The following is a 107,507-nucleotide window of genomic DNA, read 5'->3' as shown; positions in this document are numbered from 1 at the left end:
TAATTGTTCTGATTTATCTCTTGATGTATTTATCATCTGCTTCTAAATGAAGAATTACACCAAGTTATTTAGTAAATATATCTGTAAAGTTTTCATAAAACATTAGTTATAATGCATTTAGAGTCATTAAGCATTTAAAGTGCCTTATTGAGTGCATTTTGGGTTACAGTTCAACTGATAATTAATACATTTAATCCCAATTGAGTCGCATTTTCGAGTTACATATTTCATTCTTGCTTCTTTAAAGGAGTCAAATTTCTGTTACATTATATTTTCTGTGACAATTATACTCTTAAGTTATAGTTGTACCCTTAAATAAATCTAAATTAGAATAGAAATATATTTATACAATTTTTATATAATAAGGACTGAATAGCATTTGAAGTGCCTTAATATGTGCAATAAGGATTAGCTCATATGTAAAAATGTTTCGCTTTCTCAACTTACTGCCTAACTTACATTTTATGATTATTAAAAAGCTCACTCAAACTAGAGCTTTGTTAAAAATATCCAAATTGTTTTATACAAAGTCTTATTGTGTTGGGAGTTTTGGGATAAATTTGAAAATATAATAACTCCCTAAGTTTTTCATCGGAAAATTCGGAAACAGTTTATTTTTTTGTGAAATTCATGTTTCATTCACATCGGCCTTTTTAATTTTCTTTTTAAAGTCTAGCTTTATCAAATTTCGGACATATCCTATCTTTGGAAATTATCTCAAAGCACTAGAAAAAACTAAGTAGACATGTTTAGAGTTGGAGCTTGAATCTCATTGTTAATACATTGTATTTTTGACTTTAAAATCAGCAAACGAGAGTCTACATTCGATTATACGATAAAAACCTATTAACCCTTTAACCGCCAGAGTCTGATATATAAGACATTACATATCCAGCTCATTTCGCCACAGTCTGATAAATAAGACAAAGATCTGATTTGGCTTTTACAGCACATTTATAACTCCCGTAACTATGCCAACTTTACTCTGTGGTACAATTATTGTCGGTGGCAACACGAGCACGCTCGATCAAAAATTGCTGGCGGTTAAAAGGTTAATATCGATTTTATCTGTTCTTAAATAGTCTCAACCCTAGATAGGCACTAAATCTAACTAAAATTATTAAAGTGATTGTGAATTGACAAATAATTTTATACTTTTGATAAATCACAATTTTGATCAGTGTTTAGCGAAGTGGAATTTTTCTATAAAGTTTGAAGCGATACCCTTGGAGAAAAAAAAAATGTTTTTCTATACTGATAATACTCAAAGACGCACTTTGGTTGACTGGTAGAAAATATCTTAAAACCATAAGTTCGTTATTGAAGTTTAGGGAATCTCATGTTTTGCTATTATGGTAAAAAATTACATTTTTTTACATAGATATACGATCTATTTTCAACAATTATTAATTTTGTTTCACTACCTCCAAGGGTACAAAAAGTGTTATCAATATAATATATTTGTATATTATATGTGAGTCACGAAATTATTTAGTATTTTATTAGCCTATTGATCTGGCTCTAGTTAAAGTATTATTTTCATTGGTAAATTGTTCTTGCCATATTTATTACTATTAATAATTATTTTATTTCATCGATATTAAACTTTCGTGAAACATATTTTAAACTGTTTCTAGACGACAACGGTTTCACTCACTTGAATTCTTAGTCGCTATTGGCGACATGTTTCGAGCCCTTCGGGGGTCCTTCTTCAGGCTCGAGTGCTCGCGGCGACTGCAACTCGCGCACTGATCGACTAAAAATTCAAGTGAGTGAAAGTTGTTGTCTAAAGAATTATTTCATCATCCATTTGTGTCGCAATATGTGCCATTTTTAATGACAATTTTTTTATTTTATTGCATGATTTTGACATTATTGTAAATATGTAACCCTTTAAACGAACACATCTAAAGTGAGGACGGTAACCACAAAGAATTTCGAACCCGCTTGTTCCTATCTCTATTGCACGTGTCTAATTATGTATATTGCTGTCCCGCCATGATGCCGGCGGTACATGCCACTATAAGAGCGGGATAGCCAAAATAAATTATATATGTGCGTGCGATAGAGATAGCAAAAGGCGAGTCAATGTACGATATTCTTCCTTCTTAGAGTCCTTACTTTAATGACAATGATAAACAAAATGCTCTTTTGCTTATATTGTATTATTAACGGATTTTTCATCTTGATTCAATTTGCACTGTGATCCGATTCGCCTCGGTCTACCCTATCCATTGCAAAGACAACTTTTGACCACTTTTGGTGTCATTAGCGATTAAAGGGTTAATTAGAGAATTTAATTTTAATTTTCATCATCATCATCATCTTCCTCGCGTTGTCCCGGCATTTTACCACGGCTCATGGCATGGGGTCCGCTTGGCAACTAATCCCAAGAATTGGCATAGGCACTAGTTTTTACGAAAGCGACTGCCATCTGACCTTTCAACCCAGAGTAAACTAGGCCTTATTGGGATTAGTCCGGTTTCCTCACGATGTTTTCCTTCACCGAAAAGCGACTGGTAAATTATATCCAATGATATTTCGTACATAAGTTCCGAAATTTTAATTTTCATCATCATTTGTGACGTTATCCATGAAAAGGGACCTTATTGTCAATGGCGCTTACGCCATTATTAACGATGCTCCGATATAAATACAATGCTGAGCGACGCTGTGCGGCGTAAGCGCCATCGACAATAAGGTCCCTTTTCATGGATAATGCCCCATTTAGGTAATTATACGATCCGACTGATTACCGACTCTATTTATTGTTTGTACTTACGTTTTCAATGTTTTTCAACTTATTTAGACACTTCGTTAAGGTAAATAAATGATGTAAAATTATTTATGGTTTTATTTTACTGGCTAGACGTTACTAACCCTACTCTACCCGTCAACAAAATAAATTAGGAGCAAATAATTAGTTTACATACCTATTTTTGAAGTGAAACTGAGCACTTTTTGTGACGGGGAAAAATGTTAAACTCGCGAGAGGTAAGGTTCGTACACAGACAAGACATCCTCTAGACTGAGCATAGTAACGCTACCCCCTCTGCCACTTATACGGTAGTTTTACTCCATCTTCGAGTCAATCCCGTGCCGTGATTGGTCCGTGTCTTTGAACGGACCAATCACGGCACGGGACTCGCTCACCTCGTCCCCCGCACCCCCGTATTTATGGCAGCATCGGTTTCATGAAATAATTGCTCTAAACTCAGTCTAGAGGATTCCTAGTCTATGGGTTCGTAAGACGTAAGACGGACACGTGACCTGATCGAAAAACTGTTACAATGTCATTGAGTTTTTCTTTATTGATTTAAATGCCATCTAGTGAGCTTCTCTATAACTGGTACTAATTATAACTCGAGTACTAACAGTGATGTGCTTAGGGATTTCTAGTAATGCGACGATATAACGCTAGATGGCGTTAACCTCAATTATACATAGTGCTGCAGACATTTTGCACTAGTCATTGAGTTTTCACTTCTGCCGGCACTCCCGGAGTGCAACCCGTTGTTTTTTTTATTTACATAAATCATTTTTTAAATAAGTTTACCTTCCTGCCGGGATTCGAACCCAGGACCATCGGCTTCATAGGCAGGGTGACTACCGACTACGAACGGTCGTCAACATTATCATTGTGACTCAGGTATACTTACTAATATTTATTATTGCTATTGTCAAATTAGATCCAATTTAGTTCTAAACTAGTGCATACATGAATCATGAATTCATGATAATATGACTCACAGGAAAGCTACAAGATTGAGGATGCGTCAGGTAAGGGGCATGAATCTAGTATAACTGGATTGGGCATGAGTGGTGGGGATAACTGACAGAACGGGATAGTCTTATGTATCTTTCAGTAGGAGTAGCAGCGAAAGCGCTATTAGTGATGGGTAGGACATCAATTTAAAATGAGTTTGTATGAGTACCTCATTTTCTAAAATGAGGTGTTACAATGTCTTACTTCAAATGAGGTGAGGTACTAGCATATTTTCAGCGTCGACCATTAATTCCAACGGCGACAAAAATATTTAATGTATATACATATTTATGTATTCATCACTTCCTTTATAAATAAATAAATAGTAACATTTAATTGGAGTGCAATTCTGGAGGTTAAGAATAGAACTTTTAGGAGAAAGATAATTTTAGAATCAAGTAAAATGAATAGAGGAGTGAAGTAAGACATTTTTGCGGTACGAAGTACTGCGACAAATTAACAAAATGAGTGGTACAAATGAGGTGCCTCACGAGTGAGCGACTCAACACTAAGCGCTATTATTGTTTGTCCTTGTCACAGTCTCACATCTTGTTTTATTCCCCACCGTAAATTGACCACTGTGATTGGTCAAATTCATTTGTTACCCACCATAACAAATAAATTCGACCAATCATAGCGGCGCAATGCGACGCTATGATTGGTCGAATTTATATGTTTTGTCCCTCACGGAGGCACGCGTAGACCACTTCTATAGGATGCTACCATGGGTAAGGGGGTGTCTTCGTGACGTGAGAACACTGGTATTTTTTGTATGGGAACGGAAACGGTAACCATTTTTTTCCTTCTTTGCTAATTACTTCATTTCTAATTGGGCAATCTAATAATACGAAGTCGTTACCTAAACACACAACTGAGTCCTACATTTCGAGTATAAAATAATTCGAAAAATATGGTTATTTCGATGTTTTTCCAAAAAACCGGTTCCGATCCCTGCTGGTGAGAAGGGAACTCAAATCTTGTAGAGTTGTTTAACCTTTTCCACGCCATGTCAAACACAAAAGCTGTCACTCAGACACCACATCATTGAAGTGTCAAAACTGAAGTTAAACTTTATGTATATGCACGTAGGTCGATGTTGCTCTGTGGTCTGTGAATCGGTCTTTGGCGTTGAACCTACGGTGCGGATATATCGGTCATTGGCGTCCAAAAGGTTAAGATCAAGATTTCATATACATATATGTAGGTAGGTACGACCTACGATATTTTAACGTTTGGTCGTCTTCACTACATAGTATAAAACAAAGTCGCTTCCCGCTGTCTGTCTCTATGTATGCTTAGATCTTTTAAACTACGCAACGGATTTTGATGCGGTTTTTTTTAATAGATAGAGTGATTCAAGAGGAAGGTTTTTGTATAATTTGTTAACCCGTGCAAAGCCGGGGCGGGTCGCCAGTTTGTTATAGTTAGAACTCCACGCATTAAGTAGTGCGACCTAGCAAATGATCACACTATAACTTTTTAGCAGAATTTTTAGAACTTAAGGAGGACTCAACATGAGGCTTGAATTGAGGATTTCTTGTGGCTTGTGGCCCGTGAATAAGTTAAATCATGCCATTACGTATCTAAATGAATATTTCACAATTGTCCAATGTATAATATTTAGTATTTAGAAAGCTAGCTGGTGTGCGTTAGCTAAGCAGGCCCTTGGCAGCCCCACGCTTCCGGCAGTAATGACTTCCCGCTAGGTGTGATGTGGCGGCGCTCGCATGGCGCACACTACGGAGATAGATACGAAGATTAACCCCCTTTATTAAAACTTTACGGGCCTGATTTAGTCAAATTATGTTTTATCCCTTTCTTACAAATACATAAGTTAAAATGACAGATAAGGACAAATTTTATATTAAAGGAAAAAATGGAAAAGTTACGCTTCCGGCAGGACTTGAACCCGCATCCTCCGCAATCCGTGCGTTGCTCTTAACCAATTGAGCTACGGAAGCCTACCAGGACAACGCAAATCTTTCCATCCCTTCCTTTATACATACACACCATAAGGGTGGCGTATAGCAACATCTACCGAAAAACGATTACATCTTTTGACGGCACCGGAGTCTCAAGTTGCATTGAGAATTCACCAGTAACAATGTGCTAACCCATACTAAATCAATTTTTTTTATGTACAAATAAATGATTAAGATAAGGACAAACGATAATAAGCTCATTGCGGTTTATAGCGCGTTTATGAATAATTTTAACCGACTTCAAAAAAGGAGGTTATCAATTCGGCCGTTTTTAAGGTTCGGTAGTCAACAAGAAACTCTTATAGTTTTGCTATGTCTGACTGTCTGTCTGTCCGTCTTCGAGGCTCTCATGCCGACAAAGTGGTATATATCGGAGCAGCCAAGGCCCTCATAAATATCTGAACACGCCTCTATTGTCAAGGCGTTAAAGTGCCTGTTCAGATATTTTTGACCACCTCGGCAGCTCTGATATATCTGATGGCGACTGTACCACGATCCCGACTATCGGGTCGTCCGGCCTGGGAACGAAATCATAAAATACCCGATAGTCGGGTTTTCGGCACTGAATGTGTTAATATCTCCGGACGTATCACTTACCGCGTGTGGGTGCGCACGAGCAGGAACCTTGCATCCGGGACGCGGTCGCTCCCGTGGGACGAGGCCCCCCCACCGAATATCGTTTGCCGGAAAATCGCGAGGAATCTCACACTGTCATACCCCTGGCCCAGCCAAGATGACAAACGCACATCGACAAACGGTCGACAAACGTCAAACGAAAAGAAAAAATGTATCGAGATGATTGATACCGAAAGTGACTGTTTCCATACATTATTTTTTAACGATTAGATTAGACAAGGTCTTATTTAATATAATGAATAATCGAGTAGAAATTGTCAAAAGCATTTGGTAAGTCGGTAATTTGGTAGCCTTGCGTAAATCCAGGGGTCTGTAGGAGTATCGAATTGTCGTAAGCCTTTGGTAAGTCGGTAGGTAAGTACTTATTAGGTAGTCTTGCGGGAAAGCGGGCTGAAGAAAATGTAGGAGTGCCTCAGGGCTGTACCTTAGGTCCTTTCCTGTTGTTGGTATTATATACATACATGTGGCATAATTAGCAAATTGAGATTTAGGTAACCATTTGCTTTGAAACAATCTTTAATAAGAAGTGGCAGTTTACGTAAAAACTAGTGCATGCGCTAATTCTTGGGATAGAACTTGAGTGGCTCAGTTGAGCTACCGAAGCTTACCCGATTGCGTTTTAAAATACATAGTACGTATCTATTGTGACGTGTAAAGCCTTAGAAAATCTAATTGTGTCGGACCAAGATAACTTTGCATGTAATTTGTAATAGACAGTGTGACAATGTCATGAATATCTAATGTCTATGAAAATATATGACACTACGTTCTATTCAAGTCGGTGCAAAGTTAGCTTTAACGTGGTTTAGATGGACTCTACAATTAATTATTATCATGTACAGTCGCGATCAAATATATCGGAGCGGCCCAGGTGCTCACAAATATCTGAATAACGTCTCTATTGTCAAGGTTGTTCAAGCGCGTGTTCAGATATTTTTCAGCACCTCGGCCGCTCCGATATATCTGATGGCGGCTGTACAGTCACCACACGGCATTGTTATGCCATTTAGGGTTCTTGCTAAACTGGAAATTCTAATAGCGTAAGTATTGAACTACCAATTTAGCTAGGACCCTGAATGGCGCAACAATCGCGCAACTCTCTAATAGCAACTACATATATTAGATACGAGTATAATTATTATGATCAGCACGCTAGAGCTCAGATGCAGGAGGATATAGGCCGAGTGTCGACCATGATGCCAGATCAGATATGTGCATACCTAATTAAGAACCCTCCATCCTCCATCGAGCTTATGCGATGTTGATGATACGTTCAACTTAAGTAACACTGCCGACGAAACAAAACCTACAAAACAAAATTACAATATAAATATAATTTAAATTAATGTTATATGTTACAAAAATGAATAGGAAGCACAAATGAGAATCTAGATTATTTTTATAATAAGTTTCACATACAGGAGCATTTAAAAACAGAATTTTCTTTCTTGTTTTGAACGAAACCTAGATACCTAGAACTTCACGAAGCGTTTGAGTCATTCTAGCTAATTAAATAATTGCAAAATACTAACCCGGGACATTCAAGGCTTGTATCGATCCCGTGACCCATTTCCATTGCATCCAGCCTCCGTGCCGGGACACCATAACAAAACAAAATTAAACAGAAGGTCGTAAGTAACAGGGTTCTTTTACTTTATTATGCCCTTTTAGGGGTGCCGCAAGGTAGCGTGCTTGGTCGTGACATTTAGAATCCCCTGTAATAGCGGTGTTATAGATAAGGAATTATTAACTGACATTGGAAGGGAGATCATTCTGTTGGTTTTATCGGGGTATCCACAAGGTTATTACATTTTGGCATATTCTGAAAGGGTTTATGGACTTAATTATTTATTTAATCTTTATTGCACAAACGAAAAACTTATTGTACAAAAGGTGGACTTAATGACATTAAGCAACTCGTTATGACAATTCTGTTTGTTCGAAAGTAAAAAAATTAAACAGAGGTTGCTAAGCTCTATGAATCCCTGGGGCTAACGTTTATTTTAAGGTGTCTAATTTATTGTGATAAATTGCTCATTTTCTATATAAGTATATAACTAGATTTTGTTGTAAAAATCAACATCATCCCTATTGAAATAGGTACCTACTTAACATACCCTAAGATTGTCGAAATGTTTATCTTTGATAATATGTTTTCCCTGTGTGCAGTAAAGAATAAAGGTGCTCTTGCATACGGTAAATAAATAAGCCCAGCAGTGGGATAGGGCGGTTCGTTCAAGTTCGGTGTGTATCGATCGTTTGACCTACTTCTGGTTGCATCTCCATCTCAATAACTGAGTGCCTTTTTGGAATTTGGAATTTGGCCTTCTCGCAAACTTGTTCCATTAGTTTTATTAATATAAAAATATAGACCTATATAAGCTTTGATAGCCTGGTGTCTAGCTTTCAAACTGAAGGTCGCGGGTTCGAACCCCAGCTCGTACAGTCAGCAGCAGAAGTTGCTAACCGGGCGAGGTGTTCAAAATTACACGCTCTTATTTTCTTAACAATAAAGTTGCGTCAAGATCATTTTGAACACCGGGCCCGCTTAGCAACGTCTGCTGCTGACTGTACCAGGGCCATTTTATTTAAAGTTGTACTTACTACCGGTAGGTGACCGCGTTTTATTTTTTCTGAAATAGAAGTCTGAGGATCAGACTACTATTTCAGAAAAAATAAAACGCGGTCAAATGGCAGTCCAAGCGCAGGCAGGGCTTCCAACTCTTTTTTAGCCCGCTGCGCACTTGCAAGTTTAAAATTTAATCTCGGCTCCCTAACCTAGCTAGGTAATTTGAAATATTTACAAGATAGGTACAGTCGCCGTGAGATATATCGGAGCGGCTGAGGTGCTCAATAACATCTGAACACGCACTCTAACGCCTTGGCAATTTGGTGTTCAGATATTTGTGAGCATCTTGGCAGCTCCGTTATATCTGATGGAGACTACATGGTGAAGAGGATTGCATCACAACGCCCCTGTTTACTGTCTACGGCCAGGCGTGGCTCACTCTGCGATTTCATCGCGTCGCTACAAGTACATGCAGCCCACACCAATTTTGGTGTCTAGCCATAGTAGTTGCCGAGCACAGCTACGGAATGGACGCCTCCTCGCGCTTGCGCCACCTAGCGGTCATATCTGTGGTATATAGATAATATACAGGGTGCCCAGTAATTAATGGATAACCTTCTAACCACCGACAGGGCACCTTAGGCTGATCTAGAAAATGCACTTATATGTCTAGTAAAAGTTTCGTGGTTTTCGAGATAATCGAACTTTTCTAAATTTGAAGTATGGTGCTAGCTATTAAAAAAGACAGAAAAGTTCGATTATCTCGAAAACCACGAAACTTTTACTAGACCTATAAGTGCATTTTCTGGATCAGCCTAAGGTGTCCTGTCGGTGGTTAGAAGGTTATCCATTAATTACTGGGCACCCTGTAGATGCGTTTTGTTAGAGAGTGATGAATCTTCTGTACCTATTATTTATTCTGTGCTACGACGCACCAGGGCGCCGCGGCGCACAGTTTGGGAGCCCCTCTCCTAATCGCAACAAAAACCACTAAACGTGATTCTGTATTCAACAAATTGCACTTACCAAATACATTATCCTAACCCAAGTCGTTTGAACTCTGCAACTTGCGAAATGCAACTTTTATAACTTATACTTAAAGTCCAAAATTACAATAAAGCCGCTGAATGTTTACGACAATGAGAAATCGTTATATTTCAGAAGTTATTATTTACTGATTTTGAATTGTATCTCTTTTATACTAAGGTTGAAAATCGGTGCTATTTTGTGGAGGTTACGTCGTTCTATTGACGCAATGTTTTCTGTACGTTTGAGACTAGGTACCTATTCTATAAATGTGTGCATTTATCTCGTATCTCGATATAAAGCAACAACATGATAAAATTTTGGTAGTTTTTTCAGATAATATAAAAATTGAAAACTTACTTAAAAAAAGAAAAACTGACTTCATAAAGGATAATATAAAATATTATATAGGTGTTTGATACTGATATAGGTATTTGAAGTCGGTGCCAATCCAAATGCCTAAACTATCGAACCAAATGCCAACCCTGGTGCGGTTGGATAAGAAAGAAAGATACCGTCAAAAATATTTTTTCAACACACACTTTTATTGCAGACTGTACTTTTTCTCATTTGTAAGCCAATCAAGTACTTATAGACACCTTTCAAATGAGCCTAAACTCAATGTGTTATTTTGTCGAAGTTCCTTTGGCTACTTTCTGAATGCATTATCAGATCAGCTCCATGTTAGCATATTATTGCATTCACTCTATGATATAGCTGTGTGTAGTAGACACGGGTCATTTTCTGTGCACTGTCTATCACAAGTAGGTAATCTGTGACCCACTATAGATACAAATATACTGTACGCTATATGTTTGTACGAGGGGCGTTCAAAATATTCTCGGTATTGATATCTTACAACCTCTTCTAAAATTTCTTTCGTTACTGGCCGCTAAGGTTTATTCATTGACATTAAAAAAAAGTATAATTCGAACCGAGATGTTCTTTTGTTTTTCTGCAATTGCTGAACAAACATGAACATCATGTGGGAATTGACAATCGAGGTTGGACTGAAAATGAATATGTCAAAGACCAAGGTCATGACTAACAGCACAAAACGTGGGATTGAGATAAACGGAGAACACGTCGCATATGTCCAAGAATACCTTTATCTTGGCCAAATAGTCTCTTTCCAGGCGCGACAGGAGAAAGAAATCCAAAGACGCACCGAAAACGCCTGGAAGAGCTATTGGTCAATGAAACACCTGATGAAGGGAGACCTACCTCTATCACTCAAGCGTAGGCTCATGGACATGTGCGTACTTCCAGTTCTCACCTACGGTGCTCAGACCTGGTCTTTGACGGAAGCTCAGAAGTCCAAACTCGGGGTTTGCCAGAGAGCTATGGAGCGCAGCATATTAGGTGTAAAATTAAGGGATCGAGTCCGAAACACCACGCTGCGCTCTAAGACTCGAATAATGGACGTAGCTCGGAAAGCGGCTAAGTTAAAATGGGACTGGGCTGGTCATGTCTGCCGAATGCCTGACGACTTGTGGGCCAAGTTAACCACAGAGTGGGAGCCCCACGAGTCTAACCGGGGAGCCGGCAGGCCTCGTCGGCGATGGCGGGATAACTTGGACTCCTTCTTGAGAGGCTGGCCAGATATTGCACTAAATAGAGACGAGTGGAGGAAGAGGGGGGAGGCCTTTGCCCAGCAGTGGGACACAGTGGGCTCTGAATAAATAAATAAATAAATAACTAAATTAGAACATCGATGCGTGATAAAATTCTTGACAAAACAGGGTAAAAATCAAAAAACCATAAAAGAGGAAATGGATTGTGTTTACCGTGAGTCTGCTCCTTCTTTATCTACCATTCAAAAGTGGTCAAGCGAGTTTAAACGTGGAAGGGAGAGTGTTGAAGACGACCCTAGACCTGGCCGGCCTGTAGTAGCTACTTCACAAGAAAATATTGATAAAGTGGAAAAACTTATATTGGAAGATGGTCGAGTGAAGGTAAAATCTATAGCACAAGTAACCAATCTCTCTATTGGTACCGTACATGATATTATCCATGACCATCTTAATATGTCAAAAGTAAGTGCAAGATGGGTTCCGCGAATGCTGACTCGGCTTCAAAAAGACATGCGTGTAGCTTGTTGTTCCGATTTTATTGACCTGTGCGGTGAAAATCCTGATGAGGTGCTGCAAAGAATAGTTACTGGAGATGAAACCTGGGTTCATCATTATGACCCAGAGAGTAAACAAGAGTCCATGCAGTGGCACATTAAGGGTTCAGCTCATCCCAAGAAGTTCAAGGTCATCCCTTCAGCTGGCAAGGTCATGGCCACGATATTTTGGGATTGTGAAGGAGTATTACTGATCGATTATAAAGAAAAAGGTGTAAATATCACAGGACAGTACTACGCTAACATTCTACGTCAATTAAAGGATGCAATCAAAGAAAAGAGGCGAGGAAAGTTAACCAAAGGTGTTATGCTTCTGCATGACAACGCCCCCGTCCATACTGCTCATATTGCCAAGGCAGCTATTGTTGAATGTGGGTTTGAAACTGTTACTCACCCACCGTATAGTCCGGACTTAGCCCCCAGCGACTTCTTTTTGTTCCCCAATCTTAAAAAGGATCTGCGTGGAAATAAATTTTCCGATGATGAAGCATTGAAGGCGGCAGTGGAGGAGCATTTTTACACCAAAGATAAAAAATATTTTTATGCAGGATTAAAAAAAATAATTGATCGATCTTTTAAGTGTATGAACATAGGGGGGGAGTATATTGAAAAATAAAAATATCAAACTTTTCGTACTTGTTTGTTTTCATTCTCATACCGAGAATATTTTGAACACCCCTCGTATGTTTTGTTATTATTTTTTGCAAAGGCACGATACAAATGGATTAGAAATTAGAAATCTGTGATCTTGACAAGAACCTTATGCAATCAGTGTTAAGGGTTCATTTTGTTTGACTAGAAGTTGGTACCTACTAGCTTCTGTGGGATTAAAATGTATGAAGTATAGATGCGTCTTTACTAAACCATTGTAAATTTTCTTAAACTCGTCAAAAGTTGAGCTTTAATAGGCACGATTTGAAAACAAAACTTTTGTGAAAATCTGGCGTATGAAATATATTGACCGGTCACTCACGTTTTTAGTCAAAAGTAGTCGAAACGTCTCAAGCAAATTTCGACTTAGTACGCGTGAGTGACTCGTATTCATATAAATCTATAGTTAGGTAACATATTGAGGAGAACATGTGAGTGACCCGTTATATTTTTTTATGGCGCATTGGATTAACTGATGATGATTGTATTGTTTAATAAGAAATACAAATAAAATGACTTAGCGGGATCATTTTGAAAATTGTAAATTATGTGTAGGTACATATATACGTATGTACCTATGTATAAAACCAGACGCACATTGCAACGCTTACCAAGACCTATTTACTGTTGCTACAGTAGATTGTGCTTCTAGGTTAGTATAGAAATTTGCCATTTTCAAAATGACTCCACTTACAAAGTTACCCCAATGTACCTTAATTATTAAGTCTTTAAACGAAGAAAATGCATGGGTAAGCCCTTCGCGTCGTAGTAGAGATCCTCTCGCATCTATCTCTACAGCATCTACGCTCCTGATGGTACAGATGAACCACGCATGCGCCCAGGACCAACCCCTAGTCCTTTGTCCATACCCTCCCCGCCCGTCGGCTACACCGCTCCGTTTACCACGAGCTACACCGCCGCGAAAAACGTGAGTACGAAATCCAAATTTCTAATAGTTTGGTCACTTATATTTGCACTTTATTTCGTACTGAATAAGATTTAAGGTCAGTTAACGAATTAATTAAAATTCTAAGCTGTTTTATGAGAAAGGAAGTGTGTTTGTAATTTGGACTGTGAGGTGTTGAGGTTAGGTTTAAAATTGTTCGGCACGTGTGAGATGAATTCGTTCGTAGTATTCGGAGTATTTGGTGTATGCGTAAAATAATGCGTAAATGATTTTTACCTGTCTACGAGGAATTTTTGCACTCATGTATGTTGGTTTATTATGTAGATGGGTAGGTATAGTTATACCTATGTTTGGCATCTGTCGAACATAGCCCTCGAATATCAATCAAACTTGTTTCGAAATCTGCGTCAGCTGTAGTACTATTCTTCGTCCCTTGATGGATGGGGACGGAGGAGACTGATGATTTTTTGTTAAAATTTTGAAGGGTTGTTATTTTTTGTTAAAAATATTGTATTATACTAGTACCTATACATAGAGTCTGTGCGGGAAGAGGAGAGTCGTGGAATATATGGGAACCCAATACCACCACTCCACGACTCTTCTTCTATTTCCGAACAGATTCTACCTATGTCAGACAGATATATGTAGTAATACAACTTTGCGAGATTTGGTGATTTTAGGTTAAGTATAAATTAAGTATATGGAGATGACACCTGTCCCCCTACCCATCTAGTCTGAAAAACACTATAAAATTTTAAAAGGTCAGATAGGTGTGGAACAGTTTTTTTCACGCCGCAATAGATGTCGAGGATCCTTGGAATGGATCGAAACATGTCGAGTGATGCCTAAGTTACGTGAGTGACCCGTAGTAAAGTAGGTACTTAATGAACATGTTTTATTTATTTAAACTTTATTGCACGATAAAAATTGTACAAATGGCGGACTTAATGCCTTAAGGCATTCTCTACCATGTTAACATAAGGTAATGTTTAATAATGTTTGTGTCCCATTGAAGTTATCTGGTTAAAGTTTATACCTACACATTACTTTGATGCATTTCGTCAAAAATTTAGAATACGTCGAATGCTTATAGAGTCAGACCAAGAAAAGTCTGCAGCGGATTTGATAGCCCACGCAGTGCAAGTGTTATTTACACGTCATAATTTCATAGAAGTTTGACGTTTAAAATAACACTGGCACTGCGAGGGCTGTCAAATCCGCTGCAGACTTTTCTTGGTCTGACTCTAATGTATCGCCGGCTGAGAATACGTTTGTGCCATATCCATTTTTGAGCAAAATCGTTTTTTAATGATTTCTAAAATAACAAAAAATATGCTATAATTGACACTAATCGGTTTTTGAAAAAACATATTTTTCAAAAAATTTGTGCCATATCCGCATTTTACTATATAGGATAATTACACTCTATTAACAGAAAATTATCACAAAAATGTGGCATATCCAAAACTTTTGTGTCACATCATACATTGTACGTTTAACATTTACTCATCAAAAACGGATATGGCAATAATAAAAGTGCTTTTATTTCATGATTACCACTATATTCACAATATTTGTTTAGTACTATAAATAGTAAACATATGTGCCTAAATGATAAATAAGTTCGATATTTCCTAAATGTAAAACTTTTCGAGAAATTATTTTTTTTTGCTTCTTTTCGCTCTCCTGTAAACCAATGTAAGTGGCGTATGGCACAAACGTATTCTCACCCAGCGGTATGTGTTTTCTAATCTACTATGTGATTTCAAAAATAAAATAATATATGCGCCACCCGAACACAAATCTGGCTGTTGTGATGTCTACGGATTTACCGTCCGCACAATATGGCATTTTCCTTTCAAGCCCATGTAATACATTTTTCTCCGTCGGGCGGAAATCTATTCATTGCCGAGGTGTCACGATTGACGGGAATTGACGTGACAATCACGAGAGTAGGGTCCGAGACGACGGTAGATTACTTTAATAATACATATATTATGTAGGTATGTAAAAAATAACTAAAAAAATTGTTGTAGGTACATAAAAGTCTAGTAAAATTATTTTAAAACGGGTCACTCACGTATTATTAAGTCGAATAGCTCGATATGTTTCAATTTTCGAGGATCCTCATCACGGAACAACGACTCGCCGATGAAAAATATCAAACAAATTTAAAGCAAATCGATTCAAAATGAATGTTATTATTAAATTGATCATTCAAAATCATATTTTAAAAGTCAATTCTACCAGCAAACATAAGAAAAACAACTTTCTTAAGCAGGTTTTGAACAATCAAGAGAGCCTTTACCACTACAAAGCGTAGTATAATATATAACACACTTTACCAGCTGGTGTGGTGAAAAATATATAGCAACATATACCCAACTAAACGGCTACCGTGAACCACGAAATTTCGATGCATGTATAGATTAGTTTCCTACACCAAACGAAGGCTTGTCTAATTAAATCCCTCAGAGCAATCAAGTACCTACGAAGATTAAGACTAAATCCCTTTGTGATTAAACTGAGATGAACTTTACTAATTGTAAGTACGATGGAGACTCGCACTCATATGTAGGTAAGAGAGATAATACTAAAGAGGGGATATGCCGTCGGTAATCCATGGCAAACTTAAGTACGTAATACGTGTAAAATCTTATAAAATCAATATAATTTGAAAGAGAGAACATAAATAGTAGTATGTGTTACAAGTTACAAGGCATCAAAATGATATATTTCCGTCAAGGGCGTACATTGAATCCTGAATGAAGCGATGGATTCCACAATAGAATCCCGAACGTAGTGAGGGATTCAAAAGTAGAATCCTGAGCGTAATGAGGGATTCAAGTGTTAACGCCCAAGACGAAATAATTTTGATACCGTGTGACACGTAATAGGTACCTACTGCTTTTTACATCAACTATGACGAAAATAAAAAAATCTTAGTGTTGACACAATCTGATGCTTAAACAGATTATTTAAACTATTAAAATAATGTGCAAAAAATTTAAAAATAGTGTGCTAGAACAGAAAAGTGTTACTTTGATCCCTCCTAGCAGGGAGGAAAAGTGCCACTTTGATCCCTCCTAGCAGGGAAGAAAAAGCTCTTTTCTGAATAGGAGGTGTGAAAAAAATATAGCTCATTGATGTCATAATAATGGACAGCGGTCCTTATACCGGCTAGACGGTAGTTGTAACTACATCCGGTACAAAACGCGGGGCGCGCGAGACGATCATGTGGGACGCTCAACGATATGCTTTAATAGAAATGATTTTAACACTTTACGGTAGCGTAGGGCCTTGTAGAGTCTGTGCGGAAAGAGAAGAGTCGTGAAATGTATGGGGCCCACTACATTTCACTACTTACTCTTGTCTTTCCGAACAGACTCTACTAAACTTGCATGAGCCAAATGGAACAAAATGTTACGGTAAATAAATTCTCCAATAACAAATTTCGATTACGTACCGGCGAGGTTCTTGGAGGTACCTTGGCGAGTTAATAATGTAAATAAAAGAGAAAGAGTTCACGGCTTCGATATTATGACCTCTTTTATAACAGACTTGACGTTAGTACCGCCATCTGTACAACAATAATACTGGTATAAGCTGTAAGAAAACAGCAGTTAAATGTCTTTTACAGTACATATGGGGCTACTTTTCCGCACTAGTGCGTAAAATTGCACTTTTCGTGCGTATGTCGAAACTTTAAAGTGCCATATGTACTGTAAAACGTTGTTCGATACACGTGCGAATAGGTAATTCGCAACTCGTGTCGATTTAAAACACTCCCTTCGGTCGTGTTTTAATTTATCGCCACTCGTTTCGAATTTCCTCTTTTTCGCACTTGTATCGAAAATAACTATTTCATTTCTCATGCTCTGAAAGAGGGTCATTGTTGTTCTAAAAGGTGTGCAGTAAGTGGTACGTTTCTGCACTAGTGCATTTAACTTTCCAAGTACGATTTTTTTCATTTTTTAAGATAAACAAGTGAAGTTTGGTTTTAAATGGATTTGTTATACAATTTCCATTCTGATTTTTAACTCATCATTCCATAAATAACGATTCTTTTGCCTAAATTGTTAATTGAAACCCTCGAATTGAGTACCCTCGAGAAACAGTATAAAAATCATGTCAGTCATGTTTTTTAAAATCACATGCATTTTACTTTCCTAGTATTCGAAATGAAAAGTAGTGTTTAACTCGGGTAAAAGGCATCATTTCAGCCTCGGACTATTGGCGCTCTCACTGCGTTCGAGCACCAAACTACCTCGGCAGGAATGAGTGCCTTTCATCCCTTGGTTAACAATCTACTATTGCGCGTTATGCTCTATATGTATTTACAATTTCGGCCTTACTGTTGCTCAACCTTCGGCCTCGCAGGAAAGCAAACTCGGCTACGCAATCCATCTCCAGGCTTCACAACTCACGGTCTTTACCACAGCCATCAGGTATTTACCATCAGGGTATGTCCAATTTTGCCTTCCTGAAGTTCAGCCTTTGGCTTCACAGTAAAGCGAGCCCTAGGTATTATACAGAGCTTGGCCTTCGGTGGCTTTCAAATCTCACCTTTAAGTCTTTAACACAGCCATTAGGCCTTTTAGCATCTCTCCTTATTTTAGCAGCAGTCTCTCCTTCTTGGACTTCTTGTAACTCGGCCTCTGGCCTCGCATGACAGTAAGCCCTGATATAAACGAGTTCCGAGCTTCATAGTACTAGAATAACGGTATTTTTGCCATACGTTTTTCTTGCACATGACTTTTTGCGAGGGACTGGCCGATTTCAAACGTCTCACGTCAAATCCGTCAGAAAACACTCTTGGCCAGTCATATCGAAATCGGCAACAGAACGCATAGGTATTATGGTAACTGCTCAGCTATGTACCGCCAATAACGCATCATCCGGCGTCACACCAGCTTCCGGAGGGGCCCAATCCCGTTACCGATGCCCATAATTCTTTCCATCTCTGACAGTTGACGCGTTCACATGTCATGTAACGTATACGAGCCCGGCTGAAACCACATTCGGAGCACGGCATGTGGCCGCGCCGCACGCATAACCTTTTTTTTTAAACAGTTATGGCCTGGAATCAAGTCCTTTAAGCCGAGCTAAGAAGCGTTTTTCGAGTTTTAAACGCGACCGTGTTTGACAATGCTTGTGATGTGTGTGTGTAGCTGACGCTGTGTGTGTTTAAAGTAAGTTTTCGTGTTTGTAGTGTTAAGGTGTTTGTAGTTGTGTGGATTTGTGAGCTGGAGCTATGTTAAGTTTTATTCACAGGGTTAATGACATACTGACAAACCCATGAATTAAAAGTCTATTTTGAACCTGTCATTTCACTTCGTGATATAAGAATTCCTGATATAAAATTGGTTAAAATTGCAAGTCTTGAAATATCCCCTAATTGGCAAACAACGAAAGGAATCTTATATCGTGTGATTCAACACGTAAAATCGTAAAACAGAACCGATCTGTCTTAAAGGAATCTTCAACAAGCTGGCAAATTCCTTGATATTTGGGCCACGGAATTTGAATTCTGACACCAGTTAGTTAATTAGGCGTTTTTAAAGTTGCTAACACAAGCGCGTTTTTAAAGATTTGAAGAGTCTACGTATCTAGTACAAACTACAAGGCGTGGCTCACTCCGCGATTTGGTCGTATCGCTACAAGTACCTACAAGTACATGTGGCCCACACCAATTTTGGTGTCTAGCCATAGTAGTTGCCGCGCACCGCTATGGAACGGACGCCTGCTCGCGCTTGCGCCACCTATTTAGCGTTCATATTTGTCGTAATAGTCGTGTTAGAGAGTGAATTTTCTGTACCTAGACTATTATTTATTCTGTGGTAGTACCTATGTACTACCTACCTATGTAACATAAGAGTTTTACAGATATAACGGCCAGTTTTGAATTTGCGATAATCATGACACGTGCAATGACGAGCGTAACGAGTATATTTTAGGTAAACGTAGCGCGGATTTCAAAGACATCATAATCATACCAACGAAGTATTAGGTAGGTAGCAGGCACATACCTAATGTCGTGAAACACACAAGTGTTTTAGCCCAAATATATTTGTGTAGACGAGAGTGTGTCCCAGTCATTAAACATTATCACTTACACTTTATAAAACAATGTCCCCCGCCGCGTCTGTCATTTTGTATGTTCGCGATAAACTTAAAAACTACTGAGCGGATTTTAATGCGGTTTTAAACTATAAATAGAGTGATTCTTGAGGAAGGTTTAGGAGTACATATTGTTAACCCGTGCGAAACCGGGGCGGGTCACTAGTGTAGGTTTTAAATAATTTGCGATAGACTCCTCTAATTGTTTATTTAATTATTTACCTAACCATTAACTTACCTAAGTATCTGATGATGATTGATCTTATTTGTTTTTAACCGACTTCCAAATCTCAAAGAAGGAGGTTATCAATTCGGTTGTATGTTTTTTTTTATTTTTTTTTTTTATTTTTTTTTATTTTTGTTACTCCATATCTCCGTCATTACTGGACCGATTTTGAAAATTCTTTTTTTGATTGTATGTATATGCATACAGATTGGTCCCGTTTTTGTCAAAACCCAGTTCTGATGATGGGATCCATGAGGAATCGAGGGAACTCCTCAAATCTTAAAGGCATACATATAGTGATTTTTGTGTTTTTATCAATAAATCAAGCATATACATTCAGAAACGTGACATTTGATGAAGTGGAACTGCTGATGATGATCAGAACAGAACTCTTCAACGACGCATAGTTCACGTTTGGCGATTTGTCCTCTTCGTTATGTTTGTTAAGCAAGTTAAGTTTTTAAGTCACATTTTTGTCAAGCTCGAGTTCTGATGATGGGATCCATGAGGAATCGAGGGAACTCCTCAAATCTTAAAGGTGTGCGTATAGAGATTTTTGTATTTTCATCAGAAAATCAAGCATTTTTATTAAAAACTGTCGCATTTGATGAAGTGGAACTGCTGATGATATCAGAACAGAACTCTTCAACGACCCATAGTTCACGTTTGGCGATTTGTCCTCTTCGTTATGTTTGTTAAGCAAGTTTAGTTTTTAAGCCACATTTCTGTCAAGCTCGAGTTCTGATGATGAGATCCATAAGGAATTGAGGGAACTCCTCAAATCTTAAAGGCATACATATAGTGATTGTTGTGTTTTAATCAACAAATCAAGCATATACATTTAAAAAGTAACATTTGAGGAAGTGTAACTGCTGATGATGACCAGAACGAAACTCTTTAACGACGCATAGCTCGCGTTTGGCGATTTTTTCTTTTCGTTATGTTTGTTAAGCAAGTTAGGTTTTTAAGCCATATTTATGTCAAGCTCAAGTTCTGAACATGGGATCCATGAGAAATCGAGGGAACTCCTCAAATCTTAAAGGCACACGTATAGAATTTTCTGTATTTTCATCATAAAATAAAGCATTAACATTAAAAACTGTCGCATTTGATGAACTGGAACTGCTGATGATGATCAGAACAGAACTCTTCAACGACGCATAGTACATGTTTGGTGATTTCGAATTTCGACTTTGACTTGGACTGGGACCCGGACTCGGATCCAGATCCGGACTCGTACCCGGATCCGGTTCGGACCCGGGCCCGGACCTGGACTCGGACTCGGACCTGGACTAGACCCGGACTCGGACCCGGACTCGGACACAGACCCGGACCTTGACCCGGAAACCACTATGATACCTAAACTAAATAAACCACTATGATTACCTACCATAAAATGTAGGTATAAAGTATGATGAGGCCAAACCCCTCCCGCTCAAACCCCCGTACACCGCACCGCATGCGCCGTTAAGTGGGTTAGGTTAGGTTTGAACTGCTATCCTCACAGAACCGAACAAAAGTGGGTTAGGTTAGGTTAGAACTGCGAGCCTTACAGAAACGAAATGCTTCCTTTTCTACATAGCGCACCATCTACAATAATCTTTCACCGGGCCGCATAGAAGTCGGTTTTTTTTTTCTTAAAAATTATTATTATTGCACCAACATCGTTAAATTTTTAGTCCCGCCGAGGCTTGAACTAGTAATGCATTTATATTATTAGCTAATTTAAAGGTTAAGTAGTATGCTATCAAAGGTAAATTTTAATAAATATTTAACCTGGCTGAATACACTGTTCTATGAAATGTATTTGACAATACTTTACTGTATTCTTGCAAATACATAAATTATTTGATACTTTGATATTTCTATTTCTAAATTTATTCACTGATACACGTTGCAAACTAGCGACCGTTTAAATCGCTGCATCGAGTTTTGTTACCTAATGGGATAATAGAGGGTCAGGCTCGATTTAGACTACGTGCACTTGTTATTCAATTAACCTTTTACTTTTATCTTTTAACAAATAACACCACCTTAATCACTACATAGTATAAAACAAAGTCGCTTTCCTGTCTGTCTGTCTGTCTGTATGCTTAGGTCTTTAAAACTACGCAACGGATTTTGATGAGGTTTGTTTTGAATAGATAGAGTGATTCAAGAGGGAGGTTTATGTATAATTTGTTAACCCGTGCGAAGCCGGGGCGGGTCGCTAGTACAGTATAAATCAAATTGCACAAACGGGTCTACCGCGATATTTGTTTTTACCTTAAATTCCGACGTTTCAGCTGAGTTGCACCAGCTGTGGTCACGGAAAGACCTGACGGGTAGACCCGTTTGTGTAAATAAAATTGGTTGAAGTAACCACTGCGCCAAAAGGCAGATATTATAGGTTACAAAATATAATAAAATTAAACAATTGGCATGCGCGGCAAAAGGAACGGGCTCAGCATAGGTACGCTGCGTCAGCCACTTCATTACAAATTGCCTGCGCAGCGCTGATTTTCAGTCCGTCCCCTTCACTGAACCACATTGATATGTATGCGGGTTAAAGGATTTTTTTAACACAGAGCTTGTAAGTATTACTACCAAAGCATAAAACAAAAAACGAGTACAAATATACCTAAACTAAAATCTGTCGTTAAAGTAAGTATTATTTTTTAGTTAAAGTAGGTATTATTCTAAGTAATATGAACTTGCAATTTTGTATATGGTACCTATATATTTACTAGTGAACATGGACGCAAAATTTGCACCCATTCACTTTTACAAAAGTATGAAAACTTGGAAAGTAGGCAAGCTTAAGAAACGCGCCTTAAGAAGCGAAAGAAGAAATGTTAATTTACTTTCAAAACTCTTAAGTTCTTAACTTGGTGAAAAATAAAAAAGGCTTCGAAGGACTTGACAAAGTTTCAAACTAAGATATAAATTATCTTCTGAAAACGTCTTGTCAGCCACAAAAAAGTCACGCCAGCGGCAAAAAAGGCAATTTGAGGAACTGAAAAGATAAGGGAAACTGATGAAATTCGGGCAAGCGAAATGTGTGCACCAGGGATGTTGCGAACATCCGCATCCGCATCCGCAACCGCGGAACTTCCGCGTTATTTTCAACATCCGCATCCGCATCCGCATCCGCATAAAATCGATGCGGATTTAATGCGGATGCGGATGTGGAACAGTTCGGTACAGGAACGTCTTAGCATCGGCGGAAGTGCTAGACTGCTAGGTAATTTAGTAATTAGCCAAAAAAACCTATTAGAAATTAGCAGTCAAGCATGAGTGGGACTTATTGTACGGAACCCTTGGAACGCGAGTCCGACTCGCACTTGGTCGGTTTTTTGAAATAAAAATTACTAAAATGTAATATTTGACGTTTTTTATGTACCTATCTTGACATCCGCATCCGCATCCGCATCCGCGGATGTGAGCCTTTAAAAATCCGCATCCGCATCCGCATCCGCGGATGTCAAAAAATCGGCATCCGCAACATCCCTGGTGTGCACGCGCTAACGAGCTCCCTTTCACCGAAAGAGAAAGAGACGAGCTCATGTTTAAGAACGAGTATGACAAAGATGAATGGAATGCGAAAATTAATCAAAAATAACCGATTTCTTCGTAGGTAGGATAAGTAGAACTACTTTTTGCGCTCCTTTTGTATAAGTATAACTTATCTATTGTTCATACATATCATCACGCCTATTTCCCGGAGGGGTAGGCAGAGACCCACGGATTTCCACTTGCTACGATCCTGACATACCTCTTTCGCTTCCGTTACTTTCATAACATTCCTCATACACGCTCGCCGGTTTAGGGTGCTCTTGACCTATTTCTTCAATTGTTATATTTATTTTATTTTATTTATTTTTATTTTGAAATTTAAATCAGGAAACAAGGCCCATATTACAAATACCTTATAGACTAACATACCTATATATGTCATTGCCCTCAAAATGATGTATAAATTCCTCCCCACGAACATTGCATTACGGAGATTTGTATCCCTAAGTAAACTCATAAAGACGAGATCAGGTGCGCCTGAGACCATTATTTATGTACAGCTTTGTGCTGAATAGGTACATAGTTATATTATGCCTCTCCAGTGTAAATGGAATAGAGAATTTTGTAAATTGTAATTGAATTGTCTTTGTTAGTGTAATCGCTGTTTTGTTTTTTATTTTATCTTTTTGGTTATTGTTTTTGTAATTTATATTGTGTTTTTGCAGCTGTCAAATAAATGATTCTATCAGAAAATGAGTTTTTACTCTTGAAAACAGGTTACTTTTCAAAAACAACCGAGTACCTAATTCGTTAACGTTAAATATTATTATGATTGTGTACTTACACGAAGTAATCTGCAAAAAGCTATCGCCCGGTTAGTTTTAGTTTTAGGAAATAAGTGCGAGTCGGACTCGCGCGAAGGGTTCCGTACCATTACGCAAAAAACGGCAAAAAAAATCACGTTCGTTGTATGGGAGCCCCACTTAAATATTTATTTTATTTTGTTTTTAGTATTTGTTGTTATAGTGGCAACAGAAATACTGGTGGTTCCAGTATAAAATTAATAACTGTCAAAATTGACTTCTTAACTATACTTAGATACGATAGCGCGGTTTTTATTTTATTTTAAATTTTAGGGTCTGTTCGGAAAGAGAAGAGTCGTGCACGTGGAATGTATTGAGCCCCATACATTCCGCACAGACTCCATTTTCATGTTATTTCGCTTTTGTTGCAGACATCCACAAAACGCTTCCCGACTGTCAGGCACTGCCAAAATGGTGATAGTCCCCTAGAGAAGTGATCGGAACTTGTTTTGTTAGAGTGAACAAGATGGACGCGAAGAACGAGACGCAAGATATCGAGCTCAGCGCGCAGGGGACGAGCACTAAACCCAGGTTTATATTTTTTCAAAATTTTCGACGTAGGAAACATATTTTTTTTCAACCATTCATTCAGAAGTTTCTTTTTCATTATTACCGCAACTTGTATGTATATTTGTAAATTTTATTCAAACAAATACTTATTTTTAAAATGTAAAGTAAAATTACTAAAGTAGTCTAAAAGTAGGCAGTTTAAAATAAGCTATAAATCTAACACATGTAGGTATTTATAATACAACACATGTACAACAAACAACACACGCAAACAGATAAAACCCAAGTATTTTTAAATTTAAATAAATATATAGTTTGCATTGTGCAGTTGTGAGAACGTTATGCATAAAAATTAGTTGAATTTAAACCGCAACATCATATTTTTGTGTAATAAAAAAACACCACTTTTTGATTAGGATTTAAAAAACCTTTTTTTTTCAGCGATGTCGCCCTCAAATCAGACCTCCCCGAGAGAGGCTCCTGGGCCTCCAAGCTGGACTTCATTCTTTCTGTGGTCGGCCTCGCCATCGGCCTCGGGAACGTGTGGCGGTTCCCGTACCTCTGCTACAAGAATGGTGGCGGCGCGTTCCTGATCCCCTACTTCCTGACCCTATTCCTAGCTGGTATACCCATGTTCTTCATGGAGCTGGCCATGGGGCAGATGCTGACCATTGGTGGGCTGGGCGTGTTCAAGATTGCGCCGATTTTTAAAGGTGATATATGGTTTCATTGGGCATGTTTATCAAAATTACTAACTCCCTTATTCATAAGTTTCATAACACATCTGTTAAATTTTTCCCTTTTTAAAACCCCGACGAAAAAAGAGGGGTATTATACGTTTGCAGCCAATGTCTGACTGTGTGTCTGTCTGTGGCGTCGGTGCTCTCAAACGGATGGACCGATGTCGATGCAGTTTTTTTTACGTGAAAGCGAGTTTCCTTGCGGTGGTTTGATAAAAATCGATCTGGCAGTTTGAAAAGACAGCTCTTTTCCAAAATGTACATCAACATTTTTGGCATCAAAAGAACCTAAATCTAATCGGTTTTAATTTTTTTTATTTGATACTTATTTTGAAATTCTTTCATCGATTATCAAATTAAGTTTTCCATTCAGTAGGTTATTTCAGAATCAAAACTTATTTAACAAAAAACTCAATTGTGTAAAAACAATTCATCAATCTCTAAAAAGTACTCGGAAGAAACGACAAGTTAAACAAAGAGGTTATTCAAAGGAACCCATTTTAAATTCGGATACCGTCCCTTGTTTTCCTCAAAATGTTTGAAAACATTTGTCATCTTTTTGAATCCAATGGTTCGTGGAATGCTTTCAATTTGGGGCGGGAAAAGGGGCGACATTTTACTGAAGATCTGTTGTAAGAAGAGCAAATGAACGTCGTTACTTTGCGATCAATTAGGGCGTGCGACGCTAACATTTTACCTACCGTGCACCCACGGGGATTGGGAGCGAAAATTAAACTTCAGACGTAATCATTATCATCATCATAACTTAAGAGCTTTGCTCTTGTCGGTGGAGTAATCGCCAATCATTTCTTTTCTGTGCCAGTCTTTTAATTTCCTCATACGACGCATTATTTTTTATATGGCTGAGATAAGTAATTCAAGGTTTCCCTTCTTCTCTTGTCTTTTCAATCCTGCCTTCCAAGATGTTTAGGAAAAAGTTGTCATGCCAACTTATGCCAAACAAGTATCATCAACTTATGCCAACAATGCCACAAGTTGTCAGATGTAAGTAATGATTTTTCAGGCATCGGCTACGCGGCGGCCGTGATGTCCTGCTGGATGAACGTGTACTACATCGTCATCCTCGCGTGGGCCATCTTCTACTTCTTCATGTCCATGCGATCAGGTAAATTTCAGATCAGTTAGTCGTTTTGATCTTCAGTATTTTTTTTTAAAGAATATTAATATTTCATATATTATGTTTTATGTTTGAAAACAAAATATTTAGAATTGAAGATGTTTTAGATGCAACAGTTACAATGATTCACTTAATGCATTGATATTAAAGACAGTAAAAGTTATGTCAACCAGTTATTCATTAATTCACTAGACCTAAGATTCAAGGATATTGAGAATATACGCCTTGTCTTACTAACTATAGATACCTAGTAATACAAGGCTTAACGCATTAGTTGAACATTCGAAAGCCGAAATACGATAGAGAATATAAATTATTTTTACAGAGGTCCCATGGAGAAACTGCGACAACTACTGGAACACGGCTGCCTGCGTCAACCCGTACGACCGGAAGAACCTCAACTGCTGGTCGTCCTTCAACAAGACCACCTACTGCGTGCTCAACGGCCAAAACATTACTAAAGTTGCCCTTTCTGACCCCGTCAAGGAGTTCTGGGAGTAAGTCATCTTCACCATCTTTATTACCATTAAAAACTTTTTCTGTGGGTTCAACAACTGCAATATTTTCAACTGCTTTTCATCCTGCAACAAGACCGCCTTTTGGATGCTCAACCGTCAAAATATACCTAACTAAAGTTGCTCTCTCCAACCCTGTCAAACAGTGTTTGGAGTAAGTCGCCTTTGTTGTCATCATTCATTTCATCTACGAAGGCGAGATCCTCAACAGCTAGTTGTATTTCAACAAGACCACCTACTGTTTTCAGATTGTGTAAAATTAAGCGTTTCTGAATAAAGTTTTCCAATTTCGTTATTCTTAACAATCTGTAATTCCTTGCAGACGTCGAGCCCTCCAAATCTCGAGCGGTATCGAGCACATCGGGAACATCCGTTGGGAGCTGGCTGGCACCCTGCTGCTGGTGTGGGTGCTATGCTACTTCTGCATCTGGAAGGGCGTGCGGTGGACAGGAAAAGTTGTCTACTTCACTGCTTTGTTCCCGTACTTCCTTCTGACAGTGCTACTGATCAGAGGTTAGTCAATTCTTCTAGATTTGTTGAAGGCTGCTGCTGGTGTGGGTGTTATGAATCTTCTGCATCTGGCTGGAAGGGCTTGTGATGGACCGGAAAAGATAGACAAACCTAAATAGCTCTGCATGATATTTGCAATGACAAAGTATGACAATGTCATCAGTAATTTCAATTTTCTATGAAAATATGATGTTTATAATGATACTTGCCCACTTTGTAATATTGAACTTATTGAAGTCGGTGCAAAGTTATCTTAGGCAGACTCTATTATAAATTCACGCTCTTAAAGTACCTATACATACATATAATCACGCCTATTTCCCGGAGGGGTAGGCAGAGACCACGGAATTCCACTTGCCACGATCCTGACATACCTCTTTCGCTTGCGTTACTTTCATAACATTCCTCATAGACGCTCGCCGGTTTAGGGTTTAAAGTACCTATCTCTCTCTTCCAAGCTATGTATCCTATATGGTGATGGGGTCAGCTTTCCGGGTCTCTCGCTTCCACTTCGCCGTATCCTCGACGTCGCTTTCGGATACTTTCATATCTTTTAACACTACGTCCTTCCATCTTGTTTTCCGTTTACTTCTACCGGGAATGGAAAGTCGTAGTGCTAAATTTCCAACGTAGTCTGGTGGTCTCCTCTTTACGTGGTCATACCATCGCAGGCTACTCTCCTGCATTTTCCACGATGTCGCACAATATGTTTGTTTGCTTAAAACTATTATTTTATATTATTTGGGTCAATCAACAATTTCTTGTTGTTATTCTGTCCCATTAGCGAGGAGACAATATAGTAGCATAGATTGTTAGAAGAACTGCTGTACGCTGTACCATGTTCTACTAGAATTTTAAGAGTGACTAACCGTAACCATAGCAACGTGTGACAAGAAAAAGTTGATTAACCCATTTTATTTCCGTGTCCCAGGTATAACCCTCCCCGGCGCGATGGAAGGCATCAAGTTCTACGTGATGCCGAACATGTCCAAGCTGTTCGAGTCTGAGGTGTGGATCGACGCCGTCACGCAGATCTTCTTCTCGTACGGACTCGGCCTCGGCACTCTCGTGGCCCTCGGCAGTTATAACAAGTTCACTAATAACGTGTACAAGTAAGTTTACATACATACATACATCACTGGCTCAGTGACCCAAAGAGGATCTTGGCCTCTGACACAAGAGAGCGCCACTCTGCCCTATTCTGCGCCACTTCGCGCCAGTTGGGTATTCCGAGGGCGGACAAGTAAGTTTACTTTGACATAATTTATTTTTGCATAATTTCATTTGACATAATTTCGTGTGACGTCATTTGGGTTGGCAAAAAGCTCGTATAAAGAATCACCAACTTGCTGCAACAATGCGTAATACACTTTATTATGGGCTTACCTATACAAAGTTTTACCCTCCATTAGGCAATTGTCGTTAAGTTTAAGTGTCTTGTTGTTGTTACTTTTTGATGAGCTACGAGATTACAGTCACCTGCAATAATCTGTTACTCTTCGAAGGCCGCAAAAATATGTGACCCCTCTTATGGCTCTATAAATAAGATCGTGTCCGATATTATTGCGGCGTTCGTTCTATAATATATTACATATTGCAGGTACCTACTTAAATCGTGAAATAAATTAGATCATGACTAGACTTGGTACCTGATTCAGATTTACGAGTAACAATTTATTATGCTTTTGGTTTTGACATGACCTTTGAAAGTTATGAAATGTAAAACGAAATAAAATAAAAACTAAAATACAAACGTCCGGAACACTTATTATATATACCATTCAGTTTGCATAATGTAAAAAAAAATCTTATCGAGGTTTGAATGTCAGTTTTGCGCCTACTCACACCATTTCACAGTACTCTTTTTTTGATAGAATTATGGATAAAATGATCAAACTCGTTGGTTAGTCTAATCTGACTAAGAAAAAGAAAAGTAAAGAAAATATTTATAAGTAACATCGTAACATTGGTTCCTAGCTCCATGATTACTACCTACCACAAAAATGCATTTTGTAAGGCGAATTTCCCCAAAAACATATATAAGCAATGTTTAGTTCCCATGGAGCCTACTAGATGGCGCTAGTAGTCCTCAACTTCGACATAAACATTAGCGATTATCTTTCCCGTAGTTTTAAAAATCCAAAACCTTGCGTAACCTGTGTTACGTGTTGCCTAGATTTTTTATGTACAAATAATGAACAAAAAGAGGAGAAATGAGAGGGAAATGAGAACTGAGAATAAGTTAGGAGCATAGAGAAAAAAATACATAGATTGCTCACTTCATACATCAGTTTTAGTACCAAAAAGACTATTAGCATCTAGCATCGAGTAGTGGAACTATCAGTACTGCTACTTGACAATAGATGTAGCACCGACCGGAAAGTCTTATGCTGTTGAGATAAGACTTTCCGGTCGGTGCTACATCTGTTATCAAGTAGCAGTACTGATAGTTCCGCTACTCGATGCTAGATGTAGACACTGAAATTAATAGTCTAACTGATGTATGGAGTGAGCACTCTTGTCTTACTATATTTCTCTATGTTAGGAGTCAATTATGCGAACACTTTGCGTACCATTCGGGACCTCAGTGGGCCATCTTGACAAAACCAATTCCTCGTCACCTCCCCTAGGCGCTCGACTGTTGTCCTGTAGGACGCTGCTCGGCCTTAGGCTATTAGTTTAGTCAGTCTAGCTAGTTACATAGTTCCTGTACCTAGTGTTAGCGCCGACTGGCTAATATGTATACTAGACGACTACCTGCCATTACTTCGTGTTTCTCTTCGCTCCTCACCGCACGCCCCACCAATTCCGAAGTCCACTACTTCACAATTTTAGATTATTTTTAATGCCGTAAACCCAGGAGAATGTAACCATGGCAACGAGTGCCAAGAAAAAGTTTATTCACCCATGATGCCCTTCTTCCAGAGACGCGTTGATAGTATGCACCGTCAACTCCAGTACGTCCATGTTCGCCGGGTTCGTCATCTTCTCCGTCGTCGGCTTCATGGCCCACGAGCAGCAGAGGCCGGTCGCTGAAGTGGCTGCCTCAGGTAAACTTCCCGCTTCAGATAAACTGTGGAATGAACTGTCGCCCGCGGTCTTTCTGGACCGATACGACCTACGCGGGGCGGCTGAAAAGTACGCGGCCTTAGAAAGAAAATGAAAGAGAGTATTAAAGTATATGTTAATTATTAATCGTTAATAATGGCGGCAATATTTAAACTGCCAAGAGGCGGGGAAAAAATAGCACAGTTTTTTTTTTTTATAGCTTAGGCGGCGAATATTTCAGCCTCTCTTCGTATATGTATAATGTAATGTACTATGTAGAGTTAGGCCACTGACAATCCAACCTCTAGACTGAGCTTAGGCCAATTCTTTCATGAAACCGATGCTGCCAAAAATACGGGGGTGCGGGGGGACGAGGTGAGCGAATCCCGTGCCGTGATTGGTCCGTTCAAAGACACGGACCAATCACGGCACGGGATTGACTCGAAGATGGAGTAACGCTACCGTATGTGTGGCAGAGGGGGTAGCGCGACAATGCTATGTCTAGAGGTTGGATTGTCTGTGAGTTAGACCAAGAAAAGTCTGCAACGATTTTGATAGCACACGCAGTGCAAGTGTTATTTAAGTTATTTTAAACGTCAAATTTAGTGTGATTGAATTATGACGTTTAGTGTGATTCTGTGGAACTTGCTAACTATGTAAACAAAAGTCATTAATAAATTCATATTTATTAATTGACACTTTTAATGTGACGGTTTGTTTACATAGCAAGTTCACTTTATTTAAACAACAATTCTAAGTATGCAAGAACGACACTTTATTTAAACAACAATTTCTAAGTATGCTATTAAAATCATTGTAGACTTTTCTTGGTCTAACTCTAATGCTTCTTAATACTATAGGATCATATGAATGCAAATAATGTTTTGGTTCAACAACAACATCACTAAACAATCTTGCTAGAGTCCGTCTAAGTTAACTTTGCATCGATATGAACAGAACAAAGTGAGAGCATGTCAATTTGACTATAATAATGACATGGCTACACATTGTCATCACAATTGCCATGGAGAGTTAGCTTGGTCCGACTCCATATTTCGAACCAGTTTACAATAATTATAATTTTTATTCAAAACTCTCACATTTCCTTATTTTCCTTCAGTCACTACCTGAATCCTCTTGTATTCTCTCTCATTTTTATTTCTCTGCTCTTGTTGTCTGTTCATATTCGTACACGTTTTGTGATTGTCACGAATAATGCCTTTTATATTTATCTCATCCTATCTTTAATCTTCTTTAGTATTTAAGTACCTACTACTTAAGCGTATTATGATTGTTTCCATTTTTGGATATTTTCAATGAAATCTATTTTATTTTATCGTATCTTATCTTGTCTTATCTTAACTTATCTTATCGTATCTTATCTTATATTCCAGGTCCTGGTCTAGCTTTCCTCGCCTACCCATCAGCAGTGCTCCAGCTCCCGGGCGCCCCGCTCTGGTCCTGCCTCTTCTTCTTCATGCTGCTCCTCATCGGCCTCGACAGCCAGTTCTGCACCATGGAGGGCTTCATCACGGCCGTTATTGATGAGTGGCCCAAGTTGCTGAGGAGGAGGAAGGAAATCTTCATTGCGATTACGTGTGTCATTTCGTATTTGGTTGGGCTGTCTTGTATATCTGAGGTAAGATGTTGTTTTATGAGTTTTCAATTAAATTTATTATGCTGATCAAAGGTATCTTCTCATGAGAGTTCTCTATTTTTTTTATCTAAGTGGGTTTGAGCCGTCGGGATCTCCGAATGTTTAATTGGTCCTATTAAAATTTACATTCGAAGGATTTAAATCCGCATAATTTTTACAATATTACTGTAAGTTGTGGTGCTTGAAAAGTACCTAAATTATAATTTTAAAATGAAAAGAACTAACATTCTGGAAAACTTTCCTTTTAGGCAATAACACATTAGGACAAATGATACCTATAACACATAACTCTGTAACATTTTTTAATCATAGTACTAAGTTACTAACTTTAGAAACAATATACCTAATATATTATATTCAGAATCTAAATACTATTAACAGTAATAACAAAGCTAATAATTCCTTCAAAATTTTCGTGGAAATTTTGTATTGCATTAGGTATTTGAAATCAGGAGTGTCTTATCAAAAGGGCTTATTTTTGTATTGTATTTTGTATGACTTTCATAGAGAAATAAGCCCTTTTGAAAATACACTCCTCAAATATCATGTAATTTCTCCAGGGCGGTATGTACGTGTTCCAAATCCTGGACTCGTACGCCGTGTCCGGCTTCTGCCTGCTGTTCCTCATCTTCTTCGAGTGCGTCTCCATCTCCTGGGCTTTCGGCGTCAACCGCTTCTACGACGGCATCAAGGAGATGATCGGCTACTACCCCACTATTTGGTGGAAGTTCTGCTGGGTCGGATTCACGCCTGCTATTTGTATTGTAAGTTTTTGTTGGCTTGTTTTGTGCATTTTCATTATTAAAATAGTTCTGGGGCCTTACCATGATGTCCTTATTGCGTTTCTGTTTGGGACCTTAACTGAACTGTCTTTCATTCTTGTAAGTAAGCTAATCTTCAGATAGAAGCTGTACTGTATGAACTCCAAATTTTAAAATATGGTAGGGATGAACATTAATTTACTTATACACGGTGTATAATCATTGAAGGGTATGAAATGATCGTAAGTATGAATGTATTGTGTACCTATATGTCTTATATATACCTACGTATATTACATATGTATTGGAAATTTCGCTAAGTTTGGATTGAAATTTAGATTAATTTTTACTTACCTTTGACGAACAGTATACAATAATCACCGATTGAAGCATTTGAAGCTGTGTTAAATTCTTAATCTTTGTTTCCAACAAACGCTGAGGCCTCTGATTACCTACATGTATTTTAAACCTGGACACTTTTTAGTAAGCGGTCCCCTGATCATCGGCCCAAAAGTTGACCAGAGAGTAAATGTGCGTGAATTATCAATCTTTTAATGATTAATTATAAACGTTTTTGTATTTAGTTTAAACGGTACTTCATAATATCCATGGACTAACATGATAATATCAGAATAATAAATTAAATATCTCATTTTCTTGATCCAACAGAGCGTGTTCATCTTCAACTTGGTGCAATGGACTCCGATCAAATACATGAACTACGAGTACCCGTGGTGGGCACACGCGTTCGGCTGGTTCACGGCGCTGTCCTCCATGCTGTGCATCCCGGGGTACATGGTATATCTGTGGCGAGTCACGCCGGGTACTACGAGCGAGGTGCGTTTATACCATTTAATATATGTCCTAGTATTATTACTATTAGGAGCCTATAATGTCCCACTGCTGGGCAAAGGCCTCCCCCCACTTTTTCCAGTCTTACCGATCCTGTGCAGTTCCTGTCCATTCCTTTAAAAAGGAGTCTAACTCGTGTCGCCATCGCCGACGTGGTTTGTCCTAGTAAAAATAATAAATAGCGAACATAGAGATGTGGCACTTCCGAAAGTACGTTTCATTACTCGGACCTTTCCATTTCAGTATTGAGAACCTTCATGTCGTTCAATTTTGATGTTAGTTAGCTGCTACTATTGACAGTAAAATTATTTATCCTGTCCTAAAAAGAGTAATGTCCTGTTATGTAAATGTGGACAGATTCTCCGTATATCCATTTGCACATTTTGTATTTTAGAGACAAACATTTCTTTAATTTACCGACTTTCGAAATTCTTTCAACCACTATTTGACTAAAGATCGTCTTTCCTTAGACTGTTTTGCTAGGGTAGGGTTGTAACATTACCGCAGTGTTGTGAAAAGTTTCCGTCTCGTTTGCGAGTTTTAGAATGTAGAAATTTACTTTTTTTTGTATTTCTAGAAATTCCACAAGATTGTCCGCATCCCGGAGGATGTGCCGGCGCTGCGCACCAAGATGCAGGCCGAGGAGATTCAGAAGCACGGCGTAGCTTCAGCTTAAACTAGTCTTATGACCGCGATCTCAAGGACTTTCGGGATTACAACCTTGTGTAGTTTAACATAAGATTCACTTTACAACGACTCTGAGATGACATAATTTAGTTTCATCTAATCTTAAATTTGACTACACGAGCTCGAACAAGAATTGATATTCTAAATCCACGCACAATTTTAACACCTTTTACGGTGTGTAATGTGTCATAAATTAATTAATATTAATTAATTACCGTTGTAGAAACTCGATTAGCTGCTCGATTTGATTGAATACTCGGAAATATTTTAAATATTTTTATGAGTTAGTGTAATTTTAATTTGTGGCTCTTTTGGGTGCGTTGCGACGCGTTCATGTATGTTAGATTTTTACGCTATATTTCTATATTTAGGAGTTGTGTTTTAAGAACATTAAAAAGTTAAGCGAACCGTATGAGTGGGACTATGTTACGAAGTATAAACTCTGTTACTATTGTTGTCTTCCACGAAGCGTAGTGCTTAGATTGTATTGTATGTATTTAAGCTTGTATTCAATTGTATTTTATATTTATAATCAATATTTCTAAGAGTCCAGTAACCTGTGAGCGTATAACAAGCAAAGATGTTGCCAAAATTTAAAATTAGATATTTATCTAGAAATGAGATACATATAGTGATGAACTTATTGACTTTATGTGTTCGTAAATGGATCAGATATAATACAGTATATAAATGCCTGTTTGTGTGTGTGTCCTGCTATTTAATCTTGTTATCCTTAAAGGAATTAGGTATTAGTTCTAATTGGTGTTTTGGTAGTTTAAATGTTTAAATTAAAAATATTATAAACGCAACGGGACGCGTGTTTTTGAATCTGTATGGTGTTTTAGGAAATGTATTTTAAGATAATATATATTGTCTATACCTGAAGCTATTTAATCAGTAAATTATTTACATGAATACAAGAGTTTAAATGACATTGATATTATTTACAAATTGTTTTACATAATCTTGAATGAATACAAATATTTAAAGAGATAAGTCAATGTGTAAATTATGATGTAATTGTTATTTTAGTTTTATTGATATTTTTATACCTATTTACTCGTATTTGGTTAATCAGCTTTAATTATTTTATTAGATTATGTTACTAGTCGATTAAATAATCGCTAATTATTTAACTTATATTCGTTAAAATGCATTTTAATATTATTTTGTAATTCCTAATGATTTCATTTTATATAATATAAATGCGTTTTACCTAATCATATTTTTCGTAAGGGTATTTGTAGTAAAATTTCGTGTTCCGTCAGAGACCAAAATTCTATAAATTATATTTCAGATGACATCTACTGTAGATTTTCTACAAAAATAGAACAATTACTATAAATGTACTCATAGTCGAGTGAAGTTGTATACAGGGCTTTTAATAGAGGAGCAAAATCGGCCAAAAATTATGACAACGAAACCGTATCAAAAATTACATGTTCAAAAACCATCGGAATTTGTCACTCACTAGTCCAGTAAAAATACTCTTTTACACTCAAACTAAAAGAACTTAAATCGTGTTCAAATTATAATTAACTTTTCACTTATTATACTATCGTCAATTTATTAATTAATAATATAAAACATAGTGAACATTCGTAGTTGTTTATTAGAAGATATAAAGTATAAATGTATTACGGTAGTAAATTATTATAAAAATATATTCCTACATTTGCTTAATTCAATCCATTTACTTATGTTTAGTGCCAATTTAGAGCAATTTATGATATTATGTAACTTCAAATTATAAGTGTAATTCAATTAAAAACTGGAAATTATATTTAGGTATTGTAATTAAAATGAAACCCAAAACATACTGTTATTTTTGAACTGTAAATTTCTGAAAATATTTTTACGACTAATTGTGAACTTATTACGAAGTATAATGACAATATACTTATTTCAGCCTAGCGAGCAATGTGGTGTAAGATAAATGTGCTTCCATGTATTTTAAATACTAAAATATAGATACTTTAGATTTAAATTTAGTTGCATACTTTTGTGTACTTTATTTTAATCTAAGTAATAAATTACGCTACAATTATGAAAGAATATGACAAATTATGTCAATTAAAATTATGTGAAAAATATGAAACTGTTAAAACATGGTCTAAATTTTTGTTGTACATCCAAAAACTGTCACATATCAAATGTTGTGTTTTATCATTATACATTCGTATTAGATTTATAAATGTTGCCATAACAGAAATAGTAAACAACGTAATTTATATATTTCATTAAATAGTTAATAAATCATGTTTGTTTTTTGTTCTACAAATCTTCCCATCCCATTCTTCCATTTTGGCCATAGTCCCTAATAGGCCAAAAGCCCTAAAAAATAGACCAGGTCCCACAAAAAGTCGTCGAAGATGACTAGGGGCCCGTAACGTATCGTATAACGTCTAGTAGATATTATTAACAAATCTCTGGAGCCCGTTTCTCAAAAGCTTGTAACTTGTAATACAAGTGGAAGTCCCTTTCTAACAAAAGCTGTCAAGAAGTACTTAAAACTAATTTGCATAATAAAAAATAAATATAAATATGAGGCGTATACAACGTATCTGCAGTTAGTAACGTGTGTTTAATACATACACTGTATTATATCATCTGAGATACCTACAGTTTTATATCGGGTCTTATCGCCCACGTGTCACAGCTATCTTAATTACAGCTTGTTTGGTTTTTAAATTATTAGTCTCTTCACATTGTCTGAATATAATTATCAATAACAAATTTTAGGATAAAGATAATTGAAGGGTTCACGGTTCCTTTTATGCTTATCCATTACATCCCTATATATTTATGTTATGAAACTTAAGTCTAATGAAATGAATTAAATTAATTTGTTTAATGGGTTTATTTAATGCCCATAGCAGAATTGTGATAATTTTCACACAAAGGAAAGGAACGAATGACTCTGAAGAGCCATTAAAAGTGTTAAGCACATTTTTTTAGAGCCATATTTTTTCTATAAGTATGCCAAATTTTTAGATGTTATAAAATATGTTTTTGATAACAATGGAGAAATTGTCGGGAAACAATAACGCACATAATATATATCAGTGCCAAAGAAGGCCCGGTTAGCTTGCCTATTTTAAAAGTGTCATAGGTACTTTATGAATGGGTTCAAGTTCAATAAATTGTATGCGCCTATGTTCATTACAGTCGACGTCAAAGATATGTTTCCATTTCTCGCCTTATTACAAAGGATTAAGGTGCAAAAGTGCAAACATATATTTGACGTCAACTGTACCATGGATAAAACTGCAAGTTCAAAATATATAACGATGGGCTTCCTTTGGTGCATGTACCTTATGAGATACGCTGCTTTAATCTGTACCTTTTCGTAATTTTGCAGAGGCCACTAGTCACTGTGCCACAAAAATTTGGTTAAAAAATTAGTAGCTTTCGGACCTTTTAGCACATCTGCTCCGACCCTGTGATTCTTATAGCTCACTTACCACTCGCCTCATTCTAATAATAAATATTTATAAATTGGTCGGGAGAAACGCGAAGTATTTCAAAAGCTTTCATTACGGATAATCGCGTATTGATGAGGCAAAAAATAGCTAAAGTGTCATTCAATAGAACTTGCTAACTATGTAAACAAAAGTTACTAGTAAATTGACATTCAGTGTCAATTTCAGTATGGCGGTTTGTTTACATAGTTAGCAAGTTCTATTGAATGACAGTTTAGGTATGACGTATGACTTTAAGCCGATTTACCTAAATATTAATTAAACGAAAAATTTAAATTGGATCTAGGTAATTCAAAAATGGGATCCATGAGGAATCGAGGGAACTCCTCAAATCTTATAGGCAGACATATGTACAGTGATTTTTGTATTTCCAATATTTCCATAATCAAATCAAGCATTTACATTTAAAACAAAACCGGCCAAGTGTGAGTGGGACTCGCGTTCCAAGGGTTCCGTACATTAAGTCCGTCTCACGCTTGACTGCATATTTCTAAAAAGTTTTCCTGTCATCTATAGGTAAAGAACTATTTTGTGTATTTTTTTCAAAATGTTAGACCTAATAGTAGTTTCGGAGATAAAAGGGCGGGGGGGGGGGGGGATGGTCAGACAGACAAACAGTAATCCTATAAGGGTTCCGTTTTTCCTTTGAGGTACGGGACCCTAAAAAGTGACCTTTGATGAAGTGGAACTGCTGATGATGATCAGAACGGAACTCTTCAACGACGCATAGTTCACGTTTGGCGATTTGTCCTCTTGGTTTGTTTGTTAAGCAAGTTAGGTTTCAAGCCACATTTTAGTCAAGCTCGAGTTCTGATGATGTACTCTGTGCACCGTTGCGTGCCTAGCGGATCTTATTATACTGGTCCTCCTAAAGTTTGGAAGGCATAGTTAATAATAACCAGACACTCCTTATAAGGGGGGTGATGTAACATCGCCTTGAAGATATCCATTCATTTGTATAAATATGGAAGTCATAAAATTAATACTATTGTATTTAATTCATTCATCAGACCTTGAGTGTTTAAAATTAATCCAAATTCAGGTTTCATTTAAGGCGAGACACGCTTGGACTGATTTGCAGTATTTTCTTTTTAATTTTTTTTTTAAGAGAAGGAAATTCTTTAAACAAACGTGTTACTGTTAGTCCCCATTTTCCTGTCTAGACAATAAGACATTGGCGTTATGAAAAATAATGATGTAGGTAAGGTATAAATAAGGTAGGGTAAATCGCCAGTAACTGGCCACCGGCCAATAACTGGCAACCCTAAACTAAACATGAATTCTATTCAGCTAAAAACATTTATTAATTTTAGTATAAGGTTTGAATAACTGGCCAGCCTTCAATAAGTAACTAGTAGGCGGGGGAAGAAAAAATTTTGCTTGCATTAATTCGTACAGTTTCGAAAGCTTTTTCTAATCAATATTTAGGGTTTACAGATGCCCACGATACGATTATCTCCAGTACCGTAATTGAGCTCTTCATGAAATTAATGACCCTAGGGTCAATATCTAGAACACTATACAGACTAAGTCATACAGTCGGGATAAGGTATCAATTATATGTCTTAAGTTAGTTCATGATTAATAACAAAGAAATCCCGAGAGTTTCCTGTGAGCTGTGTACAGTAAGCTCAATCTATAGTTTTTTTTAAATAATCGATATAAATGTAACTTAAAAATTCCTACACAATTCGAAAATTTGATGATTAGGTCATAATATTAATCTCAATTGATATGGAAATTTGCACCACTCGGATACCGTGAGATCTATTTATTATGATTTTTTATTTTTTATTTTATGCTTAAAAAATATGTTTATTCATCCTACACTCGAAAATTGTATATTTCTACAATTATCTGTTTATTTAACACGTGTTATCAAAAAAATATTGGAATAATAACAAGTGCTTTGCGAGAAATCAAAATAAATAACAAATAATTTGAGACCAATACTTTTAAAATTGCTACGCTCAAAATAGCTACGTTCAAAAAGCCTAATGACAATACTTTGAAAGTCAATATTAATAAAAAAAACGTCACCTTTCTCACTTGTTTGACCCTGACATATCCCATCCATACAAGTGTCAAGAGTGACGTTCCTTCAAAAACGTCACTTTTGTCACTTGTTAGACACTGCCATAGCCCATCCATACATGTCAAAAGTGACGTTTCTTCAAAAACGTCACTTTTGTCACTTGTTTGACACTGACATAGCCCATCCATACAAGTGTCAAGAGTGACGTTTCTACAAAAACGTCACTTTTGTCACTTGTTTGACACTGCCATAGCCCATATATACATGTCAAAAGTGACGTTTCTTCAAAAACGTCACTTTTGTCACTTGTTTGACACTGACATAGCCCATCCATACAAGTGTCAAGAGTGACGTTTCTAAAAAAACGTCACTTTAGTCACTTATTTGACACTGACATAGCCCATCCATACATGTCAAAAGTGACGTTTCTTTAAATAAAAAAGTCACTTTGTCACTTGTTTGACACTGACATATCCCATCCATACATGTCAAAAGTGACGTTTCTTTAAAAAAAGTCACTTTTGTCACTTGTTTGACACCGACATATCCCATCCATACAAGTGTCAAAAGTGACGTTTCTTAAAAACAAACGTCACTTTTCTCACTTGTTTGACCCTGACATATCCCATCCATACAAGTGTCAAGAGTGACGTTTCTTCAAAAACGTCACTTTTGTCACTTGTTTGACACTGACATAGCCCATCCATACATGTCAAAAGTGACGTTTCTTTAAAAAAAGTCACTTTTGTCACTTGTTTGACACTGACCTATCCCATCCATACATGTAAAAGTGACGTTTCTTTAAAAAAAAGTCACTTCTGTCACTTGTTTGACACCGATATATCCCATCCATACAAGTGTCAATAGTGGCGTTTCATAAAAAACGTCACTTTTGTCACTTGTTTGACACTTGACATATCCCATCCATACAAGTGTCAAAAGTGACGTTTCTTCAAAAACGCCACTTTTGTCACTTGTTTGACACTGACATAGCCCATCCATACTTGTCAAAAGAGACGTTTCTTTAAAAAAAAGTCACTTTTGTCACTTGTTTGACACTGACATATCCCATCCATACAAGTGTCAAGAGTGACGTTTCTTAAAAACACGTCACTTTTCTCACTTGTTTGACCCTGACATATCCCATCCATACAAGTGTCAAGTGACGTTTCTAAAAAAAACGTCACTTTAGTCACTTGTTTGACACTGACATATCCCATCCATACAAGTGTCAAAAGTGACGTTTTTATTTGAAGAAACGTCACTTTTGACAGTTCATGAACGACCAAAAATCGTGATGTTAAATAAAATTATCAGTTTTGTACGGTAGTCCCCACGCTAGCCCAATGCGGATTGGGGACTTCACATACACCTTTGAATTTCTTCGCGGTACGGTAGACTTTTTAAACTTAGGTCAGCTAAACGTGGGACACATATCGTTACAAGTTTCGCAATTTATACATTTTAAACTTAGGTCAACTGGACGTAGGAAAAAAGGTCGTTAGTATTTTCGTGCACTAGCAGACATTTAATTGCTGGTGACTGTACGCGTACGCTCGTATAAAACGCTACTCTGTAACCGCCCTAAGATACCTTCATCCTATCCAATCCGTTGCTTTGCGGCCGTGCGGCCTTGAGGTATCGCCATCGCTTCCCCTCCCGCCCCGCGCCGATCATTTAAATAATTTAACGATAGCCATTTTTACAATTGTGACAAAAGCTCATTGTATTAATAGGAGATTCTTTGACGTTGTGATAACATTAATTACAGGCTGTATGGTGCATTAAAAAATATACTGTAGAATTAATGCGCGTGGGGTAAAATACGTTATAATTGTTTAAAAAATAGTAAAAATAAAATCCCCTGGTTTTTTATTTTATTAGATTGAGTAGAATAATTGGCGTAACAATATAGTGGAAAATCACCAAGTGTTTAATTAATGTTGTATTGTAATTATTTATTTCAAACATTTTTATTGCTCGTGACGTATGCACCACTAAAAAAGTGGTGCATATTTTACTTACAGTGTAAAATATTTAGTTATGCCTTTTGAACAAAAAATCGCTACTGTAGAATTTGATGTTTACATCTTTTTAAAAACCGCATTTTTAAAATTTTTTTTTCCAAAAATCTCAATATATTTTTTAAGATAAGATAAGATAAAAGATAGTTTATTCAAGTAGGCATAATTACAATGCGCTTATGAACGTCAAATAAAGCTAGGTAGACCGGCTCCAACCCTACACCTCTGCCCCGAGAAGATTTAAATCCCCCCTCAATTGGAGGAGGGTATCCCAATATGGGACCGGCAACAAACTCGGCGGGACACATCTTTTCAAAAATAATTACATCTTATAATTAACATGCATTACGAGAAAATAAGGGAAAAAATACAATTTAAATTACTATAGAATTCATGCAATTATACACATAAGGTGTAATAGAAATTTGATTTAGAAAATATACATATGTACATGGAATCATACAAAATCGTAGCTCTTTCAGAAAACATATCAAATTCTTACAAAAGGAAAAGAAAATAAAGTTATTAAAAGAAATGGGAAAACATATTATATAAATCTGATTGATTATTATTAATTACCAACATATAATATTTGATGTGCTTTCCTGCTTACCTGAGCTGTGTCACCTATAACTCTATACATAATACAATGTTTTTAATTGCTACTACTTTTTATTAGTAAGTTTAGAGATTACTTTACACATACATTCACAAAATAGTGTTCTATTATATTCCAAACATCAATATACTGTAGGATATAATGTGATGCTCTCGAACAATTTAAAGTTTAGTGACCGGCCTATAGCCACCTTATACTAAAATGAATTATGTTTATCGGTGAATATAATTTGTTTAGGTTCAGGGGGGGGGGAGTTACTAACAGGTGGCCAGTTACTGGCGAATTACCCTGTTCCCTTTTTATTTATTATGAAATAAAATAAATAATATTACGCATTATCTCCGGTTGTTCTGAGGAAACCTCATTCTGTTTTCCTTCACCGAGAAGCAACTCAATGATAATGTTTCTCACGAAAATTCCAAGAAACTCATCAAACATTATGCAAAATATGAACAGAAATAAATCAGACAAGTCAGACATAAACATCAATCCAACTGGAAGCAATTAAACGAGAATGTTTAGATAAGCTGCACGGTTCCGAGAATCACTTCGCAGTATCAGATATATCGGAGCGGCCGAGGTGCTCAAAACTAGGTCTACGGACTCTAACACCTTGACAATAGAGGAGTGGTCAGATATTATGAGCGCCGTGGCCGCTCCAATATATCTGATGCCGACTGTACATGGTCCAACACTTTTGTTTTGGCGTACAGGGAATTAATTAACCCCTCAATGCAAGTAATAAAAACATTTGTTTAAATTTGAACTTCAATAGCTGTCAAATAGAGTCGAATATCATACCCGCCATATATGGCTCCATATGCGGTAAGGGGTTAAATAGTAAAATAAATTTAGTTAACCAGATAAGGTGGCACCGGTGAAGGTGCCACATTAACATAATTTTGATGGTCTAGTCCGTCCGTCTGTCAGTAATATCAGAGCATCACAACATTTTTTTCGGATAATATAAAATGCTAGCTTCTGCCCGCAATTTCGTCTGCTTGGACAGATGATGATTATCATATGAAATGTCTTAAGTATATAAAATAAACCCTAATATCTGGGGTTATATAATATCTTAAGTACATAAAATAAACCCTAATAGCTTTGCTCGGAAAACATAATGTAGAAACTCATAAATGCGCGTTTTCCCAGACATAAGACCTAGGCTAGATCGATTTTTCGCCCCCGAAAACCCTCATATAGCAAATTTCATCGTATCGTTAGAGCCGTTTCCGGGATCCACGAAATGTATAGGTTATATAAATATATATACAAGAATAGCTCGTTTAAAGGTATAAGATATATGGCTTATCTATCAAACTCCTTGCTACTTTGACATTTGGCCTCTAATCTCAAACCTGTCAAAAGTTCACCGTTAACCAAGTATGTTTTTGTTTTGTTTTCATCTTTAAGATAAACAAGATACAAAACTATTAGCCCTGAGATAACCGATTAAAAAGAACTAAAAACCTACGGATATCATAGACTGTTACTACTCTCTTCTGTTGTGTAGCAAAATGCAACTAAACAAATAGAAAAGGTGTAAAAATGTAGGGAGGTTGTAGAGAGTTAGGACCTTGTTCTTCTGAAGATGTGGAGCGTCCTGAGCATCCCATAACTCAGCCAGGCTGCAACCGAGTGGGAGGTGCAAAGAGTAACATATTGAGCAGACGTGCCATACGGCGCTATAAGTCCGTGTACACTGTGTCTAGTATAGGTACTACGGATAAAGTATATTTCTATAGGTATTTAATATGTTATCCGTAATTTATTGATTGGTTTTGCTGTTGTAATTGTAGCACCGCTCACGATCTCTCTGCTTAGCCTTAAGGTTGACTGGTAGAGAATGCCTTATGGCATTAAGTCCGCCTTTTGTACTATAAGGTTTTTCTTTGGTGCAATAAAGACTAATCATTCTCTAAATCTAATAATTTTGTAACATCTGTAAACTGACATGCACAATCTGACAATAAATGATTACTTACTTACTTACTAAATAAATAAATAAATAAATATTCACAACTTCACACCAATAGTATATTATCAGAACTATAATTTAGACAAGCGACCCGCCCGCGGGCGCGGGTTACACAAAACCTTAACAATTTATACACCTAAATCTTCCTCAAGAATTACTCTATTGATAGGTGAAAACCGCACAAAAATCCGTTTAGTCGTTTTAGAGTTTATCGCGAACATATACATACACACAAACGGACAGACGCGGCGAGGGACTTTATAAGGTTTTGACAGGATTTGGCGGTCGCTCACGCTGATTGGTGCATGGGAAATGAAGTGAAGTCGTGCGTGAGATGCGCGCCAATCAACAAGACGATTGCGATTATTAGGGTCGTATCGAAACCAGTTGAAAACTATACCAAATTGTCAAATTTGAATCGACCTTCAGGTAAATTTTACTCGGATTAACCAATTAAGGTTGTCTGGAAGAGTTCGCTCCTTAGCGATAAGGCCGCCTGTTGTTTGCCTCTGTCTTCATGTACCTATTATTTCTGTTTCCATGTACATTTATTCTAAGGTTGTGCAATAAAGAGGATTTGTATTGTATTGTATAATCCTTTGCCTCAGTAGCCTTTCTGTATTTTCCTACTCCTTGCCAAGACAGAGAGGTGCATGCGCGACCGAAATAGATCGACTCAGGCGCACGCCGTTCGCGCAAGGATCCATGGAGCGTTCCTAATTTAAAAATCAAACTTTCAAACTGAAATGGAACTTTATATAGAATTCTCTCGATCAAAATAACCGTTAAGTGGACAAAATGGAATTAAATATGAGGTTAAGTGTTGTGTGTGTGTTAGTGTTGTGTAGTTTTGCTTACGGTATGTACCTATTGTTTACTTTATGATAATGCTGATAATTCTTGCGTAAATAGTGCATTGGGTTTTGGGTTACATTGCACTGATTAATTTGGAATGATTGTTAATGCAAATATTTTGCTTAGTTCATTCATTACACATGCGTTACTTAAATTAATTAATGAGAAATTTATTTAAATGGTTGAGTGGCAAAGTTATTAAGTAGGTAGGTACTTACCTACTTCATTTTGTTATTAATTTCGAAGGAATGAGTTACTTGAACTTGTATTTTTTTATATGTTTTGAATACTCTTAGGACAATACATTTAGGTTGACATAAAACTAGAGGGAAATTGATAAGTAAGGTAGGGTAATTGTGTCTGTTTGCCGTCCAGTGCCTGTTTCCGTCCACTTGGCGGAGTTGCTACAAAGAATTGCGGAAAATTTGAATATAAACAAGCCTTCTCACACATGTTTGGATTTGTTGCAATCCATAATGTCTAAGCAATATTTTTACCAAAATAAAAGTGTTATTTGACAAATAGCGGCTTTAAAAAAAATTATGTAAGTGGCGGCATTGCATCCAGAGCTTGAAAACGTCATTTTGCAAGAAAAAAAAAGTGTTGGCGGCAAATGTTCACGGTAAGTTTATTAATTAATTTAACTAGTTTAAGTTACGTTATTGGCACATACTGCAACTTAAAAGTATAGTAAACGCAATTTTAAGTGTTTTTTATAGTTTTTTCATAATAATCTTTGATAAATTTAGTGGACGAGTACTGACATACTAATTTTGAAAAATATTTAGTTTCCGACCACACGGACGGTAACTGGAACAGCTAGGTGAGTATTTGTTATGATCGTTTTACTTCAAAAGACTTATAAACTACTATATATTTTCTCTTAAAATGATGTTTCTTGCTTATAAGATTATACATTTTAGTTTTCGTCCACGATTTTGTCAGTGTTGCTTGATTAAAATCATGTTTAAAATACGTGGTCGAAAACTAAAAATAGCTTTAAATATTGTTTCAGTTTCCGTCCATGTACTATGAGTGGTGTAGACGAGATTTATTATTACATGATTACTGAGGGCGAAAATAGCAATTCGTGGATGAGTTTCGATTTTGTTCGACGAAATGAAAGAATTGAACTGAGTCCGACAATGAGACGATTCCACGAATTGCTATTCCCACCGGAGCATAGTGGTTTGCCCCAAATATGCGAGGAAATAAGTTAAAATAGGCAATTAATTATTTAAGCATCAAGCATTACTCGAATCTTAATATAAAAAATGTCAAATCTTACGATTTTCCCTCCTTAATATCTCGCGCACGAGTGTGGAGCGGGCTTTAAAATAATTGAAATGTCTATGATTATTAAGCAGTATTTACACGATGTTACAAAATAGTCCTGCAAGAATGAGACATATAATTGTCTCCCTATCTCGCTCTATATCCTACAGCATGAACTGATAGCTGTACCAGGCCGTGTGGATGCTGGTTTAATAAGTATCTGTTTTTCGCTCTCACTTAAGCCCCGCATTCACACTCCTACCTTGTAGGCCGCCTCGTAGTCCGCCTCGTTGGGTAGGATTGTGTATGGGGGTTGTAGACTACGAGCCGTCCTACCGTTTAGCCGTTTGTAGGACGGCTCGTAGTCCACAACCCCCATACACAATCCTACCCAACGAGGCGGACTACGAGGCGGCCTACACGGTAGGAGTGTGAATGTGGGGCTTTATAAAACTGCGTCCTTAAAAGCCATCTCTTTCTCGCTCTCACTCATGGGTGCGGTTGTCTGTTACACGGCTTTAATGGACGTACATACGGCGGATCACCTTACACACGATCGAACGTGCGCCGGACCGCAAAGTCACGGTCCGGGCGTCTGTAAGGCCAAGCGCGCACCACGATTTTAATTTTTGCGAGACGATTTTAGAATCGCGCTGTAATTTATCGCAGAAAATTCACTGCGCGCACTGCGATGAAAAGTCGACGATTTGTTCATTCTCGACATGGATTTCGTACCAGTCGCCAGGCGTGAAACAATATGCAATCGCTGTATGACTGAGTATTTATACCACAAAGGTGATCTCCTTCTATTTCTATAATTAAACGGTTAACATCTAGCGTCTCATCTTGTGACTCCATTGGAGAAGCAGGTTCCGATATGTTGACTCTTGGAGAGCGAAATGCCGACTGAGGTCCGGGGTGCGATTTTATTATCGCAGTGCGCGCGGGGCCATACAACTCCGTATGCTGCAATTCACTTTGTGACAATGGCGTCGCGAGCAGTCGCGGAAAAATGTGACAAATCACAATTTTAAAATCGCTGCGATTTTTTTGTCGCATATGCAAAACAAAACTAAGTCGGTACTAGTAACGTACATAGCTTAAAAATAAATGATTCCTTATTATATTGATATTATATATTATAAATGCGAATGTAACACTGTTTGTCGGTCTGAGTCCTGAGGAAGGAAATATATATAAATATTTATCACGAAAATAACCATTCTACGCGGTCGAAGTCACGGGCAGAAGCTAGTAACTAACTAAGAATTATCTATATAACATAAAAACAAAAAATAAAGATAGGTATAATTGATTTTCAATGCAATAATGCACCCTACAGTACTTTTTCATACAGTGGACGAAAACTGACTCATACGTGGACGAAAAGTAGCTCACAGGCGGACGGAAACTGAAATAACCCTACTTTTTCAAAATATATTTTTTATAAAATAAACCGTAAATATTATTTAAGGTCACGTAATATTAACCTAAAATAGACAATATGAGCAATACAAACAAATATAGCACATTTAAGTAAGACTACTTAAATATTTTTTTTTAGCATTTCAAAGTAGACATCTCCTATAATTGGACGGTATCTGACACAATTACCCTATATTAATTGAGTTTACTTATTTTCTTAATAATATATGATATTCTTACAGGCAACACAAAAAAAACTTAAGAATCAGAATCACCCTACCTACTCATAAATACGGTACCTATAATAAGTAGAGCCTCTTTTAAACCTCGGAAATACAGGTAATCTGGACGGTCTCAGGTTAAACAAAATTAGGTACGAAGTTTGAAAAGTTATTTCCAGACTAAGAGTGCTTTCGTTATAAAGTGCGAAAATGTAAATCAGAAAGTACTATTATTACTATTAATTTATATTCTTACTTACACCAAAGTAATATAAGTATGTTAATACAAATAAATCAATTAATCGTTCATTTATTAGGTGATTTTTATAGAGTCCAGACAAGCTGGGCAAATCGACCGATTTGATCAGGAAAATAATTGGCGGCAATCTCATCTAGCGTCCTCACGTACACAATTTAATCACCAATTTGCATTCCATAAGTAGATACTAACTTCGAAAATTGGCATTTATGTGGCACCTGCTGATTTGATCAGGGAATCAAATTGGCGTTTGCGTCCGGACGTCCTGATTTGATCGGACAATTTCATCAGATTGGCGAAAAATTGTCTTGTCTGGACTCCAATTAAGCATTTGAGCATGTTGCAGATGATAACGCGAAAACCTCTGTAAAATCCGCAACAGCTGGTTGTTTGCCCGTCCGGGTTAACGAGGTTCTACTGTAGTGGCTCAAACATAATGAGAATGTTACTTTCTAACATACATGTGTTAACTATGGTGACCTTAAAACTTTTATTAACATCTTCAATATGCTTAAACATGGCAAGGCCGTTTGATATATAAAAAGCGATGATTATTATATCAAACAAACAAATTCTTATTCTTATTCAAAAATATGTAAAATGTAAAAACGATATGTACTTACAGGTGGTCTTACTAGGTCAGGACCTTAGCCGCGTCTGACTGAAGACGCGGGTTCGATTCCCACCTCGGCCACCGGTTGACTTGGTAACTTCAAACTTAAACCATAACCTTGAAAGTCCGACCTACTTAACTGTCAAAAGTAACAATTAATTTAAAACTAAGTTCAAACTTCCATCACTAAAAACTCAACCGTTTGTTAAAGCAGGAAGGTTTAAATTACAAAATCAACAGAGATTAAGAGGGGGTGTAAATCCTCCTATCCTAGAGATTTGAAGGAAACAAAAGTATAGTATACTTGTTTAAAATTTTGCTTGTCAGATCCATAGGCTATATAAGTAGATATTTTATTTGTTAAAATGATACTGCTATGGTATATAAGGTAACCATATGTATCTTCATCTAAGGTATACAATCGAAAATTAATGAAAATTAGACATGTTTTCGTGATTTTTATATTGAGTCAACTTTAATCTTTTAAGGTTTTGGTTGATGTCTGCCCTTGCAAATATAACTAAATATCTCGCAAGAATTTCTTCATGGCATTTATATTCAGACAAACCTACTTTTCCAGCAGAAAAAGACGAGAAATTAAAATTTTCTTCGGGGTGTCAACCCTTCGCGCCTATATTTTTAATTTGCCGCCTTTTTCTACTGACAATGTGGATGTGCCATAAACATACACTCATACCATTACCCTTGATTAAGACGTGTAAAAATTCAATTAAAATCTACAAATGTTTTGTTAGCCTCCCCTTAACAGTGTGCGCGATGGTATACAATTAGGACAATCTGTTAGCAATTCGCAATGTTTTTATAAGAACATGTGAGTGTTTAAACCCATCCAGATGTCAGTCCATCTGGCGACTATAAAAAATGGCTGATTCGGGGCAGTGAGACGATTAAATGTACATAAATACGATTAATTATTTATTTAAAGAATAGACAAAAGGAAGACTTTTGTGGCCTTCATAAATACCTATGCCGTATTTTTTGGTAATTTACAAACAAAATTGTTTTACTTCTAAATTGACTCTATGGCTCTGTGAGCGGTAGCCCTCGAGGAAAGGTTTAAATTAAACTGAATCAACGTAAGGCTCCACCATTTTGAAAAAAAAAATCGATTAAATCTTCGAATCTGCTCACAAAATTTCATGAGAATCGATTGAGAATTGCGACCTGTAGCGGAGAACATCCGGACATACGGAAGAATTTTTGTCTAAGATAAAACGAAACGTATAGTCCTTCGCTAATGCTCGGACAATCAATACTAATTAATTACTGGTAGTGATCTAGTGATATTAATTGCTTCAAGTAATATTTTAATTCATTTTATATTCTTTTGTTTAATTATTTAATTCTTTCTTTTAATAACCTCTTTTGTGTAATACCTCTTAATAATCAGAAAAATAAACCAAGTGTAATTGATAGATAGGTATAATGCAAGCACGTTTAAATTGCAATTGCCTATTATTTGCAATTTTATGACTACTTGAGAACTATAGGCATTTAATTTTATTGTTCAGTTTATGATGAATTACTTATTCAATTAAAACAATTAGGTCACTTGGCGGTAAGCCATTAAAAATACATAGGTAGGTACCTATCAATACATATTATAAAAGAAAGTCCCCTGAAGCGTCTGTCTGTCTGTATGTTCGCTATAAACTCAAAAACTACTGTACGGATTTTCATGCGGTTTTCACCTTTTAATAGAGTGATTCTTGAGGAAGGTTTTAGTGTATAATTTGTAAAGGTTTTGTGTAAATTCGTTGAACTACCCGTGCGAAGACGGGGGCGGGTCGCTAGTTAATATAATAAAACTACGAGTATATATAGGTATATTATATAGGTCACAATACTCAACACAGGGTACAAGACACCACTGAAACTGAATATCGGTTACCCTTAGACGAAACTCAGAGTACATTTTTCACTTAGACAACGGTCCACATATGACTCATATCACAGTTATCTCTTCTCCATATATCCATATTCTATATGTTGAGCATATTGTATGACACTTGTATCTTCCGAAAGCAAATACTCTGAATCTGAAGATAATACTAACTGGCCCGAACATTAATCAGAATAGTGAACAAGGATAATTTCCCTATAAACATGCTGCAATATGCGTGGGCGCAAGTTTCCTCCCAAGAATCTGCTCCCATTCCACTGACCCAGAAATGCGACATTGATGCATGTTTGTTTATTCTATATAATCGTTGTGGTTTGCGGTAAAGTTAACTATTGGCGTCCAGGGACATTTAAGATGACAATAATAAATACCGCCCAAATAATAATAAGTACGAAAAATACTAATATACAATATAATACAATACAAATACTCTTTATGGCACACCTCAATAAAAGAAAACAGAAACACACGCAGAGGTAAACAACAGGCGGTCTTATCGCTAAAAAGCGATCTCTTTCAGGCAACCTTACCACAATGTAAAGATTCTCTTAGATTTTGATTTATTTATTTTATAATATGAAATTATATTAGAAATTATTCTAAGCTAATCTATACGAATTTATATTATGATCGTGAACTATAAAAAATAAAAATCATTATCAAATATCAATAGGTAGCAAAATAAATTCATCACAAAGTCAAATAAATATTGGGAAATAAATATACAACTTAAACATCAGATCGACCTAGATCTAGCCTTAAACTAAGTAAAGCTTGTACTATAAGCACTAGGCTATGATAATAGATACTTATACTGATAAATACATACTTAGAAACATGGACAACATGCGTAACTCAGGAAGAAATATTCGTGATAAACACACCTTACCGGGATTCGAACCCGGGACCATCTGCTTCGTAGGCAGGTTCACTACCGACTAAGCTAGGAGGCCGTTGCACAGTCACCATCAGATATATTGGAGCGGCCAAGGTGTTCACAATATCTGCACACGCACTCTAACACCTTGATAATAAAGGCGTGTTCAGATATATGTGAATGCCTTGACCGCTCCGATATATCTGAAGGCGATATATCTTTACATCAGCATCTTTATTTTCCAGGATTCGTGGACGATATCCCGAGAATATCGAAGCTATGCTGCGATCAGGGCACGTCCTATGCCAGGCAGCATACATCTGAGGACTGCTCATCATCAGCCCCGCCGGCTGTGGCACGGGATTTAGGGCCACTGTGCCTTTATGCCATGGATGCTTGCTGTAAGCAGTATTTCCAGTAAGTGGACATCTTTACACAAATTGACTAAGCCCCACGGTAAGCTCAAGAAAGCTTGTGTTGTGGGTACTCAGACAACGATATATATAAGATATAAATACTTAAATACATAGAAAACAACCATGACTCAGGAACAAATATCTGTGCTCATCGCACAAATAAATGCCCTTACTGGGATTCGAACCCAGGACCGCGGCTTCACAGGCAGGGTCACTACCCACTAGGCCAGACCGGTCGTCAAAGTGATTATTCAGTTTTTATTAACCATTCCCGTTCAGCGCTGGTGGCCTAGCGGTAAGAGCGTGCGACTTGCAATCCGGAGGTCGCGGGTTCAAACCCCGACTCGTACCAATGAGTTTTTCGGAACTTATGTACGAAATATCTTTTGATATATTTACCAAACGCTTTTCGGTGAAAGAAAATATCGTGAGGAAATCGGACTAATCCCAATAAGGGCCTAGTTTACCCTCTGGGTGGGAAGGTCAGATGGCACTCGCTTTCGTAAAAACTGGTGCCCACGCTTATTCCTGGGATTAGTTGCCAAGCGGACCCCAGGCTCCCATGAGCCGTGGCAAAATGCCGGGACAACGCGAGGAAGATGATTACCATTCTCGTTCATTCATCACCCGTTTTTAGAGAAGGGAATACTATACTAATATTTGATTCTTAACCATAATCAGAGATCGGACAAATTTGCGACATTGCTCGCAAGAATGTGGACAAGACCCCGAAATTGATTAAATAATTAATCATTTAATTATTTTAATTATTTTTTTACTTGAGCTTTAATTTTGTTCCCTCGTCAATAAATAGCACTTAAATATATTATTGATATAAAAAAGTGAGTACCTACAGAAAATTTGGAAAACATACTGATTAATTTCTTTAATAAATTTACATTATAAGAAATCTTTGTGTTTTTTATTGATTAGGAATCAAAATTAAACCTCAGGTAAGAAATTAATTAAATGATTAATTATTTAATCAAGTTTGGAGTCATGTCCACATTATTGCGAGCAATGTCGCAAATTTGTCCGATCTCTGACCATAATTTTGGTACTTTCAGGAAAAAGAAAGAGTGCGACACAGGTATCGACATTGCAACGAGCACGGAAAACTGTGACGGAACCATTGAAACAGCACAGGTGAGGCGATAAGGATGACTCATGCTACAACGGTCCGGGTCCGGGTCGAGGCGTACTTAAGTTTTCTATAGAAAGCATCACGTGACCAATCACCCGTCCTAGGAAACCAAGTGTCGGATGCCTATGCTCGGACTGTTTTAGCACAACCTACTGCCGCGATGACCGAAGCAACTAATTTTTAAAACTAGGCAATTATGCATAATAGGTATATGAAACGGTATACTTACATTTACCTACCACTGAGGATGCATATTTTAATACAGTGAAACCTGGATAAGTGAGATCTCAAGGGACGAGCAGATTTGTCTCACTTAAAGAGGTATTCCACTTACCCAGGCTCTCAGTTAGCCAGGTATAAATAAATTTCTGTCTCATTTACAGAGGGTCCCACTAATAGAGGTGAGAATAGAGGATATATTTCAGTTATAGAGGTGGTTAATAAGGTATTTTGTAATTATCTTTAAAACTAAATAAGGTAAAATAATCCTTGTCCCTAAAGATTTTTTAAGTCTGTTTAAATATTTCTTTGAATTTATTTTAAATGATTCTCCAAAGGATATATTTTTTCAATTAAATTTGATACGGACTTCATTGCGTCTTAGAAATCTATTAAATGAAAATTTGTTTATTCATGTTACTATCAAGATTTCAGTTTTCGTTTCGATAGTTTTAACTACATAAAGTACCTAAATGAAACTTCAAGTCGTTTAGACACAATTATTAAGCAAATGCGGAATTTGTGGATAGACTAAGATTTAGTAAGAATACGGAAATTGATCAATAAAGTCCAAGTTAAAGAGGTCATAGATTGACGTTATCTCAGATACAGAGGTCAATTCCTAATAAATTAAAAAAAAACAATCAGGAAAAAGTGATCTTATAAATATAGTCTCAGTAAAAGAGGTAAAATACACTCTCTGTCTCAATTATAGAGGTAAATGTGACTTTAAAATCACAACAACTAATCCCAGTTATAGAGGTTCGTTTTTTCTCACTAACACAGGTAATTCAGTGCTAAAGTGTCGGGACCGCACCATGAGTCCCAGCAATAGAGGTTTCTCACTTATCCAGGTCCCACTTAACCAGGTTTCACTGTACCTATGAGCTCTATTAACGTAAATTTGCAAACCCAACACAACTCGGCCATTTTGAAAACAAAATGTAAAAATTGCGAGAATTGATTGAAAAATGCGACCTGTAACAAAATGAAACAGACATATTTGGCGCTTGCTTGGTCGATGTATTGTGTTTCCCAGGCAGTCCCGTCATAGACATTTACATACTCGGCATCAAATTGAAATTAGAGTTACTTAATTAAATTAACCCAATTACCTAACATTCTCGCATTCCAGTATCGGTTAACTACACACGAAACTAGATAATTAGGAATGCTTATCACTTGATAACGTTCTAATATAAGAAAGGGCTTAACAAACAAATTGTTATATTAAGATAGGATGTTTTGTAATGGGCAGTTCTTAATCTGATGTAAGAAACGGCTTAAACGACACATTGTTTTATCAAGATAAGCCATTTTGCGATGTGCAGTTTGTGTTGACAATATTATGAGATTGTTGAGATTAGTGTTGTGTTACTTAAATTATGTCAGTGTCAATAAGTATCCTTATTCTGTAAGGTAACGTAAGTGTTTCATTATCTCGGAATAAACAACTAATAATAGAACAACTTTGAAGGATTTATTTGTATATTATGGAATGGGGAGTGAAATATCAGAATGGAAATTGTATAACAAATATGGATTTGGTATACAATTTAATTTAAACCCAAATTTCAATTGTTAATCGTAAAAAAATGAACAATGTCTTACCTACTTGGAACGTAAAATGCTCTAGTGCAGAAACATATCATCTTAGAACAACAAAGACCCTCTTTCAGATCATGAGAAATGACATTTTTTAAATCTTGTCGAGCAGTGGTGTATGGTTAGAGCCGACGTAGCTTTATTTGACGTTCATAGGCGCATTGTAATATTTGTAATGCATACTTGGAAAATAAACTATCTTTATCTTATCTTTATCTTGTAGCCCGTGTCACCGACAAATAAATTGAAAATTGATTTAACACAATCGGCTCAGTATTTTCGACGCTACGATGGAACACAAATACATTGCCACTCAATAAGGTTATTGTATTTTAGGTACCTATTACAAAGTTCCCATATGTAACCTTTGGTGTCCATCATCAGATCATATTATACAGTTTTTCAAAGGACTGTCTCGTTTCAAACATAGACAGAGAGAATCATACGATCTTTGTCTTACACTAGTACTAGCACCCAAATGAAAAGGATGCGTATAGTTTTCCTAGTTCTTACTGACTGACAATTTGGTTTGACCAACTATAAATGGTATTCTATCTCTTTCCTAGTCCTGCTGCAATGAGTGCAAGAGAGGGATAGAAGCTGCCGGCAGTGGCAACTCCTGTACAGCACCAGAAGGAGACAGCCTGGACCAATTGCTTTCTGGAGACGCGTTTAAGCAGTGTTGTGTGGTAATATATGTTTAATTCTTTTAGACGTACGGCCGGTTTCCATCCTTACTTGGTAGATATTCCACCAATTCGCACGAAGCGCTTTGCTTCCTCTTTTCTTATGCGCACTGTCAAGGAATGGAATTCCTTGCCGGCGTCTATATTTCCGAGCTCATATAACCCGGCAACCTTCAAATCAAGGGTGAACAGGCACCTTCTGGGCAGGCTCGCTCCATCGAAGGCCACGTCTTCGCCTCGGCTAGTCTGTGGCCATGAGTAAGCCCATTTATAATTATAAAAATCTCTTACGAAGGTACTTACGAAAGCTGTTAGTAGCCATCAGCAATCGATCACCAACGGATGTTTAAATTTTGCGACATAAACATTTAGGGCCACTTGCACCATTCACTAACCCGGGGTTAGCCGGTTAAACCTGGAGTTACCATGGTTACCAGTACAATTTGACACTCGGTTAACGGTTTAACGGGTTAACCCCGGGTTAGTGGGATAGTGCAAGTGGCGCTTTAGAGAAGGTAAAAACATCGGGGTCCCGTCGTTTCCCATAAAGTTTTAAGTCATAATGCATTGTTTGTCATATTATCATTAGTCATAAAACTGAAACCGATAACATTTCAGGATTTTCGTTAGGTTATCCTATAGATAGGTTAGGTTAGGTTAGGTTTGTTTTATGGCAATCCTGAAAAGTGACGCGTTTCTGAACCAAATGAATTATGAACTAACGAAAATTCGGGCAAACAATACATTATGGCTTAAAACTATCTGGGAAACAATAGAGACCCAAAAACATCATCCAACACATTGTAAAATTAAGATAATAATGATAGAAATGTACAACCTTTGGTATACTTTCAGAAAACCGTCGACCACAACAAGAAGTTGCACATAGAACCTTTGAACCACACCACTGCGGGTAAGCCTGCGCATCACGTGTACCCTGCTATACCTTCGTCGAAAGGTAAATAAAGGGTTGCATCTTAAATCAAGTCGCCTTAATAGAAAGGTGAGAAGTATCCTCCCTCCCTCTCTGTATTACAATCTTTGGCACTGTTATAACCTCAAATTATAAGTATTATAACCATGAATAATTCAGAAACCAAGCATCTCCGCGAGGGGAAAGTTGGAGGGGGGGTCCCCCCTCCCCTCTCCTTCCCACCTTTCTAACGCGACTTGATTTAAGATTTTTACCTAAATAAATCTTACCTTAGCTCGTAGCTAAGTTGAGTCCTGAACATTTCCACAATCACTTAGTAAATTATAAATCACACACACACCTAGCCACTGTGAAGGTTCAAGGAAAACAAGAGTTTTAGGGACGTAAAAAAGGGTGGGATCTAATCTCACTGAACTAAGAGATCACCAGGTACTTTATTATTTATAAAACCTGCTAGATCATGGTCTAATAAAACATGGTCTTCTCTTCCCAGAGTGTCACTTGCCTACGTCACAATAACATTGCCACTTTATTTCAACATAACATGTTACATGGGTACATTATATCTATGGTTAATAAGTTAAAATATTTCTTTATAATTTTATAATTTTCATTTATTTGTATTTTATCTTAAATTTTACAATAACACGTCATTTTTAATTATTCGTTAGCAATATCTTCCGATTCACGAAAGAAATTTCAGACGTTCGGGTAATTCTGTTTACACTACTGGCAACACAGGATAGCGCTGTCACATTTGACAATCCGCCATTTTGTCCCTGACCGTCATCCTTGTCGAACGCGTGTTAATTGTTATTTCCTTCTCGCTCAGTGTCAGCAGTCGCAGTGTTTTCCAAACTTTTCACGTCGTAAGCTTGGTAATTAATGTTTTGTTACGAAAATGGTTGGCTGTTCTATTCGGAACTGTAAGAGTAGGGGTGAAAAGGGCAGTATAGATTTGTTTTATTTTACTATGTTTCTACATGAATAACTTAAAATTAATGCCGTTAAAATAATTTTCACCGTTGGTTAAAATTCTCCCACATTTTAAAGTTTAAGAACCTGTAAACAGCATGATGACGTAGGCAAGTGACAGGTCATTCGCGAATCTCGGAAGAGAGTACCAGGCGGAGTATATTATTATACCATGTGCTAGATGGATCCTAAGAGAATATTGTACATAGTAATTCAACTGTACTGCACAATCTCGATAAGATTACATTGATGAAATCATGATACTTACACCATATACATCATAACATAACATTTATACTAAATTAATGACAGCTGTATGACAGTTAAGTAACTATCTGTAACATACTGGTAACATATCATATCTGTAAACATAGAGTAGAGCAAAAAGTATACCTAATGTTATATTCTACCAAAGAGTAGTATAATTAGGACCCTCCATAATTAGGACTCATTATTGCGATCTCTTTCTAATAACTGCCATAGACTTTTCTGAAGTTGTTTGTCATTACCTATATACATGTCATTTTAATGTTATGAATTTATTTATGCATAAATCTAGTATTTAATAAATAAATACTACGTCTATGTATTTATGTCATTCAATTAGTCACCTAATAAATAATATCTTATGAAAAAAAAAGTATTTTTGATTTTCCCATTCTTGAATAATTCCAGAAGTTTGGCGTACAAGCTATGTGCTGACATAGAGAAAAAAATAATAGAGTGCTCACTCCATACATCAGTTTTAGTACCAAAAAGACTATTAGCATCTAGCATCGAGTAGCGGAAAATCTTATCTCAACAGCATAAGACTTTCCGGTCGGTGCTACATCTATTGGCAAGTAGCAGTACTGATAGTTCCGCTACTCGATGCTAGATGTAGACACTGAAATTTATAGTCTGAACTGATGTATGGAGTGAGCACTCTTGTCTTACTATATTTCTCTATGGTGCTGATGATGATGTGTAAGGGTGGTATTCCATCTGTCCAATTTCTTTGTCCAATGTCTTATGTCTCACAATATGCTTAGTGAGAGAGTGAGACGCAATGACATTGGACAGGTGGAATACCACCATCAATGTGTAATGGTTTCAATTGTGTGCCCAGAGGTATCTTCGCTATGCGAAGAGTACGCTCCGAACGAACTCTGCGCTCACCACTGCATCCCAATACCAGGATCATACAAGTGCGAGTGTAACCCAGGATACAAGCTCATGCCTGACGGGAAGAACTGTAAAGAGGTATGTTGTTTCTCTCTTATACTTCGTTTTTTAGCATTAGAAATAAGGTAAACAATCTTGATGTGTCTTGAAGAACTTGAAAGAAGGTATAAGCGATTTTGACATGTCTTTTAATTGAAAAACACATTTTAAAAATAAGTTACAGTAAATATGTAACAATTATGAATCTAATACGATCTTTTATAGTCTTCTGCTTTCATAAGTAATAGTTATTGATTTTTAAAAAGTGTTTTTCAATTAAAAGACATGTCAAAATCGCTTATACCTTCTTTCAAGTTCTTTCTAATGCTAAAAGTGCAGAGTGTAACGCAGGATAAAAACTCATGGCCGGGCTTGTACACGTGCTAGAGTAGTGTCCCAGCCCTATAAATACGCTAGGCGGTCTAGCATGAGTTGCGCTCTCGCGCGCGACTCTATACTTGAAGTCGCGCAAGATGTATGGAGTCGCGCGCGAGAAAGCAACTCATGCTAGACCGTCTGATGGGAAACATTTTAAAGAAATAAGTTATCGTCTGTCTTGTCACACCTAGAGAGCTGACACCTAGGAGAGGAGGAATCACTGACTCCCGAGTCACAGGCTTGGACTTAATAGTTCGGGAGGGCTCCACCCCACTACCTAAATGTGTTACAATTTCTCTAATATTCCCACGTTAATACAGGCTGAGCCTATATTAGTTTTGGAAATAAATAATTTTTAATTTTTTTGTCTTAAGATATCTTGAAGAAACGCTTCATTCCGTTATCGGGGTTATATAAGCGCGAGTGTAACATACAAGCTCATGTCTGACTAAAATTGTACTATAATTCCATTAGGTGACGAAAAACCGCTGTAAGCCTCGCAACCCTTGCCAGCATAAGTGCTACGACAACGGCGGAGCCGATGTCCAGTGCTCGTGCAAACGGGGGTACGAGCTGATGGCTGACGGGAAGAGCTGTCAAGGTACAGTCAAAGGTTTAAATTTCGGACCCATTTTGTACCTTGATTGACAATAGCATAGTGTAATGTTTAAATTTATTTAATGCGTTTAAATTTTTTCTTCTGCCACCCCGGCGGTGAGAGGAACTTTCGGGGGAGGTGTAATGTGGTGAAACTGGTGAATGTCCACTTTTAGTGTTTAGCAGTAACGCTTTGGTTTACTGCGACATAAACGCATATTGCTTGTGTCAGCGCAACCTAACGTGTATAAAACAATAGGCATTTAGAGAATAAACGTTCAGAATGTTCTTATACTATCACACATAAGGTGTTTGACTTCTACTACCATCACCTGCTCGAAACTATATACAACAAGTAGGGGAAACTGGGGAGGGTTGATCACCCCTTTTGTTTTTAGCATACATTTTCTTAACTATTTGTAGTATTGAAAAACTTTATAAACCATATACTCAGAATTTATCTCTTCATTAATAGTTTGAATTAGAACAGATTTGTGCAATAAATTAGAACATTATTTAATGAAAACCCATACTGTTGACTTTTACCATGTGTCCCCTATGTAAGGGAGACTTGTTTACCCCTGGTCGGGAGCCTTGATCCTAGGGGGATCAAGTGACCCTGGTTCTTGGTACACATGGTAAACATATTTTTACCATGTCTCCCCATACCAGATTCTCATTGATTATATAACTCGGATCGCTATTAGCAATGCATCTATAATTTGTAAAATACACAGCAAACATATATATATTGCATCTTCCATGCTTTGAAGTTGTATTTCCGGTAATCAGATGTCTAAGCCGAAGGGATCAAGTCTTCCAGATTTGGGGACACTTGGTAAAAAGATTTTAAGTGGCAATGTCATATTTAGAGGGTAGTATCTACATTAATTTATTCACTTTATCTACAGAAAATTAATATATGAAGATATCAAACACATATTAATTCATGATCTTATACTTTTAAAAAACAATGTAATCGTATTATCCATAAAACAACATAAAATAGGGAATCAATTTTTGTACAAAAAAAAAACAAAAATCTAAGTTATTAACATAAAATTTCTTGTAACAAGCTAATTTTTTTAAAGTTCTTATGAAGGTATTTTTAGCGTCAGATACCTACAGCAATTTTAATTTTTTTACCCATCACTGGTCGTTATTGTTTACTATAATAAATAAGTTTATAAATTTACTGCTCACGTTTCGAGGACGGTGTTTGAGCTGCATAATCCTAAAATCCTTTCTATGGACCGTCGGTTATATAGTACATAAGGTCGGAAAGCAATTGAAATAGCATTTCATCCATAAAAACAAATATCGTCGGTTGAAAACCAAATATCGTTATAAGTGTTTTTTGTCGACCGAGTAACATCCCCTGTGTGTAAAACGTTTAACTTGATAAAAAAGACCAAGTACGGGTAGTTCGTAAAATGTTGATGTCAACTTTAGTCAGTCTTTTCAAAGGCCACGGGGATAATTCCGTTTTTGAAGTCGGTTGTATAATTAAAAACTGAATTATTCGCCATTAAATTCCGTTATAATAAACAATAATGAGTCAAAAACCTTGAAAGTTTAAATCAGTGTTTCTCTGGTCGTACTTTCGCGGATTGATTTACTAAAGAAAAGAAAATATTTATGATAGCTCTATGAATCATTTTGTAAGTAAATTTATTACAATGTATACTTGATCGCTTTGGGGGTGACATGATCCCGGAATCATATCTCCCCTGAAGAAAAAGACAAAGTCTCCCCATACATAGTAAGATTATAAAACGTGCCGTACTCGAAACATGTGTTCGCGTATATCAATGTAATCCAAGTTAATCATCACTTCAATAAACAACAAATAAAATAAGCACACTCACTAACATCATTTCCATCTCATATTATAAAATAAATCCAGTTAAAGCTTACCGGAAATGTAATATAGTACGCAGAAAATCTTTCACCGTCCGCCATTTTTGAACCACTGACTTTTCCGATACAGTGCCATGACAGAACGTGAAGTTAGGAACGAATGAATGAGTGTTACCAGCGCAAAAAATTGTATCTCGTTTGGTTTGATTAAAAATGAAGTTTACCAAGTGTCCCCTAGGGATCGACCCTCCCCACCCTCACCTACTATCCTGTTATTTGAATAGAGAAATATAGTAAGACAAGAGTGCTCACTCCATACATCAGTTAGATTAATTTCAGTGTCTACATCTAGCATCGAGTAGCGGAACTATTTGCTTCACATAGATGCATGCTACTTGACAATAGATGTAGCAGTACTGATAGTTCTAGTAGTATGGAGTGAGCAATCTATGTATTTTTTTCTCTATGACAATAGTAGGTATGAGGCTTGGAGGATACAACTAAACGGAGTAGCCATTAACAGGCTTTCCCCTCTGTCGAAAATAGGCGGCCAACGGTCATACACAATGTATGGACTGACGTTTATCTGACATGGCTATTTTTACGTTACGCATACATTTGACGTTCCCCTCCCCCGCAAAAATCGGCAGACTGTTTTGTACAGAAAATTACAGACATGGCGTCTCCGTTTGATTATATCCTCCAAGGTATGAGGTCTCTAGGAACTTTCATATTGATTGTCACTGTGACAAGGTACGAAATGGGAATGGGTCATACAATGGTCATACATTAAAAACTTCGACCGTATAGTCTGTTGTTACTTTCAATTTCGTTATTCATTCCACTCCTCTTAACCATAGGCCGTAGTAATTTCTCTGTAGCATCCTCGGAAGCGTGCCCCAAAAACTAGGTTATTGCCAAACTGGAGTGTGTTATTTCGCTTCTATTATAGGTCGTGCTCAGAAGTCGTGTTCGATACTTAATCATATCAATAAATCGTGGGCTCACGACCGCTTTCTGCCACCGCACCCTGAAACCTAAATGGTCACGCACAGTGCGTTTTCAGAGGAGTTTCCTTCCGCGAACCCTCCAGTTGTGGAGTCTTTCTCCAGGGATTTAGTATGGAGTTTTTCAAAACCTGGAAGCTTTTACTGTGCCAATACATCCACTTTGAGTTAATGACTTATCAATCTTGATCGCAGATATAGACGAGTGCACGCACGACCCGCCCGTGTGCCTGCCCGGCACGAAGTGCTACAACGTGCACGGCTCATACAAGTGTATTCCAGTTAAGAGCCATGCTGCTGAGAAGGGACAGTGCCCTCCAGGGTTCACCAGGAATCTGGTTAACTTCGCTTGTGATGGTAAATGTTTAAGGCCAGTTACACCAAACACAATGGACGAGTTGATCAACTGCGATCGGAAACTATGAAATCTCCCATACAATGCATCCGACCTCCTTAGCCTTTTTTGACGTTTAATATATAAAATACTCTTTGGTTTACGATCAGCGTCAGCAAATAAAGTCATGTTGTAATAAAAACACGTTTTCTTTTCCAAAAACATTATAAATCTAAAGCTCAATAGCCATCGGATAAAAGACAAAAATAGTACTTATATAAATAAGCTTCGTGTTTTCTTTAGTTTGGGACTGTAGTTTGAGCTTACAAGCTGGACTACATAATTATTTTATTAACAACACTTAACCGATGCATGTCGTATGAGTACCTATGTCGGCTATGTCCATGCATTTAAGGTCAACAAATTGAATGTTCACGGTGTGAACTTTATACTTCAGACGTCAACGAATGCCTCCTCCCGAACCCCCCCTGCCCGTCGTACCTCTGCGAGAACACGATAGGGGGGTACAAGTGCGACGGCGTGTCGGGAGACCCAGCGAACCTGGCCAACAGACCCAGGGTGGTTGAGGAGAGGTGCCCCACTGGGTTCAAGACTGGAATGAACGAGGAGTGTGATGGTAAGAGTCATGATCAAACTTTCAATTAAGAAATGTCCTCTGCTTGACTAAGACTTGCCGCAAGCATTCATTTCAAACGAATCCGGCATTCATAAGTGAAAACCATTAGCCATTTGGCAAGAAGTTCTCCATTTGTAGATTGTTGTATATATTTTGTGCAATAAGTTTTAGATAAATAAAACCGTAGCTGCTAGTCTCTACTCAAGACTGAAGTGATTAAAATTGAGTGTCACTTTATTGGGGGTACTTAAGTATAATCTTGCTCCGTCCTTCGGTTCACGATCGCTGTATCCAGAACATTTCTGCCTCTCATTTTTGCAACCAATATGCTCCGTCTATTGCAATATAAAGCTGACAACGTTTATTGCTAACTAAAATAAATACATCCGACAACATTCTTTCTCTTTCAGACGTGGACGAGTGTGCAGAACACAAGGATGATTGCAACCATCTCTCTCAGTTCTGCATCAACACACACGGCTCCTTCTATTGCCAAGATCAGGCCTCCAAATACTGCCCGCCAGGATTCAAGATTAACCCTAGAACGAACATGTGTGAAGGTAATTTTCAAAATTCATCCTTTTCAGGACATACCTTACCTACGCTTCCTTTTATCCAGGCTAATTGTTCAAATTGTTGCGGTGTCTCGCGATTAGTTTGCTGCCGTCTTCACGATATTTATACTAATATTTTTCCTCTTTGCTATAAAAGATGTAACGATACTTCTTGAACCTCGATCTTGAATGGAAAGCCAGAGATTTTTTGATATTAACCAGCTTAGAACATGATTCGATTTAAACGAATTTACCTATTCTGTTGCAGATATAAATGAATGCGAAGACGAGGAGCTGTGCGGAGATTTAACGTGCACTAATCTATTAGGACAGTACACGTGTCAACAGAAACGTGACAGGAAAAAGTGAGTAGTTAAAATGTTCCTAGCTCCTTTACTGAATAAGTCTGTGCATTTGGACTCTAATTTTATTTTTCTCCTTCAGAAACCAATGTCCCGACGGTATGCGACTAAGAAGAGGAACTAGTATTTGCGAAGGTAATTTTTAAAATGTTAGTTAATATTTTTACATGATTAACTTAATAAGAGAAAAAATGCTTTTACTGCTACAACAAGGACTGGGAAACATTGATTCAATTTTGACAGAAATTCTGCTCTTTCTCTGATGTCGTGATGAATTTAGCGGAGACAAAATTATGCAATTGTAAGAGGCACATGCCTCTGTTTGGCTTTTGCACATTTGACCGATAGAAAAAAAAATAATGAAACTTACCAATAGTCACCCTGGCAACGAGTGTACTTAGCAGGATATCTTTATTTTCCAGATATCGATGAATGTTTGGAAGGCACCCATCTCTGCGACCAGTACCAAACCTGTCACAACACCAACGGGAGTCACGACTGCAGATGCAAGCAGGGCTTCGAAGCTGATTTGCTGACTGGAGCATGCGTTGGTAAGAACAATGTAAACCTTATAATTATCATTGAGATAAGGTTTAGGTTCCTGTGCCTGTGTCGTAGATTTGAGAAATTATTGATTTTCCGGAAAGCGCGTGCCTTCACTTGGTCCTGATTGAACGTTACTTTCTGTTTCAGATGTTAACGAATGTGCGACTGAAAGCCACGACTGCGTGCCTCAGTCGCAGCGCTGTGACAACACTGTGGGATCTTATCTATGCATCCGAATCACATCCTGTGGTACAGGCTACATTCTTCAACATTCCACGGGACAATGCGAAGGTACAAACAGCAACACTCTTTAACTGTCTATCGGCGTTTTGTAATAAGGTCCACTCATGGACAGTTAAAAGTGTGGGGGATGATACACATCCTAAACTAAATGTTCAGCAACATTACTTGCTTATATTGCACCACAAGTGCATCCCTCAGTTGCCTTTTGACGACATTATGACAACCTGTTTTCTTCTTTTTCTTCCAAGATATAAACGAGTGCGCGCTCGGCCAGGACGACTGCAAGCGGCTCGGGCCCAACTTCAAGTGTGTGAATATCCCTGGATCCTTCCGGTGCTCCCGGGTCCTACCCAGCACCACCACCACTACGCTTAACCCGGATTATGAATATTATTACGATTCGTGAGTTCAAATAATGTCTAATTTAGTTCGAATCAATATTTATTCGTCAACACTACTCTAATAATTCTATGAATAATTAGTCACAACCTCTCCATACCACCTCCCGTGGAATGTAGATACAGTCATCTGCAAGCTAAGTTGCTCTTCTAAGGCCGCAAAAATATGTGACACGCTCTTATGGCTTTACAAATAAGGTCGTCCTTCGTTGTGTAACATATTATTGCAGGTGACTGTACCCACGTTTCATAACGGATGCTAGTAATATCGCCTATTATATATATTAAACTCTTGATGGCAATAATCTAAATGTATATATCTCAATTTAAATGGTACCTATATCTGTTTCATTGTAGATAATAATAAAAAATTGTTTACAGCGACGATGAAGAAATCAACGGGACTCTACCAGAAACGAGCAGTGCAAAACCAGAACCATCCACCCCTAAACGAGAACCTATACCAACCAGTCCACCTCCACCTACAACCTCATCAACAACCACAGAAACGAGATCAGAGCGCCATGAAGACAACTTCGTCTTCACAGACAAGGACCCGGACACTAGAGACTTCAACTTCGGACCATTACCCACAACATCTACCTATTACGAAACCAGTCAAGAACCAGAGAAACCACAGCCTAAAGAAGAAAGACCACAAGAACCAGAGAAACCACAGCCTAAAGAAGAAAGACCACAACAACCAGAACCTAAACCTGAAGAAAGGGTCAATGAACCACGACCTGATCTAGTTGAACTACCAATTGCTTTACCACCAGAAGTTAGGATGCCACCAACTAGTCCTAAAATAGTATTTGTTAATAAGAAAGATGAGGAAACGGCGACAGTAGCGGCCGAGAGGAGACAGGATGGATCAGTCTTTGTCGATACATCTAACTTGCCTGAAGGGGAGTGGACCAAGATCAACGCGAAGCCGATTCAGTGCCCGATTGGGTTTGAGCTGGATACATTTGGAGCTTGTTTTGGTAAGTTTTAAATCTGACATATTCAAAATACCAATAATTTTATTTGTAGAAGTTAATGGTGAGTTAGTATCAGTATGGTGGTTTCTGGCAAAGTAAAATTGTGTTTTTTTTCTGTAGCTTTTTGTGTAACAATAAATGAAAGTGTCAATGTATAACAGGGCCTAAAATAAATGCAACCGAACTCGGGATTTTTAGGTAAAAGGTGCTGACATTTGTCAAGGCACTGACGTTCTAGAAAAATACACAGAAATACTTAAAAAATCAATACTGGAGCGTTTAAAAGTTACTTATAGGACTTATAGGATTTCAACATCCTCTGTTGATATTGATAAGGTATATTGGGGTAATTCCGGAAATTTCACGAAAATCATTTAAAAATCACTCATATTCCGTTGTAATACCCGTAAGAACTCCTTTTCGGCACTATCCGCAACTATTTTAGTGTTTTTTCCTTTACGCTATTATGCTTGAAGTTTATTATTTACCTATCTTCCAGACATCGACGAATGCGCGACCAACCGCCATATCTGCACCAGCTTCGAGACCTGCCGCAACACCATGGGGGCCTACGTGTGCGAGTGCAACGAGGGTTACAGGAGAGACCTGATCACCGGCATGTGCGTGCCCATACCTACCACCCCACCACTCACCACTCCGCCAACGCCAGCCACTACTCAGAGTACGACCTTGGCTCCGACTAAAGCTACTACATCAAAGAGTAAGAACAGTCTTCTTTCTTCGACTTTTGAAATATCAGGCTAAGCTGAGGTGGTCCAAATTTTTATTCACGCAGCAGAACCGTGGCCCAAAAGCCATGTCATGATGATATTGATATTGACTGATTCATTGATATTCAAAGTTCAAATATACTTTATTCATGTAGGCCTAGCAACAAGCTGAATAGTAGCTACTTATTACATATAATTATATTATCTTAAGCTAATTTTCAGAGCAATTTATTGATGTAAATATATTGACAAAAATATAGAACTACAGGAAATGTATTAGGTATACCTATTAATCGATATTCATCCTCTCTGGTAATAAGGTGAATGCTTACAAGAGGCAAAGTTAAAATTTTCTTTGTATGTATATTATTGAACTTATTCGCAGATGATTATTGGGGCTCCCGTCGTAAGTTGCCGCGGCCATTCCGACCCCGGATTAGGTGTGATGTGGGCTACCACCTCAATCCTACCACGGACCAGTGTGAAGGTAAGCCCAAATAGCAATAATATAATAAGAGATTGAAAGTTTATCATCATCATATTCATAGCGTTGCCCCGGCTTTTCTCGGTTTGCTCGGGAAAGCGACTACTATCTGGGGCCCGTTTCTCAAAAGCTTGTAACTTGTAATACAAGTGGAAGTCCTTTCTAATAAAGGCTGTCAAAAAGTGACATCCGCGTATATTACGCCTTTTTTGGGGATGAGTCTGGCGTTCCTCACGATGTTTTCCGTGCCCGCGGCTCTTACCACGGCTGTGTTTCTCGGAACTTAAGTAATTTTTCAGGGAAGGAAAATATTGTAAGGAAATCCTATCCTAATCCCAATTACGCCTAGATCCCCTTTTGGGTTAAGGTCGGATGTCTGTCGCTTTCGTAAAAATTTCAATTAGTTTGCTGATCCCAGCGAGCCTCGATAAATGCTAGGAAGATGATGATACATATCGTCGTCTATGCATATCTTGTTCTATAGGACTCTGTCGACTTGAGTCAGAATGTATTATAGTATTTATTATGTGTTCAAGACGTGAACGAGTGCGTGAACGGTCAGGCCAACTGCGCCGCCGTGGAGATCTGCGTGAACACAGAGGGCGGGTACCGGTGCGACTGTCCACCAAACTGGGTGCTGGATGCGACGCGCCACCGATGCGTACCTGCCAGGAACGTGCATGGGTTCCCGCATGGGTACGGGAATGAGCCAGGTGAATTTGCTAATAAATACAAACACTTGGTTTCTTGGGTTGCGAGACTTGAAATCAGTAAAAGGTAATTTCTAACTCATCCTTACCAATCTTACCATATCAGCCAGAGCCCGTACCATGAGTCACTGACATTGTCAAAACTGACATATACGCTATCGAGAACGTAATTTACTTTCTATACATCTCGTTCGCACTAATATGCGAGTACGAGCGAGATGTATAGAAAGTAAATTACATTCTCGATGGCGTTTATGTCAGTGCCAAACTGATGGTAGCCGTACAGGTATGCTACCTTGAAATCAGCCAACATACTAAGTAGTTAGCCTATTTTCAGAATATCAACCTCCTATCGAGTTGGATCCTCCGGCGAATAAAGGCACAAAGTACGTGAAGCCCATAGTGACTGACCTGGGTAACCGGCGGAAGGTCGAGTGCCAATGGGGCTACAGGCTGGGAATGGACAATATTTGCGAAGGTGAGTTTTAGAACCGATCAGGAACTGTAAGAGATACCATGTGGCATGTGGCCTAAAATAGAATTAATAAAAAAGCGGCCAAGTGCGAGTCGGACTCGCCCATGAAGGGTTCCGTATTTAGGCGATTTATGACGTATTAAAAAAAAACTACTTACTAGATCTCGTTCAAACCAATTTTCGGTGGAAGTTTACACGGTAATGTACATCATATATTTTTTTTAGTTTTATCATTCTGTTATTTTAGAAGTTACAGGGGGGGGGGACACACATTTTACCACTTTGGAAATGTCTCTCGCGCAAACTACTCAGTTTAGAAAAAAATGATATTAGAAACCTCAATATCATTTTTGAAGACCTATCGATAGATACCCCACACGTATAGGTTTGATGAAAAAAAAAATTTTGAGTTTCAGTTCTAAGTATAGGGAACCCCAAAAATTTATTGTTTTTTTTCTATTTTTGTGTGAAAATCTTAATGCGGTTCACAGAATACATCTACTTATCAAGTTTCAACAGTATAGTTCTTATAGTTTCGGAGAAAAGTGACTGTGACATACACGGACAGACGAACAGACAGACAGACAGACATGACGAATCTATAAGGGTTCCGTTTTTTGCCATTTGGCTACGGAACCCTAAAAACATTGATACTTCACGCGAATCAAGAGGTGGCTCCTGTGCGGTTACCCTCTACGGTTCATCGTTCACACACACCACCTATGTAATGGCTGGTGGTCACATACACCACCTACTTATGCTTGGAAACTTTGGAACTGACTTCTTTGGAAACTTCGAAGCTTCAAGTTGCATTTATAACTTTATTTGTCTATTCTCGACCATGGCCAACGATTAAGACGGCAGACGCCACACCACTGACATGGCGATTTCCTCGAATATGAGATCATAACCCTGTTCAGCAACGTGGCGTCCGTGCACTGTACCATGCGTTGCACGGTATTCAGGCGGCCTAGCCAAGGTGACAATCGCTATCGCTTCGCCATCGAATCGCTTTGTGTCTCTCTATCACTCTTCCTTATTAGTGTGACAGTGACAGTTGCGTTTCGTTCGCTACGGAGCGTTAGCGATTGGCATGTTGTCTACGGAGCCAGGATGTTTTTACACCAATCGAAAAATGGATGTGAATGGTCAATGACCATAATTATAATAATTTTAATAAAAATTTAATTAATTCCAGATGTCAACGAATGCGCGACTGGGGAAGCAAAGTGTGGACCAATGCAGTACTGCACCAATCTGCCAGGCGGATACCAGTGCAGTTGCCCTAAAGGGCACAGACTTGCTGGCGATCATGAGTGTGCTGATGTAGACGAGTGTGCTTTAGCTGGTAACCAGGTAGGTAACCAATCTGGTGGTCTACCTTCTTCTTTTTAGAAGCTTTTATTTAACTTGTCCTGTTAGTGTGGGTCAAATCTTGGAAGCTAAATTTGACCCACTTCCCGATATCCGATTGAGCGCAATTTTTGCATACATAGGTATGTAAATCGGATGGCAATAAATATTATGATATGGAGCTGATCTGATGATGGAGACTGGAGGTGGCCATGGGAACTTTGTGATAAAACGCAAACTAATTGTGTTTGTGGTTGTTAGTTGTTCTGATGAGCATTATTTGCCTATGGAAAGTAAAGTACATTCAACGATAAAAGCTTGTACAACCAAAAAACATTTTTGCCGATAACTTCTTTAGTTCCTCTTCTATCGAAGTTTGGATAACGAGTGCTAATGCTAGAACTGAACTAGTCATAAATGTTTTTCAACCACGAGTGTTTTCTTGGACCAGAATTCCTGGCATTAAAAAAACAGTTGAATCATCAGCCGTAGGATTTGCCATTTACTGATAGGTGATCTACCAGGTGTCATGTGGTACTTAATCTTTGTTGGCGGTCCCATATTGGGATACCCTCCTCCAATTGAGGGGGGATTTCAATCTTTTCGAGGCAGAGGTGTAGGGTTGGAGCCGGTGTAGCTTTATTTCATTTATTTATTTCTTACTGATACTGATACTGATACTGATACTAGGGGTAACTCCAGCCAGCAGATCCTGCAGCAAGGACTAGGAAGAGGAGACTACAGGGGGGAGGCGAAGTTGAGGCAAATAGTCCTGTAAGCTCGTATGACTCTGCTGATTCAACCTAAGCGGCATCGAGTCAGTGGAGGTGTCAGCGTCACCTCACACCGGCTAAGCCTCAAATGCGAAATCAAACAAAGTACGCGCGCAAACCAGCTTATTACACAACAACCCCTGCCACCCCTCCGTAGGCGCCCGCAGCCTGCCCGAGACACCGGAGCACCCAGTAGATAGGACTGGAGTGTAGGGTTTGCAGTCAGGATAGTAGGAGAGACGGGAAATTTTGAGCCGACCCGAATACAGGCATCGTGAAGTCAGCATGGGGTAGATAGATACTATACTTGGTGTGTAATAAATACTTGGTTGTGAGGGAATATGACTGCTTTTTCTTCCTGTCTTCTTCATGTCTTCTTCTTCATCTTGTCTTTATTACGTAATCTCTGATCTAATCAAAGCGTGCTAGGTCACTTGGGGCTCCGTATTAGATATCCTACCGCTAGTGCCGCCACCGTTTTCCGTTTCCTCTGGCTCTGATTCCGTGTCCGTTTCCGGTTGTTTGTATATTTTTTTTTTTATACTTGTTTTTTTTAGGCTGCTTCTGTTTTCAGATATGTACTCCAAATAGGATCGGGGTCGGTTAGTAAGTATAGTGTCGAATGTCGTTAAGTGAGTCCTCCCACGTATATATCGGGCGTCCCTCCTTCCTCTCTTTCTCTTTATATTCCAGAGCTGCGTGGAGTGCTGCGTTTTCTTGCGATACTGAAGAAGGCAGGTAGTGGTCATTAAGTTTCTTGATCGACGACCAAGTATGTGCTTGCGTAGCGTACGGTGAGCTTCGGTAAGGTGGACGAAGGATTTTGTCCTGTTGTATAAGTGTAGTGTAGCACAGGTAGCGCAGCTTGTAGATATAGGAATTTCTAGGGGGACCTTTTTTTTCCCAGGAGGCACGAGTAAGTAATATCTACCGGTTGGTATAATGGTTGACGTTTGTTATATTATTACTCAGTAGGCACAAAAAGAAAATCACAACTTGCGAGGTCCTTTACTTTATATAAAATAATAATAAAGATAGATAGTAGTTTAATCACGCTAGGACATACAAAACTGGATTTTAGCACTGCACAACACAGACACTTCTAACACAATAAAACCGCAAAAACACAGAGTTTGCACATCAGCATATTACATATTTACTTCGGGCATGAGAAAATTGCACTATCACTTTGATTAAAAAAAACACAAACGAAACAATTCAATAAAAATTACAGAAATATATATTAATAGAGTTTCACTTGAATTGATTGTTAAACCTGAATATTATTTGGTAGTTAGGGCTAAAGACCCATGACACCCTCTTCCCGTTCCGGTATCTTAACTTCATATTTCTCAATGCAAATATTCCATTTACGGTTATACTTGGTAAGTATCTCTTAGTTTGCAATTCATATATCGACGATATAAATATATAAAACAATTGTATGGTATTATTTTGAAGTCTCTACCCGTACCTGTTACATTCCTTCAATTCCTCGCGCCCCGGCGTGGTCGTGGTGAAAGTAGCCGTGCCTCGTACCCTTTTTTTTTTTGGCATTTATTGCAACTGCACATGTTGTGATGGGCTGTAAGACCCTTGAAGCCGGATAGTATAAAAAATAATTCTGAAGCGGTGCCCGCCATTACTTCTGCGGGCCTTTGTATTTTGATTCGTTTCTTTGAGCCGACTGTCTTGCGTATTTTGCTCGCCTTTTACAACCCTTTACAATCGCCCAGTATGTCTCGCTGTACATTGAAATCAGTGGGTTCCGTAAGAGGTCCCTTCTTTCCCTTTTTAAGCTACACCCACCTACAGGCATAGGCATCTTTCTTACTCAATTACCTCTATCCTAACCCAGTCCAGTTGTTAGGAATAAAATAAAGTTGCCGCTATAGGTATACAGTAGGCACATGAGACCGCCACGACATTATCTGAAGTAACAACTTCCACCAACCAAACTCGTGCGAAGGAAAAAAAAATTGTGTACAAGCAGCGTCCCTCGTGAGTCGTGACGCATGTTAATTTAAAACAAATTTGGAATGGTATTGTAACGACGAAATTAACATAGAGTTCGTTTTATCAACTTGCATCTTTCGGTACTTATACTAGTATGTAGTTGCCTGTTTTGGGGCAAGATTGAAGGTAATCGTCTACATTTGCTCGTAAAGAGACAGCAACATACAGGTACTCAACATAGTTCAAGTATTGCTTGTACTGCTACCCTGCTTAAAACAGACAATGCAATTATACAGAGATTCAATCCACATGAGCATGTTATTTGGAGGTAAAATGGAAATCTCTCACCAGGTAACTCGTACACATGTCTCGACTTCGCTGAGGTTTACTTCGGCGTATGCGCAGTGATTTTACACATTTTAAAATAATAAAAAATACGTTAAACCGGCATTTCTCGGGATGAGATATTTTAATAGTAATGAATAGAATCATAGAATCGAAACCGAAACACACAAAACGCGCGCGGTCATTTATATACAAAAAAAAAGGCACAGTCCGGCCCGGCCCGCACATCTGGCGACAAAATGGTATAGCGTACACCCTTGTAAAACACCCCGGGACGCGTCCGACCTCGGTGACGGTCAAAACAAAACTCGCTTTATTTCATTTATTTATTTCTTTAACAATAATACATTGTGTTAGAAAACTTATGAACTAATTACATGCTTATAATTTAATTAAACTTAGTATGATGGGACATGTCAGCAAATAAATAAATTTCAAATAATAATTTAAACAATGAATAACAAGTCACAAGTAAAAATAAAATAATATAATGTCAAATATAAAACGTTGAAAACTCATAATTTTTAATACTACGTACAATTAAATAAATATTTGATAACATGTCAATTCATACAAAAACAAAATACTTAACTTAACGAACCACATGTCAAAATTAAATTAAATAGATTCATTGTTGTATTGGAAAAACTCTTCGACTGAATAAAAACATTTTGCTAGCAAAAATGACCTTAATTTATTTTTAAATATGAATGGGTTAGAAACTGCTTTGAGTTCTGTGGGTAGCCTATTAAAAACTTTGATAGCCTGGTACCGAGCACAGTACTCCGTGACCTTTAGCTTTGGTGTAAAGGGGCGGTTCAGGTTTTTTGTCCTAGTTGCCAGTCTGATCGCCCGAGCCTCTACAGTTTCACTACTTGTCAGAGATTTTACTAAGTCCGTACAGAGTATCATAATATAAAGGCATGGTACAGTTAGAATTTCTAATTTGGCGAACAAGTCTTTACATGAAACCCACTGAGGTATACGCATGATTATTCTTATTGCTCGCTTTTGAATTATGAAAGCCCTTTTTATATTGTAACTATACGTTGCCCCCCAAAATTTAATGCTGTATCTGAGTTTCGAGTCAACTAAAGCGTAATATACAGTTTTCAATCGATCTATTCCGATGATATCTCTTAAATTTCTCAGAGCGAAGCAGGCAGAACTAATAGTGTTTTCGATTTGATTCAATTCCTGTTTCCAGTTAAGAGAAGAATCAATTTCTATCCCTAAAAACCGGACAACCTCAACGGAACGTAGAGTGTCGTCGCCATAGACTAGTTCTAGAATATCCTTATTTTTAGGATCACTCTTAAACTGGACGACACTTGTTTTCTCCGTATTTAATTTCAAATTGTTATCTCTGAACCACTTATGGAAAACCGAAAGAGCCGTTTTAATATTATTTTTAAGTTCAACTTCGTTACTTGCACTGATAATAGCATTTGTGTCATCAGCAAATATCACCACGTTTAAATTACTAAGCGAGTTCTGTACGTATTTTATGACGTCATTAATAAATATAATAAAGAGAATAGGACCTAAAATAGATCCTTGTGGGACCCCTCTAGTAATTGTGGTAATTTTTGACTTGAAGACTTTGTCTTGTCCCTCATCTATGTTTCTGATTTCTACATACTGTTTTCTGTTCTGTAAATAATTTCTAAGTATTTGAAGATTTTTTCCCCTTACTTCGTAGTATTCTAACTTTCTTAAGAGAATTTTATGGTCCACTGTATCGAAAGCGGAGCTCAAATCTAGGAAGAGACCCGCTACTTTTTTTCCATTGTTGAGGTACTGTACTACGTCGTTAAGTAAAGTATCTATTGCATCCGTAGTACCAATATTTCTTTGGTATCCGAATTGTCTAGGATTTATTACATTGTGTTTATTTAGGTGTGTACTGAGCCTTTTTTTGATCACTTTCTCGAATAATTTTGACATAACCGGTAATAAAGAAATCGGTCGATAATTTTTTGGATCATTCTTAGCATGTTTTTTATAAACTGGAAGAATTTTTGCAACTTTGAGTTGATCGGGAAAGCAGCCTAGTTCATAGCATTTATTAAAGAAGTATGCTAACGGGCCCGCTAGTAAATCAATATTTTCCTTGTAAATTGTAATCGGCATTTCATCATGGCCACAAGATTTTTTATTTTTCATGGAAGAAACAAGGCTTACAATTTCTGCAGGTGTTACCGCCCACCACTTCATGTCATTGTAACTTGTATTTATATTACTCCTAACCATTCCAAGTGCATTGCTACAGTCACCTACACTAGCGTTCTTGCCGTGATCAAACTTGCTCGAAAAAATGTCTGCAACTTCCTTTGAGTTACAAATTACTTTGTTGTCTACAACTAGCTGTATTGATTTTTTATTAGTCTTCTTAATCTTATTTCTACATTTATTGACCAATTTCCAAATACATTTGACGTTCATAAGCGCATTGTAAAATGCCTACATGAAAAATAATCTTTACAGTACATATGGGGTTACTTTTCCGCACTAGTGCGTAAAATAGCACTTTTCGTGCATATGTCGAAACTTTAAAGTGCCATAGGTACTGTAAAACGTTGTTCGATACACGTGCGAATAGGTAATTCGCAACTCATGTCGATTTAAAACACTCCCTTCGGTCGTGTTTTAATTTATCGCCACTCGTTTCGAATTTCCTCTTTTTCGCACTTGTATCGAAAATAACTATTATCTTTATGTTTGTTTTTGTTTCAGTCGATATGCTCCCAAAATGCCAACTGCGTGAATACAGTTGGCTCGTACCAGTGTCAGTGCCACACAGGGTTCAGATCAGCACCCGCCAATGATAAGGTAACCTTATTCAATACTTTACGGTACCGCTATCACCTGAAATAATAAAATAAATATAAATAAATTTATTTATTTATATTATAAATTTCAATAAATATTCAATTCAATTCAATTCAATATTTTATTTCGGTCCATGTCCATATGTTACACAATGAATTCCGCAAAAATATATTCAATTTAATTTAAGAGCTGGGCTCTTGTCGGTGCAGCGTGATGAAGTTGTCTCCACTTTGGTAGATCCGAAGCCAGCCCTTTAGTGTCCTGGTGTGCAAAAATATATGACACGATCTTATTTTGTAAAGCCAGCATAAGAGCGTGTCACATAGGTACTTACTTTTGCGGCCACCAAAGAGTAACTAACAGGTGACTTTACTTCTTGTATTTTTTCTTGTACTCTTGTCTTTCGCAGCAGCTTTCAAAAAAGCAGTGGTGGCCGAGTGGATATGACGTCCGACTTTCAATCCGGAGGTCGCGGGTTCAAATCCTGGATCGTACCAATGAGTCTTTCGGAACTTATGTACGAAATATCATTTGATATTTACCACTAACTTGTCGGTGAAGGAAAACATCGTGAGGAAACCTGCATACATCTGCGAAGAAATTCAAAGGTGTATGTGAAGTCCCCAATCCGCATTGGGCTAGCGCGGGGACTATAGCCCGAGCCCTCTCGCGCATGAGAGGAGGCCTGTGCCCAGCAGTGGGACGTATATAGGCTCAAATTATTATTATTATTATCTTGTCTTTCGAGTAAAATGATTAAGTATCACTACACCTTATAAAACAAAGTCCCCGGCCGCGTCTGTCTGATGAAGGTTTAGTTGTATAATTTGTTAAGGTTTTGTGTAACCTGTACGAAGCCGGGGCGGGTCGCTAGTATTTTATAAGAGTAAATGGAAAATTTAGCTTTTCTTAAAAAGTCCGTTGTTTCTCAGGTGTGTGTCGACGTGGACGAGTGTTCCGAGTCTCCAGTAGGCTCTCTATGTGAACAACGCTGCAACAACGTGTGGGGCGACTACAAATGCTCCTGCCATCGCGGGTACAGACTGAATAAAGACAACAGGTAGGCACCAGGGATGTTGCGGATGCAGATTTTTTGACATCCGCGGATGCGGATGCGGATGCGGATTTTTAAAGGCTCTTATCCGCGGATGCGGATGCGGATGCGGATGTCAAGATTAGCTACTTAGAAAACGTCAAATATTAAATTTTTAGTATCTTTTTATTAAAAAAAACCAAACGTTTAGTATTTGAGCAAGAATATAGGTGCGTTATATTTAATAAACAGTAACTTCGCCGACTTTTCTGGATCTAGACGATTTCGTTATAGGTAATGACGAAATTACCTAGCACTTACGCCGCCGCTAAGACGTTCCTGTACCGACTTGTTCGACATCCGCATCCGCTTAAGCTCCGCATCGATTTTATGCGGATGCGGATGCGGATGTTGAAAATAATGCGGATGTTCCGCGGTTGCGGATGCGGATGCGGATGTTCGCAATATCCCTGGTAGGCACATACCTCAGGCCCCTCCCCCTACTAGATGGTGTTCTCAAATTACGGCACCTATGCAATTAAAACTACACGAGGCTATGCGCTTGGCGGGGAACAGAACCCTATGGAAGTACCTGGATTTCAACAGAAGGACATGACACGATCCTCAGTATTGAGGGACCGACTGATAATGAGGTTTTAAGTACACTATGTCATACTTGCAGAATATAGATGCAGGCGCCTATGTTGTCGGCATACTCGTACCTATTGTCATTGTCATTATAAAATTCCGCGTCACTTTATAACTTCCAATAACTTTAGGTGGTTGCACACAGTAGGCTTTTCCTTGTCAGAATTTACTTCGGAAATTTTTCTCAGTAAATTGGACTAAATAGTAATCAATAAAAGTACAAATATAAAATCCACTAAATCCATCCATTAAATTCCCTTTTAGAATACGCAAGTTCCGTAAAACTTTAACTACCGTAATAATGGGCCAATATCAACCCATCAACCTGATTTACAGGACGTGTTCCGACGTAGACGAATGCACAGAATACAAGTCCAAGATCCTCTGCATCGGACGATGCATGAACGAGCCTGGCAGCTATAGGTGCACGTGCCCGGCGGGCTACAGACTCTCTGAAGACAAGAGGAGCTGTGTTGGTAAGTCCGCAATTGTCATCCGGCATCTATCCGTCAAAACCATCAGTAACCAGACTGTTGGTCAACCACATCACATCACACACCACATCTATTAGGCGACGTAGACGAATGCACAGAATACAAGTCCAAGATCCTCTGCATTGGACGCTGCGTGAACGAGCCTGGCAGCTATAGGTGCACGTGCCCGGCGGGCTACAGACTGTCTGAAGACAAGAGGAGCTGTGTTGGTATGTCTGTAATAATAGTCATCCGCCATCTATATATAACCATCAAAACCATCCGTCGCCTGACTAAAGATAACGGCCCGTCAGTTAAACGCAAAAGGTGACAGTTCCGAACAACTGACAGGCCGGTATCGTCCGGTGGACTGGTAATCAGTGGGCCCCTTTAGACAACTAACCGGTGTTGTGAATAACGCTTATTTTTAGGCTTAAAGACGTGCCCTCAAGACTCGTAAGTCTTGAAGACTCGACTATATTTGAGAATTGTATTTATTTATTTTACGCGTATGGATGTAAGAAATCGTCTTTGCCGCCTTTGAGGCGTTAAGTCTCGAGAGTCTTAAGGGTTCGAGTCTTTAAGTCTCAAAATGAGCGTTATTCACAACACTACAACTAACACATCCGTTATTGTCTATTAGCCATCCGCGACATCTATGTATTAGCCATCATCCGGAGTCCTGAATGAGTAATTTTTCATCCAAAATTCAGAGTTGAGGATACATTACACTATGACAAATCCAGAAGCATAAATCCAGGGTCTTTCGTATCGGATATTGCGTGAACGAACCCAGGTTCCTACTGCCAGCAGTTACCAGATCGTGTTCCCGACGGACAGGCAAAACAGTATCTCAAGACTGTAACATGGCAAACCTGCATAGTGCAGCCACCGCGCGCACTGGCCGGTTGTAAAATAAAAACTAAGCCATTCGCCCGTCTTTTGTTTTTTCTCATCAATATTCAATTGGAATTCTGTTGCAAATTGCACAACTTTGATTTTATTTATTAAATGAGACTCGATGCTTATGATTTGTACTAAAAACTATATACGAAGGCTGCCACTAATGCAGGTAATATTTGTATAATTGTATATATAGTATTAAGTTTCTGTTTATGTTTAAATTAAACCTAATCCAAGTCTTATTTGTACGTCACTGGTTTCCTGTAACGAAATGAGGCTTGGGTTAGGTTCCGACCCGACGTCTAAGAACGTACGATTGTTGCAGCCTTTACTTCTGCCTTAAAACTGAAGAGGTACTTATTACTGTTGCTGTTTCTTTTGATGGATATTTGCTGCTGAAGTTTTTCTCTGCGTGGACCTTGCTGATGCGGTAGCACCCGCGGCCAGAATTGATCGTTTGGTTCGACAAAGATCGGGATGCAAGAACGTTAAGGCCAGTGACGATATTTTATTTGTTTAGGCTTACGTACTGACGAAAATTACTTTATTTTATTGTACATATTTTTAATATTATATTGTTTTACTATATGAACCTAGTTTCATTTTCTACCGCTCTAGTTAGCCGGTTACATTGGCGCCCAAAGGGTTTTCTGTCAGTACGTGGGTCTTTAAGTACTTGGATTGGGTTATGTACATAGGTACATACTTGTAAATACTATGAGTGTTTGTACATACCTTGTTATTCTTAGTTTTGTGTATTTATTAAGCATATAGGTACTAGATTTATTGGCGTTACCTATATTTGCAGTTTGCATTTTGCCTTTAAGTACATAGTATAACATAGTACCTATATAGTACATGTTATGTAGGTACTATCTATTTGTATGTGTGTCTGTATGTTTTTCTTCTAAATTGTGTATTTTATTCGTACATGCGTTGTTTCATAGGGATCTAATATGGATTTGTCGACTGTAAATGTAAATATGTTAAATAAGTCTGAACTTATTTACGAAATAAGTATCAGACAAGAAAAGCCTCTCGACACGGTTGTAGAACTGAGACAGCAGTTGAGTAACTTGTTGATTAAATATGCGGCTGAGGACTTGTCCTCTACTTTTTCAGTCGCTGATGACTTGACAGGCGCTGAAAAATCACTTTCCTTCATTGAGGATAAAATAATTTTATATGAAAGTACGGGTGACTCAAAACTTGTAAATAAAATTCAAGCCTATCTTGTACATATATATATGCGCCTTCAGCGTATTGATATTTCGGACTCTGAGCAGTATTGTAATACTTATAAAAGTCTCGTATCGAAATTCAGCGCCTTGAAAATGCGTTTTGATACAAAAAATGGCAACAGCGATTCTTCGTCTTCATTTGTTACCGCGAGCTCTGATAAAAGTTCAGAGGATAAACTCATTGTTCATTGTGACAGGACGGTAACTAGCGAGTTTCGGAAGTTTACATACGCGGGTAAAGGTTGTCCGCGTAGTTTTGTGCAGAAGGTTGAGGAATTTGCGATTTCTAGGAACTTGCCTAATAGTACCTTATTAAAACATTCCTATGAAATGTTTACGGATGCAGCACTTCACTGGTTCCGTGCCTACAAGGACAGTTTTTCCACCTGGGAAAGCTTAAAACTAAAACTGTTTGATGATTTTGGTATTCTGGATTATGACTATAAACTAATGCGTGAAATTCAGGATCGTACTCAGGGTAAGGATGAGTCGGTCGTTGGGTACTTTGCCGTTATGTCTGGTTTATTTGGCCGGCTCAGCTATACTATGCCGGAGACGGATAGGTTGCAAATCTTACTAAGAAATATCCGTCCTGAATACGATTGTATGGTAGCTCAAGCTGAGATTAAAACTATTGAGCACTTGAAGGCTGTATGTAGGAAGTATGAGGCGTGCCTTGATCGATCAAGGAACTTTAAGGAGCCTCCTACTGCCAGTCAGTCGTCTTTGACTGATGATTTTGTGTATAAACCTGTAAATAGTAAGTCAGTAAGTATAGTTAGTTCTAGTAAACAGTTTTGTGTGCGCTGTAGAGTGAATGGCCATTCTTTACGTTCATGTAAAGAACCACGCAAGATAGTGTGCTTTAAATGCGGCCAAGATGGCTACCGCAGCACTGAATGTCCTCAATGTAAAAAGTCTATTCATACTACTAGTATGCCAAAAAACGAGTGAACGAGGATCAAAGATTGGATGTAAATAATAGTGATAAGTTTTCACGTCGCGAGTGGGAAGATTGGCTATCTGTTGTTCGTCTTTTCATGTTGTCGTGTAAAACATCTTTGATCCTCTTTGACGATCAAAATGATCACGATCGGCCTTATGTAAATATTAATGTAAATAATTTGTCTCTCTGCGGTCTCTTAGACAGTGGGAGTTCTATTACTATACTTGGTAATAATTCTCACCATGTTTTACTAGAACGAGGCTTTGTTCTTAACACATCACAAAAACTCTCTGTGCGAGTTGCTAAAAAACAGAACGCTTCCGCTGACTCTATTGGTTATATTGACTTACCAGTATGTTTTGATAATAAATGTCTTAACATTACTGCACACGTTATCCCTGATATTTCTTCACATTTAATACTTGGTATTGATTTTTGGAAAGGATTTGGCCTTTTACCTAAATGTGTTACACACGCTAAACTGATGCGACCTTCTGACTGCTATACTTTAATTGCAAATAATGATAATAATACTACTACTAATAATAAACAAGTTTTTCCTTTCGAAGACTTGTCTCAAGAACAACAGGCTCAAGCTAATGATATTATATCGCGATTTCGTGAAGCGTCGACGGAATCTAGTCCACTCGGTCGCACGCATTTGGTTGAGCATCGTATTGATACTGGTGAACATGAACCTATAAGGCAGAGATGTTACAGACTCTCTCCTGAAAAACAAAAGGTGTTGGTAGAAGAAGTTGACAAGATGCTTGCTCTAGACATCATAGAGTCGTGCGAAAGTCCGTGGTTGAGTCCTGTTCTTGTCACTCCTAAAAAGGATGGAAGCTGGAGATTCTGTTTGGACAGTAGAAAACTTAACTCAGTTACTAAAAAAGACGCATATAAGTTGCCTTTTATAAATGAAATACTTGACAATTTACGTGATGCAAAATATCTATCTAGCATTGATATTGCCAAGGCGTTTTGGGAAGTGCCTCTGCGCGAAGAAGATAGGGATAAAACCGCGTTCTATGTAGCAGGCCGTGGCATGTATCGTTTTAAGGTCACTCCTTTCGGTCTTACGAATGCGCCCGCAACCCAGCAACGCCTAATGGATATGCTATTTACTCCTGAGTTTGAAAACCGCGTGTTTTGGTATTTAGATGATATTATTGTAATATCAAACAGTTTTGATGATCACATTTCCTTACTATCCCGAGTTTTGGACAAATTAAAATTTGCCCAGCTTACAATTAATTATGAGAAATCAGCGTTCTTCCGACGTGAGTTAAAATATCTAGGTTATATTGTTGACCACAAAGGCTTAAGAACGGACCCTGATAAAGTGAAGGCAATTCTTGATATTCCCGTTCCTACCACGAGACGTGAACTTAAAAAGTTTCTCGGTACGGCCAGCTGGTACAGGCGTTTTGTACCTAATTTTAGTACTTTGGCCGCTCCTCTTAATATGCTTACATCTACTGGTAAAAAGGCTCCTCCATTTAAATGGAATGAGGAGGCTAACATTGCCTTTGACAAAATAAAGCAAGCACTTGTGTCTAGTTCTGTATTGGCTTGTCCTGATTTTTCAAAAACATTTTCTGTCCATTGTGATGCTTCAAATTACGGCATAGGTGCAATGTTGACACAAGATGAAGACGGTATTGAAACACCTATAGCTTATTTTAGCCGTTCTTTATCAAAACAACAACAAAATTATTCAATAACGGAACGTGAGCTTTTGAGCGTTATTCTAGCATTGGAATACTGGCAATGTTATTTAGATAACGGTCAGAAATTCATTGTATATACTGACCATGCAGCTCTCAAATGGTTTTTAAGTTTAGACAACCCTACTGGGCGTTTGGCTCGTTGGAGCGTCCGTTTGTCTTCATTTAATTTTGAGATAAAACATAAAAAGGGTAAAGATCATGTGGTACCTGATGCTTTATCGCGCTCAGTACCAGTGGATTTGGTTTATGTTCAGTCTAACGACGACTGGTTTAATAACCTCTTACAAGGTTGCCAGGACAACCCTTCTGAATTTCCTGACTACAAAGTTGTAAATAATAACTTGTACAGACTTAAGCGAACTAGTTCTTTTCTGACTTCTGAATATGATTGGAAACTGGTAATACCAAAAGAAATGAGGCAAGATATTATTCATGAGAATCATTCACAGCCTACTGCTGGTCACTTTGGTATATTTAAAACGCATAAAAGAATTTCTTTGCGTTATTTCTGGCCTGGCATGTACAGGGACATTAGTAAATATATAGCAAAGTGTGAGACATGTTTAGCCTATAAGTACCAGAATCATCAAACTTTGGGGATAATGGGCAAGCCAAAGGAGTGTTGCAGACCGTTTCAGTGTTTGTCTATCGACCTTGTTGGCACATTACCAATGACTCGTAAACAAAATCGGTACATTTTAGTTGTCAATTGCTGCTTTTCCAAATACTGCTTAATATTTCCTATTAAAAAGGCAACGTCTAATATTATTTGTAAGATTTTAGAAGATTTTGTATTCTTGGTACACGGTTTTCCACGAACTGTTATAATGGACAATGGTGCTCAGTTTATTAGTAATGATTTACAGGATCTTTTTAGTAAATATCAAATTCCTGAAGTACATTTTACTCCTAAATATTGCCCTCAAGTGAATTCTGTTGAGCGATACAATCGAACCTTAATGACGGCTGTTAGCTCGTTTGTAGAGAACGATCATAGAAATTGGGATCTAAATATTCCTAAAATCCAATTTGCTATGAACACCAGTGTGAATGAAGTAACTGGGTTCAGTCCTGCTTTTCTGGTGTACGGTAGAGAGCTTGTTCCTTGCGGGTCATTCTATGGTGCCCCTAATTCAAGTGAAGTCGATTATGACGACCTCATTTTTGCACCGCGTGATAAATACGCTGAGAATTTAGGCCACTTGTCCCCTATTTTCGATAAAGTGCAAGCTGCAATTTGGGATGCACATGTAAAAAATTGTAAATATTATAATTTAAGGCGTAAACATGCAGAGTTTAATGAAGGTGATGTTGTTTGGCGTCGTAATTACCAGCTTAGTGATGCTGGTAAATATTTTACTGCAAAACTAGCGCCCAAATTTGTAAAATGTACTGTGTTAAAAAAGGTATCTCCTCTTGTATATGAACTAGCCGATTCTAATGGGCGTGCCTTGGGCAGATGGCACATTAAGGATCTGAAATTGTAAATATTGTAAATTATATTTTAGTGTATTTTTTTTTCTGGAATTTTCCCTCGTGTTGTATTCTGGAAAATTCTCCTGGGCGCGAGGGGTACTGTAACATGGCAAACCTGCATAGTGCAGCCACCGCGCGCACTGGCCGGTTGTAAAATAAAAACTAAGCCATTCGCCCGTCTTTTGTTTTTTCTCATCAATATTCAATTGGAATTCTGTTGCAAATTGCACAACTTTGATTTTATTTATTAAATGAGACTCGATGCTTATGATTTGTACTAAAAACTATATACGAAGGCTGCCACTAATGCAGGTAATATTTGTATAATTGTATATATAGTATTAAGTTTCTGTTTATGTTTAAATTAAACCTAATCCAAGTCTTATTTGTACGTCACTGGTTTCCTGTAACGAAATGAGGCTTGGGTTAGGTTCCGACCCGACGTCTAAGAACGTACGATTGTTGCAGCCTTTACTTCTGCCTTAAAACTGAAGAGGTACTTATTACTGTTGCTGTTTCTTTTGATGGATATTTGCTGCTGAAGTTTTTCTCTGCGTGGACCTTGCTGATGCGGTAGCACCCGCGGCCAGAATTGATCGTTTGGTTCGACAAAGATCGGGATGCAAGAACGTTAAGGCCAGTGACGATATTTTATTTGTTTAGGCTTACGTACTGACGAAAATTACTTTATTTTATTGTACATATTTTTAATATTATATTGTTTTACTATATGAACCTAGTTTCATTTTCTACCGCTCTAGTTAGCCGGTTACAAGACAAGAGTAGATGTACTGGTACAGCTTTTAACAAGCTAGATCATGTTTCCCTCTTATGTGTTTATGTTCTTAACACCAAATCGTGGTGTTTGATAAGTCTGAGCCCGGTAAGATTAATATACATTTATGTATGTAGTTTTCTTTGGATTAAAAATGAATATTCCTTACCAGACATCGATGAGTGCGAAACAGGCGAAGCCCCTTGCGCCAGCACCGCGGGTACAGTCTACGGCGGCGTCAGCGACGTCTGTCTCAACACTCGCGGCGGGTACCGCTGCGAGAGAATCACGTGTCCGAGGGGGTACCAGCTCGAGAGCAAACAGTAAGACCCTGAACTTATACCTCATTGCTCTTGCACAAGGTGCAGTGTACGGCGGCGTCAGCGACGTCTGTCTCAACACTCGCGGCGGGTACCGCTGCGACAGAATCGCGTGTCCGAGGGGGTACCAGCTCGAGAGCAAACAGTAAGACCCTGAACTTAAATCTTAACCTAACATAAAAGAGCTTCAACGCTAGACGCATTTCGAAATATGTTGTGCTGATATTCTATTAAAGATATGATTATGCTGGTATATCCCGTTTAAAGTTGTTGAAGCGTTTGTAGTGTGACGATTGTGCAATTTAATCGAGACAAGCAAGCGAGAGGTGTATACGTTTTGTTAAGTTCTCACAAACCATATATGAGTTATGCATCAAAATACCGTCCTCATAAAACCTGGTGGATTAGAAGAAGAAGAATAGAAAAATGTTTATTCTAAAAAGCATCTACATACAGCATACGAAGGAAATCTTATACACTATATATATACAGTTAAAATTACTTGTAGCTTATACTAACATGCAATAATTACAGTATTGATGCTGCTATTATATAGAGCCTACAAATGGAGACCACTCAGCATATGCTCTAACATATATACGCTACAGCGCTGGTCTTCCGTGAGATTAAATCTCTGAATGTTACAATTTTAAAACGACAATACTGTTCAATTCAATAACTTGAGGAGTGCCTAAAATAATCAGAAAGACAAGTGTATTTGGACCAAGCTAATAATCATATCAACTGTTTTTAGGGTTCCGTACCCAAAGGGTAAAAACGGGACCCTATTACTAAGACTCCGCTGTCCGTCCGTCCGTCCGTCCGTCCGTCCGTCCGTCCGTCCGTCCGTCCGTCCGTCCGTCCGTCCGTCTGTCACCAGGCTGTATCTCACGAACCGTGATAGCTAGACATTTGAAATTTTCACAGATGATGTATTTCTGTTGCCGCTATAACAACAAATACTAAAAACAGAATAAAATAAAGATTTAAGTGCCTCCGGGGGACCGAAGTTAAGCAACGTCGGGCGGGGTCAGTACTTGGATGGGTGACCGTTTTTTTGCTTGTTTCGCTCTATTTTTTGTTGTTGGTGCGGAACCCTCCGTGCGCGAGTCCTACTCGCACTTGGCCGGTTTTTTTGTTTTCAGCCGCTGCACAAAGATCGAGAAGGTATGTGCGCCCACCGACTGGGAGTGCGCGCACCAGCCTACCACATACTCCTTCAACTTCATCACCTTCGTCTCCAAGTTGTACATTCCTGATAACAAGGCAAGTTACAACATTAAATGGTTCTGAATAGGTATACGAATATAGCTCTTTCTTTTGATTTCAATAAACATTTTGAGATATTCTTTTGTAACCAAGTTACATTGACCTATTAGACGTACGGTCAAGGAATTTAATCACACTTGCCAGTCACAATAATAGTAGGGATGATGACACATGTTGAATTTTATAACAAAATCTAGTAAAATAGATAGCAAACGAGCAATTTATCACAATAATGTGGATATTAAAATAAAATATTGAAAAATTACAAAAATACAGGACCTGAAAGTTTCAAAATTTAAGTTTTTTTTAACTTCCAAAAACGATAAAAGTAAGGGTACCATTCGATTCCTTACATTTCATGCAATAAAATATTGTATAGCAACTATATACATAAACGCAATATTTCACCGACAAAAACGCAATTTTCTTGTTTTGTCCATACTAATACAAGATGGGCGATGACGTCACGGCCCTTGGCCGTTTTGTATAGGGCGTTTCGCGAGTGAAGTGCGACTGTCGGCCTTTGACTACAATTTCTGACTTTTGTGTTACTTTAATGCAATGGGTCCCATAGAGACATTTGATCCTAAAAACAAACCCGATCGATTGATACCATAAAAAAAAATTAGTCATGTAGCCTATTATGGAATCCCTAGCGGCTAAATATTGATTCTCACTGGGATAATGATAGAGGCAGGGATATTATGAAATCCCGTGATTTCAACTGCAACCAATGCCATCTCAATGGCTTAAATTTTCTTGTAATTTGCAGATCTAAATTGTACGCCATCTAATGATGCCGAATATTATTTAATTAAGGTTCAAAAGAAAAGATTAAAAATGTTTGACTGTGCAACAATAACTAAAATCAGTTTCGTGTTGAAGCGAAGGCACATTAAATATGATACATAGGTATTAATCTTGTGCTTTTATTTACTGACCTTAAATGTATTAGTTTCTTATTCCTATTTTAAAATAATAATTATTTGGCAACAGGTGGATCTATTCACAATGAAAGGTCCGGCATGGAAAGACGTGAGAGAAAACTTCGAGCTGCGATTAAAGGATGTCAACGCTCCGCCTACCGTCAAGGACAAGGCCGACATCAACGCTTTTCTGTAAGCATTATCGACATAAGTTTATGGCAAAAATTTAATTTTTGGTACAAGCTTTTATCGCTGACTGTACTTTTCTTTCAACAGGCAACTAACACTCATCGAGACAATTCTAAAATCCCCAAACACCTGTCTCCATCATCAGATCGGCTCGATGGTACCATAATATTGCATTGTCACCCCTTAAATGTGTCTGCACATTTTCAGCTCCATTGGAAGACTAGCAACTATTGCTGCTGATTGTAGAACAAAATTTTGAAGCATAGGCCACTTAGACCGTCTTTTTGCATCGAGATTATTGGCATGAATAAAATAAAGTCTAATTTATTTTCCTTGTTTGTTTACAGTTTGACGAAAACCGGACATCAGGGCATGGTGTCGCTGGTCCGGCCGCTGCAAGGCCCGCAGAGCATCGAACTCGAACTATCCATGGAACTGTACAGTGGCGACATCTTTGGGGGCATCGCTGTCGCCAAACTGTTCATCTTCGTGTCCGAACACGAGTTCTAGTCCTGGTTGTCACTTTAATTTAACCCCGTTGGAAATTTCGACCAAAAACTTTTTTAGAATGAGTTGAAGTAACTTACGCGTCTTTACTGTGGACATCAAAGCACTTAAATTGATTTAAATAACTTTCCTACTCTTTCTGCATTTTTTTCATAATCATTATAGGACAATCGAGCGCTGTGGGGGCTTGAACTCAGTATATCGGCAATTTTTTGTGTTTTTTTTACCCTTTTGGGTACTTAATACTTCTTAAAATTTGTACCTATTATAAAAGCATTAAAAATGGTACCCAAATCGTTACCTTTTGATACTGTCCACAGGAACGTTTTTTTCCGAACATTTTTATGATCTATTTGCTGGCCAAAAACCGAACATAAAAAGTCATACGTGAGACACAAGGGGTTAAAAAATAAGTTATGTCAAAAATGAAATTTTTGATACATTAATGTCGTTTTGATTGCGCGATCGACCAGTACCCGTCCCGTGAGTCACAGACAGTGCCAACACTGACATATGCGCCAACGTCTACCTAATTTACTTTCTATACATCTCGCTCGCACTAATATGTATAAGCGAGATGCATAGAAAGTAAGTTACGTTCACGCTAGCGTTTATGTCAGTGCCAAACTGGTGGTAGCCATACTGGGAACTCAAAACCTCTTCCAAATTGATCACTTGGGTGATCTAATGAGATGCTCTTGGTGATGTTCTGATGTTGATTCAGATTTTATTAAAAACCGGACAAGTGCGAGTCGGACTCGCCCACCGAGGGTTCCGTACTTATTAGTGTTCGTTGTTATAGCGGCAACAGAAATACATCACCTGAGAATGAATATTTTGTGAGCTTGTTTATGAAAAATCTGTTTCACTTAGAGTTTTAAGGAATATGTTTTTTTTTAAGTGAAAGTATACGAATACTTAATTAGGGAGGACAATAAATATTTTTCAATTAGACATTTGTTTTATTTTCTAACTCGAGTTAGTCTAAGAGACAATCAACACTAGCGTCTTGAACGTCTGCGCAGCGACGCCATTTTCCATAGCGCTGACGCCGACGTGTTTCAATAGGACCGTCTAATTATTTATTTGCACATAAGAAAACACACTGTACAAAAGGCGAACTTAAGGCGTTCTAATCATAATTCTGGAATCCTAAAGAGCTCCATTTACATCTAGGGTGTCCGCTGGGTGGCGCGGTTGCACGGAGCGGGTTAACAAACAATAGCATGATCGTTGCTAACTGGCGCGAACGCATGCGACGAATTTTACCTACAATGGCGCCAGCGCCAGCTAGGGTACGCCCTTTAGCGCGCCTGTACACGGCGCCGCCGCCGCACCTTCGCGCTATGGCGGCGGCGCGGCGGCGGGCTTTAAGCCCTTGCTACACGGTCGCCGACAAGCCTTCTAACCGTCTGACCTTGGTCTGTCCTTGGTCAGTTTTGGTCAAATTTTGTTGGAAACAACTGTCTACACGGTCCGTCCAGACCAAGGCCACGCGGTCTGAGGGGCTTGTCGGCGACCGTGTAGCAAGGGCTATACGTGTCTCGTGTTCATAGCGCGAAGGCAGGGGGGTGTCACTCCGCAGTTTAGGTACATTTGGCCGGCGCGCCCATCGGACAGGCGTATAGCAGTGGGCTGCCGCTCGGCGTGCACGATAGTTGTGTCACGTGGCGCTCGCGCAAAATTGAAAGTACACAATGGCTTCGAAACTTACTTCCGTGAGAATCAGACATACTATCTCCGGATAAAAAATGTATGTTTACATAATCAACGTTTGTAATTCCTACATATTTATCTTAAAAATAATAAATCAGTGGGTATAGGTATAAGTAGGTTTAAAAACTTGTCAAGTGATAACCCCGTGCCGACACTCACAGCTCGGTCATAAAACTGCGGCGCACAAAAGAGATTCACGGTTCGTGCGCGGTTATAAGTTTCAATTTTGCTTGCAGGCGGCGATATAGGTGTAATTTTATACCTAAATCTGACTTTTGTGAAGGAGTGAATTTTCTGTACGGTAGTACTATTAGTTATTCTGTGGCGAAGGTGCGGCGGCGGCGCGGCGGCGGCGGCGCGGCGGCGGGCTTTACGCGTCTCGTGTACATAGCGCGGAGGTGCGGCGGCGGTGCGGTGTCGGCACCGTGTACACGCGCCCTTACTTAGCCCTTAGTTCAGTGGTTCCTAACCTGGGGGCCATTACCCCCGTAGGGGTAAAACTGGTATTTTACGGGGGTAATTAGCTAACCTAATATAACAATACAACAAACGTACACATTTTATTTTTTATTACCAATTGGGAGGAGGGGAAAAATCAGGTTCCCTAGTTATAGTCATAGGGGTGACCGGACTGAAAAGGTTAGGAACCACTGCCTTAGTTAGTCCCATTCTGAAAACGTCCTGTTTTCAAAAAGTCCCTCCATCTATATTCTACCTCTTTCAAATAAGGTCAACATCAAGAAAAATAAGTCGTTCTGACAGACTTTTACTTTGAAAAACGAATATCACTACAAAATTTGTCATCTTGAAATATATTTTGATAATAACGATTTTAACCACATATTACAAGTTTTATTGACTGTTTATGAATAAAATATGGTAAGTGTTGGTATGTTTTGAGAGTAAATTGAAAATGGTAATGTTCAAATGGTTTAATGTAAACAGAATGGTTGAAAGAATACTAACTAGAATAGGTGAGTGTAAGTAATATTATCAGGTGAGTAGCACCCAACTGGTGAAAGTGCAAGTTTCTATTCTTCAATCTAGGAATCTAGAACCCTAAATGGCTCAATACGGAGCGTGACTACCTATATCGTGAAAGCCATCCTTGTGAGCCTTCGCGAACATAATTTATCCAGCGTGGCTATATGTGGCGTTCCATCACAGAAGGGTCATGTAACCGTCCCTTTTACGCATATATACCTAGCATAAGGAAGGACCCTTCTCTGATGGAAAGGTTCCTCATGCACAAGAAGTATAAGGCCCCTTCTTTTATGGAAAGCCACATTAGTCCGCTAATTTTCTCAAAGGTTAACTGGAAGAAATCCCTTAAAGGTTCGCCTTTGTACTGCCTATCCTGTGCCATAAATTTGTGTTTTGTACAATAAAGAGTTTATACATACATACATACATTTTCTACGCATTGTTCTTCAGGTTGGACAAGGCGGTGGAGGTTGGATATTTCGTAAGTATAATGTTTCTATGTTCTTACATCTCCAACCGTACCAACTTTTTTTACAAGCTTTTATTTAACTTGCAATGTTTGTAGTATGTTTGTTCGGGTCAAATCTTACAAGCTAAATTAGACCCACTTTTCATTATTGAATTGGGCTGAAACTTCACATACTTGTATAAGTTTGGTGACAGTCCAAAATTGTGATAATATCAAGCTGATCTCATGATGGACACGAGGTAGCCATGGGAGTCTGTGATAAAAAAAAGCTAAATAATTGTGTTTGGGTTTGTTAGTATGTACTCGAAGAGTATTAGTTGGCTGTTGAAGGAAAAGTACGTCAGCGATAAAAGCTTATATCAAAAATGAACTTGCCAGAAACTTATTTACTAGGTACTAAACGACAGATCTTGAATGTACAAGATTGCCTGTCAAATATCAAAAGTACGACCAAAATCGAAGTGACAATTGAAGTATTTAATCCAGCGGGCTCAGCACGGTTCCATTTTTATCTACTATCACTATGCCCGTCACTTTCGCACTTACATACTTGTTAGAACGTGACAGGCATGGTGATAAACGATAAAAATGCGACCGTGCTACTAGGGCAGAAATATGTAATATTATTGTAATTATTCCAGGAGACGATGAACGGTACTCGGGGAATAAAAGCCGTTTCAAAATCATGTCACGGACATTAGCCGAAGAAGAAGCTTACGATGTGAGACCCTTGCGGAAAGGAGTACGGAGCGGGTATGTAACGTATACGTCATCTGAACCCTTTACCGGGCTAAGGGCCACTTGTACCATCCCACTAACCCGGAGTTAACCGGTTAAACCAGTGTCAAATTGTCCTGGAAACCATGGTGACTCCAGGTTTAACCGGTTAACCCCGGGTTATTGATTGGTGCAAGTGGCCCTAAGGGATACATATTTCCCACATACGGCACTTTAAACATGTGTTCTGTTTTCGATCAGTAAGACTGGTAAAGGGTTCAGCCGGATCCAGACGGGTGTAACATGTAATGTAAAACTACGTGTAATATAGCATCAATGTGTGTCTATTCTATAGTACAGTCCGCAGCAGAAGTTGCTAAGCGGGCGAGGTGTTCAAAATTACTTTGACGCGCTCTTATTCTCTTAAAAATAAAGTTGCGTCCAGATCATTTTGAACACCTCGCCCGCGTAGCAGCTTCTGCTACTGTACTGGCAGGCGAATCCGGCACGACTCACGAGCGTTTAGGGTCTCCCCAGATATATCGACGCGGAATTGGCAAAAGCCGATAGGAAAAAGCTTTGTTTGCGCAATAAGAGCGAAAAAGTTGTCGTTCGGCTCGGCTCGCATCGGTAGACGCCTGCCGACGCGTCGACCGATCAAACCGGGGTTGGCTGATGACGGACACAGGAGGAGGCCATAGGAACTCTACCTATGATACAGTCAGCAGCAATAGTTGCTAAGCGGGCGAGGTGTTCAAAATAATCTTGACGCGACTTTATTGCTAAGAGAATAAGCGCGTCAAGGTAATTATGAACGCCTCGCCCGTTTAGCAACTTCTGCTGCTGACTGTACAACAACGCAACCTAATTGGTTTTGGGTTTGTTAAAATTGCGATAAAAGCTTGTATCAGAAATGAAATGTTTGTCAAAAAACGGCATTTTCAGGATATTGTTTTCGATAATGAACCTGGCCAAAGGCGCGCTCGGCGGAGGCGTGCTGGCCGGCCACGTGGCGTACATGACGGCAGGCTACCTCCCCGCAATCATCCTCAACTTGATTTACGGCGTCTACATGTGCTTCAACTTTTACGTGAGTTCATTTTATGTAGAAATCGGTAAAAGTACAGATGTTGTAGGACCTGCCCTGATTAGTAAACACTGGCTCGTTCACACAAACACGCACAGCAATGTGACACGTCCACCCTCGCCCTCGGCTCTCGTGTAACTGACGCGGCGCGGCTGGGTGTAGAATGGGGCATGAATGGGGCCAGTACAGCGGTGTGACAGCGCTACAACGCGATTGGTTAATGATAAGATAAGATAAGATAAGATAAAAGATAGTTTATTCAAGTAGGCATAATTACAATGCGCTTATGAACGTCAAATAAAGCTAGGTAGACCGGCTCCAACCCTACACCTCTGCCCCGAGAAGATTTAAATGAGTTCGCATCACGCGCGCGATTGGTAGCAACTAGTTACGTTAGACTGCACGATTGAATTCGTGAGTGACACCGCTGAACTAGTACCATGTACCATTTTTAGTGCCCCTAAGGCCCGTCATGAGATATACGTAAATGACGGATGTAGTGCATAATTGTTTTGCCGCATAACGGCTTTTGCCGCGGTCAAAATGTAGGATTTAGGGTCCGCATCGCCTATTTACAATGTAGTTTTTTTAATTCTACGAGTAGGTACCTATGTAAATTAGTATAGTTTCAGGCCTTTTTTTCGTCCAGGAACAGAAAGTTGAAATCCTGAAATGTTGACTTTGGCTTGAACTTAACTAGACGGAGCCCCGCTTCGCGGGACTCCTATTTCTAGGCGATTTGCCCTTCGGGCATCTGAAGCTACCTAACAGTATCTACCTATTGATTTAGTCTGATATCCGTGAAAACATTAATCAACATTTTGAGAATCCAACATTTCGATAATTCATCATTAAGAGAATTCAACTTTCTGTTCCTGGAGGCTTTTTTAATCTCTACATATGTAAAGATAAATAAAGATCCTAGAGATAGTTATGACTATGTATCAACAGTATAAGTGTTTTGGCATATCTAGAGCTGTAAACTTATACCTGTATTTATTTAAAGAATAAAGAATTAGGTGCAATCAGGGATCGAAACCGGTTTTTTGCAACAACTTCGAAATAACCGTATTTTTCGAATTATTTATTACTCGAAATATAGGACTCAGTTGTGTTTTTATGTAACGACTTCGTCACACTTCAGTGAGATACGATTTTTCAAAAGTAACCAGACTCCGATGACATTCAATTTGGCATTTGTTATGGGTAAAACAAAGAGGGTGACCATAAATGTCGTAAATAAATTGAAACCTTTTTTTAAACAGAATAAAATAAATTAAAGTTAATCTCACAAATACTGGTACCTACGAAAGAGTTGTTTATAACTTACTGTATGCGTAGGCTTGATCCTGCTCACGTCTCCTGAATCACCCTGTATAAGTAGGTAATATTTATTTATCTCTTTATTTCAGATTTTAGTGTTGTCCGCACAAAGGCTGTGTCGCCGATGTCACGTGGCTTCCATGACGTATCCCGACGTTGGCGAGGCTGCGTTCGCTCTGTTCCCCAATCCCAAGGTTGCAAGATGGTCGACTTGCTACAGGTTATAATTATCGTAATCTGTCTCTTAGCTATTCGACATTAACATACAGGCCTATTCGAACGTGCACTGATATCAAACCGATATTTTTATGAAGAAGGCAAACAAACAACCCTAATAGTACCTATACTATATCATATCAAGTAGTGCGCACGAAATGTACTGACTTTTTTAGGATTCCGTACCTCAAAAGGAAAAAAACGGAACCCTTATAGGTTCACTCGTGTTTCTGTCTGTCTGTCTGTCCGTCTGTCACGGCCTATTTTCTCCGAAAATACTGGACCAATTAAGTCCAACACATATGTAAGTTTGTGACCCAAAGATGGACGTGTAACGTAAATAAATAAATTTTAAATATGGAGGCCATTTTTGGGGGGTACATGAGAAAATTAAAAAATAAGATTTTTGAAACTATATCGTCTTACATATCAATTTTTTTTAGAATAAATACTTTAGCAGTTATTCAAGAAAATAGGCAAAAAAGCCAGTCTAAAATTTTGAAAAAAATACACATAATAGTTCTTTAGCTATTATAGATGACGGGAAAACCTATTAGAAATGTGCAGTCAAGCGTGAGTCGGACTTAATGTAAGGAACCCTTGGAACGCGAGTCCGACTCGCACTTGGCCGGGTTTTTTTAATATCAAATCAATGGCGGCGAAAAGTTAAAAAAAAAGTTATTGTTGTAGAAAATGGATCGATGTCATAACGTGTTTGAACCTGTTCGGCTCTTGCGCGGCGTATCAGCTAATGGTGGCCAAAACTATAAAACAATTGGCAGAAGACACCCAGGAGAGCATTCTAGAGGGTCGACATGGTTCGTATTTTACAAGCTTTTATTAACTTGCAATAAATTCAAAAGTGGAAATATTACTGCCCTCGGCGAGACCAGGCCGCGTAGTTAGGGTTTGCACGACGGATCCGAAATGTATGGGAAGATCCGCGGATCCGGATCCAGATCCGGATAATTTCATACATTCCGGATCCGGATTGCAAACCCTACGCGTAGTCAACATATATATATGCCAATCGCTTACGCTCTGTAGCCATCGAAACGCAACTGTCACTGTCGCACTAATATGGAAGAGTGATAGAGATACACAAAGCGTTTCGTTTTCGAAGCGATAGCGATTGTCAGCTTGGATAGGCTGGCTGAACCCACGGCCCCTGGATCGACACTTGGATGCTAATTATTATTATTATTTTTAATTGTATAATCTTAATTTATAGTTCGACTTTATTTCCTTTTGTATTATTTTTGGAATTGATATTTGAAATTTTATATACCTAACTTGACATGAAATATGATCTAGATGTAAGTGATTTTAAAATGTAAGTGCAATGTTTCTGAAAATATAAATAATAAATATGATATAATGTATAAAATTAAGAATATTAGATATGAGTTTAGAATTTTTTTGGGATTATTGTAAATTAAAATAATTATGTATGACATTGCAATGCCCTGCCCGCCCTTATGACTCTAAATGTACCTAGGTTATAAGATCTGTACTACACTATGGTTGCAATAAATAAATGACTAAATGACACTCCAGCGCTCTGCCAACCAAACCACCAAGACCTCATCTCATCCAACGAATTTTCCCACCATATGGGTCTAGGGAACCCTAGCCACATCTACCGTAAGAGCGTTACACTTCTTAAACGGCTACCGGAGTTCCAAGTCATACTTATTGGAAATTTGGGGATATTATGTAATTTTAAGATTAGTGTTATTTATTTTTAGTTTAAGGTTTAAAGTTGTATAGCTTAGTTATATAAAAAAAAAGCGCTGGTGGCCTAACGGTGAGAGCGTACGACTTGCAATCCGGAGGTCGCGGGGTCAAACCCCGGCTCGTACCAATGAGTTTTTCGGAACTTATGTACGAAATATCATTTGATATTTACCAGTCGCTTTTCGGTGAAGGAAAACATCGTGAGGGAACCGGACTAACCCCAATAAGGCCTAGTTTAACCTCTGGGTTGGAAGGTCAGATGGCAATCGCTTTCGTAAAAACTAGTGCCTACGCCAATTCCTGGGATTAGTTGCCAAGCGGACCCCAGGCTCCCATAAGCCGTGGCCAAAATGTCGGGACAACGCGAGGAAGATGAAGAAGTTTAGTTATATAATTGAATATTTGTTAAACTTGTATGTTAATATTTATAGTTATATATCCTTATTGTTTTCAGGATTACCACATTTGCGTGCGTATATTGCTTTTATGATCGTCCCATTTATCATCATCTGTTTAATTACGGAAATTAAATACTTGGCGCCATTTTCGATTGCTGCAAATGTTGTAATAGGTTAGTAAAAATTAATTTTTACTCTGCAACGTGAAGTGGGGTAATTTAGAAAGCGGGGTAAATTCGAAACCGGGGTATTAAAAAAGTCAGAGGCCTTGGTAAGCTTTACAATAGCGCTAAAGTATGAATTGCTTCTGGTTTTATGGATATTTTCCAATTTTCAAAATTATCCCGCTTTCGATTTTTTTCGTAATTTCTTCGTAACCGCTACACCGATTTTTATGATACTTTGTATACTGGTTCTAAATACCCTAATGCATATGTACTGTAAATTTCGGCTTTGTCCAATGGCTAGAGATACCCTGTATAGCAGAAACTGTCCCCCGTGGTATCGAGATTTAAGCGTGTAAATAAATACAGAAATTAAAATTTTAACTTTCAGCGTTAGCGATAATAATTACCTGCGTATACGCCCACAAAAACAACCCGGGCTTCGAGAACATGGTGGTGGCGAATAGTTTTATGGACGTGATCAAATACACCGGCATGGCCGTGTTCAGTATGTCGTGCGCGGGAGTCGTCATACCGGTGGAAAACAACATGAAAGAACCTAACAAGTTTGGTATTGTGTTATTTACCGGTAAGTTTTACCCACAGACAAGACATCCTCTAGACTGAGCATAGTAACGCTACCCCCTCTGCCACAAATATACGGTAGTTTTACTCCATATTCGAGTCATGTGTCAGAATCCCGTGCCGTGATTGGTCCGTGTCTTTGAACGGACCAATCACGGCACGGGACTCGCTTCACCTCGTCCCCCGCACCCCAGTTGGCACCGCACCCATTTTTGGCAGCATCGGTTTCATGAAATAATTGCTCTAAACTCCGTCTAGAGGATTCCTAGTCTATGCTCTAGACTAAACATGTAGCCAACTTGCCACTTATGTTTCCAACACTTGTCACTTACCCTCGAAAGCGCAGCTCTCGCGTATTCAAGCAAGCCAGAGGCAGAAAGACCTGTTGAGCGACACAACTCCCCAGGAGCACTCGGGGACACGTACCCATCAACTCCCATGACCCCACAGGGTCACTACTCTCCAGGAACTCGTTACATAACCTACCCTGCGTATAGGGTTAACCCCTTACACAGAAAATATAACTGTGGTGTGGACTGTGGATGCACCTCACAGACAAGACATCCTCCAGACTGAGCATAGTAGCGCTACCCCCTCTGCCACAAATATACAGTAGTTTTACTCCATTTTCGAGTCAGTGTCTTTGTGTGACGTCCGTGTCTTTGAACGGACCAATCACGGCACGGGACTCGCTCACCTCGTCCCCCGCACCCCAGTATTTTTGGCAGCATCGGTTTCATGAAATAATTGCTCTAAACTCCGTCTAGAGTACTTGCCATCATCCATCATACTTAAAACAAAAACGCATCTCTACTAGAAGAATAACGGTTCGAAATCGAATGAGAAAGGAATGTCGAATGGTTAAAGGGTAAGTAGTATTTTATACAATCGTGATATAATGGAGAGCTTTTCAGTCGAGTACCGTGTTTAGGCAACGAAGCTTGCTGAGTTGCCTAAGGAAGGTACGAGATTGAAAAGCTTGATTATATCACTATTGTATACAATACTTTTTCTACGAGTCAACAAAAAAAATACTTAATACTTAAATAGGTAAAAAAACCAAAAGTATATAGCTAAGATGCGCGAGCAGCCGCGATACCTTCATACTCGTACGCGACCCGGCCCCCGCGCCCCGCGCCTCGGCCGGTTGGTCAACGACACCTTCTCGTAACTCATGAGGCCCTGGTACTTGCTCCGCGCTTTCGATTGGTCAATATCATTATAGTTGACTAAACTGTATCGAAATGAATATTATAGTTGCCTAAACAGTATCGAAATGAATATTAAGTATAGTTGCCTAAACAGTATCGAAATGAATATTATAGTTGAGTTGGGGTCCCATAGTGAAAAAAGTATGCGATTTCACTTTGGTATACGAAGTCTTAATTGAAGCATTGCAGTCGACTAGTAGAAAAATTAATAAATAAAACCAAATGATTATTTTGCAGGCTACATTTTCATCATAGGCGCTGTGTTCTTAGCTTCTTTTTTCGGATATGTTGCGTTTTTGGACAAGTGTGAGTCGCCGATAACAATGAATTTTCCATTGACCATGTAAGTATTTCACATTAATCTACAGTTGTGTGCAATATGCATAAATAGGTATTATCATAGAGAAAAAAATACATAGAGTGCTCACTCCATCCATACATCAGTTTTAGTACCAAAAGACTATTAGCATCTAGCATCGAGTAGCGGAACATTCAATCAGGGATGTTGCGGATGCCGATTTTTTGACATCCGCGGATGCGGATGCGGATGCGGATTTTTAAAGGCTCACATCCGCGGATGCGGATGCGGATGCGGATGTCAAGATAGTACCATAAAAAACGTCAAATATTACATTTTAGGAATTTTTATTTCAAAAAACCAGCCAAGTGCGAGTCGGACTCGCGTTCCAAGGGTTCCGTACATTAAGTCCCACTCACGCTTGACTGCTCATTTCTAATAGGTTTTTTTGGTTAATGACTAAATTACCTAGCAGTCTAGCATGCTAAGACGTTCCTGTACCGACCTGTTCCACATCCGCATCCGCATTAAATCCGCATCGATTTTATGCGGATGCGGATGCGGATGCGGATGTTGAAAATAATGCGGAAGTTCCGCGGTTGCGGATGCGGATGCGGATATTCGCAACATCCCTGCTATCAATACTGCTACTTGACAATAGATGTAGCACCGACCGGAAAGTCTTATGCTGTTGAGATAAGACTTTCCGGTCGGTACTACATCTATTGTCAAGTAGCAGTACTGATAGTTCCGCTACTCGATGCTAGATGTAGACACTGAAATTAATAGTCTGAATTGATGTATGGAGTGAGCACTCTTGTCTTACTATATTTCTCTATGGTATTATAAAGGTATATCGTTGCCTGAGTACCCGCAGCACAAGCCTTTTCGAGCTTACGAATGGGGCTTAGTCAATCGGTGTAAGAATGTCCTACATTTATTTATTTACTAGCTTTTGCCCGCGACTTCGTTTGCGTGGAATTAGTGACAGCAGCTCAGTATATATAGCGCCTGGATAATGCCAATAGCGTCATTCAATTTGCGCATTTCTTACTTCAATTATTAGGCAATTCATTAAGTGTAAGGCCTGAGTGGACGCCCGAAGCGGAGCGTTCGGCGGGGTGTGTAGCGTGGCGTCGGGCTCACAAGTAATTTGAGCAGCGTGCACTAAGACCGCTGCTATACGCTTGCATTTGTTTAACATGCACGCCGCACGCCCCGCCCCGCTGCACGCCCAACTCGAGCGTCCACTCAGGCCCTACACTAACTCTTTCAATTCCACCCCGCCTTTGCACTCTCTTCAGGGATGATTTCCGACATAAAAACTAAATATCCTATGCCCTTCTCCGGGACTCAAACTACATATATCTATGCCAAATTTCAACTAAATCGATTCAGCGGTTTAAGCGTGAATATTAGATAACAGACAGACAGACACTTTCGCATTTATAATATTACTAGCGACCCGCCCCGGCTTCGCACGGGTTAACAAATTATACATTAAACCTTCCTCTTGAATCACTCTATCTATTTAAAAAACCGCATCATAATCCGTTGCGTAGCTTTAAAGATCTAAGCTTACATAGGGCCAGACAGACAGCGGGAAGCGACTTTGTTAACAAGCTTTTATTAGGTCGACCTGTACGTATGTAACTATGTAATGGAATCTTGCAAGTTTAATTTGATCCACTTCCCGGTTTCCGATTGAGCTGAAATTTTGCATACACATGTAAGTCGGGTGACAATGCAATATTATGGTACCACCGAGCTGATCTGATGATGGAGACAGGAGGTGGCCATAGGAACTCTGTGATGAAACAACGCAACCTAATTGTGTTAGGGGTTTTTAGAATTGTCTCGATGAGTATTAGTTGTCTGTCGTAAGAAAAGTACAGTCAGCGATAAAAGCTTGTACCAAAAATGAAATTTTTGACAAAAACTTATTTTATACTATGTAGTGATAGTATGGATTTATTTCAGGGGCCCAAAAGTCCTGAAAGGTTTCATCGCGGTCATGATCTACGTGACGCATGCAGTCAACTTTTTCATGCCGTTCAACTGCGTGTTCTTCTACCTGAAGCCTAAGTTTAAGCCTGAGAAACAATACAAGATGGAACTTTTGTTCCGAGCGATTATAGTGATCATTATATCCTTGGTCGCTATTGCGTTTCCCAGTGTTGATGCCTTGATGGGATTTGTAAGTAATACCACACAGATTATATAATAGTTCTTACGAACAGATACTTATCTCTCAAAGAAAACGCAAATACCTACCGTTTTGATACCTACACAAAAATACAATGGAGTGACCTTCAACGCGCCGCACCCCGCACTGCGCGTGCCAGCTCAACGCTAGGGTTGCCGACGTTTAGAAATTATAAATAAAATACCTACTTAAACAGCGGAGTGAAATAATATAAAATCTAAAGCTAAAATTATGTATTTTATCATTAATTTACAATTGTTTTACATAATAATGTAATGCATGTTTTTTTCCTTCTCTAAGAGTACTTTCCGCTGTAAAGATAAGAACCTACTGTCGTTAAAATAAACTTTACCTACCAACAAGAACTTAAAAGTTTGCTGCATATTTCAACTATGTAGATATCGAACTATATATGTGTCATAATAAACACTACACGTCTAAAGAAATTCAATAGTACCTACCTACCTACGTAGCTTGACTAGCTTGTAACTATCGTAAAAATTGGCAGTGCGGCGCGCGGTGACGTGCGTGCGTGAGCGCGTGTGGCAACCAATTGGCTTGCTTTTCTACCGTGAACGGGAACAGTTTCGTAGGTATAAATCCGAGCTCGCGCGGAGAGTTCCATAGGCCTGGTAATACGGAGTGTAATTATTGAATTTCACCTGTCGTGTGTCACATATGTAACATTGCCCACCCAATATCCCTTACTATATCCTCATGGCACGCCTGGATGGCATAATGATATGTTAGATAAAAACGGTTAAAATAAGCTAACACAAAACGAATACGCTCGATTCAAAAGTTAGTTGGAAAAATTCATCATGAAACTCATTTGGCAATACTCGAAATTTGTTACCTTTTGGAACAAAGGGCCAACGGGAGTTTATCAGGAGCTTTGCGCGACTGGCGGCGGCAACCATATGTTGGAGCGAGACACAGCGATCGAACCTTTCGTTCCCACCTATAGTTGCTGCCGCCGCCGCTGCCGGTCGCGCAATGTCGTGGCCACGTGGCGCCTAGTGACATCTGCCGATTTTTTTTTATTGCTGAACCTACTTAAAATATTTTTTCAGCTGGGCTGTTTCTGCCTCTCGAACATGGCTTTTATCTGTCCGAACACAATCTACGTATTGGTGCACTACGAGCGACCAGGTATAATACATTACACGCACTCTAGCGCCTCGCCTTGAGAATTGAGGCGTGTTCAGATATTTGTGAGCACCTTGGCCGCTCCGATATATCTGATGGCGTACAGTACCTACATATAAGTCCATCTAAATATGAGCAGAACTCCTTTTGCTTATGATATTAGTTGTAAATTGTTTTAGTAGGTACTACCTAGTAGGTGCATTTTTCGTCAGTAGCGACTGATAGTTCCACTACTTGACGTTAGATGTCGACTACGAAATAACTCGCGGTTTGGTAAGAAACCTGATGTATGGAGTTACCACTCTTTCTTTACTTATATTTCTCTATGGTTTTGACATCATTTTTTGACGTGATAACGTCTTATAAATCGAGTAGGTACTAATAGTGATGTGCTTAGGGGTTTCAAGTAATACTACGAAATAACGCTAGATGGCGTTAACCTCAATTATACATAGTGCTGCAGACATTTTGCAATAGTGATTGAGTTTTCACTTCAGCCGGAGTGCAACCCGTTGTTTTTTTCTAGGTAAGAACAAAAAGTGGTTGATCTGGCGCGCCGTTCTGCTCTCGCTGTTCGGAGTGTTCATCCTCTTCTGTGGCTCCTTCGTCAGCGGCAAGGACCTCGTGTTCACGGTGTTCAAGAAGAAGCCAGAAGGAACGACGACCACCGAGGCGGGCGCGGTGGTGGCAGAACCTCCTCCTGCTGAAGAGGCTACATAGAGGGGCCATTTTATTTAGCCCATCAACGTGCACACTAGCGCCACTGCTAATAATCGTGATTATTTCAATTTAACGAAAGATATTAAAAAAAGGGGGCTGCTACGTACTGTATCTTGTATTAAAGTACCTTCTGAATACACCAAACTAGTTTCTGGATTCGTCAATCTATAAACTTAAAACAAAAACGGCCGTTTTAACTTTGGACACCTGGATTGATGAATCCAGCAACATGGAAACTATGGAGTTTGATGTGTTCAAAAGGTACTTTAATACAATATACAGTACGTAGCGGCCCCCTTTTTTAAATATATTTCGTTAAATTTAAATAATTGCGATTATTTAGCAGTGGCGCTAGTGTGCACGTTGAATGGTCTCTTAAAGTTGTCCCCTACACCTTTTTTTTCAAAATTGAGATGGTTTATGTTATTTCTACTCACAATCATGAGCTCTTTTGATCCTAATAGGAGATAAAAAGTGTCCCAAAATTTCCATACATTTTTCGAAGTTTCCATTCCGTGACCGCCATACAAAGTCTATGAAAAATGGTAACGGAATGGGAAAAAACCTTGGGACACTTTTTTTCTCCTATTAGGACAGAAAGAGCTCGTGATTCTGAGTAGAAATAACATAGAAATTCACAAATTAAAAAAGAAAAGTATAGGGGACAACTTTAAATAAAACGGCCCAGAGAAATATGAGTGCTCACTCCATACATCAGTTTTGGTACCAAAAAGACTATTATTTTCATAGTCGACATCTAGCATCGAGTTGCGGAATTATCAGTACTGCTACTTGACACTACCGGTCGGTGCTACATCTATTTTCAAGTAGCAGTACTGATAGTTCCGCAACTCGATGCTAGATGTCGACTATGAAAATAATAATATTTTTGGTACCAAAACTGATGTATGGAGTGAGCAATCTATGTATTTTTTTCTCTATGGGGCTGAGGAGCTGCGGGCGCAGTATGGTGGCATTTTTATTGCCTGTCACTTTCGCACTTACTTGCTAGAACGTGACAGGCATGGTGACAAGCTATAAAAATGAGCACGTGTTAACATTTTTTATGTTAAATTTCTAGTTTGAACTACGATATCTTTCGATCCTAATGCCACTAGCGTTTTTTGAGCATTTGCGTCTAGGCAGCGCCATGGAAAATGATGTCGCGGCCCAGTTGTCCCAACGTTGCGTCGAGCAGCAGCCATAGAGTTGACTATAAGACGCTGACGCTCAGGAGACGCTAGTGTGGGGTAGCCTTAAAGCCAAGGATAATGTCCCACGGCACGCGGGCGGGACTTCGCTTGACATTTCTGGCAGCATCACGAAACACCTGGGGCCCGTTTCTCAAAAGCTTGTACAACTTGTAATACAAGTGGAAGTCCCTTTCTAACAAAAGTTGTCATAAAGTGCCATCCGCTTGTATTACAGGTTACAAGCTTTTGAGAAACGGGCTCGAACGGTATTACAGATGTAGTGCATATTTGTTTTCCATCGTATTTTCTCGGAAATATTCGTATTTATCATGCTACTTCCGTCCACCTCGGTACTTTTTGTACCGAGACTGATTGAAATAGCAAGTCTTTTCGTACGTTTCCGTGAAAATACGATGGAAAATAATTATGCACTACATCTGTAGACTAATATTATTAGTCCACGAACTGTCATATCGTGTGGGTCCAATACAATACAATAATAATATTAGACTAATATCGTTCGAGAAATGGGCCCCTGTCGTGAGATATATATTTTTCGCCTAAGTCAATCCCTGGCTTGAAGTGCCCCCGCTGTCTTGCGCGAGTGCAAGAAACGTTGCCATAGTAGTTTTGTTTACTACTGCCTAAAAATTGTCTGTATTTTTTTCCAATCCGTTACCAATTTTATAGACTGAATAAATGCATGAAAAATTAAATTCGGACACTTTATTTTACTCCTTATTCTGAGATCAATGTTGCTGTGTTTTAATTTAATGTTTTCTACAAAAAAACATAACATATTTGTGAGATCTGAGTAGAAATACCATAAAACTTTTCAAATAAAAAAAGTTGCGTGGACAGCAAAATGAAATGGTTTACATACAAGAGACAAGTTTACAGGTTAAAACAGCGTTACTATACTATTTGTAACTATACACTTGTAATATTGTAACTTGTGTTTATAAAATGTGGCTCTGCTGTGAAAGTCTTAGATACCTATCGGTAAAATTTTCTAGTCAGATTTGTCGTGAAACCTTTTAAAAATATGTACATATTAGTCTTAATACGAATATGTGTTTTGGTCGAATTTGAAAGCTGTCAAATATACATAATAAGGCGCAGTACAGTGCAATCTATTTTACCTTTCTTCTCCAAATAAACCCGTCTTTAACCGGGTAATCAGTTTAACCGGTTAATAAGTGAAACCGAAATAAACCAATACCAACTCAACAGACAACGAATATTGTTAGGTAGGTTTACCTACTATTTGTCAACTATTAAGCGCTAATGTTTTGATAATTTTTTTTTATTAAATTTTATCTTATGTTATTGTGTTCTTACTTTATATGTAAGTAAATGTGTACGCAAATTTTGTAACTGTTGGATTTTGTATTTTTGTAACATTTTTGTTTATTTTGTCCGTCACATCCGTATTAGGTTTTTAATCATTATTTTAATGAATAAAAAACTAAAAACAAGATTCGCGTTTAAATTTCACTGGCCTATTAACCTGTACAAGATTTCTAAACGGTCTGTAACGCGCCTGTGTCACTTAAATTACTGGTGTCCAGGATGGGCTATGCTTACCAGTGTTGGCCGAAACGTTAATGCAATTGAAAATGTTGGCCATTAACCATTATAAATTGCACCTTAAACCGTAACGGACGATTACAGTTTACGGTTCAATTTATAATGGTTATTGGCCAACATTTTCAATTGCATTAAGAGCCAACAGGAGTGGTCATTTCTCCATACAAACGTACTCGATTGTTTCCTCC

General features: G+C 38.4%; 3 protein-coding genes across 3 annotated transcripts; all 3 read left to right on the top strand.

Annotated features, from left to right (window-relative positions):
* The first annotated feature begins 18,628 nt into the window (after positions 1 to 18,628).
* LOC134658341 (sodium- and chloride-dependent GABA transporter 1) lies at positions 18,629 to 35,388 on the top strand. Its single transcript, XM_063513968.1, has 12 exons — positions 18,629 to 18,857; positions 24,741 to 24,900; positions 25,321 to 25,592; positions 26,644 to 26,745; positions 27,083 to 27,254; positions 27,595 to 27,785; positions 28,714 to 28,894; positions 30,708 to 30,832; positions 32,225 to 32,469; positions 33,048 to 33,251; positions 33,918 to 34,085; positions 34,678 to 35,388. The coding sequence occupies exons 2-12, from the start codon at positions 24,836 to 24,838 to the stop codon at positions 34,774 to 34,776; spliced, it is 1,824 nt and encodes a 607-aa protein (XP_063370038.1). The 5' UTR covers positions 18,629 to 18,857; positions 24,741 to 24,835; the 3' UTR covers positions 34,777 to 35,388.
* A 10,205-nt stretch (positions 35,389 to 45,593) lies between these two features.
* On the top strand, positions 45,594 to 89,633 carry LOC134658287 (fibulin-2-like). Its single transcript, XM_063513889.1, has 28 exons — positions 45,594 to 45,787; positions 52,623 to 52,794; positions 53,861 to 53,939; positions 56,328 to 56,450; positions 57,303 to 57,405; positions 59,465 to 59,598; positions 60,412 to 60,538; positions 63,597 to 63,758; positions 64,193 to 64,372; positions 64,783 to 64,932; positions 65,195 to 65,291; positions 65,371 to 65,423; positions 65,711 to 65,839; positions 65,982 to 66,125; positions 66,326 to 66,479; positions 66,857 to 67,461; positions 67,958 to 68,179; positions 68,575 to 68,676; positions 69,210 to 69,386; positions 69,721 to 69,861; positions 71,057 to 71,214; positions 77,022 to 77,117; positions 78,050 to 78,177; positions 79,135 to 79,274; positions 86,518 to 86,668; positions 87,811 to 87,931; positions 88,931 to 89,052; positions 89,397 to 89,633. The coding sequence occupies exons 1-28, from the start codon at positions 45,727 to 45,729 to the stop codon at positions 89,557 to 89,559; spliced, it is 4,194 nt and encodes a 1,397-aa protein (XP_063369959.1). The 5' UTR covers positions 45,594 to 45,726; the 3' UTR covers positions 89,560 to 89,633.
* A 3,078-nt stretch (positions 89,634 to 92,711) lies between these two features.
* Positions 92,712 to 104,536, top strand: LOC134658531 (proton-coupled amino acid transporter-like protein pathetic). Its single transcript, XM_063514218.1, has 11 exons — positions 92,712 to 92,737; positions 93,367 to 93,478; positions 94,388 to 94,532; positions 95,942 to 96,072; positions 96,759 to 96,886; positions 98,260 to 98,376; positions 98,759 to 98,956; positions 100,401 to 100,506; positions 102,442 to 102,658; positions 103,741 to 103,819; positions 104,343 to 104,536. The coding sequence occupies exons 2-11, from the start codon at positions 93,411 to 93,413 to the stop codon at positions 104,534 to 104,536; spliced, it is 1,383 nt and encodes a 460-aa protein (XP_063370288.1). The 5' UTR covers positions 92,712 to 92,737; positions 93,367 to 93,410.
* Positions 104,537 to 107,507: the final 2,971 nt, after the last annotated feature.

This window comes from Cydia amplana, chromosome 22 (assembly GCF_948474715.1).
Source record: "Cydia amplana chromosome 22, ilCydAmpl1.1, whole genome shotgun sequence".
In the NCBI taxonomy this organism is placed as follows: domain Eukaryota; kingdom Metazoa; phylum Arthropoda; class Insecta; order Lepidoptera; family Tortricidae; genus Cydia; species Cydia amplana.
Note: the sequence above shows the minus strand (reverse complement) of the source record. Positions and strands in the feature narration are given on the sequence as shown.

Coding starts and splice junctions, on each gene's coding strand:
- LOC134658341 (XM_063513968.1), top strand. CDS start 24,836: ATGGACGCGAAGAACGAGACGCAAGATATCGAGCTCAGCGCGCAGGGG. Junction 32,470..33,047: donor GGCTGTCTTGTATATCTGAG/GTAAGATGTTGT, acceptor TAATTTCTCCAG/GGCGGTATGTACGTGTTCCA. Junction 33,252..33,917: donor TCACGCCTGCTATTTGTATT/GTAAGTTTTTGT, acceptor TTGATCCAACAG/AGCGTGTTCATCTTCAACTT.
- LOC134658287 (XM_063513889.1), top strand. CDS start 45,727: ATGGAATTAAATATGAGGTTAAGTGTTGTGTGTGTGTTAGTGTTGTGT. Junction 52,795..53,860: donor TGCTGTAAGCAGTATTTCCA/GTAAGTGGACAT, acceptor TGGTACTTTCAG/GAAAAAGAAAGAGTGCGACA. Junction 65,424..65,710: donor AGGAACTAGTATTTGCGAAG/GTAATTTTTAAA, acceptor TTTATTTTCCAG/ATATCGATGAATGTTTGGAA.
- LOC134658531 (XM_063514218.1), top strand. CDS start 93,411: ATGTCACGGACATTAGCCGAAGAAGAAGCTTACGATGTGAGACCCTTG. Junction 100,507..102,441: donor ATGAATTTTCCATTGACCAT/GTAAGTATTTCA, acceptor GATTTATTTCAG/GGGCCCAAAAGTCCTGAAAG. Junction 102,659..103,740: donor TTGATGCCTTGATGGGATTT/GTAAGTAATACC, acceptor ATATTTTTTCAG/CTGGGCTGTTTCTGCCTCTC.